General features: G+C 41.4%; 1 protein-coding gene across 4 annotated transcripts; it reads left to right on the top strand.

Moving 5' to 3' along the window:
* The first annotated feature begins 1,346 nt into the window (after positions 1-1,346).
* On the top strand, positions 1,347-68,551 carry SPAG6 (sperm associated antigen 6). 4 transcript variants are annotated; one of them, XM_058681717.1, is made up of 11 exons: positions 1,348-1,498; positions 1,584-1,679; positions 21,559-21,725; positions 25,580-25,763; positions 44,692-44,897; positions 45,849-46,022; positions 47,290-47,442; positions 50,817-51,008; positions 60,018-60,134; positions 62,336-62,481; positions 67,568-68,551. In XM_058681717.1, exons 1-11 carry the CDS (start codon positions 1,474-1,476, stop codon positions 67,635-67,637), a joined length of 1,530 nt encoding a protein of 509 aa, XP_058537700.1. In that variant the 5' UTR covers positions 1,348-1,473; the 3' UTR covers positions 67,638-68,551. The 4 variants fall into 4 exon arrangements, with proteins under 4 accessions (XP_058537704.1, XP_058537703.1, XP_058537700.1 ...); XM_058681721.1 differs by lacking the exon at positions 50,817-51,008 and having other exon boundaries at positions 1,347-1,498; XM_058681720.1 differs by lacking the exon at positions 60,018-60,134 and having other exon boundaries at positions 1,347-1,498.
* Positions 68,552-102,299: the final 33,748 nt, after the last annotated feature.

Here is a 102,299-nt window from a genome sequence, read left to right as displayed (position 1 = left end):
AAAGGACCTCTTTCCTTGGAGAAGTGTGGCGATCATTGTGAAACTGATGACTTTGGAGTTAGGTGGAGGGATCGTGAGTATCACTGACTTCTGAACTTGCGGAGCAAAAGACCTCCACCTGCTCGGGGCAGAGCAGAGACCTGAGTGAACACACTTACTCTTCTCTCTTATTACTGGTCCTTTCCCTAACTACCTGCGGCTCCACTGAATATCAGGACTGCGTCAGAAAGCTCAAGTCAGGGTGAGATCTTAAAGATTATAGAGGACGCACCCTCAAATATGAGAACAGCTAAGTCTGCCTACTCCCTTCTATGGATGAGATATCAGGAAGTTTCTTGCCTTGTCACTACTCAGCAGCAGCCGTGGCTATCTAGTCCACTGACACCGGGAGAAATTGTAGTTTCTGATGGAGAAACATTTAAAATTGACACCCGTCATTGAAACATTTCCTATACAGTTTTCAGGCAAGCTAGAAACCAGTGACAAGACTAAGTGCTTAATTTTTGTTAAAAGAAACTGGGTAAAAAAAAAAAAAAATTAAAGTTCTACAAGCTAGGGAAGTCTGGTTAAGATAATTAGAATCAAGACTTTCCAGGTGAAGATTCTCTCTCTCTTCCTTTTGGAGAGGTCATTTAGGCAACAAAATGAAGGCTACATTTAAAAGACAAAGACAAACGTTTAAAACTCACAAAAGTGAGGAAACCGCAAAGTTAGTAGTAACTAGGAGAAAGTCACGGAGGACAGGACATTTATCCTACCGGTTTCCCGTCTACTTTTCTCATTGAATCTCTAGGAGTTGCTCATCACATACTTTTAAAGCAGTATAATTAAAGTTATGAACATGGTTGGTCTCGACCCTCCGGGAATCCTGAAGCCAGAAATGCCAGGTGACATGAAAGCTGGATTAAAGGGGAAAACCATCTGGCTTTAAGGTTGCACTGACAATGTCTGCATCAGATGACACAAGGTCACACGTGAAACGTCTCTTGACCGTCTGAGCCAAGACGACTCCCCTGGCGTAGCTTTCTGGCCTCTCGGGGTTCTCTTGGGGGCTCCCCCCCACCCCCAACCCGGACCCAGTCGGCGCCGCAGTCTGGAAGCTTCGCGGCTGGGGGTCCGGTGAGCACGGACGCCCGCACTCCTGGCGGACGCCCGTGGCCCGCAGCACAGCGACATCCACGGTGCACGACTGCCACGGCGACTAGGCGACTGCGGCTCGGCCCCCCGGGGCCCCTGCAGGCTCAAGTTCCCCCGGGGCTGGCCGCCGGCGCCCGGGACCGCGGCTGTGACGTCACGCCCGGGCCGGCCGTTGCCGCGAGACGGTCGCGTTCCGGTTCCGGTCGGTTGCCCGGGAGACGCGGGTACACAGAGAGACCCGGCTCCCGTCGGAGGCCGAGGCGTCGCGGCGGTCGCCCCCTCGGCGTCCTCGCAGGCCGGGCGCGGACCGGCCGCGTCGCCGCCGGGCTTGTCGCCATGAGTCAGAGGCAGGTGTTGCAAGGTAGGGCCCGGGGCGCCCCGACGGGGCTGGCGGCGGGGACGGCGGGGACAGCGGCTGCACCGTGTCTCTCCCCCCACCCCCGCAGTGTTCGAGCAGTACCAGAAAGCCCGGATCCAGTTCGTGCAGATGGTGGCGGAGCTGGCGACCAGACCCCAAAACATCGAGACCCTGCAGAACGCGGGTGAGCCCGCACCCTGACCGCGCGTCGCTCCGCGCCCCCGGCCTCGCCCCTGCACCTCGAGGTCCTGGTCCCCGCGGTGCCCCCTGGCCTCCCTCCCCTCACCCCGGATCCCGGGACCCTTGTCGGCCAGTGTCCCCGGCCGCCTGCCTCAACCCCGGGCTCCCCCGTCGCCCCGCTCCCCTGCCGGCTGAGCTTTGGGAGAGGACCAGGGTGGGGACGGGAGGGCGGCGTCCCTAAGTTCCAACAGCCCACCGCGGACGCTGTAGGTGGAGGGATTCGTTCTCTTGAGCGGGTCTTTCTGGGTGTGAGGCCGAGAGGGCAGAGCCTCCAGACGGGCGCGAGAGGGGCCCGGCGTCCCCCCCTTGCATCTTTCTCACAACCAGGCAAGTGTCAGGCTGAAAGTCAAGGCCGTATGAACTGCCTGGAAGTCATTTTACACGAATGGGAATCCGCCTTAATCAGACCCATTTTAGGCGGGTGCCGTTGCCTGTCACCCTGCCTTTGATCACCTTCGACTTCCTCACACCAAAGGAATTCCAGAGCCGTGGACACATTATTTCTCGTCTTGCATTAGTGACAGAGCAGAGGTTTGCTTGAATAATTTCCAAGACATTCCAAGTAGGCAGACTGTTAGCTTTGAGAGGTCCTTGTGGTGCTGTCATTTCACACCCCCCCCCCCCCCAGCCCGAGCTCAGGCAACCTCTAGAAAGAGGAAGGGGGGAGGGGGGCAGAGGGAGGTTTGCTTCTTATCAATTAGCATAAGCAGATGGAGAAGATAATGGAGGATTAAGGACGATTCCACCACCGTCTGAACTCAAACTAAGGTAGCATTTGATCGCTACTGTGTTGTAAGAAGCGTTCAATGTATGGGACGTGATCTTTAAACCTCATTCAAATGAACACGGAGTTAAAAGAACTTTAAGAACGCATTGACAAGGCAAGAATGTTGAGACATAACGTTTACTCTGGCTTCTTTGAGGGGAATGACTGTTGTACCTAGACGGCAGTTTCTTCTGTCACTGAGAGGGATTTGGGTGTTTATTCCGTGTATGTTTTTGTAGGGGGAGGGGTTGTATTTGGAATAGAGAAAGTGTATTTGATAATCATGTTTTAAAACTCTTTGTTTTGGGATAATTGTGGATTTACATGCAGTTGTAAGAAATAATAGAGCTCCCCTGTGCCTCAAAAGTGTGTATGGTAGACAGTTGGCACTGACAAAAGTCCATCAATTTTATTCGGTTTTTCCCAGTTTTGCTTGTACTTATTTGTGTGTGTGTGTGTGTGTGTGTGTGTGTGCGTTTAGTTCTATACAGTTTTATCCCGTGTGTATCCATCCAGATAGAGAACACTTTCTTACTGCCAGGATCACTTTTTTTTGCCCTTTTAGAACCACACCCACGTTCTTCTTGTCCCTAACCCTGGACAACCACCAATCTGTTCTCCTTTTGAAAATGTCAAAGTTGGTAATCTTTTGTTCTGTGTTTGTTTCATGTGGATTGTCTTCTGCGTGTGTGTGTGTGTGTGTGTGTGTGTGTGCTTATGAGCAAGAGTATGTACTCCTCAAAGTACCCACAGCAGTGTTGGACACAGTATTTCATATATAGTGACTAATATAAGTTTATAAGAGCATATTATATTTTTAAATGAACTTAAGTTTTAGTTTTTCCCCCCTCTCAGTCCTACTCAGTTGCTTTTGTGAATGGGCACTTACTTTTTACACATATGTAATTTCTGAACTATGTGTATACTATATTTTAGCTAAACTAAAACATTTTTTGAAAGGGAAAATGATTGGCATTATTTTAAAAATTTGATACTGAAATACAGGGGTATAAATAACACTTAAGATACAGAGCATCACATTTTAGTGTAACAGTGGCAGGTTATCTCTTCCTGTATGTGTACAATGTAGAATATGTTATGGAATTTAATCATTAGGCTAAGTGATCATCAAAGTATAAGTGACTTAGATATGACATCTTAAATAGCCACCTATTTCCACTCATGGTCTGGCTTATGAAGGAATGGAATACAAAAGGAATATAACAGTGTTTTGAAGTTGTCTGCAATGTTGATAGAATGCTAAGATTGTTTTTCTTGAGGAAAAATATTTTTAACATATTTCATGTTACGTAGATTCAACTTAAGCACTCCTTTAATAATTTTACATTAAGACAGCTAATGGATATTCCAATGTATTTATTCTTTTAATTAAAATAATCATAATCTGTAAGCTTTGTTATGAGCACTTACTGGTCTATAAACCATTCGAATGGTTTGTTCTTTTAAAAAAAATCAACATGGATTTTAAAATACTTTCGAAAGAGCCACAATATATATGCATCACTTGCCAAGCTTTCTTTTTTCTTTTTTCTTTTTTTCCAGTCAAGTGACTTCATTTTGGTAGAATAAAATACCAATGCATTTTATTCCTGACTTTCATATACTCTCTGCATACCTGAGAGGGTTTTGTTTTCTTTTGTCTTCTCACTTTTCTCCTTTAATGAACTGCTTTACTAAATACATATCATGGATCCAAGATAAGGTGAAAAATATTTCCCATATAGACATCACGATAAATCAGTATTAGTTCACTTGTTGAGAATTTTTGAATTCATTCACTGTGGAAGGAACTTTAAAGGTAAAAACTTTCAATGGAGTTTTGTTTCATTTAAATCTCTGATCTTTTTCATTACATCTCTGATGTGCTAATAAGAATATTATGTCCCAAGTTAATTACTAAAGCAAACAAAGGGCTGCAAGGTGTCATCTTCAGAGTATTTGGACAAAAAAATGATTTTGATTTCTAAACAAAATTGTTGCTAGAAAAAATGGTATACAATGTGTCTATAACCTAGAGTTACTTTTTCCTTGCTGAGATTTTGTTCCTTCTAAATCAGAAACGTAGGTGAAAACATTACAAAGTTTAATGTTTGTTATTAAATCTCTTTATGCACCCGCCAACTCTGTACTTAGAACCAATAATACATCTGTACGGCTATTTAAAAATGAATTTTGATACTTCCCCCCCATCTTGAATAAGCAGTAACACATGTAACACATTGTGGATAGTAGAGATAATACACTGTTACTTCTATACTTGTTGTTGTTGAATTTCAGCAAATGGAGGTGATTGTTTAGTTGCAAAATATAAGAAACACGTTTTGTGGCATTTGGGAATATCAGGCCACTCTTAGGTTGCTTAGAAATTCTGTCTTTCATGGTAAGCTAATATACAAACTCCCCCCAAAATTCTTTTTAACCTGCTTAGCTATGTGAACTATTTCTGAAGCAGGGATTTATGTAAGAAAAATTGGGGGTAAAGTTTAAAGTAATACTTTGTAATATTTAACATGTAATCTATTGCAAAACAATAAACATTCCTAATCAGGAGTTATGCCCGTTTTCAGTAGAGCAGGAATGGAGAACTGCTTGACACTTTAAACAGGCATCTGCCTGAAGCTAATTTGCAAATTTAGGCAATTTGATGGGTTTAGAATTCAAGGAAATAAGTCTTATGTGTTGACACAAAATGATTTTCAATGTCCTGTGTCTGGGGCCAGGTGAAAATGTTCAGATTAATGATTTAGCATCTCAATTTGCTGAGAAGGAAAAGCCTGTAGTAAGCATTTGTAATGTGTTTAAAACAGCCTGGTAGGTACAAGTACCATGATTATCTGTCCCAAAGGATATTGAAACTGAAAAGATAATGAGTAGAGCAACTTCAAAAACAAAAAACAAAAAGAAAAAAACAAAACAAAACCCCTTAACTAATCATGCTATTTAAATTTCATGAATATAAAAGGAGTCTTAGAAATGTGAATGCATGATAATTAAAGCACTGATCTTTTCTTAAAGGATAGGGATAGTGGTTTTTGGTGTTTTGTTTGTTTGCTTAAGTGGAAAACATTTCAGGAACTATAAAAATTCTGAACTTGTGTACACTTAATACTATGTGTTAATAATACGCAATAATATCCTAAAAACAAGATTATTCCAAATTTTATTCTGTGTTCCAAACCCTTGTTCCTTCATGGACATTTATCTGCTTTGTTATCTAACCACTGGTACATAAGTAGAAAATAATATAACCATGGCTAGGATCTCATAGTTTTCTTAGGAAAAACTGGATGATTAAAAAAAAAAAAAATCCAAGCTATGGATGATCCTATAAGAGTGGGGCTTAGAAATGCTTAGAAATGGCAAGTTTGTGTGGGGAAATTTTATGTGACAAATCAATGTTTTTGAAAAGTTATTTAAATATTTCCTAACTCCTCTTGACATTTCAATGTTTTTTCATGGCTTTTGCTCCTCTGACTAGAGCTTTTCCTATACTTCTTTGCCTAATTAATTTCTGCTCATTCTTCATGGCTCTGTTTAGATGTTGATTCCTCAGGGAAACCTTCCTTGAGCCCTCACAGTAAGTTAAGTCTCTTGATTTATGCTATCCTTGCTCCTAATATTTCTCTTTAATGATACTCATCACGATACTCATCACGATTGATTTAGTTTCTGTTCTCTCCACAAAATGTAAATTCCATGCGTAGCATAATGCTGAGCGTGGAGCAGAGGTTCAACATATTTAAATAGAATGAAAGAAGGAATAATTATTTTTCTAAGTGTTTTCACATCTCTTTAAAAGTTTGTTGTTATAACAGGTCAGGTAGGTAGAGTACGACTCTTGAGTGTGGATCCTTAAGCCCCCAAATGGTCGGATAATTGCCTTCATCACAGACAAAGTCAGTCCTGGCCAAACAGAGAATAGTACATGTTTCTTAACTGTTGCCTGACATTGCACTCTTTCTGCGTACCTTGTAGGTATTAGTAAGCTATTTCTGGCTGGTTCTAGGAGTTCCTAACCACCGTTAAAACAAGTCATCTGTTTAGGCCTTTGGGTACCAATGGCTGTCTAGTAATTGTGTGTAATTGGCTTTGAGGTCTCCTAGAAGACCATTATGGGAGCTTGACTGGAGGCCAGACGCAGAGGAGTAACTTTAATTGAGAAGTACCTAGAAGTCTGAGGGAGTGGGAGTTGGATTTAGGGCTTATGCTGGACTCAGAATGCTAGAGGACCTTTCGGCTTCCTTGGGCTTCTAAGGGAAGCCTTATCAAGCCAGAAGCTCTTAAAAAGCACCCCAGGAAAAGTGAGTAATCCACTGGAGGTTGCAAACCGAGATAGCACTTCGGAGAGCTGTTAGACTGAGTGAGTCCCTGCTGGGATCGGGGAGAGGGAGAGCTCAAAGGAAAGACTTCACCAGAGCCCGAGGTGGTTGGCTGCCTTGGACTGCCTGCTCTCCTGGGCCTTCAGACAACATGGGAGGTAGAGCACCGGAAGAGGCAGGCACTTGGTACTTGTCGGCTGGTCAATGTGAGCATGTATTTAACGCTTGCCTTTGTTTTTTTTATTTGGCCATGCTTTGTGTGAAGGACTTTTACTCCATGTTCATTGAGGTCAGATCTTCGGGGTTTCTACTGAGATGAACTAGCTCTAGGGGAAACCCAGGGCCACACCTTGAGAAAAATTTGGTCTTGCATTGCGGTGGGTGGGAACGGCTCCTCTGAACGTGTCAGACTTCCCTAATTTTCAGGTGAAATCTTGGTTTTGCCACATACCCCATTTTCTGTCGTAAGGGTGCCTCATTTTTAAAGTTACTACTTATTCAGGTTCTACGTCCAGGTGAATTATGTGTGTGTGCATGTGTCTTCAGAGGAAATTATCTCTGTCCACTTTTCTGTATATTCTAAGTTCTCTCTCTGTGTCGTTAGAATCACCACTAATTTATATCCATAGAGTAGCTTACATTGGTTTGCCATAGAAATGTCTTTGTAGAATTATTCTAATAGTATGCCTTTTTTTTTTTTTGAGGGCTTATTTAAAAACAGATACTTAGAGTTCCCCATAGCCTCTTTAAATCTAAATCCCACTGAAGACATTGTCCATTTTGTTGTTAAAGGTTTTTTTTTTTTAAATGTAAAGATACACTCTTTTATTCAACCAATCTTCATTAACTGTTATGCGTCAAGCTAGGCCTACGTAGGAAATTTCAGGAAAAAAAAAATTTGTTCCTGCCTCATTTTACAAAGTAGTTCCAGTTTTACCTTTGCTGCCAGGAAACTCAGTGATATATTTAGAGTTCAGCTGGAGCAGCTATTATACCCTATATTTCTGACAAATAGTCCCCACCTCTCTCCTACATGCCTCTTCATCGTTATCTTTGTGTCTGTATCTTTTACAGTAAACTATCTCAAAAAATTTTCAAGTAAGTGGAGCATGAATAAAATACAACAGTTTATCTAAAGATAGACTTCTGAGCTGATTACCTTCCAAAGAGCCCTCTCCAAATATTACCCCTGAAACCTCTTGGAACAGACAATTCTTTTATAATTGTCTTATAATTGTCCTCTACTGACCCCATTGATGGACATTCCAATTTTCTGCAGGCAAGTGGGTATCAAAGGTACCAATTTAAAAGAGGAAACACATGGGGCGCCTGGGTGGCGCAGTCAGTTGAGCGTCCGACTTCAGCTCAGGTCACGATCTCGCGGTCCGTGAGTTCGAGCCCCGCGTCGGGCTCTGGGCTGATGGCTCGGAGCCCGCAGCCTGTTTCCGATTCTGTGTCTCCCTCTCTCTCTGCCCCTCCCGCGTTCATGCTCTGTCTCTCTCTGTCCCAAAAATAAATTTAAAAAAATAAATAAATAAAAGAGGAAACACATTGACGAAAGAAGACAAGACTAATCCAGTGTATGCAGCACTCCAGAAGACTTTCAAATTAAAATAGAATTATATCTATATGGGGTGATGCGGGGTGAGGGAACAGTTTGAATAACCCATATATTTCAAAAACAAACTATGAACATGGGGCTCCTGGGTGGCTCAGTCGGTTGAGCATCCAACTTCGGCTTGGGTCATGATCTCACAATTTGTAGGCTTGAGCCCCATCTCAGGCTCTGCTCTAACAGTACAGAATCTGCTTAGGATTCTCTTTCTCCCTCTCTCTCTGCCCCTCCCTTGCTGACATGCACACACTTTCTCTGTCTAAATAAATAAATAAACTTAAAAAAAAAACTATATGCTTATCCATATATTTTAGAATCCATTTTTTTCATTTTAAAAATAGTTTCTAAAAATCACTTGAGGTACAATTTACATACCATACAATTCACCCATATAAGTGTAAAATTCAGTGGGTTTTGGTACATTGTTAATTTTTAAAAATGTTTTTTATTTAATCTCTATACTCACCATGGGGCTTGAACTCACAACCTTGAGATCAAGAGTTGTTTGCTCTTTTGACTGAGCCAGCCAGGCACTCCGGGACATTGTTACTTTTTAAAAACTGTGGTAAAATACAGCACAATTTGCCATTTGAACCACACAATTCAGCGACATTAATTACATTCCTAATGTTATGCAGCCATCACCACTATTTATCTCTAAACCTTTTAAAAAGTGACTCCAAACAGAAGCTTATTTTGTTTTTCTTTTAACTAAAATTGGCCTAAAAAGAGAAAGTTGCACATTAAATTTTGCAGCTTGTTCATTCATCGTTCAACATTTATTGAGTACCCAAGGGCCAGGTGCATGCTTAGATGCTGGCCATGCAAACATAGAAGGCAGAGACGATACTTTTAAGGAGCTTATTTGCTACAGGAGAGATATATAAATGCTATTTGATAAGCGTCCAATATATAGACATACGGAGCCCCTATGAAGGGTTTCTAACTCAAGCTTTTGAAATGAAGGGTGCTTTCATGGAAGACTTCTAGAAGGAGATATTATCCAGCTGAGTTTCCTAGGACAGCCAGATATAGATGGGAGAGAGGAAAACTGTGCTCAGGTAGAGGGAATGTTATGTGCAAAGGCACAGAGGCAAGAGAAAAGGTGGTACTTGATGGAAAAGACAAATGTTTAGATCTGGCAGGAGCTTCTTGAGATAATACGGCCGGGAGAGGAAAGTCCGTGGCTGCAGAGGAAAACAGGCCTAATTATAAAGGACCTCATCCAAAGTTTGGATTTATCCTGAAATTGGTAGCAAGCCACTGAAGGGCTTTCATTAGAGGAACAAAGGGATCCATTTTGTGTGTGTGTTTTTAAAATTTTTATTTATTTAAAAACATTTTTTTTAATGTTTATTTTTGAGAGAGAGAGAGAGAGAGAGAGAGTGACGGAGGGGCAGAGAGAGAGGGAGACACAGAATCTGAAGCAGACTCCGGGCTCTGAGCTGTCAGCACAGAGCCCGGCGCGGGGCTCGAACTCACAGACCGCGAGATCATGACCTGAGCCGGAGTCGGAAGCTTAACTGACTGAGCCATCAGACACCCCAATTTGGGGTTTTAGAGAGATGATTTTCACAGCAGTGTGGAGAGCAGACTGGAGGGGATTAAAACAGGATCAGGAAGACCATGTGCCCATTTTTGCTTTAGCACTCATGCTGCATGACAGATCTGTAGGATTTGTGACTTCATAGGAGGGGCAGGGGCAGGTCCGGAGGGAGAGGAGTTCAAGGTGACTCACAGTCTTCTGGTTGCCATTCCTTAATGGAGAAGGGATACAAAAAGCAGAAGGAAATGGTGATTTCTGTAATAGTGGTGAAGTTGAAGTGTCAGGGATATCTATGTGTCCATGCCTGTAGTCAGCAATTTGGATATATATGGCTCTGGGACTCAAGAGAGTGAGCTTAGCTGAAAATAGAGGTTTGGATACATGGAATTCGCATGTTCATTGGAAAACTATATGGGGCGCCTGGGTGGCTCAGTCGGTTAAACGGCCGACTTCGGCTCAGGTCATGATCTCGCCGTCCGTGAGTTCAAGCCCCGCGTCGGGCTCTGTGCTGACAGCTCAGAGCCCGGAGCCTGTTTCAGATTCTGTGTCTCCCTCTCTCTGACCCTCCCCCGTTCATGCTCTGTCTCTCCCTGTCTCAAAAATAAATAAACGTTAAAAAAAAAAATTAAAAAAAAAACTATATTAAAAGCCCATTTGATATTTTTTCATGTAATTATAAACCCTCTAATTCCAATCATTTTATCTCACGTATTATGAATTGAACTTGCCATAACTTTTATGCTCTGTTTACTTACTCAGTTCAGATCTCTCATATAGACAGTGGTGGCCATGACCCAGTTAAGAGTCGAAGAGTTGGCACTGGAAGAATGAATGAAATCTTGGTTTGATACAGTCATCAGGGAAGAGAGCTACAGATGTGTTAATGGTAGAATGAACGCAACAGATTATACCCTTTGGTATGCACATATAGGTCAGTTTTCATTGGCAAATGGGCTGTGATTGATACTGGGGAGGAGAAACAGGAGAGCATAGACACTAGAGCTATAAAATAGTATATATCAAGCCTCATAGAATTGTAATAATGACTGATGGGTTAATATATTTTTTAAATTTTTTAAAAACTTACTCATTTTTGAGAGAGAATGAGCAGAGGAGAGGCAGAGAGGAAGACACAGAATCCGAAGCAGGCTCCAGGCCCTGAGCTGTCAGCACAGAGCCCGACGTGGAGCTCGAACTCACAAACCATGAGATCATGACCCGAGCCGAAGTCGGACGCTTACCCGACTGAGCCACCCGGGCGCCCCATGGGTTAATATTTGTAAATTTCTTAGGGGAGTCCCTGGTACATGGTAAAGTGTGCTTTGTGCCCTCTTAGAAGAGCTGCTAGCTGCCTGTGGGAGTCAGTGGTCCTGGTCCCAGCTTCTTCTCACCCCTCCCCACTTAATGACATACCGGATGTGGGAGCCCTTCACTCACAAACACCTGAATTAACAGTGACTCACCAAACAAAATTCAGAGGATACTATAGTTATGAGAGTACATTAAAAAGAAGAACATAGATTTTTCTTGAATTACTTATCATTACAGGTGAATTCTGTGCAAAAAGACTTTCCATACATTTCACAATTCATTCTGACCCTTTAAATAAATTACAGGACTCTCTGTGTGTTGTAAGGGATATAACATTTAAAATCATAATTGATTTTATAGTTGTAGCCGCAAAGAAGTATTTTGCAGAAAGCAGGGCAAAGAGATACGGTACCGAAACTTATGATTTCTTTTTTAAATGTTTATTTTTTTGAGAGAGGGAGAGTGTAAACGAGGAGGGGCAGAGAGAAAAGGGGAGGGGAGGATCCTAAGTGGGCTCTGTGCTGACAGCAGAGAGCCTCATGTGGGACTCAAACCCACAAACTGTGAGATCATGACCTGAGCCAAAGTGTGACGCTTAACTGACTGAGCCACCCAGGCGCCCTTGAAATTTTATGATTTCTTAACCAAATGAAGGAATAGTAGTCAGTGGTATATAATCACAGAGACTGGGAGAAACCAAATCAAGGCCTGAAAATTCTTAGCTCTAAAAAAAAAAAAAAAAAAAAATCAAGGGAGGAACACTTCAATATTTTCAAGTAAAAAATGACCAGTGAAGGAAAATGAGAACATGTTATCAAATGCATCAGTGTGATGGAAATTGCTTGAGTGAAAATATAGTCATGTACGTGTGATAACTTGCAGAAGTAAAAACATGTAAAATTGCTGAAATCAGCAAGTGTAATTAGACTTACTCTGTGATAGAGTAGGTAGTGCTTAGTATAGTAAAATTGCAGTAGAGTCAAGATCACAAGCGCTTCAATAAGAGTTAGTTGTATATTCAGACCTGTGCCAGGTAATTTGATAAATAGAAAAGAAGTATAAAACCAACTCTGCGACTCTTGAATATGAAGAACTGAATATGAAGAACAAACAGAGGGTTGCTGGAGGGGGTGTGGGAGGGGGGATGGGCTAAATGGGCAAGGGGCATTAAGGAATCTACTCCTGAAATCATTGTTGCACTATAAGCTAACTAACTTGGATGTAAAGAAATTAATAAAATAAGAGCTCTTGGTGTATGGCATTTAAAAATCTGATTGTGGAAATCCTAAAAAAGGAAAACAAACTGCTCTAGAGATGTTTATTGTTTTATTGAGAAGATAAGACATTTATTCACATAAAACAAATGAGAGAACCATGGAACATGCTCCATCAAGGATGGCTGCTGCGCTTTGCACAACTTTAGAAGTGCCTTTTATATCATGATTTATGTGACTGGCATCCCTGGATTTGTGCAGTACACAGCCTGCCCAGCCATCCATGTTAGACCTTGGAATTATTCAATGTCTTCATTCTCATTTATTTGCTTCCCTGAGAGTAAGTGGTATAAACAATAAGCTCCCCATGGCTTTCCATTTCACTTAGAATAACATCACAAAATCTTATTTTGATCTACAGCCAAATTTGACCTGGCCCCAATCAAGTTTTCCAGCTTTGTCTCTTGCCAGATCAGCCCTCCCACGCAACGTTTCAGGCCAGTATGAATTTATCATGGCCTCTTCAACAGTCTGAGACAATCATGCATCCTTTGTCCAAGCCAGAAACTTGGAAGTATCACTGTCTCCTCCCTCTTCTTCACAATAATCTGTCTGGTTAATATCTCTTTAGATATTAGGTATTAGATGATATCTCTTTAGATAGTCACTTTTCTCTCTCCCTTTGCCATTAGTATTCTTCAGGCTGTCTTCACATCTGGCCTAGACTCATACAGTAGCTTCCTAAGTGGTCTTCCTGCCTCCCATTTTGTCTCCTTTCATCCATTCTCCCCAGTGTGATTGGTGATCCTTCGTTACAAAGTACAAAAACACTGACGCTAATGTTCAGATTAAATTCAAAACAGTTAAAATAGTTGATTGGGCTCTTAAGTACTTTTGTCTCTGTTAATCTCTTAGGCCTCTTTTCCCAACCCTTTCTTTGCTCCCTCTTGTACTATAGTCATACTGCATTCCAAGTTTTGTCAACATATCAAACTCTTGGTTCTTTTTTAAATGTTTATTTATTTTTGAGAGAGAGCAAGAGCAGGGGAGAGGCAGAGAGAGAGGGAGATACAGAATCCAAAGCAGGCTCCAGGTTCTGAGCTGTTAGCTCAGAGTCTGACTTGGGGCTCAAACTCACAAACATTGAGATGATGACCTGAGCTGAAGTCGGATGCTTAACCGACTGGGCCACCAAGTGCCCCCTAACTCTCTTGGTTCTGAGCTTCATTTATATAGTTCCTTCTGGTTAGAAAACTCTCCAGTCCTTCCCTTCCCCACTCCCTCCAGTTATTTCAGCAAATAATCTGTGATCTGCCTGAGAGCCTTCAGACCTCCATGTAGATGTCCCTTTCCTTGGGTTGCCTTCCTCAAGGCCAGGGTTAGATGCTCCACTATATTTCTGCAGAGCACCCTCTATTTCTCTTAAAAAAAATTTTTTTTTAATGTTTATTTATTTTTGAGAGACAGAGAGAGACACAGAGTGTGAGAAGGAGAGGATCAGAGAGAGAGAGGGAAACACAGAAGCCAAAGCAGGCTCCGGGCTCTGAGCTATCAGCACAGAGCCCTATGTGGGGCTCGAACTCACGAATGGTGAGATCAGACCTGAGCCGAGGTCAGATGCTTAACCAACTGAGCCACCCAGGCTCCCCCTCTATTTCTTTTTTAGTTGCATATATCATAATGTTTTATTTGTTTACTTCTCATGACCCTTGTATAGCTTCCTTGAGGTCAAGGACAATTCTGTTTTCAATACCTTGCATGTTCTTTTTTTTTTTTTTTTTAATGTTTGTTTATTTTTGACAGAGAGAGAGAAAGAGACAGAGCATGAGTTGGGGAGGAGCAGAGAGAGATGGAGACACAGATTCTGAAATAGGCTCCAGGCTCTGAGCTGTCAGCAGAGAGCCTGATGTGGGGCTTGAGCTCATGAATCAGGAGATCATGACCTGAGCCAAAGTTGGAGGCTTAACCGACTGAGCCAGCCAGGCACCTCTCTTAATAGATATTTCTTGAATTAATGGTGAATAATTAATTATTCATTCCATAGTAATTCTAAAACACATAGTAGAAAAGCTCAATCTGTGGGGCCACAGAACTTTAAATATTTCTTCACGATGAAAGGAATTGATTAATTAATGAGTCATATGCATGAATAATAATAACATGTTGATGAAAAACATGGTCAACATAGGGAATTGATTCCTTTTACACTTTTATTTATTAAGCATTTACTGGTGTTTATTCTATCCCAACTAATCTGTCTAGCACTTTAGAATCTTTGACCCATTTTAATTCTCACAACAACTTTATGAAGTAGTTCTGGAATTTGTCGCCATTTTACATGAGGAAACTGAAACACAGAGATGTTAAGTAACCTTGTTGAGGACTGAGAAATGGCAGAGCCCAGATTTGAACCCAAACAATCTCCCTCTAGATACATACTTTTAACTACCTGGCTCGACATAGGCAGTCATGTAACAAGCAGGGCAAGAGAGTCCTATTTCTAAAGCATGAAGCTTCTTCTCCATTCTTATTGGACCCCAAACAGAATGCCCCAGTCAGATGGAAACGTTGACAGTCTAAGGTGAATCCTTTACTGTGTATTCGTTAATTGCGTGTAGAAATCACTTCTAAAACTTAAATGAACTATAGCAGCAGTTTCATAGTAAATGGTCATGTAGGAAGATGTTTTAGATTACTGTTGGAATTTAAATGTTTAAAGCTTTGTAAAATTTATAACGTTTAACATTTTGTGCTTATGGTAATTTTGAGTAAAGCTGGAAAGTAAAGAATATATATGGTAGAAATCATTTCACTTTAAGTCTAAAAAAACAAGGGCATCAAAGGACACCATCAAGAGAGTGAAGAGACAGTTCATAGAATGGGAGAAAATATTTACAAAGCACATATCTGATAAGAGATTAATATTCAGAATCTATAAAGAACTCCGACAATTCAACAATAACAAAATCCACTTAAAAATGGGTAAAAGGCTTACATAGGTTGCATTTCTCCAAAGAAGACATACAAGTGGACAATAAGCACATGAAAAGATGCTCAACATCACTGTTCATTTGGGAAATACAAATCAAGCCACGGCAAGATACCATTTCATGTCCATTAGGATGGTTATTATAAATAACAACAATTACAAATATCAAGTGTTGGTGAGAATGTGGAAAACTGGAACTCTTTGTTGGTAGGAATATAAAATGGTTCATAGACAGTTACCATGGAAAACAGTTGATAGTTCCTCAAAAAGTTAAACATAGAGTTACCACTTGGTCTAGCAACTGTACTTAGGTAGATAGATGGATAGATAGATAGATAGATAGATATGTGTATATGTACAGAAACACACACTATACACACACACACACACATAAAAGAATTGAGAGCAGAGACTCAAATGGAAACTTGTACATCCACATTCATAGCAGCATTATTCAAATAACCAAAAGGTGGAAGCAGCCCAAATGTCTGTCAACAGATGCACAGATAAACGAAATGAGGTCTATACATCCAATGGAATATTATCCAGTCTTAAAAAGGAAAGAAATTCCAAAACGTGGTACAACATGGCCGAACCTTGAAAGCATTATGCTATGTGAAAAAAGTCAGACAGAAAAGGACAAATATTGTATGGTTCCACCTATATGAGATACCTAAAATAGGTCAAATAAGACACAGAAAGTAGGATAGAGGTTACCAGGAGCCTAGAGGTAGGGGGAAAGGGGAAGTTAGAGAGTGTTTGTTAGGGGATGATAAAAAGTTCTGGAAATGATAGTGATGATGGTTGCACAATTGTACTTAACACTTAATTGTACACCTAAGAATGGTTAAAATGATCAATTTTGTTATGTATATTTTACCACAATAAAAAAATAAAATTTTTAAAAATTGAAAAGCAGCACAAAGAAGGTGAGAGGTAACTAGGGTAACCAGAAATCTTTACTAGGGCTTAACAGTGGACCCAAAGGCCCAGTTTGCAGGTACTTGTTTTTAAAGGAACAAAGTTGGGATGTTAAATATCTTTATAAAGCACAGCAGATATGTATATACATTATATACATTTAATAAGAGAATGGGATTTTTTTTTTTTTTTTTTTGTCTGACATTTCCGTCCCGGTTTACATCTGTAATTGGTGTGCAAAGTCAAAGTCATTAGGCCTGTGTTGTGTTAAAAGGAATTAAAAAAAAAAGAGCTGTGATTATTTTGAGTCTAGTTTACCATGTGCTCCCCTAGATTATTAGTTCCTTGAGAGGAGGAGCTGTCTTTGCTCATATGTGTAATCCTAGCACTTGCCGGTGGTAAACCCTGGTCCATGTTTTGAACCAATGACTGTGGGCAATCAGCAAAGTTGTCTTTGTTGTTGTTTTCGCATAACTGGAATTGCAATGTAGGTATTGAAGCAATGTCTAATTGCTTAGACAGTATGGCACTGGAACAAGAAAAATAGAAAAGAAACTCAAAGCGATAAAGTTGGGAGGGGAGGGATTGTACAGATTTATCCTATAAATTTTAGAAACATTTCACACCGTTTAATCAGCTTTTATAGAGGAGACAGAATCGTTTTATAGAGATTAGAGTATAATATGTGAATTATTTTTAATATTAGATAGTACCTGTTGGCTCCTTCAGTAGAGACCTCAGGGAGGTCATTAGCTGTCACTAGAGACCTTGCTTGTCAGATATTGCAGCCATTATTCAAACTGCTGTAATTTATGCGTTCTAAATTTTCATGCATTCATTCACCAAGGACCAATCACCATGGATTCCTAATGGAAAGGAAGGTAAGGAAAAATTTCTTTTTATGTTGTATGTGCTTCTTTTCTCCTTTCTCCCTCCCTTATTACCTCCTTCCTTAGTTCCTCTTGCATCACTATCTGTGTTTTTAGGACAGACCTGTAATTAGAATAACGAAGTTTCCATGCTTAAGCTGCGTAAGGGATAAAAACATGTCCCTGGGGACTGATGATTATGAAGCACTAAGAGGCAATTCAAGGACTAGAAATTTGGGGCAATATTTTCTCTAACAAAAATGACCTTATTCAAACAAAGATATTTTAAACTTTTATAGGTGTATAGATGTAAAAATTTTCAAAAGTCCCATCGTGCTACTGTCTGAACCAAGGAATATGGGAAAAGAGGGATAGAGCAGAGGCATCCGCATAGAAGCCTAACTTGGATATTAAATACAGGGATAGAAGGAAAGGAATGGTGTGTCAGTTTATTGATTTTATTTTTCCTGGGCCAGATGTGGTAGAAGGACGGAGGAGAAAATACACAAAGCAAACAATTCTTTTGAATATATGGGCGGCTGAAATACCTGTAGGGGGTAAAATATTTTACTGCTAAAACTACAAGCTGAAAATTTCTGAAATGGGGAGACTTATGGTACAGTAGCTAAATACTATAATAATAAGCACAACTAAATTAAATATTATAGGCCCAGATAGATGAATTCACTCTTTAATTTTTCAACATAAAAGTTCAAAGTTCTCTAAGATTTCATTCAAAATCTCTAGGATGAATAAGCCAGTATAGATGTTCCAATTATATTTCAAAAGACAATAAGCCACTGCCTTCACATATATATATCCAAGGAGGAGGAAAAAAGGAAATAACCAGAATCATCCGGAAAAAAATAACATGAAACATAACTGTGATTCCTTTAAAACTATTCTAAAGCATACGGACACTTTATATTTCTTGGCCTTGTTGCTGCATTTATTATGAAACCTCAAATATATGTTAACAAATTTCGCTCTTTTTTAAGAGTATTGCCTTATTTTACTGAAAACCATGCATATTTGTTATTAAAAAATCAAGTTATATCCAACAACTACAACCAACCCAATTTAAAAACGGGCACATGACTTGAATAGACATTTCAACAGAGAACATGTACAATGACCAATCTAAGCACATAAAAAGACACTCACCGTCATCGGTGCTAGGGAAATGAAAATCAAAACTGCACTGAGGCATACTTCACACCTGTTAGGATGGCTATTATTTGAAAACAAAAAACAAAACAAGTATAGGTAAGGATGTAGAAAGAGTTGAATCCTTGTACTTTGCTGATGGGAATGGAAAGCTGTGTAGCTTCTGTGGAAAACGGCTTGGGAGTTCCTAGACAGTGGTGGTGATTACACTAAATTGCACACTAAAAATGGTTAAAATGGTAATTTTTATATCATGTATGTTTTACCACAATTAAAAAACTAAAAAAAAAAAAAAGGTAGGAAAGCAACTACAAAGAAGAGGTCAGCAAATTGTTTTAAATCCAACTTTCTAGAAAGAACCCATGTTAGCATTTGGTAGTCCTAATGCTTTTTCTGCACTTTAAACTTCTTGTTGTGAGGTATTTCAGAAATCACCTCTATAGAAAGTATAATTTTTTTTAAATGAATGCTTATTAATTTTTGAGAGACAGAGACAGCATGAGCGGGGGAGGAGCAGAGAGAGAGGGAGGCACGGAATCCGAAGCAGGCTCCAGGCTCTGAGCGGTCAGCACAGAGCCTGCCGCGGGGCTCGAACTCACAACCCGAGAGATCATGACCTGAGCCGAAGTCGGACGCTTAACCGACTGAGCCACCCAGGCGCCCCTCTATCCAAAGTATAGCTGGTAGTATTAGCAACAGCTATGAGCATCGACATGTTGATTTGTTGAACGTGAACTATGACCGAGGCATGAGTAGACGTGCTGTGTGCCTGCAAAGTTAACTAGCCTGAGTGGGACTCAAACTTGCAACTGTGGTCTCATCCAGGATGACCTCACCAAGCCACCCTAGCCAGAAAAGTGATCACGAAATGAAAGTGGAAGCTGTGAAAAGTCACGGATCACATCATGACATGTGTCTGTGATCAGTGCCATTATTTTCCGCCGATGTTATTTGGTAGTACTATTTATCTTAATTTGGGCTAATCCTAAGTGTTATCATGAATGTTTTCCTTTTATTCTATTTCAAGTGTTTCTGGATATATATAACCTTATAAAAGAACATGGAGAATATTTGCTTTTCTAGATCACCGTGGTATGTTTTTAAAAGAAAAGATGTAATTAAAATCAAGTTAAATCGCCTGCTGCAAATTAAGTAAAGTTTACAAAGTCAAGGGGCATTTTGTTCCAGTTTGAACTCTGTCATTACCTTTCTTGTAACCTTAGATGAAAACAGCTTCGGGGCGCCTGGGTGGCTCGGTCAGTTGAGCGTCTGACTTTCGGCTCAGGTCATGATCTCACAGTTGGTGGGTTCGAGCCCCGCATCAGGCTCTGTGCTGACCTCTTGCTCACAGCCTGGAGCCTGCTTCAGATTCTGTGTCTCCCTCTCTCTCTGCCCCTCCCCTGCTCACGCTTTGTCTCACTCCGTTTCTCAAAAATAAATGAATGTAAAAACAAATTAAAAAAAAAAACGGCGTCATTAAAGCCCAAATAGCAGTTACCTATTTTGGGTATTTTACAGTACGGCAAAGGTAATATGAAGAGTTGGAATATCCAAGCAGATGACCAAAATGCAATTATTTTTTATGTCTCTTTCTTCACCTCCTCAACTTTGAGCGCACATTTATTCAGCAATTATCAATGAAGAAAGCCTGAATTTCTAACCTTGCTCCACCATTTATTAGTTTTGTGATGATTTCTTAACCGTTCTCAGCCGTCATTTCCTCATCTGTAAAATAGACATACTTAATAGGGCCAACTTCATAGACTTTTTATGAGAATTCAGTGAATGGAAACAAATCCTTAAAACAATGTGTGCATATAATAAGTGCTGGATAAATACAAGCTAACTTTTACTATGATTGCTGTGATGATGACATACCTACCGTGTATTCAACCCTAGAGTAAATATTATGAGAGCTGGTAATACAAAATACTTCCTTATCTCAAAGAATTTGTTTCTTTTTATTTTTTTTAATTTTTTTAACGTTTTATTTATTTTTGAGACAGGGAGAGACAGAGCATGAACAGGGGAGGGTCAGAGAGAGGGAGACACAGAATCCGAAACAGGCTCCAGGCTCCGAGCTGTCAGCACAGAGCCCGACGCGGGGCTCGAACTCACGGACCGCGAGATCATGACCTGAGCCGAAGTCGGCCGCTTAACCGACTGAACCACCCAGGCGCCCCAAGAATTTGTTTCTTTTTTTTTTTTTTTTTTTAATTTTTTTTTTCAATGTTTTTTATTTATTTTTGGGACAGAGAGAGACAAAGCATGAACGGGGGAGGGGCAGAGAGAGAGGGAGACACAGAATCGGAAACAGGCTCCAGGCTCCGAGCCATCAGCCCAGAGCCTGACGCGGGGCTCGAACTCACAGACCGCGAGATCGTGACCTGGCTGAAGTCGGACGCTTAACCGACTGCGCCACCCAGGCGCCCCAAGAATTTGTTTCTTTAAAGTAGTATCAGAAATCTGAATTTGCATCCCCTCATGAGTGTGAGGCCCCAGCCAGGTGGTCCCCCTAGCTCTCCTGGCTCTGAGATACATCCTGATAAAATCTCTGAAATACATTCAAGTTTAGTTGAAATCACAGAAAAGACCCAACAGTTGGAATGGGGGGGGGGGGGCGAAGGAAAACTACACAGAGATGAAAGGACCTGAACTGAGCCCTAAAAGATAGAATTTACAAAGGCTGGGGGACACCTATCCCCCCGCCCCTCCCCACCCCCCTACCATGTGCTAGGTAGGCATCAGACTACATACTCCACAGCCTTTCTCTACATTCCTCATGACAGTCCTACTGGGTCACATAGCTACTATTTGCCAAATCAGGGATTCAAACTCTTAACCTAAGTCCAAAGCCTTTCTTGTTTTCATGCCGTGCTGCTGCTTTGATAATTCGAGGTTGTATTACTTTCTGTCTTGGCCAGTTAGAGGCCTCTAAATATCCCATTCGTTTTTAGTGAAAAGTTTTTGTGTGTTTTTACTGATTTTTTTCCCTATGATTTTCTTACCTGCACAAATGCTGAATTGTATATTTGCTTTTTCATTTAAGTTTTGCTGACTTCTGTTCTTTCATAACTTAACTCAGGTGTAATGTCTTTGCTGAGGCCTCTTCTTCTGGATGTGGTCCCAACAATTCAACAGACTGCTGCATTGGCTCTTGGGAGACTGGCGAATTATAATGGTGACCTAGCAGAAGCAGTCGTGAAGGGCGACATTCTTCCACAGCTTGTTTATTCATTGGCAGAACAGAATGTAAGACTTAAAAAAAATAAGTTATACATATTTTTTTTTAGATTTAAAAGATCTGCTAGTTTGGGCACAGTTGCAAGCTTGTGGGCATTAGAATTTTAGGACGTTAATATAACCTTCAATTCTTTGAACTGCACATAAATAATACCTTTAGGGTATTTTACTTTGGAAGTGATGGGCAGTTTTTCTCCCATTACTGTTAATATAAGAAAACAGATTACACAGTTTTTAAACGAATTGTATATAAGGCAGTATTTCTGTGTATGGGGGTCTTCAATTTGTAGGATCAGTCTTAGGTGCATGGCCCCCTAGGCAAATGGAAAGTTGTTTTCAGCAATCCTTACATGCAGATGAAATCTAGTTAGTGGACACTGTAAGAGACAGCTTGGGAGCACGGGGACAGAAGCATACAAAATGAAGGAGGATATGTGTAATGGAAGGTTTGATAAAGCATTTTATAGCAAGTATGCAAGCATGTCAGTCCTTTTCAGGGTCATCCACGAGTGCCACAATGTTTTCCCTCCTATCTTGTTCTGTACTCTGCCACCTGATAATAGTTAAGGATCTTTCTATAGGTAGGGTCTTGGTATGTTTATTCCATTTTGTTAGTTTCTTATAACCTAAGGATATATATTTCTTTTTTTAAAGTGTATTTCTTTATTTTGAGAGACAGAGAGAGAGAGAGAGAGGGAGAACATGAGGAGGGGAGGGGCAGAGAGAGAGAGAGAGAGAGAGAGAGAGAGAATCCTAAGCAGGCTCCGTGCTCTCAGTATAGAGCTTGATGCAGGGCTCTGAAATCAACAACTGTGAGATCATGACCTGAGCCAAAAATCCAGAGTCAGATGCTTAATAGACTGAGCCACCCAGGTGCCCCAGGATAGATGTTTCTTGACACATTTTTAAGATTCAATTCCTATTCATATAACCATAACAAACCATCCAATTTAAAGATGGGCAAAAGACTTGAACAGACATCTATCCAAAGAAGACATACCGTAGCCAACCAACATGAAAGGATGCTCAGTAACATGAGTCATTAGGAAATGGAAATCAGAGCCACGGCAAGATATCACTTTACCTATGAGGATGGCCATAAAAAAAGGGAAAAGAAAAGAACAAGTGGTCAGTGAAGATTTGGAGAAATCGGGGGGCGCCTGGGTGGCGCAGTCGGTTAAGCGTCTGACTTCAGCCAGGTCACAATCTCGCGGTCCGTGAGTTCGAGCCCCACGTCAGGCTCTGGGCTGACGGCTCAGAGCCTGGAGCCTGTTTTTGATTCTGTGTCTCCCTCTCTCTCTGCCCCTCCCCCGTTCATGCTCTGTCTCTCTCTGTCCCAAAAATAAATTAAAAACGTTGAAAAAAAATTTAAAAAAAAGATTTGGAGAAATCGGAACCCTCACGCATCGCTGATAGGAGTGTAAAATGGGGCAGCTGCTATAGAAAGCAGTCAAGCAGTCAAGTTAAACCTAATTACCACATGACCCAGCAGTTCTACTCCTAGTTAGATTTCCCCAAAAAAATTGAAAACAGGTATTCAAACAAAACTTGTACACAAATGTTTACCGCAGCGTTATTCACTAGAACAAAAGAATGACTAGATAAACAAAATGTTGTACATCCATATAATGGAATATTATCAGTCATAAAAAGGGATGAGGTATCGATACAGGCTATAACATGGATAAACCTTTGCTCTAAGAGAAGGAAGCCAGACACAAAAGGCTACATATTGCATGACTCCGTTTATAGGAAATATCCAGAATATGCAAATGCATAGAGACAGAAGCAGATTAGCAGTTGCCAGGGGCTGTGGGGACAGGGGAATGAGGAGTGGCTCCTTAACGTGTATGAGATTTCTTGTTGGGCTGAGGAAAATATTCTGGAACTAGATGGTGATGTTTGCACAACACTGTGACTGTGCTAAATGCCACTGAGCTTTACACTTTAAAATGGTTCAAATGGCAAATAATATGTGTATTTTATCCCAATAAAAATTAAATCCCAATTGTTCACATTTTTGCCTTATTTTTTAGAGATTGGAGACTCATTTCCTGCTTGTCTTATCTCTACAAGGAGTCTCAGAAATTTTGTTTTTCCTACAGGTGTTCCTTCTGTCATCGAACACTGTTAGACTTTGTTCTTCCTGGATTCTTGGCTCCTTCTTTTGGGGCAGGGTCTGTGTTTTGGTATCCCACAAAGAAGGTCCTCAGTAGAAGTTTTCTAGATGCGAATGAATGTGCACTAGCTGTAAAGCGACAAAAAAGTGCCAGGGCAGAGGTGAGGAGAAACTGAGAATGTGAAGCAGTATTCACTTCACCTACCAGTCCTTTAACTCACTTCTCACAGGGTTTAATCTCTTCTTTATGAGGTACAAAGTCCTCTGGTGTAGCTTTTTTTTTTTTTTTTTTTTTTAAGGCAACTCTTTTGGTGAGGAATGGGAGAGAAGAGAGAGGAATTTGGAGAAGCGGAAATTAGGAGAAAGGGGAAATGAGATCAGAAGGTGTGAATTATAGGCACTGTAGTTAGCAGTGACTATCGATGGCCTAATAAATCTATTAATTAAGTATAATGTATTATTTCATAATCTATAATCTATTTTACAATCAGTCACTGACATAAAGTTGGACTTTATAACACATTTTAATATCTCTCTGTTAACCTTTAAGAAACTAAAGAAAGATATGAAGTCAAAACATCATTATTAACATAGCATATTTCTTATATCATCAACATAGGCCAATTTTTGAAAGATAATATGTTAAAATATACTTGGTATATTTTCTCCCTCTCCTATAATTTTTATTTTATCTTAATCTTTTAGCCTAAGTAAATAGCATGCTTTCAAAACAGGTGCTGTAGTCACCTGGTCACTTTCAGTAGTCACCGTAAAGAAATAGAAACTTGGAATCCAAAACAGGGGATTACCTGGGTTCTATTCATAGAAGAAAGAGACCATTAATGTGTCAGGCTAACCATGAAACAACAGTGAGTGTTACAGCCAAATACTTCCTATACATTTAAATTTTTTAGCTATATGAAGAAAAGCGTTAGCCTTGTGTTTCAGTTTTATTTTATGATGTCTTAATCTGATAAAATTTTATATAGAAAATATTACAAATATGAAGCATTACTTAAAATTCACATAATACCAAGTCATTTGTATTTATCACTAAAATATATATATATATATATTTTTTTGTTTTGTTTGTTTGTTTGTTTTTTGGTTTTTTTTTTTTGTTTTTTTTTTTTCTCAGAGGAGATAAATCACACATCCTCTTGTTTGGCTAGTTTATTTACCAGGAAAAGTTTTAAAATGTATCACCTTTATGTTTATCTGATGATTGGTAAGTGCGTCCCAGACCGTGGTTATTTCAGGATAACTTGGGACACCAGAAAGATTAGTTGAGGTCATGAAAGGCCTACCACGCTTAGAGACTGAGGGCAAGTAAAGGAAATGAATTTGTCAGCGGACATTTTTGTTGCACATGCTAACAATCTAAGAGTTCCCCTGGGTCAAACAACTACTTTTCAGTGTAACGCAGATACAGAAAATCTCATCATTTTAGGCATTTGTAGGAAATACAATGTTTATGTTTTCTTTTATACAATTTCCAAATGCATGTTGCAGAATAAAACATTTGAAAGGAAATTTAAGACTTAACGTTGTTTCAGTTTGGCACTGAACAAAAAGCAATCGGGGAACACCAAAAAAGTGACTTTGCCGGGTTTTTTTTATCTGTTGTATTCAAAAGCTGTTGAGCTTTATTTAATGTCATTTTTATGTTGGTTTTCGTCTATTTTAACTTTTGGTTTAATAAGCGCTTCATTCACTCTGAGTTTTGTCTGCTTTATCATCGTAGCGTTTTTACAAGAAAGCAGCCGCCTTTGTGCTACGAGCAGTGGGGAAGCATTCTCCTCAACTAGCTCAGGCGATCGTGGATTGCGGAGCCCTGGATACACTGGTGATATGCCTGGAAGATTTTGACCCTGGAGTCAAGGAAGCTGCAGCCTGGGCACTGGGTTACATCGCAAGACATAATGCAGGTAACGGAGCATATTTGAAAACAGGATTACTAACATTTAGATTTTTTTTAGGGAAATCGGGTTTTGCAGTTTTAATGATGTTTCCATACATTATGGGAGATAGGTTTTGAATGATGGCCAAGTTGTTTAGATCATAAATTCACAAAAAACCTACCCATTTCAGTCTTTACTTCAGTCAGCTGAAGAGCAGTGTGAGCATGGAAAGAGGGAGTGGGGAATGAGGAGAGTGAGAGATTGACAGATTCTCAAAGACCTTGGCAAATTGGTTCAGTGAAAAAATTTTAGTTTGTCATCCTTCAGGGGATTTTGGATCTTTACTCTCTCTGATGATGGGGTGCTCCAAACTAGGCGGGAGACATGTTGTGTGAATGAGTAATGTTGAAAAGATATGGACATGATAACTTTCTAGAACATATGTGTATTGAGCCCATATTGGGCAGGAAGGAGGGGAAAGAGAAGTACTTTCTCTCATAAACTGACAGCTTAATGACATCATCAAGAAGGGGCCTGGACCTCTTGTGTGAAGTTTATGCTGACAGACCCGATGGGTGAAGATTATATGGGGAATAAAATTGCCCCCACCACTTTCCAGAAGATGCTAAATAATATGAACAAATAATACAACAAGAAAACACAGTCTTAAACATATGTAAAAATGACCAACTTCTCGAGTAGTCAAAGAACTGCATATTAAAACATCAATGAAAATGTCTTTTCCCAGTTATTATTACTTAGGGAGGGGAAAAGAGTAAATCAGAATTACAGCCAAACGGTCAAGAGCACTGTGGCATTAGACAGGATCTGAGTTTGAGTCCAAGATCCACCATTTAGTTTCTGCATGACCTTGGACATGGCTTTCAAATTTTCTGAACCTTAACTTCCTCATCTGCAGAAGAGGGCACCTAAAAGTAGGTACTTCAGAGATCTGTTGTGAGCACAATGAGATAATATATGCAAAACACTTGGGCCAGTACTTGGCACATGGTAAATATCCAATAAATCTAAGATATTAGTATTAATACTGAAGGTTGGAGAGGATATGATGGTTATGCCCATTGCTGGAGATACTGTGAATTGTATAAACCTGTGCAAAGCAGTTTGGCAAGATTAATCTAAGCCATGAAAGAGTTTGTGGTTACTCTAAAAAGCCTGCTTTGGGAATTCATCCTAAGGAAAGAATTCCACAGAATGCAAAAGTTATATTCGTGTTAATGTTATTGTAGTAGTATTTGTAATATCAAAAAACCTCAAATATTTGGCAGGAATTTAGTGGTTAAATTATGGTAGTTTACCTAATGGAATTTCATTTGGCAAATTAAAAAGGTAATTATGAATCCTACATGGTAACATGGAAACATGATTGTAATGTAAAAAAGCTATAAAATTATGCACTGCAGTTATAATCATATAAAAGTAAGTTTTTATGTGGACATAAATTACAAAGAAATACATGTTTGTGTTACTAGGGTGATAGGATTCAAGGTACGTTTTCTTTGTTTTCCAGATTTTTCGGTGTGTATGCATGCATAAAATAATGGCTACCACTTATTGAGTAATTACTGTGTGCCCGGCTCTGTGCAGTGTGCTCCAGATACATTATCTTGTTTTGATTACAGCTACCCCTAGGGTACCCCTTCCCTGTTAGACAGAGGAAGAAAATATGACTTAGGAAGGATACCTGAAGTGATGGTAATTGTGGAACCAGAATTTGAGTCTACATCTGTCTGACTCCAAAGCCCGTATTAGCCACTGCCCGTAAACAGCTTCACTAAATATTTCTTAAAAGAGCACCGAAGAAGAAATTCAAAACAGAAACAGGAAGAGGCTCTCCCATGGTGATGTTTAATTTGGTTCTTAAAATGCTGACACTATTAGAAAAAGGAAAGAAAATTATACAAAAATAAGAAAGAAAAACTATTGTCATGCCTAAAATGATTCTGAATTCGTATATTAAAATTATCTCCTCCCCATATATGGATTTTGGTTTTCCAAACAGATTCTCATTAGGACTATTTTTTAATATATGTTGACTGAAGAAACTAAGGCAGTGTTTTAAATTAGAAGCTGGTTATCATGGGGAAACTATATGCATATATTTAGGTTTGGGGTTTTGTTTTTTGTTTTATGTTGTGTTTTTTGTTTTTGTTTTGTTTTGTTTTGTTTGTTCAGAGGAACTTATGGCAAACAGCTTCTAACATGAGTATCTGAAAACGTGATACAAAGGAGCTTTGAGGGACAGTCAGACAGATATACTCTCAGGCAGGTGCCTATAGACAACCTTTTCATCTCTCCCTTTTGTTGAGTCTGAGGCTAAATGATTATAGTTCATAAATAGGATCTGTCTTAGGGATTCCATTCCAATTTCTTGCTATAATCTGGCTCCCACATGGCATTCCCACTATAATTTCAGTATTTCACAGTAGTTAGGGGCCTGGGACCCAGAAGCTCCCAGAAGAGATTACTGCATAGATTTCTCAGAAGGAAAGGGAATTGTTACCCAGTAGGCAATAAAATAAGTCATCATTCACATCCTGAATCAGTGAAAATAGATGGTGTACCTCTAAATAACCTGATTTCTTTTTCAATGATCTCCTAAAAATAGAATATGTTAGATTGATGGGAGGGCGTTCATTCAGTGTTTTCTTCTTAGTATTAGCGGTAAAATGTTTTATTAGGCAGTTCAGGAAATACACACCTTACATGGAGACACAAGAGAAACAAAGTGTACCTTTAAGGGCAATAGAAGGAAAACGCTTTGTGTCTAGGAAACAAAAAGAAAGTAAGCACACAATTAGTCAAACAGGCATCATCTGACTTTTTCAAATTGAAAAATACAGTTTCCGAAAGCGACTTCTATATGTAGATTTGGAAGCATTTTACAGATAATTCAAAGGGATCTGGGATGAACAACCTGAAATGGTGTTTTCGTTTTTAATTCTGTATAAATCCTGTCATTAAATTTCTGTGGTTGAATCCCCAGTTATTGAATACACCTGATATGGGGCGCCTGGGTGGCTCGGTTGGTTAAGTGTCCGACTTCGGCTCAGGTCATGATCTCACGGTCCGTGAGTTCGAGCCCCGCGTCGGGCTCTGTGCTGACAGCTCAGAGCCTGGAGCCTGTTTCCGATTCTGTGTCTCCCTCTCTCTCTGCCCCTCCCCTGTTCATGCTCTGTCTCTCTCTGTCTCAAAAATAAATAAACGTTAAAAAAAAAAAAAAATGAATACACCTGATACATGTACCTCTCACTTTGAAGATAAGTTATTTCTTTATATTTTTTCCTGCTCTTTAGTAAAAGCTGAGGTAAATTCTTCTCAGATTGGTTCTTCTTCCTTCTTGCCAGTTTCTCCCACTCTGCAGCACTGTTCCGTTAACACGTTTTCCTCATCAGCGTCACCCTCTCGCTGTTTCCAAGGACTAGTCTTGCTTTGGGAGATACGAGGAGTGGGGCCCACGGCCTGTGTGGACGGGGAGCGTGAGGGGTGAGGAGGAAAGAACCACGGGTCTCTTGAGGGGCAGGGCTTCTACACGGAAGGGCCCAAAAGGGCACTTGGCCATGCTCCCCGCAGGCCCTCAGGCAGGCCCCGCTTCCCTGCTCCCCCCTGGCAGCCTCTCTCTGGCCTCCTCACTGTTCAGCAGCTTCGTGGAGGAGAGCTGCCCGTGACCTCGTGTCCAGGGTGTGGCAGCAGTGAGGGTGGCACGTGGGACCGAGGTGAGAGCAACAGCCTGGCTGCAAGTGTGAGGAAGGAGGAGCCCTGCAAGCGTTTTATAGGAGTGGTTTTCCCCATTTGGGCTCAAAAGTAAGCGGTAAGTGTTTATTTGGGGAGCTTTAAAATTTTTTTTCAACGTTTTTTATTTATTTTTGGACAGAGAGAGACAGAGCATGAACGGGGGAGGGGCAGAGAGAGAGGGAGACACAGAATCGGAAACAGGCTCCAGGCTCGGAGCCATCAGCCCAGAGCCTGACGCGGGGCTCGAACTCACAGACCGCGAGATCGTGACCTGGCTGAAGTCGGACGCTTAACCGACTGCGCCACCCAGGCGCCTATTTGGGGAGCTTTAGATACGTAGGCCGTCTCCCGTAAACTCCCGCCATCTCGGAGCAAACTTTGTTCTCAGGCCTGGCCAAGAGGAACGGAGTACATTTGGTTAGGTGTTCTAGAACACTTGAAGGATTCACAGAAATTCCTAAATTATCTAGATGAGGCAACTGAAGGAGAGAGGTGAAGGATTTATTCTGGCCAGACAGCAATTGATGGTGGAACAGCGTGGCAATTACTCAAAACCTTTCAGAGATTCTTCCTTTTTATTGTGTGAGGAAGCGTATGAGAGCCCATCACTCTTCATTGTCAGCTTCTTGTTGGATCTGAAAGTCTTGCCAGATACCTCTGTTTTTAATCCCCCGATGGCTGGTTTCCACATGTGTGACTCCTCTTTCTCCGATAGACTTGACTGATGTCCGTAGGGCTAAATCAGATGACAGATTTCCATGCCAGCTCAGTGGCCGTCAGGGGAGGGGACCGCGGCGGCCAGAGGAGCAGCGCTGACAGGAACTGGCTGGATTGGGCACTACAGAAACATTTAGTAGATCGTCCCCTGTTTGCTAAGCAGATGATATGGGGGAGGAATCCAGACCAAGCTGGCCAGCCTGATTCTTTTCCGTCTTGTGCAGAATGACGAAATGATAAAGAGAGAAAAGAATTTTAAAAATCGAAAATTTTTGCAAATGCCGCTCATGTCACCCTTCTGTAAATACCCGTAGGCTAAATCCTGTGGAACAGGCTCAGGCAGCGGTAATTTACCTTTGAAAAATCCACGTTAGGGACACATCTCTGAGACAACTAGGGACTTTGTACCGTGAGGGGGGGTGGGGCGAAGGGGACTAAAGCCTGGTAACTAAAAATTATTTTATGTTCTGTGTCTTTCTCTGACTTATTAAGAAACACAACAGATGAGTATAGAGACAGGCAGAAAAAATAAGATAAAAACAGAGGGAGGCAAACGATAAGAGACTCTTAAATACAGACAACAAACTGAGGGCCGCTGGCGGGGTTGTTGGGTGGAGGGATGGGTAAATGGGTGATGGGCACGAAGGAGGGCACTTGCTGGGATGAGCACTGGGGGTTATATGTAAGTGATGGCTCACTAAATTCTCCTGAAACCATTATTACACTGTATGTAAACTATGTTGGATTTAAATTTTTAAAAGTTATTTTAAAAACCCTATAGACAACTGTCTTTACTGGTGCTTGTAGATAATAATGTTGATTTCTGTACTTTTGCTTTTTACAACTTATTTTATCTTGGAGGGGTTGAGGAACATATGCGCATGGAGGCAAATGATGTATATGGGATTATATGCATTACATGTTGCAACTATTTTGATCCTAACATTGATTTCCACAAATAACTTTTCTATTTATTTAAGTGGTCGTGAAAAAAGACAAAGCAAAAACAAATGTCTTGTATATTTTCTTTTGGCACGGAGGCCAAATGTGTTAAAGTAACACTTTAATTATAAGTTTACTCAGTAGTTACTTAATTTGTTAGTCATTTCTAGGGTTAGTGTGTGTGCTAGTAAAAGAAAAAATAGGTTGTGAAAAAATAGGTCCTGTATTTTTATTTATTTTAATTTTTAAAGTTATAAACTCTTGGTTGATAAAAGCTTCTGAGATTTTTTTTTGTGTTTTTTTAAGAATTCAGAATATAGAACAATACCATATAATTCTGTAATCTCAGATTCCTAAGTCACTGAGACCTATAACTTCATATATGAGGCTAGCAAACAATTTCTTTATCACCATCACCATCACTATAATCATCGAAAAGTATCTGAGTCACTTATGTGGAATGTTAGCACGTCTTCCTGACTATACAAAGTAAAGTAAGTCAGCTAATATCTTACCTGTAGGAGCTTATGATAAGATAGAAATATTGATATAGATGAGCATAAAGGTCATGCAGACAGCTGGGCACGTTGGACAGAAATGTACAATACGGTCTTAAGAGTACAGATAACACACTGGGTGATTCTAAGTTGGACCAAGGAAAAGAATTACAAGTTATGCTTTTTGTACCATTGCAGAAAGGGCAATGTTTATATCCTTCTTAAGAACATTGTTACATCCAGATAAGCACTGGACAGACTTTGGGCATAGAAATAAGAAAGAGGTAACATTGATAGTACAGTTTCAGGAGAAAGGAAAGCCCTCTACCCACCAGAATACTTCCTCTACCTGATTCCACCTAATATTCTTTTAGTCTGAGGCTTTGTTTTCTATCGGTTGCAAATACCTGCACAAGAAATGTCATGAAATTGCGTGCTGAGTGGATAGAGAGAAGGGTATTTGTATCTTACCAGTTTGAACAGTATATCAGAACTTATTTTTTGGGTTTGAACAAAATTGTTTTTCGAACTTGGTTTATTTTCCAATCACTAGTGTATGAAACCTTCTAACACCGTTTAGATATTGAGGGTAAAAACACTCTTTTATTTACATTTGAATTTCTAGAAGTACATTAGTCATAGTGTATTTGATATTTGCAAGTACTGCAATTAAGCATTTCACAAACATCTACACGAGTTCACTTATTAAAGGCTCAGAGCTTTGTTAGCATAAGAATTGTACTTTGAGGGGCACCTGGGTGGCTCAGTCAGTTAAGTATCTGATCCTTGATCTCAGGGTGGTGAGTTCAAGCCCCACATTCAGCTCTGTGCTGGATGTGAAGCCTACTTTAAAAAAAAAAAAAAGTTCTACTTTGAATAAGTCATGTTCATTATCTTATCTGACCATAAATTTTAAAATCCATTGTCTACAGGGAAAATAGTTACTGTATAATTACCATGTTGTCTGGCTGATTTTGCACAGTTAACTTTTTAGCCCACTTTGCTCTCATCTGTGCCTTTAGATAAATGAAGCAGCTTGCTATAAAGACGTAGTATAAGTTAATTGCACCAAAGCATTTTGCGCGAGATAGGACCTCTGGCCTTGGAAAGCTATTAACTGCAGTTGTTTAACTATTTGTGTGATAATTCTATTACTGGCCATTTCTCTATATCTCCTTTGATTTGACTTGATTTTTAAGTTTATTTATTTTGAGAGAAAGAGAGAGAGAGAGAGGGAGATCATGTGTGTGTGTGTGTGTGTGTGTGTGTGTGTGTGTGTGTGTGTGAGCAGGGGAGGAGCAGAGAGAGAGGGAGAGAGAGAATCCCAAGCAGGCTCCATGCTGTCAGTGCAAAGCCCAATGCAGGGCTCAAACTCACAAACCATGAGATCACGGCCTGAGCCAAAGTCAGATGTTTAACTGACTGAGCCACCCAGGCGCCCCATCCTTTGATTTTAAACTACAGGTTTACCAATATGGTAGTGCACTAGTCATGGGCTACTATTGCATACTTGAATTGTGGCTAGGGCATCTGAGGAACTAAATTTTTATCTACTTCTAATTAATATAAATTAAAAAATTGATAACCAGTTCAAGTACTGGGAATATTTTAGGCATGACTGAAACAACTTGGGTATATAAATCTACTTTTTCGTCCGTAAACTTTTTGAAATCTAAATACAGATCGAGTATTTCTTTCTTTCTTTTTTTTTTTTTTAATGTTTATTTATTTTTGAGACAGAGAGAGACAGAGCATGAACCGGGGAGGGTCAGAGAGAGAGGGAGACACAGAATAGGAAACAGGCTCCAGGCTCTGAGCTGTCAGCACAGAGCCTGACACATGGCTTGAACTCACGGACTGTGAGATCATGACCTGAGCCGAAGTCGGCCGCTTAACCGACTGAGCCACCCAGGCGCCCCCAGATCGAGTATTTCTAGTGAAAATTTAGTAGTTGAACTGAGATGTATCGTAAGTGCAAAATACACACTAGATTTCCAAGACTTGATATGGAAAAAAAAAAAAAAAAAACAACAATGTGAAATATCTTGTTAAAGTTTTAAAATGCTGACCACATGTTGAAATGATAATATTTTGGATATATTGGGTTAAATAATGTATTTCTTTAAAATTAATTTCACCTACTTCTTTTTTTGCTTTTTTAAATGTGGCTACTAGAAAATTTTAAATTATATACATGGTCCGCATTCCTGTTGGACAGTGCTGACTTAGAATTAGCGTGCCTCTGCTTTGTGGTTGTTAAAAGGCAATATAGTGGCAATGCCACATGTGGTCTGAAAAAGTCATCCATAATTTTCATGTTTTTTAATCAGTGTAACTAAACTGTAGTATGCAGTAAGTTAGGAATTTGGAACTAAAAATACCACTTGGGGAGAAGTAAATGATGATTTGACTTTGAGCAGTCACTTGCTCGATGTAAGGACTACAATGCACTTTATTTTATTTTTTATTTTTTTATTTATTTTTGGGACAGAGAGAGACAGAGCATGAACGGGGGAGGGACAGAGAGAGAGGGAGACACAGAATCGGAAACAGGCTCCAGGCTCCGAGCCATTAGCCCAGAGCCTGACGCGGGGCTCGAACTCACGGACCGCGAGATCGTGACCTGGCTGAAGTCAGACGCTTAACCGACTGCGCCACCCAGGCGCCCCTACAATGCACTTTATAAAATGAGTGGCCAGACTGCCAGTCTCCCACATGGTGAGACAGGGTGGTGGAGACATATACCTGTAAAATAAACAAGATTGCGGTGCATTCGAGGTTGGCTTGTATGAGGTTGACCTGGATGAAATTGCCTATATTCAATTGGTTCTGATGGAACAAAAACAGCAGTTTCACGTGGTGAAGCCAAAAATACCAAGAACCCAAAAAAATGTCAACACTCTTCCCGCCAGTAATTGCACCCCTGGGCCACTCTCATAGGTAAATACACACATGAACGCACATACCTATGCATGCATGTGTGTTTGTATATCCTGTGGAATTCTAGATGTACGTGTGACCAGTGGTAGCCAGCCTCCAAGATGCCCCTCAGAGGCCGTGTGTCCTGATATTCACACCCTTGTGTAGTTCTCTCCTGCTGGGAGATGGGTCTGTGGGATTGGTCTGTGTGACCACTGGAATATGGTGGAAGTGATGGTAGGTTACTTCTGAGAATAGCTGACCAGCTATAAAAGATTGAGGCTTCTTTCCAGGGTCTCTCTCCCTTTCTGTATCCCATTGTTCTGGGGAAAGCCAGCTGCTATGACACAAAGACACTTGGACAGCCAGCCTAGGGAAAGGGCCACATGGTGAGGAGCTGAGGTCTCCGACAACCCACTAGAAGCTGGAGCTTCCCCAAAAACACACTCTGCTGAGTGAGCTCGGAAGCGGATCCTCCCCTAGCTGTGCCCTCAAATGACTGTGACCCCAGCTGACAGAGTGGCAGCAACTTTCTGAGTAACTTGGAGCCATAACCACTCGGCTAGGCTGCTTCTGGATTCCTGACCCACAGAGAATGGGGCATAGCGGATGATGTTGTTTGAAGCTGTTGAGTTTGGGTCATTTGTTACACAGCGATAGATAACCAATCCGTAAGCTTAATGCACAAAGAGGGGTTCACCACACTGTGCTTTGTAATGGCCCCAACCCAAACCCAAATCAAGTAGAACGAATGTCCCAAAGCAGGGGGATAGTTAAGTAAATTATGGCATGTATTTCCTCAGTGGGATATTATGCACTGATTAAAAGTGCTGGGCTGCATCGATCCTCAGGAGTAAAAGTGAGCAGTGGGCACCCACGGGCAGCTTCTAGGAACCACCCAGAGGGAGCCACGCCAAGAGCTTCGGACCAGGGACCACTTTCACAAAAGCATCTAGGCAACCTTCTAATCACCCAGGATGTCGTTTGTGTCCCTCTGCTGTCTCCTCTTTGCGTGTTCTTGGAGAGAGTCCACCAGCACCCCAGCAGCCCTTTGCTCTCTGGCCTCCTCTGTCAGCCCCAGCTCCTCGAAGGCAGGCGCTTACCTAAAACTGGGCTGGAGCAAAGAAAGAACGCCAGTGGAGTCTGGATAACAAGATGCACACTTTCCGTGTCAGTTTTCTCTTGGTGATGCAGGATGCAAAATTGTAGGCAGAGTGAGACTACGACCATGCGTGCAATAGTACATACCTATCCAACGGCTGGGAAACAAATGAATCCATTGCTAGACACACAAAGTGTATTTTGTAAAATATCTAAGTAACTTAAGATCAGTTTCTTCACGGACAGAGCACTGCAAACCCCCTCTGTATGGAGTTTTTGCCTTCTTCCACTCGGCCGAGTCCTAGCTGTGAAGTAGTTATAAGTCAAACACTAAAAATTGCCAACATGGGGGTTTTAAAAATTGCTTTAAATCTTATGTTACCTATTAACTTCCAAGGCCATACCCGAGTCTGTCTTGTTTCCCACGTTCTCTTTCTCTTGTCTCCAGTCCTTTTCCTTGCCTTATTTTGAAGCTGCTGGTTATGTTGGAGCCCTGTGAGTGTGCCATCCATCCCAGCTGATTGTAATTTCTTTCTACGGCACCATTAACTCCAGATCAATGGCTTATTTGACTCACTTGACTTTTTTAAAGGAGCCAGAATTATTTAACCTTCAAAGCATGTGTATGTATGTTAACCCTTCATCTCTCAAACGCTCAACCCATGTGTACAGTTTAGACCAGTGGCTCTGAAGATTGGAAAGAAGTGGTGTGGAAGTAACGCGAGTGGGAAAAATATCGTCTGTGCGGTGGGGAAGATAAAGAAAAAAATCATATGTTAGACCTTTTCATAATAACATGCAAATTCCCTCTGCACCTTTCTCTCCCTCCCACCTCCAATGGGAGAGGTCTGTCTCTCAGCTCGGAATCCTAGTTATCATGAGCCTTGTTCCCGATGGGGGGATGTCGTCTCTCTCAGATGCACTGCTGAGGAATAAGTCCAGCCTCCATGAGGCCCCCCACCCCCAGCCCTCCATGATGCCCACCTCCTCCTGTTCACCTCCTTGCGTTGCCTCCTCCCACATTTTGCCAGTGAGCCATAGCAGAAGTGACGGTCAGAGCATGAAAGGCTACGACCATTTTGTCTTGGATTCTCCCTTTTGGATCGTTCGCTCTGGGAGAGGCCTCCTCCTAAGCAGCCTCTGGAAAGGCCCCAGAAATGGGGAGGAACCGATGAAGGCTTCTTCCAACCTCCCCACGAGTGTGCTTAGAAGCAGATCCTCTAGACCCAATCAAGCCCCGAATAACCAGAGGCCTAGCTGACTTCTTGACCGACGGCAGCCTGGTGAAAGGCCCCAGCCCGAACCGCCCCGTTATGCCACTCCCTGATTCCCCACCTACAGAAACTAGGACACAGTAGATGTTTCTCCTTTAAGCGGCTAAGCTGGTGTGATTTGTTACACAGCAGTAGATAACTAAGTAAGCAGTGGAGTAGCTGGGCTAGACCAAAACCAGGACAAGTTTATTTTACTTTGGAAGTGACGTTCCTCAAATCATACTGGAGTAGAGTCAGTAGATAACCAGCTCTGGCAATTTTGCAACACCGTATTTGCTTTTACTATAATTTTACCAAATTATGAAAAATTGGGGGTGACTGATTATTACAACATAAGATTAACATAAGTGGTGGCCAAATTTTGAATGTATTTTTAACCTGCTTTATTTCAAAAAAAAGGTTTTGAAGAGATGATGATACATGTTAGAGCCAGATGCAAGAAAACCCTCCTCTCTTTAAAGGGAGAAACACAGCCACCTAAGTGCAAAGAAATGATGATCCATGACTTTCTTTTTTTTTTTTTTTAATGAAACAAAATGGAACTTTTTGTAGGGCTTAGAAACAGTGATTTAAAAGTGGTGTTTGCAAAGTAATTTAAAAAGCAATACAGTTCAAAGAAATCAGTGTTCCTGAGGTGTTTGCCTAATAATTTCTCAATTAGTGTGCTAAATAAATACATTTATTTTTTCCTTCTGGAGTGCCCCTGCCTCTTGAGTCCTTTTTATGACTTCACCTGATAGAACGCTTAATTTTGCTCGAACTCTTCTCTCCTGTATCCGCATTAAGAGCAGAAAATTAGTTAAGTATCATGACATAGATTTAGATTAATTCCTTTTTTTGCAGGCCAGTTTTTAGGGTTTCATCAATTTCTTGGAATTCACCTCTGAAATTTTCATTTCACCTCATTTCCAGTGGTTCTTTTATGACTCCAAGATACGACTTCAAGAATCAAAGGTAGAAACAACATTACCGTTCCACATCCAGGAAGCCCCCCACAGATCATCTTAGAGGGTGCAAAGTTGAAGCCCAGGGTTGTGAAATGATGGTTGCAGGCTGCAGCTGGCCCACGGACGGATGTGTTTTGTTTGGCCTGCACCCGATTGTCTTACAGAGTGGGGGGAGAAAAAAAGAAAAAAAGTTGCCAATACTTAAAAACCAGGCGGTTTCACATTAATAATCAGATTTCTGGCCTCTCTCGAAAAATCCCGAGATCTGACAACAGGAGGCCTTTATCCCTACGTGGCAACGCTGGGCGGAGGCTAAGGGATCGCCGCTGCTTGTAGTCAGTGCATAGCCTTTTCCACTTTCCTGCTGCCTCCCCTCGCCGTGTTTTTCTCACCCCTGTGACTTCATTTCTTTTAGTTACCTTCCTGGGCCCTGTGGACACGTGAGTTTACCACCCCAGATCTAAACAAACAACCAGCCGCCGCAATTGAGACGAGTTGAGGGGTTGAGGCCACTGTGAGCACTTCTCCCTGATTTCTCTATTTGACCTGTAACAGCCATGCCTGTTATATACACTGACGGGCGTTCCTGTCCTCTTCTGGCCACAACATAAAGCCATTTCTAGTCTTCCGTTCGGCCAGCTCGAGACAGCACTAATTTTACGAATGTTGTCATCCTTCGAAGTCCTCCCTTTATGCTGTGTCCCTTTTTGTCTTAATATTAAAGTGTACTAAGCTTTTTTTGATTTTTCTAAATGAAAGATTTTCATCCAGGGGCGACTGGGTGGCTCAGTCAGCTAGGCGTCCGGCTTCAGCTCAGGTCATGATCTCTCAGTTCACGAGTTCGAGCCCCATGTCGGGCCCTCTGCTGACAGCTCGGAGCCTGGAGCCTGCTTGGGATTCTGTGTCTCCCTCTCTCTCTGCTCCTCCCCCACTTGTGTGAGCGCTCTCTCCCTCTCTCTCTCTCTCTCTCTCTCGCTCTCAGAAATAATAAATGAATAATCTTATAAAAAAGATTTTGACCCATTTAAGTTGTAACACTTCACATCTGTCAGTGAGAGAGGACTACAAATTCAGCCTTTATTTTGTTAGGAAAAAGAAGAAACAAACCCCAGATCCTGAGAACAGCACGGAATGAAATTCTTAAGAAAAAGCAACTGTGTAAGAAGCAAGGAGTTCTCACCCCCAAATTTCATGTTGTTAATATTTAAAGAATTGTATGCACATCAGCCACATATATACATGTTACTAGAAATGACCACGAGGGGCGCCTGGCTGGCTCAGTTGGTTAAGCATCTGACTCTTGTTTTGGCTCAAGTCGTGATCTCATGGGATCGAGCTCGGCATCAGGCTCCGTGCTGCCAGCGTGGGAATGCCAGTGTGGGTCACTCTTCACACTTCTGCCTCTCAGTTTTTCCATGATCTTTTTTTTTTTTAAGTTTATTTATCTTTTAAGAGAGAGAACATGTGCAAGTGGGGGAGAGGCAGTGAGAGAAGGAGAGAGGAAGAGGGAGAATCCCAAGCAGGCTCCACGCTGTCAGAAGGAGCCTGACGCGGGACTCGATTCCACGAACTGTGAGATCACGACCTGAGTCAAAACCAAGTGTTAGACGCTTAACCAACCAAGCCACCCAGGTGTCCCTCTGCATTTTTCTTTGTATAACTGCTTCCAGTCTCGCTTGTTATCTAACAGTAATGATTATGGTGAATGTTACTGCCTAGTAGACGATTTACTTTTTAAAAACTAAGTTTTGAAGATTTAGTTAAAATTTTAAATGAGGCTATTCTCAGGCACTAAGATACATTTCTTTTTTTTTTTTTTTTTTTTTTTTTAAATTTTTTTTTCAACGTTTTTTATTTATTTTTGGGACAGAGAGAGACATAGCATGAACGGGGGAGGGGCAGAGAGAGAGGGAGACACAGAACCGGAAACAGGCTCCAGGCTCCGAGCCATCAGCCCAGAGCCTGACGCGGGGCTCGAACTCACGGACCGCGAGATCGTGACCTGGCTGAAGTCGGACGCTTAACCGACTGCGCCACCCAGGCGCCCCGAGATACATTTCTTGACCCGCTGCTTTTCTTCTGGTCACACCTTTAATGAGCACCTGAGGCTATATGTATCAATCTTTGATTTTGTAAGTAGGATAATTGATTGAACCAAAATTCATTTTCAAATTAGACTTAAAAACGAACCCATGACATTTCTCCTATGGGAAGTGATTTTTAAATGTACCAGAATTCTTTTGGGATGAGCACTGGGTGTTGTATGGAAACCAATTTGACAGTAAATTTCATATATTAAAAAATAAAAAAAAAATAAATAAATAAATAAATGTACCAGAATTCGCTGTGCATTGGTTACAAAGGCTGCTCTTTTCAGGGTAGAAAAGCACAGGACAAAAGAAAAGGGGAGAAGGAAGTGACGTGGGAGGCATTGCCTGGGACGCCCCGTGTACATTTTCCCCAGCCACGCCACAGACTTGACTCCTAGCTCCGCACTTGCAGGGGTCTGTTCGTGCATTCGCCCTGGGCTAAGTCTGCTAGGACAGAACAGTGGCTTGTTCTGCTTCCCCAAGATCCGGCCAAGTTTCTCTCACTCGGTGAGCACTTCATGAACACCTGACGACCAGAGGAAGAGAGGAAAATACGTGCACTTACCGAGGAGGAGAGAGGACGGGATTACGCCAGGATGTTTTTGGCTCTAAGCTACAGACTATCAAGTACAAATGGCCTAACCGATAAGGACATTTTGTAGTTTCCGTGGCGCACAAGTTCAGAGTCAGGGCAGTTCCGGGGTTGGTTATGCAGCCGAACAGCATCAGGGAGGACCCAGATGTTTTTCATTTTTGTGCTCAGCCATCCTTAGAATATTGGCGATTTCTTCCGTTATAGTTGCGAGATGGATGTAGGAGTTGCAGATGTCGTTCACACACTTGCCCATGTCCAGCAAAGAGTCGGTGTTTCCTCCTTCTGTGTTTCCATTTGTGACAGAGAAAAACCTGTCACAGATGCTCCCGGTTGACTTCTCCTCAGGCCCCGGCTGACAAAGGCTACCGGGTGGACACCAACAGTGACTGGCACAGAAATGCCAGAGACAGCAGGAGTAGGGAAAGGGGGAGGATATGCCACAGGAAAAAGAGTAGTGACAGAGGCAGGATGAAATCGTCTGTAGCATGTGTAATATGGTACAGTGTGCATCCTCTAGGCCGACTGTGTTTTTCTGATGTTTGTTTCTTTGAGAGAGACGGAGAGTGAGCATGGGAGGGGCAGAGAGACAGAATCCCAAGCAGGCTCCTCACTGCCAACGCAGAGCCTGATGCGGGGCTCGAACTGACAAACTGAGCCACCCAGGTGCCCCCCGGCCCACTGTGTTCTTACCTGTCTAGGCACTGCCCTATCCCTTGTGTATATGAAGGTAGTAGAATGATGATTCGCAAATAACGACGTGTGTCTGATCCCAGTTTGTATAGGACCGTATCCATTTGGAGACGTGACGTATACGAAGTCTCAAGTACAGAATGAGTCGGCTCCATCCATGTTGTGGGAAGCTTGCTACCTTCACAGGAAGGCTTCCTCCAGGGCCATCCCTGGCCTTCCTCACATTTAACATCACTGTTCTGGACAGAGTGGAGAACAGCTTGGGGGGCGCCGGGGTGGCTCAGTTGGTTAAGAATCTTTGGCACAGAGCCCACTTCAGATCCTCTGTCCCTCATCTCTCTTGGCCCCTCCCCAACTCAGGCCCCCCCCCCCCCAGAAAAAAACAAAACAAAACTAAAAAAAGAGAACAGCTTTGGTTGGGATTGGGTAACAAGTCAGAAGAACAGAGTTTGCTTTATTGGTAACATTATAGACTTTTATTTATTATTATTATTAACATTTATTATTAACACGATAGGGTTGAGGAAACGGAGGGTATGGCACTCTAACAGCAAGTCAAGAAAAGGATAAAATGCATGGGAATTACAAAGATAATAGATTTTTTTTTTTTTAATTTTTTTTTTTTTTCAACGCTTTTTATTTATTTTTGGGACAGAGAGAGACAGAGCATGAACGGGGGAGGGGCAGAGAGAGAGGGAGACACAGAATCGGAAACAGGCTCCAGGCTCCGAGCCATCAGCCCAGAGCCTGACGCGGGGCTCGAACTCACGGACTGCGAGATCGTGACCTGGCTGAAGTCGGACGCTTAACCGACTGCGCCACCCAGGCGCCCCAGATAATAGATTTTTTTAAAAAAAGAACCTCAGTGTTTATTAACGGTTTGCCGCATATCGTTACTCTTAGGAAACATTAAAAAAAAAAAAAAAGTGAACATTCACATAGATGAACTGATCCTTCTGTTGTTTCGAAACAAAACGTGCAGCCCATTACAGACCTTCTCAACTTACAACAGGGTTATGTCCTGAGAAATCCATTGTGAACCGAAAAGATCCTAAGTCGAAAACGCGTTTTTATTTTTTTTTTAATTTTTTTTCAACATTTATTTATTTTTGAGACAGAGAGAGAGAGAGCATGAACAGGGGAGGGTCAGAGAAAGAGGGAGACACAGAATCCGAAACAGGCTCCAGGCTCTGGGCTGTCAGCACAGAGCCCGACGCAGGGCTCGAACCCGCGGACCGCGAGATCATGACCTGAGCCGAAGTCGGACGCTTAACCCACTGAGCCACCCAGGCGCCCCCGAAAACGCGTTTGACACACCTAACCTACAGTTTAGCCTCGCCGACCTTAAACGTGCTCCGAACACGTACATTCGCCTCCGGTTGGGCAAAATCATCAGACGCAGAGACTACTTTGTAACGGAGTGCTGAGTGTCTCCCGTAATTTAGCGAGCACGGCATGGAAGGCGGAACACAGAAGGGTCGCGTGGGTGCAGCGCGGTTGTGAGTGTATCGGTTGTTCCCCCTGGGGACGGCGCGGCTGTCCCGGGAGCTGAGGCTTCGCCGTCCCTGCCCAGCATCAGCAGACAGCCTAGCGCCTGTGTAGGTATCGATGGCCTGGGAAAAGCTCCGAACTCAGAATTCAAAGCACGGTTTCTGCTGAACGTATATCGCCTTCACACCATCATCAGGCTGCAAACTCTTAAGCCACATCATCCCAAGGCGGGACTGTGTATACATTCCAGGTGCTCTTAAATATGTACACATAAAGTTGACATGACTACAGCACCTGGATTATTTGGACTGAATCGAATTAAGTAACATGTTACTAATTAACGAAATATGAAAATTCTATACATAAATCACATACAATATCACACTTTACGTTTTCTTTCAATTTTCCCCGTGTGCGACAGATAACAGTAATCACCTATTTCACCTGCTGTCTCCATGGGTCTTCAGGTAATTGCAGTAGAATCCCAGAGAAGCTTCTGGGGAATCTGTTATATTGGGAGGTTGATATTCCAGTCTGTTGCTGTTGTCCTTTTTTTATTTTTTAACCATCTTCCTCTTATCTGCCTCTCGTTCTTGAGATTACATATTAACTTCTCATTGCATTTCATATTTCATGTTAGATTTTTAAAATGGAAACGTATTTGCTAATCAATGTAGTGTTAATTTGTAGAAGTGGGTCATGTGCACCAGAGTTGATGTGCGTCTGGCACATAATAACCTTCCACTGATACTCATCTAATGAGAGAAGGAATGCATCATTTATATAATATTGGAACTTCTAGGATAATTATAGTAATTGAAGGAAAACAAATATTGGACACTGTAACCTGTATTTTCTAACATTATTTCCTTTTAGAAAATGTGATATTACCAATCTTTTGAGAAATCAAACACCGTGTGTTTTTTTCTTAATGAAAGACTTTAAGTGATATGCTAAATAGGTATCTTAGCTTGGCTATTAAGACATAAATTACCAAGGCACTACAAATCTGGGAAAATGAGAACATAATCTGGAAGGAAGAGATTATAGAAATGGGTATATGTGATTCAGTAAGAGAGGCCATGAATACGACGAGAGGAGAATCCGTAACTATGCATGGTGTTTTACACTTCTCAAAAGACATTTTTTACATATATATTACATATTGTATATTATATATTATATGGGTCTGCCTGCTTGTTTCCCTCACTCTATAATTTAAGATGGGTTATTTTTACAGCTGTTTTACTTGGACACACAAGTAAATCGGCATGTATATTCAAAAGGTTTTACTTCTGACATGCAAAATGGTTAAGAGAAATGCTTCCCTTTGTGTAAACATAAACATTTATGTATTAAAGCATGTTCAGTTGTAGATCTCATTTTACACGTACAGTGAAAACGCATCTTTTAATTTTGAACAAGTTAAATTCTTTTAAAAAGTACTGTAAGATGAAAGGAATTTAAAAATTGACATTATTGGCCCAAGATTCATGTTAATGTTTACTCATGTAAGTAGCACAAAATACTGCCTAATTAGTGTGGTTGGTAAATTTTTGGTACTTTAATTTTCTCTGTTATTGTAAACCATGCATAAAATGCTTGCCTATTGAGAAGTGAAGAATTGTCAGAGCTTAAACAGCTGACATCTGCTTACTCTCTTAAAAAAAAAAAAAAAAGAATAACAAGCCATTTCAGCCTAATCTACCTCAAATGTGTTCATGTAAATGGAGGTCCATCTATTGACCTGTATTCTTTTCAGCTCAGGATTGGTCCACATGGTTTATGAAACCGGGAAGGCTGATTTGAAATGCAGATGTCGACACAGTGAAGTACACCCTCCCCTTTTTTCTTTGCTGTATCTGTCAGGGTGAAAAATGGCTTGCACAAGGGTCAGTCACCCATCCTCACTTAATTACTTTTCTTGGACCCACAGAACTGTCACAAGCTGTGGTGGACGCGGGAGCAGTTCCTCTGTTAGTACTCTGTATCCAGGAGCCAGAAATTGCTTTGAAAAGGATTGCTGCTTCGGCCCTCAGTGATATTTCAAAGCATTCTCCAGAGTTAGCACAGACCGTAGTGGACGTGGGGGCCATCGCTCACTTAGCCCAGATGATCCTGAACCCCGATTCCAAATTAAAGGTACTTGAAAATGAAGTTCAGACAAACAAACAGACAAATCAGGCTTCTGACTACCTAAGAAAATGGAAATGGGAGGAGCTTAATATTATACATTTAAAAATAATTAGGAGGTTATTGAAAACAGATATGGGTATGTTATGTATTTGGTCTTTTAATATGTGGACCTTCTGCTGTAGAGATTAGATGATAGACATATCTGGTTAAAATATGTGCAATGCTGTAGACTGCATGTAGCATCAGTATGAACACTATTAAATAAGGAATTACACAATGACTGAATCTCAGGGTGGGCAGGGGCCCAAAGGTTTTCTAGCCCACCACTATTATGTTTAAGTTTCTTATGAAAATTGCCGTGTTTATCTTAGTCATTTTGTTTTTAGTTTCCTTCATTGTATCGAGATTTATTTCTATGTCTTTTTTTTTTTTACAGCTTTCTACGATCTAATTTTCAGTGAATAGTCACTAACTATACTTGCATATTCTAGTAGTTATTTTCTATAAGATTTTAAAATCTTAGTTAATGTTAACTCAGGCATGGAAAGTTCTTTGAAACGGTATCAGCATGATGCCCAAAATAAGAGGTTACTTCGGCTTGATCATTTTTGTACTACATTACCGCCCGTGTCATAAATTAATAATGTGAGTGTTAATTAAGAAATATTATTCATCCAAAGGTCATCTTCTTTGATCATCTGCATGGATAAAGAGACTTAAATAGTCCACAGAAGGATGAAGACATTTAACTTGGAGATTAGGGAATTTAAGAAATGGAGTATTTAGGTATAAGAGAGTAGGAATTGATGGTCTCAAGACTCCTAAATCTAAGGTTATATTAGCAATGTAGTTGTCTTTTCCCTTTTATCCAGGAATTTGAACGTAAAGCTGTTCAGATCGGAACTCTGCAACAAGCTCTGTGTCACGTTTCGTTTTATTTTGGGTTTCGCTCCACAGCGTCAGGTCCTTTCGGCTCTCAGTCAGATTGCGAAGCACTCCGTGGACCTGGCAGAAATGGTGGTTGAGGCAGAGATTTTCCCAGTTGTACTCACCTGCCTGAAGGACAAAGATGACTACGTGAAGAAAAATGCTTCTACTTTAATTAGAGAGATTGCAAAACATACACCGGAGGTAAAAAAAAAAATAAAATAAAATAAATATATATATATATATGTATACGTATACGTATATATATGTATATACGTATATATATACATGTATACGTGTATATATATGTATATATATATATAGGGTTTTAAGCTACAGGAACACGTAGTTCGTTTTTATGTAAAACATCGGTTTGTTTACAGGGCCCGAGTGCTGTGCCACACCATCTGGTTGGGTGAGGGCTTCTCATCCTCGGCGCTATGGACACTTTGGACAGGGTGATTCTTTGTTGCGGGGGCCTGTCCTGTACCCCATAGGATGGATGTTTAGCGGCCTTCCTGGCCTCTCCCCACTAGGTGCCAGTAGTACCCCTACCCCCATCACGACAAAAATGTCTCCAGAGATTGCCAGATGTTTCCCAGGGGACAAAAAAGTGCCCCTAGGTGAGAACCACCGGGTTATGTCAAAGGAGTTTGAGCCTAAAATCTCAGTTTTTTAATAATTTCCTGCTTTCCACTTCTAAATTGTGGGGGCCGTGGGCTTTTGACATCCAGGCCATTCTAGGTCAGCTGGGAGTAGTGCGAGACAGTGTGCCTCTGGGTGTGAAGAGACCGCCAGGCCCACAGCCTCGAATCACCCCTCTACTAACTGCTTGAGTTCTCAGATGCTGAAGGAGTAACGACGAAGCAAGTCCGGGTAGATTCTCAAGTTGTATTTTCTCCCGTGTATATTTTGACTGATCAATTTCATTTCACTAAACTTAGTTCAAGTCCTCATTCTTTTTGTCACCTAACATCTTCATCTGGTTGAGATGTTTCAAGATTGAAGACTGGCAATCAGCCAGTAATCATTGCTAGCGAAGGGGGGATAATTAGGCTAGAATATTTCCAGTCTGACATTGTCTTTTGGCATCCGGTGATTAATGTGCTCCAGACTCCCGCATTGTGACTGGGGGTTTCCGTAGTTAGCTAGTTATGAACTAGCCCTAGGCTTAGTGTCTAGGTGAGGAATTTTGACATCCATTAAAATCAGGATGAAAGGTGTGCGGTCGATGCATGAAAAATTGAAACCACCGAGTGGCTCCTCACCATGAGTCTATCTGCACTTTTGAAACTGTGGGATTATTATACTTGTACGTTTCCTTAATGAATACAATAATCTCACTAAGTACTTCAAATTTCACTAGATGGCTTTTAGGTCCTCCCTAAAAAAAATTTGGCAAGACTAAAGTCATATTTGCAGGCCACCTTACGCTCCACGGTCACGGTGATTGGCTCTCCTTGTCTCCTAGCTTTCCCAGCTGATAGTTAACACAGGAGGAGTGGCTGCCGTGACTGACTGTATCGGGTCCTGCAAAGGAAACATAAGATTGCCTGGCATCATGATGCTCGGCTATGTCGCGGCTCATTCTGAGAACCTGGCGATGGCGGTGATCGTCTCCAAGGTCTGTGCTTGTGTCATTTCGTCTAGTTACTGCAGGGACGTGTTCTAACACAGAGCCACAGACACATGCTCTCCCACAGAGTATAAAGCATAAGTGACCGGAGTAAAAGACCTGCCTGAACAAATGTTTTCGAGGCTCATGAATAAGTGTCCCAAAGCAACGCTTGAAATAAAGTTTACTCTGCAGGAGTTTACAGTTTTAGCCAGTGTTTAGTAGCAACCAACTATCAACGCCTCTGAGTATTGGTATTATGTGCGTTTAAATAGTCAATGTACTGGGTCCCTGGGTGGCTCAGTCGGTTAAGCGTCTGACTCTTGGTTTCGGCTCGGGTCATGATCTCATGGTCTGTGAGTTCGAGCCCCGTGGCAGGCTCTGCGCTGACAGTGTGGAGCCTGCTTGGGATTCCCTCTCTCCCTCTCTCTCCGCCCCCTCCCCTGAGCGCTCTTTCTCTCTCAAAAACAAATAAGCTTGAAAAAATATTGAGTGTATTTGGATCTTGAAGGATTGACTACACATTTACAGACACTTAAAGCACACTTTGATTTATGTATAAAACAACTGTTATAAACAACATTCCTGGTGGTCGTCTTTATTATTCTCTGACGTCTACACATTATCCTGTTTCCCGTCACTTGGGTAGGAGATGACAAGACTAGGTCTTCCCTTCTTTACCCGCCTTCTCTCCGTCAGCTTTCGTGAACTAATTTCTCTTCTCAGAGGTAGGCAATTCAGAGGACACATCAGATAGTAATGTTTTTGTTTCCTTGCTCTAGGGATTTGGCCCTATCTCAGCTCGGTATTGACCCACCACGGAGTGTCGCCTTGGCACGTAGTAGGTGCTCGAAAAATATTTCTTGAATGAATAAATACTGATCTCCCAAAGAATGCTTCAAAAGCTGTAGGCTTACAGTGTCTCTGGCAACCCTCTAGGGTGTGGGTTTCTTATCAGCATAGAAAACCTGCTGCTGTATGTTAAACAGAAGTGTGGATTTTTTTTTATATCCCTTGCTAATCCTCAGAATAAAGAGGAACCTCAGATCTTTATTTTCTACCTATTCCTTGATAATTCTTTGCTCCCCTCCCTTTTTATCCTGCGCTTTTCCTTTTGTTCTTCTATTACCAAAGACTGTGATAGTGACTAGAGCGGTGGTACCGCTTTCTGAAGGGTCACCGTGGGGATGTTATTGGGATTTTCGATTTGCAGTTCTCTGCGCAGAGTCAGAAAGCTTACACGTAGGAAAGCATGTAAGAAGCCATTGCTTTTGCTCCCCGTGTTTCTTCCCCAGACTAACCAGGAGGCGCTCCCCTCCTTTGGTCTAGGGTCGCCGCTGTCCTCTCCCACCTAGTTTGCCTTTCAGTCAGTGAAGAGCGGGGTGGAGGCAGCCGCAGTTTGAGGCAAACCACACGGAGCCGCGTTATTCTTTCCTTTTCCTCTGCGGTACAGGGCCTAGTAACAACTCACATTCAAATAACACTTGGTAATTTTCAAAGCACATTCATAACAACCGAGGCCAGTAAGTCAGAATTTGGGGGGATGGGGAGAAGGTGCCTTCTCTCCCTCTTGCTGCTTCATTCGTGATGTATCCCAGAAGTACGGGGTTTCTGGAAAGGTTCCTCACTCTGCAGACAGATCTGACCTTTTTCGTATTGGCAGATGCACATTTTTAGTGGTAAGAAGGAAGCCAGTGAAGAGATATGGCAGGTTTCTTCAGGAAATTGGTCTTACTAATAACCAAATTTAAAGGCAGACGAGGGACGCCTGGGTGGCTCGGTTGGTTAAGCGTCTGGCTCTTGGTTTCAGCTCAGATCGTGATTTGTGAGTTCAAGCCCCGCATCGGACTCTGTGCTGACAGGGCAGAGCCTGCTTGGGATTCTCTCTCTCTCTGCCCCTCTCCTGCTCATACACTCACCCTCTCTCTCTCAAAATACATAAATGAACTTTTAAAAAAATAAATAAAAAATATAGGCAGACAAAAAGAAAGTATACATGATCATTTGGCCTTTGCTATGGTAGCCTGACCATGTGACAAGATTGGCTTTTATGATACTAAATTTAAGGTGATAATTATCCTTTTTTTTTTTTTTTTTTTTTAAATTTTTTTTTTCAACTTTTTTTTTAATTTATTTTTGGGACAGAGAGAGACAGAGAGCATGAACGGGGGAGGGGCAGAGAGAGAGGGAGACATAGAATCGGAAACAGGCTCCAGGCTCCGAGCCATCAGCCCAGAGCCTGATGCGGGGCTCGAACTCACGGACCGCGAGATCGTGACCTGGCTGAAGTCGGACGCTTAACCGACTGCGCCACCCAGGCGCCCCTATTATCCTTTTTTTTATGACTAAATTTTTTTAAGTTTTATTTATTTGTTTTGAAAGAGAGAGAGAGAGAGAACACGCATCAGCAGGAGAGGGGCAGAGAGAGGGAGACAGAATCCCAAACAGGATCTGCACTTGTCAGTGCGGAGCCTGATGTGGGATTTGAACCCATGAACCGTGAGATCGTGACCTGAGCCAAAATCAAGTGTCAGATGCTTCACCGACTGAGCCACCCAGGCGCCCTGAGGTGGTAATTATTATAGTCTCAAATGAGTTAGGAAGTTATGCCTGTACAGAATTTGGAATTATAAATCGATTTGGTTATTTGAGTCTTCCTTGGGTATATAAACTATGGTGTCTTTGAGACCCGTTAGTTAATTCTGCTTTGAGTATCGAGATAAAACTGAAGCCTGAGCGAAATATAAGCACATGCTATCTGTATAACAAAAGTAATCATTTCTACTTTGACATTTAATCATGTTAGAATGGAAAAAACTATCATTTAAAAGTTAGCCAAAATAAGTGAAAATTATTTAGTATTCAGGAAAGTTTTTAGTGAAGGTACTTCATCTAAATGTTACTTAAATGGAATTCTGGCTCGTTCTTGTAATTTTGGATCTATAGTAGTTATTTTGTTGTCAGATCTATTATACTTGGTGAAAGGTGATTTTTTTAAAGGATTCTAAATTAACTTTTTAAACAAAGGCCGATAAAAGGTTTCAAAACCCTGAGCACTTTTATTTTGTCACAGTGGAATCTGGTTTTGCCCGTAATATGCTAGCCCGGGACATCTGTTGTTTGGTTAAATGCCTATTTGGGGAGGAAACGCTAGCAGAGATGTTCTTAGTTTAGTTGGATTGTTACAGATAATTAAGGTAAATTAGTTCTAGTCATTTTATCGACTTGAAAAATGACAGCCCCTGTGACGTGCTCATTTATCGAACCATTGAGGAAAAAAAGGATCAAGGCCAAAATGATGCCTTCTCATGTTTGGGAGACACGGGAGCCTCTTTAATCCCACTCTGGACTCATACCACTCGCTCTTTTGATGGACGCTGCAGGCTGTGCCCCAGTTGTCGGTCTGCCTGTCCGAAGAGCCAGAAGATCACATTAAGGCTGCGGCCGCCTGGGCCCTGGGACAGATTGGGAGACATACCCCGGAGCACGCGCGGGCCGTTGCCGTCACAAACACCCTGCCCGTACTGCTTTCGCTGTACATGTCCACGGAGAGCTCAGAGGATCTTCAGACAAAAGTAAGCGCTTCCTTTTTAACAGCTGGATGAAAATTTGCTAGACCTGACCCATTCTTAAAAATAATGTCATTTTAAAGGTGTTAAGTTATCATTATGGATCATGCTGATCTTATTAGTCAAGAAATACAAACTTGTCAGAAGAACTGAAGTTGAGGTGACTTTTCTTTGAAAATCAGTCGCCCTTATCTCCAAAAGTCAGTGATATATATATGTATGATCTATGTATGTGATGATCTATATATATGATCTATATCATATATCTATATATGATATCTATATATGTATGATCTATACATATGATCTATATATGTATATAGATATATATATCATGTATATATATGTATGTATGTATATATATATATTTTTTTTTTTTTTTAAGTCAGTGATGTATTTTAAAGAAAGTTCTCTATAGGTGCAGTGTGGTTTGTAAAGTGAATGACTGGGTTTTGCATTCTGCATTCACGTTGACTTTTCTTTTTTTTTTTTTTTTAACATTTACTTATTTTTGAGACCGAGAGAGACAGAGCATGAACGGGGGAGGGGCAGAGAGAGAGGGAGACACAGAATCGGAAGCAGGCTCCAGGCTCTGAGCTGTCAGCCCAGAGCTGGACGCGGGGCTTGAACTCACGGACCGTGAGATCGTTACCTGAGCTGAAGTCGGATGCTCAACCGACTGAGCCACCCAGGCGCCCCAACACGTTGACTTTTCTTATGGAATCGGAATTGAATAATAGGATTCTGGAGGTGGAATTGGTTAGAACTTTGGTCCGGTTAACATTAAAAAATTGAGTTGAAAAGAATTTAAGGTGCTTTCCAAAGGTATAATACAAGTGGTCAGAGGGTATTCTTGAAGCCATGATCTACCTCTTCTAACTCCAAGTCTGCTTGATCTTTTAATTATATGTTTTGTTTGTTCCTTAAAAGAAAAATGTCCATAAGATTCACTAAGTTAAACATTTATATATCATGCATTAAAATTTTTTTAAATTTTTTTTTTAATTATTTTTTTGAGAGAGAGAGAGGGAGACACAGAATTCAAAGCAGGCTCCAGGCTCCGAGCTGTCAGCACAGAGTCTGATGAGGGGCTCAAACCCACAAACTGTGAGATCATGACCTGAGCCAAAGTTGGACACTTAACCAACTGAGCCACCCAGGTGCCCTAAATCATGTATTTTTAAAAAAGACAAGCTTTCTGAAAAAATATTACCAGCTACTAGAAAGATTCACAAAGCATGAGTTTAATTAGGATGGGTTGTTTAATAGTTTTAGAATTTCAAAGAAAGAAAAAATGTTTCCCAGGATAGTCCCTGTACTTTTCTGAAAGCAGTTTGCAGAATCGACTTGGACTGAGGAAAGTGCACAGAAAAGATAATAATTCAAAATAAACTAACGATAGTAAGTTAAATTCCATTTAAATTTTAGTTAAAACAATAAATTAACAAATCGGAAAGCATGTTTGCTGAAGCAACTTCACATGGTGTAACAAGGCAGGAAATTTACTTGAACGATACAGCTGAGGGGTTCTGAAAGTTACAGAATCACTTATTGGCTTTATAAACTTCTAAAAGTGAATTTATGTTTGTTTGGTTATATTTACACGTTATTTCACTACAGATTCATTGAGGGAAGTTTACTTCTAAGACTAACAGTTTTTCAATTTTTGTAAGACTTTCCAGATCACCGCAATGATTTAATAGATTCAGGGCTTCCCTTACATTTCTCCAGCGTCGAGTGGATGCTGGCTGGCAGTGCTTGGTAGAGAGGAAGACCGATAATATGCCAAGGCCTTTCCCTGGCTAACAGTTCTGTGACTCTTTGGCTTTCTGGTGAGAAACCACAATCGCCTTTCCAGTTTTGAGTTGTCCAAGTACAGCCGATTTACATATGTATCATTTCAACCTATGTATGTAGTTCTCTTTTTGCCTCATATTTTTTTAACCCATCACCATGCTTGCCTTTTCTTCCTCCCTCTTTTCTCTCATTTGCACCTCCACTCCCCCCCCCCCCCCACCTCCCTCCTCATTTCTTACCCATCCCACCCTGACCTCTAGCGGTCCAAAGACTACGGCCTCCCCTAGCAGGGTCTCCACAGGTGCAAGCTGTGCCCGATATGTAATAATAATCATGTTCAACTTCTGGATTACCAAGACATAAAGTATTAGCAGTATCTATCACTTTCAGATTACTGCCTTGAACAACTTTTATTTGCCTTTAAGTTTTAGAAATAAAGGCATATGTTAGCTATAGACTGAATAATCAATTGTGGAGTCAAGAGCATTTATAGTTTGAGAAACCCTTATAAATAGTGTCTTAGGTAGCACTGTATACTTTTTACATGCTACTAAGTTTATATAACTTGGTTTTTAATGAATTGTTATCATGTTAGGTTGTATAAATATCACTAGAGTAAAATAGGTTTGAGAACTTCACCTTTTGAAATAAGATTGTTTTGGGGGCGCCTGGGTGGTGCAGTCGGTTAAGCGTCCGACTTCAGCCAGGTCACGATCTCGCGGTCCGTGAGTTCGAGCCCCGCGTCAGGCTCTGGGCCGATGGCTCGGAGCCTGGAGCCTGTTTCCGATTCTGTGTCTCCCTCTCTCTGCCCCCCCCCCCCCCATTCATGCTCTGTCTCTCTCTGTCCCAAAAATAAATAAAAAACGTTGAAAAAAAAATTTTTAATTGAAATAAGATTGTTTTTATTGTGTGTAAGTTTAACAAAATTAGTTTTATTCAAACATTCAGGTTTACTCATAGAAGTTAAGGCTCCTTTTGTCTATGTTTGATACAATATTTATTTTCAGGAAATACAGTGGGTATTAAATTAAAAAGCACGATCTTTATCAATCATTATCCTGTCAGCAATCTTTCCAAGGCCTTTTAAGTCCATCTAAATATTTTCTTATTGTAGGGACTTGATTATTATTTTTGCTTCCCCAAGGTTTCTTGGATTCTAACCTTGGTTGTTTTAAGGGCTTTACAATGAAAGTCCAAGTCTGTTTGATTTGACATTATCTCAGTAGGGAAAAATGTATCCAAGAGCTTTAGGAACCATCTAATGGCATTTCTCATTTGTTACTCTGTGGCAGCTTTCACATTAAAGGCCACGTTGAAGTTCATTTTGTCCCAAAGGCAGGTCAGCTTCTGTAAGCATTCTCTAATTGGTTCTGATCCAGGAGAACCAATGAGCAGTCCCTTGGAATTGCTCGCATGTTTTCACACAGAGCCTTCTATCTGCCTGCACCTGTTATTTCAAATGCCGTATTAAAAGCTGCAAGAAAATATCTAACTTTTATCTAACAAGCTCACCTACATACATTTTGAAACTATTCACACAGTTGCCTTTTCATTTGTTTTGATTTAGGGGCATCATACTGAAATGGTCCATCTTAGGTTGGCATCTGAGTAGGTTCATTCGATTACCTTCGTTACGAAAGTATTTCTAACATGACTTAATTATTGTGTTCTTCCCATCACAGTGGTCTCCCTTCGGTTTTTAGCAGCTTTATTGAAATATAGTTCATATGCCATATAATTCACCCACTTAAAGTATACAGTTCAATGGTTTTAGTACATTCACAGATGCAGTCGTCCCCACAATCTAATTTTAGAACGTTTTCATTCCCCCCTTAGGGATCACTCCATACCCTCCCTGCTTAGCTCCAGGCAACCATTAATTTACTTTCTGTCTTTGGAGAATTGCCTCTTCTGGACACTTCATTTAAATGGAATTACACAGGGGCGCCTGGGTGGCTCAGTCAGTTAAGCATCGGACTTTGGCTCAGGTCATGACCTTGCGGTTGGTGAGTTCGAGCCCGGCGTCGGGCTCTGTGCTGACAGCTCAGGGCCTGGATCCTGCTTCGGATTCTGTGTCTTCCCCCTCTCACTGTCCCTCCCATGTTCATGCTCTGTCTCTCTCTGCTTCTCAATAATAAGTAAACGTTAAAAAAACTTTAATGGAATCATACATTGTATGTGGTCTTTGGTGCCTGGCTTCCTGTCACTTAGCGTAACTTTCAAGGTTCATCCATATTGTAGCACATACCAATATTTCGTTCCTTTTCATTGTCAAATAATATTCCATTGCATCACCATACTACATGTTGTTTACCCATTCACCAGTTAATGGACATTTGGCGTGCTTCTACTCTTTTATTATTATGAATAATGCTGCTGTGAACATATTGTACAAGTTTGTGTGTGGATGTATGTTTTCATTTCTCTGGGGTATAAACCCAGGAGTGGCATTTGCGAGGTCATATCATAACTCTTTTTAACACTTTGAGGAACGGCCAAACTGCCTTCCAATGTGGCTGCACCATTTCCTATATTCCCACCAGCAGTGTACGGGGTTCCAATTTTTCCACATTCTTGTTGAGACTGGTTATTACCTTTGTTTCTTCATTATAGCTCTCCCGGTAGGTGTGAATTGGTATCTCAGTGTGGTTTTGATCTGCATTTCCCTGATGGCTAATGATGCTGAAAAATCTTTTGATGTGCTTATTGGCCATTTGTATATCTTCTTTGGAGAAATGTCTAATCAGACACTTGGCCCATTTTTAATTTGGGCTGTTACCTTTTTGTTACTGAGTAGGAGTTCTTTATATATCTCAAATACAAATTCTTATCAGATGTATGATTCACAAGTATTTTCTTCCATTCTATGGGTGGTCATCAGTTTATTGACAGTGTTTTAATGGGGTTCAGTTTGTTTTTTCTTTTGTTGCTCGCCCTTTTGGAGCCCAATCTAAAAAGACTTTGCCTAACACAAGGTCATGAAGATTTATGTTCCCCCTTCCTTTTAATAACTGTGACTCTTTGGGCTACAGTGCTTTCAGAACAAAATTAATTTTTGAATAAGAAACATTATTCATTTTAGGCAGTTTTCATTAATGATCATCCATTAAGGAGAGCAACAACAATTTTTGTTATTTCTTTTGTTTTCTGTGAAAAACAATTGAAGTCGTATCAAGTATTGACAATTTCATCTTGTTCATTACTATTCTTATGTGTGTTGTTAAGAGATTAAAATATAGTGTTGCTAGTCGCTTACTGTGGGTTTTACAATAGTTTTTATTAATGTGGACAGAGTCCGCTTTTAGAGATGACAGAAAAATGAATGAATATAGACCTGTACATGGTATGCTACTTTATAGGAAAACCTGGATCAAACCCAAGTTGCCCTAAATAGACAGCTCATGACTCCTTCTCTGATATCATCATATATTATGTATACTTAACGACAAACACTAGCTACTAAATGCTGTGACAATTAGAAAAATCCATAATCTAGTATTATTTGAAAGTAATAAATCACTTGATTTACTGAAATAATAGAGTTTGTTTACACCATATACATTCTCTATAATTCAGAGTATGAAGTTGTAAGAACTATTTTATTTTGTTCACTGCCATAAATAACCAAACATAAGGCATATTTTCTTTTTTAATCTTTTAAAATTTTTTTTAAATTTATTTTTGAAGTGGAGAGAGAGACAGAGTGTGAATGGGGGAGGGGCAGAGAGAGAGGGATACACAGAATCCGAAGCAGGCTCCAGGCTCTGAGCTGTCAGCACAGAGCCCGATGCAGGGCTCGAACTCACGAGCTATGAGATCATGACCTGAGCCGAAGTCGGGCGCTTAACCGACTGAGCCACCCAGGTGCCCCCATTAGGCATATTTTCTAAAGGCTAATCAATTTTAAACCCAACATATGACATGATCTTGTGTGTAGAAAATCCTAAGGAATACACACACACACACACACACACACACACACACACACACACACTCAAATACTAGAACTAGTACGAGTTCAAGATCACCAGATATAAAATCAGTATATTAAAATATATCATAGGTTCATATGCTGGTAATAAACAATTTAAATATGAGGGGTGCCTAGCTGACTCAGTCGGTGGAGTGGGCGACTGTTGATCTCGGGGTCATGGGTTCAAGGTCCACGATGGGTATAGGGATTATAAATAAACTTAAAAAAATATGAAATTAAGACAATAGTTTCATTCACAGTAGTATCAAAAAGAATAAAATACTTAGGCATAAATTTAATAAGAGAAGTATAGATTTCTACACTGAAAACTACCAAACATTGCTGAAAAAAGTTAAAGAAGGTCAGAATAAATGGAGAGAGAACTTCCACGTTCATGGACTGGAAGATTCGATATTGTTCAGATGGAAATACTGCCCAAATCGATCTATATATTCAATACAATCTCTGTCATAATCCCAACTGGCTTCCCCTCTCCCCTGAACTTGAGAAACTGATCCTAAAATTCACATGGAAATGCAAAGGACCAGACTAGTCAAAACAATCTTGTAAAGAGACTTATACTGCCCAATTTGAAAACTTACTACAAAGCTACAACAATCAAGATAGTATGGTAATCAAGATATATGGTACATATATCGATGTAAATGAATTTTGAAAATCTGAAATAGACCCTTTTATGGTCAATTAATTTTTCACAAAGGTTCCAAGGCAATTTAATGTGAAAAGGATTAAGTCTTTTCAGCAAATGGCACTGAGACAATTATTATATCCTCAAACATAAAATATTAATTTGGACCCCTATCTCATACCATATACCAGAATTAACTAAAAATGGATCATAGATCTACGTATAAGAGTACAAAACTCTTATAAGAAATCTTGGTTTAGGCATTAATTTCTTAGAAATGACACCTAAACACAAGTGATAAACAAAAACATTCATCATGTGGTTTTTATCAAAATGGAAAGCGTGTACGCTTTCAAAGACACCATTAAGAAAATAAAAAAAAAAAGCCACAGACTTGAAAAAATAATTTGCAAATAATACATTCAAGAAAATACCTGTATTCAAAATACATAAAGGGCTCTTACAACTCAAAAATAAGAAGACAAATGACCCACTTAAACAATGGGCAAAAGATCTGAATAGACATTTTACCAACAAATGGCCAATCAGTATGTGAAACAACGTTCAACCTCATTAGTCACTACAGAAATGCAAGTCAAAAAACCATAATGAGCTATTAATTCACACCCACAAGAATGGCTACAATTAATAAGACAGTACCAAGTGTTGATCATTATTTGGAGAGTCTCGAACCTTCGAACCTTCTTACATTACTGGTGGAAATGTAAAATGTTGCAGTCACATTGAAAACCAGTCTGGCAATTTCTCGAAATAGTAATGCTATCACATGGATGAACCAAAAACATTACACTTAGTGAAAGACACCAGACTCCAAAGTTCACAGATTTTATGATTCCATTTACATGAATTGTCCAGAAAAATAAAATTTATAGACAGGAAGTAGGTTAGAAGTTGCCCAGGGCTGGTGGGGGAGTCACTACAAATGGAATGAAGTTCCTTGCTGGGACGATAAAGATGTTCTAAAAATTAGGTTGTGGTGAGAGTTGTACCACTCTGTAAATTTACTAAAAATCCACTGAATTATGTACTTAAAATGAGTGAATTTACGGTATATGTTATATTTCAATAAGGGTTGTTAAAAAATCTAAAGCCCAGAAATTGACAAGTTAATAAAATATTAATTAATATACTTTCTAGAAGTATGGAGTCATAAATCAAGTATACTTATTGACAAAGGATAGTAAAGTTCAGTGTATTTCTAGGATCATTAGACTCTTCTAGAATTCTCAGTTAATAACTCGATAGTATATCACCATGGTACGGTGGTTGTGATCTGTGTTACACAATTAGTAGACCTTATCACCAGTAGCGGTTAAGTTAAATTTGTCAGCCTGCTAAGGTCACCATGATCCTAAGACGGCTCACAAAGATATAACTAGGTGTGTCGGGGACTGAAAGTTTAGTCCCAACTTACTTGTGGAAGAAAGTTGGGTTGCATTTCTTACCTTCCTTGCTTTATTTCATCTAGTTTATGAAACAACGTTTGAGGACAAACGTATCGAGAGAGAAGTTATGCAGGACTGCTTAGCCCGGGGTTCTGGGAAACCATAAAATTAACAGGGCCTTTACTGATAGCACAAATGTGATGAAAGTTTTCCCTGAGTTTACAGTTTTGCCAATTGTAAAATTCATGATGCGAGAATCAGAACGCTCCTTGAGATTTCAAAAGCACTGTTAAACAATCAGTAGTAGGATCGCAGAAGACCAGGTTGGCTAAGGCCTGAGAGAGAATGGGTGATCGGAGGAAGGAAGCACAAAACCACATACAAGCAGGTGTGGGATTCCAGGGGGAAACAGCTGTGGGCCAACCTGACTGGGGGGCCTCCCGAAGTGAAGGGGGCAGGCTTTAATACAAGGAAACAGAATCACAACCAGGCGTGGCCTTAGAGCTGGCCTCAGGGATGCGCTACAGTCACATCAGGACCCTTCTTCAGCCACACTTGGTGTCACTGTGAAATACAAAGTGCTGGGGGCAGAGGGGAAGTATCTGTTCTTGAGCTTGTGGATAATACCCTCCCTGCTGCCGAGGGGACCTCTCCCGTACGGTCGGGTCGATCTTTGTGAATGGGGCAGTTTCACATCTGCAAATGTTCACTGAATTACGCACATAGAACCTTTCTGACTATATACCTAGAAGTCATGAAACCTTTTAGAGAACACAGAATGTTTGATAATGACTTTCTACAATGAACTGAGTGTTTTCTACTTGTTGGTTGGAAGGAATAGGACATATTGGTGCTCTCCTGGCTTAACATATACAAAGTTTTACACGAATAAGATATAATACATATTAATTTAGAGTCTATAGCTTTATGCTTAATTTTACTTTGCTCATTGGTTATTTTAAGAGATCAGTAATACACCGCACATGCTATAAATTTAACATGAAGGCAACCGGCAGGTAGGTGAAACCCATGCCAGATAGAAATTTTTCTGACACCCATCTTAAACAATGAAACCCCTGCAGGTTGGACTGGAAATTCACTGTATTTTCAAATTCTAGGAACATGAGCCATGAATTTTGGTCAAGCTTTGATTATTACTTTGGTCTGTATTTTGCTTTGCATTTCAATAGAGTAAGAAAGCCATAAAGAGTATCCTACAAAAATGCACCTATTTACCGGCCCTTGAGCCGTTTCTGTATGATGCGCCCCCCAATATCCTGAAGCACGTGGTTGGACAGTTCAGTAAGGTAAGAGATGCTCTCTTTTCTGAAAGTGGGGGAAGAACATTTCAATGGCTGGTTAGTTTCTTTTTCCCCCGTTGGGTCAATGTCTCCTTCTGAGAGATGGGGGCAGGGCTTTACTCCTTGGTTCTCACTGACTATCGCAACAGGGAAGGCAACATAGGTTAATAACATTCACATAAGTCAAAAAAGATTCACACATAAATAATTCATACTTCCTCCTTCACATTTTCCTCACAGCCTCTACTGTCCTTTTTAGTGTTCTTGGGGAGAAGACAGTACGTCAACATATAAAAACCCCATAATACAGACAGTTTATAGTGATAGGTAATTTAGCAATTATCCTGGTGTCTGTTGGTCTCACTCATCTGGGAACACCGCAAAGATCTTCTAAAGAAAAATAAAAAGGTCTCCGAGCCACGTATGACAAAGTCCGTGCACTCTTCTGGAGATGCTTTCAGAGCGTCATTTAGAGTTTATTGACTCATTTTACAGACGGTTTTAACAAATATAGCCACCATATTTCTTAGGTCATTGCAGATTAAAAGTAGTAAGGTAGTAAGGTCAAGCTGCTGGACGTGGGCTTAGCCAGCAGGACTGACTGCCGCTAGCAAAGGCCGAGAAAGAATGATGGTGTTCCCACGGCCATCGATGGCCAGTATGGTAACTCAGGCTGTAAAGAACTGATTAAATGGTGCTCAGGAGATTTCATTTAAGAAAACGGGGTCTCTGGAGGTAGCATCCCAGAGTGGTTCTGAGCTCAGGCTCTGGAGCTGGAGGGCCCGGATTTTCCATTTACCAGCTGTAATATCTTTAGCAAACTCTTGACCTCCCTAAACCTTAGTAGGCTTACCCATAAAACAGGGGGTAATAAGAGTTCCTGTTTTATAAGGTCATTGTAAAGATTAAATGAGATGTTATACGTAAAGAATTTAGCTTAATCTCAGGCACATATTAAATACTCATCCCCCCTCCCGCCACTGAAAACCACACGATGTTTTTAAGAAATGAAACACGGAAGTGCTTAAGGTTGACTTTCAGAAACTAATGCACATAGATGGGGGCCAAATTCCTCTGAATGGTTATAAAGCTAACGTAAAGGAGGTACTACTCTTCGCATACTAGATTTCTCCAAACAATGACGAATGAAAACTATATATTGTTACAACTTTTAAACTAGGTCCTGTACCTGCTTAGGTCTAGTTTAAGGTATTCATCTGAAAGACAATACTATCTTTTAACAGCCTTCAGTTCTCTGTCTTCCATGATCTCCAACAGCTTGGCTGACCCTCAAGCACCTGAGTCACTGGACAGCGGAAGGTTTCACATTCCTCGGGATATGGTTGCCTCGGGATATGGTTGCCTTGGGATATGGTTGCGTGTGTCCAACACTTATGTTCTGCTTCCGCTTCTAAAAAATAAGCCAAATCCGTCCCCCCGGCCCCGGGTACTGGTTAAGAAACTGAGCAGCGATTTTGATCAACTAAAAGGGGAAGGGAGTGGGCTGCTGAGTGGCCCATCTACAGAGTCATCAGCTCTTGAGAAGGAACAGCTGACATTATCTCTGAACGTTTTATTTTATGGTCTAGTCTTGAAGGCGACTGAGTGAGGTATTCTACTTTTATTGAACTTGCTAAGAAAATGAAGACTGACCTGAACTGAGTTCAAAATAAAACTGAGTTCAAAATCCACTAAACCAACGGGATTTGTGGAAGTTAAAATAAAGACAGTTACCGCATAGCATATACTCTTACAAACATGTGCCTTTGGGAGTATTTGCTTCAGGCAGAATTTTGTGTTCTTTTCTTTTTTAAGTTTATCTGTTTATTTTTGAGAGTGAGAGAGGGAGAGAGAGAAAGAGAGAGAGAGAGAACCCCAAGCAGGTCCTGCGCTGTGGGGCTTGAACTCACAAACCGTGAGATCATGACCTGGACTGAAGAGTCGGACGCTTAGCCGACTGAGCCACCCAGGTGCCCCTGTGTCTTCTTAAGCAAACGATACCAGAGCACTAGACTCCTAGGAACTGACACATTTCTAAAAAGACTACATTTTACTTCTAACTGGCAGCAAACCTAGGTTCATTATGTTACAGATATATTGCACATAAATTCTCTTTTACATTTCCCCAGCTATATTATTTCTTTTGACTAGCAATAATCCCACTTGGAAAAGGAAAGCTGACAATTTTACGTGCTTGACTTTTCAAGGTACTGCCACATGACAGCAAAGCTCGACGACTTTTTGTAACAAGTGGTGGACTGAAAAAGGTTCAAGAGATAAAGGCAGGACCCGGCTCTCTGCTCCAAGAATACATCAACAGTATTAACAGCTGTTACCCGGAGGAGATAGTAAGGTGGGAAAAACGGACTTTGAGAAGTTCAAAATTATAATGCGGGCTTTCTGTTTTGAGGTCTGGATTTTATATCCACCGTGTCAACACGTGGTCTTGGAAATACTACATAAGACCAACGTGTACCTTTAATTCTACCTTGATCTCTTTTCCCCCCTCAAATTTAATAATGTTCTGATTGACACACACATCTCCAAGTCACACCGGAATGTCATTTGAGACATATCTATACTAACACATGCTTTATTAAAGAGCACCCAAATGCAGAGTCCAAGTTAAATTAACAGTCTTTAATGTGAACTTGATTTAGGAAGAGCCTATGGATTCTGATTTTCATGGTTTCCTGCATAATATTTTTCTGCCTTAGGCTCACATTTATATTAATAGGAGTCTAACAAATAGAAAAGAGATGTTGAGTGGTAAAAAGAAAGTTACTATCTATATTTGAAAAAAAAATCATGTTTGTGATTTGCAGGTGCCTCATAGTAATGTAGCAGTTAGTTCTCTTCAAGATTAATTGTTTTAATAAGATTGATTTGTAGAGCATTAAACCTAAGCCTCAGTCCTTTTAAGTCGAAAGTACTATACCACTAATACCAAAATAAATAAGAGCAAAGTTACCAAGATAGAATGATTTAAACAACTGAGTTTTGAAAAATGCCCATAAACATTCAAGAATGTTTATCTGTATTTATCTAATATTTGTCTACACATTTATCTGTATTTGTCTAATCCTACTTTCATTTCTTATTTTCTCTACTTAATATTAGAGAATATAAATTTGCAACATTTAAACCAATGTTTAATATACTTCTTCCTATTTAATATCAATATGTGGTAACACTCATTGTAAAAGCACAAAATAATTTTAAGATTAAAATTTGTCTTCTTTTCATATATATTCTTCCAGCAGGTTCTTTCTAGGGGTACAATTCAGGTACTTTTGTGAGCTTTATGACTGCTTGACTAAAAGAGTTCCAGTAAGTTAGCTTTAAAAATATTACTATTTAAAAAAGTATATCAAAGGAGTAGTATATCATAAATATAAATATATTTATTTATATATAAATATAAATAAATTATATCATAAGTATATCATATATCTACTATATATAATATACAAATAAAATAATATACAAAAAGCTTAATATAACAAACAAAATATGTGTGTAACCATTAAATGAATGAAATATGAATATCTTTTATCAGGAAAAGAAAATAAAAATAATTTGCATACATTCTTTAAGTTTTGGATAAAGAAGATGTGGTGTATGGTGGGAATATGCAATGGAATATTACTCAGCCATCAAAAAGAATGAAATCTTGCCATTTGCAATGACGTGGATGGAGCTAGAATTTATCATGCTAAGCGAAAACAAATACCATATGATTTCACTCATGTGGAATTTAAGAAACAAAACAGATGAACATATGGGAAGGTGGGGGGAGAGAAGAGAGGGAAACAAACCACAAGAGACTCTTTTTTTTTTAAATTACATTTATTTTTGAGAGACAGAGAGAGAGCACAAGCAGGGGAGGGGCAGAGAGAGAAGGGCAGACAGAGTCTGAAGCAGGCTCCAGGCTCCGAGCTGTCAGCACAGAGCCCAATGCGGGCTTGAGCTCACAAACTGTGAGATCATGACCGGAGCCGAAGTCAGTCGCTCAACCGACTGAGCCACCCAGGCGGCCCTAACCATAAGAGACTCTTAACAACAGAACAAACTGAGGGTTGATGGAGGGAGGTGGGTGGGAGATGGGCTAGATGGCGATGGGTACTAAGGAGGGCACTTGTGATGAGCACTGGGTGTTGTACTGAATACATAAACAAAATTATAGAAAGATGAAGGAAAAAAGAAACTAAAGGGCCCAAAATGGAATGGCCTATTAGAATTAACCAAAAGTAAGGTACTTTCTTGAATAGCAGTCTTCTTTTTACTCCTTTCCGGAATCACTTTCCAGAGCACTAAGGGAAAATGAAAACTCTGTCATATTAGAGTGTAATCTGGTGCTTTGTCAAAATACCACCATAAAATTTTAACCTCCCATTCTATTTAGCGTATAATACCATTGTACAATTTTAACCTCACATTTAACCTCACAATATTAACCTCAAACCTGTGATCTGGGATTCCATTTTAAAAATTAGCCAATTATCGGGGCACCTGGGTGGCTCAGTTGGTTAAGCATCCAACTCTTGATTTTGGCTTGGGACGTGATCTCGTGGTTGTGGGATTCAGCCCCGCATCGGGCTCTGTCCATACTGAGCGTGGAGCCTGCTTGGGTTTTTCTCTCTATCCCCCTCTCTCTGCCCCTCCACAGCCTGCATTCTCCCTCTCAAACATTTTTAAAAATTGGCTAATTATCATGAAGAATTCTAATTAGCTTCTTCATGTTTGTTATATATTTTTTTAATTTTTTTTAACGTTTATTTATTTTTGAGACAGAGAGAAACAGAGCATGAACGGGGGAGGGTCAGAGAGAGAGGGAGACACAGAATCCGAAACAGGCTCCAGGCTCTGAGCGGTCAGCACAGAGCCCGACGCGGGGCTCGAACTCACGGACCGTGAGATCAGATCTGAGCCGAAGTCGGCCGCTCAACCGACTGAGCCACCCAGGCGCCCCGTTTGTTATATTTTGTAAAGAATTAGGTTCTATAGAACTTAAAGGTGTTTTGTAGAAATTTTTGAAACATTGTCTATGAAAATGGACAAATATAAACTCGGAATGGTTTTATTTTTGTAATCGTATAATTCTCAAGAATCATTGGGTGACTATTTTAGAACTAATTATTCCTTATAATACAGATTATCAATGGATACGTTCTTCCAGCTGTTATTAGCCTAAACATTTGTTTCGTACTGCCATATTTAAAAATCTCTAACGAAGGTAGTTGGTGGGATGAGAAGGAAGAAGCTCAGGGCTAGATGTTGGAAGGCCTGAGTTCTAATCCTGGCCCATTCCACAGCAGGAAGGTATTTTTGGAACTCCTCTGTCTTCGGGATGTTTGCCTAGACTAGACTATATTATAATCAATATAAAAAATTATGAATGAGCTATTTCATTTTTCATGCTAAGTTTTTGAAATCTGGTGGGTTATTTTATCACTTCCAGTGCACCTCAATTCAGATGCTAAATTTTATTAGATGTACTTAGCTGTATTTAGATTATATAAAGTTTACAGTTGAAAAAGTAGATTCACAAGTTGTTTCAAAGACACCTAAAAGTTTCACCTAAAATAACCGGAGTATCAGCTTTTACGATTAAATATAAAAATTCAGGTCCTCAGTCATGCTAGCCATATTTTTTAAAAGTTTCTTTACTTATTTTGAGATAGAGTAAGGGAAAGAGCATGCGTGCCCATGAGCGAGCAGGGGAGGGGGGTGGGGGACAGAGACACAGGGAGAGAGAGAATCCCAAGCAGGCTCCATGCTCAATGCAGAGTCCAATGTGGGGCTTGATCTCAGAACCATGAGATCTTGATTCATGAGATCACGACCTGAGCCGAAATCAAGAGTTGGACGCTTAACCGACGGAGCCACCCAGGTGCCCCACACCAGCCATATTTCTAATGCTCAATAGCCACATGTAGCTGGTGGCTACCATATGAAACAGCACCATTTTTTAAGTTTTGGTTTTCTAAATCTACTTCTTACCATTAATATAAAAAGTACCTATCTTGTGTCTGACCCGTTTATCAGGCCTAGGAAGGTGAGGCCTGTTTTAAAATTTGTGACTAACTCGGGGCGCCTGGGTGGCTCAGTCGGTTGGGCGGCCGACTTCGGCTCAGGTCATGATCTCGCGGTCCGTGAGTTCGAGCCCTGCGTCGGGCTCTGTGCTGACCGCGCGGAGCCTGGAGCCTGTTTCGGATTCTGTGTCTCCCTCTCTCTCTGACCCTCCCCCATTCATGCTCTGTCTCTCTCTGTCTCAAAAATAAATAAACGTTAAAAAAAAAATTAAAAATAAAATAAAATAAAATTTGTGACTAACTCAGAAACAGTTGTGACTTCCCCAGTGTAAGAGTACTTCAAAGAGACCCACTGTTGAAGGACAATTTTTTTCAAGGCCAGGATGCCTTGAGAGAAGAAACATTTTTTAGGATTTTTTTTATGTATGCAGGTGTCTGTTTAATTATGCCTATAAATACACTGTTGAGAAAATACTGTTCTGTCTTGTCCACCTTAACTGGACAAATTGTAGAAGAAATTAGTGTAATATAAATTGTGAGTTTTTAAGTCACGCCTCTGAAGATAGAAGATAACGAGGACAAAGCAAATCTTGAACATCAGATTTTATCTGGAGAGAATACCTTAGGAGGTTTAATTATTTTGAGTGTTTTGGACAGTTGTGAATTACATTTACTTATTTTTTTTTAATCTGGTTATTCTAGAATGCCTGCCAAATTTTATTTGACATTCTTTTATGTGCACGTAAATTCTTTCCACAGATACGAAGCATACCATAATGCATTAATCAATATATTTAGTACTTTTATAGTATGTATTTTACAAAATGTTCAATTGGTAAATATAAACTTTAGTACTACAGATGCCCCAAATCAATGAAAACGACCAATTTCCTAAGTATGTACGATAGGATATTTGTAAACCATTTATTAAATAGTTCTTTAGTGTGAATTATAAACCCAGAAATTTTTGTCTTTATGGGTCACCATATCTGATTAAAACATACAGTGAGAATAATCTGTAAGGCAATCAGAATGCAGACAATGATCAGTAATGACAGACTGTATTGTGTAACTTATGAAAAAACCTATTAGCTGTCCTCGCTAAGGCAACATCAATCATTTAACAGAATAACAGTCTCTATAAGAAGATGCTATCACTGGACGCAGGTATCTTGCTTTGAAAATAGTTCCGTGCATTAATAGCCCTTCAGCCTTGTGAGTTGGTGTTTTCTTCCTTCACAGTCCCTCATCTTATGCACAAAGCATTACTGGGGTTTAATTATTCAGGGTATAGTTGAGGTTTCACTGATAGAATTAATTTAGATAAATATCTTACATTGACTCTTTTGCGCCTACTGTGATGAATCCTTTCACAAGTATCTAATAGAAAACTTTCTTTTTCAGGTATTACTCCCCTGGATATTCTGATGCACTTCTACAGAGAGTGGACAGCTACCAACCACTTGCCAATTAAACAAAGTTCTGTTTTCGTGCTCTAATTCACAACAGGGCATTATGAACGGTAGCTGGTAACGTTCTTGCCAAATATTTGAACTGAGCGCATTCTAGATTTATTCAGTGTGAAATACCTTTGGATAATCTTTTCTAAATTTATGTAAAAAAAAAAAAATTAGTGGCCTGAATGAGGACTGACTATTGGTCATTTGCTTGGGACTTGCTCTAAGGGTGAACTGTAAAAAGACATTAAAGGGTGCTAAGGCATTTGCTATCTTTCCATTAACCATCCCCAGCCCCTAAACACACATACCTCCAACTAGATGTAGGTGAAAAATGATGCTGGGAACTCTTAGTTATCTTGGCCACTTCCTCCCAGACACAGGCAAGGGAAGGGGCCTTGCAGATTCCTCAGGAGGACATTGAAGGGAGGTGTCAAAAGAGGAAACTGATGACAGAAGTGGAAGGCACTTGAAGAGACTCTGATGCTCTTTACCTAAATGCATCAACCAAACACTTGGAATCTATGGATAACCTGTCAGGTTTTCTTAACAACTTAGGAAGCTCTCCTCCTCTTGATGCCAAATTTTCTAAGCTCTTTTTTCGCCTCACTGAAACAGTTCCTTTACCTTTCATGGGGCTGGAGGAAGTCCACATTAAGCATCATTCCACTGCAGACAGGTTTCCCATTTCTTTGAAGGGTTTCTGAGTCCAGCCTTGCTCGTGAATAAACAAGGAAGCAGGCAAGTAAAATGGGTCCTTAGTATACCCTGTCCTAGCTTCACTTTCCCCCCAAGTTTTAAAAATCACATTTCCAGGGATTTAAGAAATAGTTTAAAAAGAATACCTCCGGGCTTGGACTTTGCATGCATTTTCACTTAGGGAGCTGAAAGGGGGTAACGGGGGGTTTCAATAAAATTTTAAACAGAAACATTAGAATTGTCCTCTGCATGTTTCCCGCATGTTAATTCTGAACTTCGGGAATACGTAAGTAGGCTTAAGAGTCTTGGTTAGTTGGCGTGTGAGTGTGTGCGTCTGTGTGCGTGTCTCTGTCAGTCTGTCTTTTGATCTAAAAGGAGATTCCTTACAGCGATCTACCCTGGAGGCCTGCAGAGGAGGTGAATGATAACCAGACTGCCCTTGGGCCACCGTGTTCCCAACCCAGCCAGCTTTCAGCTTTCCATCTTGGATTCTTTCCCCCCGCCCCCCAAAAAGAACCTACCCATTTAATTTTGGTATTTTCTGGATTCATCTGTCATCATTTCCTAACAGGGCATAACTTTGTTGCATCTTTTTTTTTCTTTTTTAATTTTGAAAAATTGTTTATTCCTTTCTGAAAGAGTGCAAGCAGGGGAGGGGCAGAGAGAAGGGGACAGAGAATCCGAAGCGGGCTCTGTGCTGATGGCAGTGAGCCCGACGTGGGGCTTGAACCCACAAACTGCGAGATCATGACCTGAGCCGAAGCCAGTCGCTTGACTGACTGAGCCCCCCAGGAGCCCCTGTTGCGTCTTTATAAACTCCATCAGACCCACGATGGGCCCATTTCTCTTCGCCTTACATCATCCTAGGATTGCTTGCAGTTTGACTTTTTAATACTTTCTGGGGCCTACTTTGTTTCTTTGATTTATTGCATAAGAAAATAATTTTTATTCTCAGTTGTGTAGGTTTCCTTTCTCTCCTTCATGCCTGACCAGCTTCTCCTGTGAACCTGTCGGCCACCTGAGAACATAAAGGTAGTTCTCATCTTTCTTCATTAATACCATTTTTCTTTGATGGCCATGCTGGTAATGACAAAAACCAGCGTGTCTGGGATGAAACCCCCTCAGCAGTTATGGGAACGGTGAATTTCCTATCACGTACTTTCTGCCACTGTGTGTTGATGTAGGTTTTCACTTCATACATCATTTCATACTTATCAAAGAAATAACACAGTTAGTAGTGTTTGGATACGTGCTATAATTTTATCATACGCAATCTGGAAAATACATGCTGTGAAATGTTTCTTACTATAAAACACTTAAAACAAAATTAAGCTTGCTTTATTTTTAGAGAAGTCTATTATGAGACTTTTTTTTTGAGAGAGAGCGCACATGTGCAAGCTGGGGAGGGGCAGACGGAGAGCGAGCGAGAGTCTCAAGCAGCCTCCACCCCCAGCACAGAGCCCAACACAAGGCTCCATCTCAGGACTGTGAGATCATGAGCTGAGCCAAAAGCAAGAGTCAGAGGCTTAACCCACTGAGCCACCCAGGTGCCCCACGATCATGAGGCTTTTTAAAAACTAAAAAAAAAAAATATTTTCTATTTGTGCTAGAGCAAAATAATACCTCTCATTGGTGGTATTCTCTTTAATACTTTCGCCCCTGGTTTGAATTTTGTCAATTCCTAGTCTCTGGGCAGAGCAACCCTGTCTCACTGCTCTCTCTCTCTGCTGCAGTTTATTTAAAATTCAACTATCATTAGGATATTTCATTTAGCTTATACGACTGGCACTTTAGTTTCAGGACTTCAGGTCAGGAATGGAATGCTTGAATCTTATTGGTTGAAATTTATCATTCATACAGTTTAGCTGTTGTGAAAATAGGTGCATTATCAGTGGTGCTGAAAAGAGATGTTGAAAATCTGGGTTCTAGTCATACCTGTTAAGTAGGAAGGGGTGATAGTCTTGCTCAGCTTACTCATAAGATGCTTATGAATTAACCTGCAATGACGCATGTAACAATATTGTAAACTGTTCCATTCTGCGCAAATTGACATGTGACTTAAGGGGAACTTGACAGTCAATAACAGATTACACATTTTGGCTGGCAACTGGGCACACCAGGCCCCATCCTTTTAGGTAAGCAGAATTGACACCAGATGATTTATGATTCAAAAAAAACTACATTGCCTGCCCTCGTGGAGTTTACTAGTATAAACACATTTGCCCAGATGCAGGAAGTAAAGCAGGCATGAGACACAGGCATATTTCATGTAAAAGCAAATGACAACCTCATATTTACAGGAGGTTGACCTGTGGTTTTTTGGGGTTTTTTTTTTTCAAGTTTTTATTTTAATTCCAGTTGGTTTTGACATTTTCTTTTAATCTTTTCCTCTCAAAACTACCCCCTGAAAGAAAGGATTAAAGATCTGCTCATTTCTAATCTTGATTTGAGGTCCTGCACAACATAAACCCTGACCTTAAATTCCTCGGGGAGGTCATCTCCACTCCAAGATGTCAAGGTCAAAAACTGACCTTGAAAGAATGAAGGATTTGTCTGTTTTCAAATCACCAACTCTTTAAGTCAGGTGCTGGCGAGTGTTGAGGCCTATGTATACTGTGGCTTATTTTACCACAAAATTCACTGTCTAGAAGATATTGATTTGTGGCTATTCTGTTTCAGAGATTAAAAAGATTAAATGACACTCACTACTATAGCTGTTGTATTTACCAGTTGGTTAAGGGACTCCGGACTTTCAAAATACAATTTGTCTATGCAATTATTTTTCTAGTAATATGAATCCTTTTTTTTTTTTTAATTTTTTTTATTTTTAATTTTTTTTTTCAACGTTTTTTATTTATTTTGGGGACAGAGAGAGACAGAGCATGAACGGGGGAGGGGCAGAGAGAGAGGGAGACACAGAATCGGAAACAGGCTCCAGGCTCCGAGCCATCAGCCCAGAGCCTGACGCGGGGCTCGAACTCACGGACTGCGAGATCGTGACCTGGCTGAAGTCGGATGCTTAACCGACTGCGCCACCCAGGCGCCCCGAATCCTTTTGTTTTTAAGAAGACTTCGTAGGACATAAAATTAGACAATATTCCGTGATACTGCTTTAGAGAATGGTAAGTTTTATTGTATATGAGTAAGTAATCTTTTAAAAAAAAAATTAGGCAATATAGGAAAGGAAAAAGAAAAAAGCAAAAATATCATTCCAAATCTCACATTCCAGAAAATAATTGTCATTAACAAGTGGACATAGTTCCAGATACCTCTCTGAGCCTTTGTACAGATAAAACAAATTTAGAAAAGTGTATTCATACTATCCATGCTTTTTTTTTTAATTTCAGTGGGTGTAGGGAAAAGGTCTCCTGCTAAATTAAGGATCAATATAAAGTATTTATAAATTGGTTCCTTTTATTAATGATTGACTACTATTTGCTAGAGAAATTTTATATTTTTTGGTTTTCTTAAAAGACCTTGTTTTTCATAACTGATTCTATGAAACATGCCATGAAGTTTAATGTACGTCTTTTTCCTCTCTCTTCAATCCTGAAGCTACGAGTTTGTGAATGGTATACAGATTTTAAATTGAATGCTATTTATGGCTTATCACTTTTATAACACTGGGTCAAGAATATTACACTAAAAAGATATCATTTTGCAAGGTGGGTTTGTGTAGATACTTATACATTAAATAAAGCCTGTAATTTTTCCCACGTATCTAGAACTTGTGGTAATGCACTTCTGCTAAAATTTATACTAAAATACAAAATGTATACTGATAAGTATTTGATAAGTGTCAAAGTATTTTTGGATATAAACAAGTCCAATCCTTTGAGAACTACTGTGATCACCTGTATCAAGCTCTCTGTCCTCTGCGGCAGGTAGTTTAAATCCTACACATGGAATTAAAATTCCAAGAGGATGTCGTGGTTCTCCCACTTTTCCCTTCACTAACTCAAATATGTCCTTTCTCTTGGACGAAACGTGCCCTGCTGTCTTCCGGCCCCAGGGGCCCCCCAGCACTGCCGAAAGCACGAAGTAGCGGCAGCGGCCGGCGGGGCATCAGGGCAGCACAGCTCTCTGGTCACGTCTCTTCAAGTCCCTACACCTTAGTGTCCTGAAATGCCATCATGCAGAGCACAGACTCGAGTTAGAGACCCACGTCAGAATTTCAAAACTGCTACACCCTAACTCAGTGGCCTTCAGCGAGTTACCAGCGGTACCCATTTTATAGGATCCCGAGGATTAAACAGGGTGAATGAGCACAGGGCCTGGCATGAGTAAGCGGTGACGCCACCACCTATATGGTGTCTTTGTGTGACAGAAAAAGGTGCACGGTCCTCAAGATACTTTACTTTCATCTAGCAGAAATTGTTGTAATATTCTGATTTTTAGACCAAGACACTTTACTGCCATCTGCTGGAAAATTCTCTTAATAAATATGCAAATCCATTTCTATGATGTGAACCACATCCCCTTAGATGTGCTGGTGCCCTTGTGTAGTACACAACCTGCACAACTGTGCCTATCAGTGCTCAGTAAATCATATTTGCTACTATTCTTTTCACTTTTGTAAATGGGGTTTAGAAGACAAGCCAAGATAAACAATGCTATCGTATGAAGCAATTCATTTCAAAAAAACCAAGGAGTGAAAGTTTATCTCTAAAAATGTAAATCTCTAGTTACAAAGCCTGGAAACATTTGGGCTTACTACTTCCCTCACTTCCCACTTTCCACACAGAAAACTACGTTCTACAGTAAAATACGCAATTTAAGTTAGCAGAGCTACTAATTAAGCCATTATTCTGGCATTTATAAAAACCAAAAGAACAAACGGGATATACATATACAGAATCAAGTAATGTTTTGTAATAATCCATATAGCATTTAAAAAAATTTTTTTTACATTTATTTATTTATTTTTGAGAGACATAGAGCACAAGCGGGGGATGGGCAGAGAGAGAAGGAGAGACAGAATCTGAAGCAGGCTCCAGGCTCTGAGCTGTCAGCACGGAGCCTGACGCGGGGCTCGAACCCACGAACTGTGAGATCATGACCTGAGCCGAAGTCAGATGCTCAACCGACTGAGCCATCCCGGCGCCCCAACCCATAGAGCATTTTAATCTAGATTTTAAAAATTGGATCCAGAATATTACATCGTTATTGCAATATGGCAGACCTCTGGAAAGCAACCCTGCTGGGGCTCTGTTCCCCTTTCTTCATCCCGGAACCTGGGCTGGGATATGATGGGCGACTCTCTTCTAACCAAATAGCCTTTATTGAAGGGATCATTGTAGGACCTTTTTGTACACCGAAGGCAAAAATGTGGCTCATTTTCATACCTAGCAGTACAATCATGAAGAAGACCGACCACCATTGGGTGAGGGAGAGTTTGTTGGTAATGAGAATACAGGATTTATCTCCCTGGCAAGGATCCTAGGTGCTAGGACGGCTCTTGGAAGCTCGGAGAAAGCAATATCACATACCAGGTGAAGTAGAAATGTTGCACTGGCCACGGCAGAAGATACCAAATGCCTCGGGGTGGGCGTGTCAGAGGGTGTACCTATACAGGGCTGGAAAACCCACCAGCTGACTCTGTCCTAAGAGAAGCCCAGAGGACACGCCATTTACCATAGTGGTAAGACACGCGTTGTTAAGAGGGTCACAACCCTCGAGAATCTCAGTGGGAATGCTCTTCCATATGCCACGGTTGACTGGTGGAGACTCTGTTATAAAACTGTGCTCCTCAACAGGGATGATGGGATCCCGAAATAACAGAGGCCAGGTGAATACTTAACCGTCAGAAGCAAGGTGTGTGCAATTATCGCAAAGGGGTTGCAAAACTGGAATGGCAACCAGGGGTCCCATGCATAGACAGACATCAGCACGGTTGACAGAACTCAGTGTTTCCAGAGGCAGTCAGTAAAAAGTATCAATTTGTAAAATAAAGATAGAAAAAAAAAAAAACAAGAAGGATGGTCAGTAGGCTTAGAGCAGCTTGGTCACAGACACTTACCCAGTTTCTCAGATCAGGAACCAACTGACAGAGGACAGGCTGGTCGCTATGAGGATGGAACCTGAAATACCTCACTAAGTATACTCAGTAGCTATTTCCCCCCGCCATTTCAAAATACTGCCCCGGCCCTTTTACTGGGTGACAGAGCACTGCAGCAGGTCGAGGCCCCGGTGCAAGGAGACCTGCCCGATCACTCAGCAGGCCCCGTGGTATTAGAGGGACCTGTGGTGGGAAAGTGTGCACGGTTACTGGTAATCCCAGAAGAAGTGCAGCACAGGCTCCCGGGACTTTGGAGCAAGGACACATCCTCTGTAGCAAAGAACTTTACAGCATTTGAAAAGAAGTTCTAGATGAATGGCCCTGATTGAGACAGACCAAATGACCATGGGACATCAAGTAACTCTGCAAGCAGAGATAATCATGAGCTGGGTTCTGCCAGGCCCAGCAGCAAGAATCCGTCATAAAGTGGGAGTGTAAGATGCAGGGCCACGCATGAGCAGGAGGGCCAGAGGGCACACGTCGGCTTTTCCAGTTGTTGGCCCGCAACTCCGCGTCATCCACCACTACTGCTCCGGCATTCACGGCTACGGGGTCACAACTAGCTCACAACTACGGCTGCATGGGGGTGTCTGTTATGGCCAGCTGACAGAAGAGGAGAAAGGCCAACCTTCGTTCCTGGATGAGCTGGCTCAGCGTAAGAGTGCAAGAAGAGATACTGTCACACTGCACCTCTACTTGGGGTGACCCTGAAAGAGAGCGGTGAAGAGAAATTTTTGGCGATGTACTTGGTTGTCCGCTTTGAAACAATAGTTCGAGGTAAGAATATACACAGGCTCATAGACAGTGGTAGGTGGGGTGGCAATTCGGTCAGAGGCTTGGAAGGAGAAATATTAGAATATCACGGATAACGTGTGGACCCAGGTTTGAAGAATTCTGTGTCCCATGTTCGTGCACAGCAAAGTGCCACTATCAGAAAGACATTAAACAACATCCGTGAGTCAGCCATGGCCATCTGCCAGTCTCTCTAATCAGCGGCTGTATTTCTGGCACAACGGATACTTCAGTGGAGCAGTCATCGTGGTGGGGGTGGTGGCTACGAATAGGGCTTTGGCTCACCGGGCTTGGTCCAGCCACTGCTACTAACAAATGTCCAACCTGTCAACTGCAGAAACGAGTGCTGACTCCCCAATACAGCCCAATCCCTCAAGGTGACCAACCAACTTTTTGGAGGTAAACTGACTATGATGGACCTGTTCTACCCTGGAGGAAGCAGGAATTCATCTTGACTAGGGTTATTATATATTCTGAGTTTTCCTTTCCTCTCCACAGGACCCAGCCAACATCACCAACTGAGAATTAAGAATGTTTGATCTACTGACACAAGATCCCGTACAATACTGCCTTGGGCCAAAGAGTACACTAGTCTAGTCCCATACTGCATCACTGTTAAGCCACTGGCATTACAGAATGGTGGAATGGCCTCCTAAAGACACAGGGGAGGCACCAGTTTGGAGATGATACACCTTGAAGTTGAGATGCCACCCTAAATCAATAACCATTATGTAGTTCCCAATAGGTGGACTGGGTCCAGGAACTATGGGGAAAAGTAGGTGGCATTCCCAATGGGACCCTTGGAAAGTTGGTGCTTTCTGTCCCCCAAATCTTAGGCTCTGTGGGACAAAAGGTCTTGTTCCCAGAGGGGTAATACTTCATCGTGGACACAGAGTCCCACTGTACTTTACAATACAGCTACTGCTCAAAGCGCTTCAGTCTCCTTATGCCAAGAAACCAGCAGGAAAGGAATCACTATACTAGCAGGGATCATTGGTCGTGATCATCAGCAGAAGTGGAGCTCTCTCACAGAATGCAGAGAGGGAAGAACGTTTGGCACACAAATGACCCAATGGAGTCTCCCGAGGCTCCTGTGCCCAGTTTTAACAGTGAACAGACAAGAACAGAGGCCATGATCTAAGACAGGCACAGTGACCAGGTCCTAAGCCACTGGGAGATGAGGGTCTGGGTCACCCAGGCAATACGCCTGGACCAGCATGGGCCCTGGCTGAGGCAAATCTAGAACGGGCGGTGGAGAAGGAGATAAAGTATCAGTTACTGGAGGCTTGAGACCCACTGCCGCTGTACAACTGTAGTTTCCCCACAAACCTTTTTATAAGCTTCCCCGGCAACACAGGCCAACCAGAATCCTTGGAGTTGGGTTATAATCCTGGTTATCAGGTGCGTGGACTTGCTCTAAGAAGCAGTTGGTGGCACATGAAAAGATACTCAACGTCACTCATCATCAGGGAAATACAAATCAAAACCACAATGAGATGCCACCTTATGTCTGTCAGAATGAGCAGAAGCAAAAAGACAAAAAAATAACAAATACTGGTGAGGATGTGGAGAAAAGTAACCTTCATGAACTGTGGTGGGAACATAAACTGGTGCAGCCACTGTGGAAAATGGTACAGAGCATCATCAAAAAATGAAAAATAGAATTACCATATGATCCAGTAATTCCACTAGGTATTTACCCAAAGAAAATGAGAACACTAATTTGAAAAGATATATGCATCCCATGTTTATAACAACATTATTTACAACAGCCAAGATATGGAATCGGCCCAAGTGTCCATCAGTATATGAATGGGTAAAGATATGGTATTGTGTATGTACACACACACACACACACACACACACACACACACACACACAGGAATATTATTTGGTCATGAAAAAGAATGAAGTCTTGGGGCACCTGAGTGGCTCAGTCGGTTAAGCATTTTTGGCTCAAGTCATGATCTCATGGCTCATGAGTTCCAAGTCCCACATTCAGCTCTCTGCTGTCAGTGTAGAGCATGCCTGGGGTTCTCTTCCTCCCTCCCTCTCTCTCTGTCTCTCTCTGCCTCTTCCTTTCTTTTGAAATAAACTTTAAAAAAATTTTTTTAAACTTAAAAAGAATGAAGTCTTGCCAATTACGACAACATGGATGACCTAGAGAATATTATGCTTTTTTTTTTTTTTTTTTTTAAAGGTGGGCTCCATGACCAGTGTGGAGCTCAAGGCAGAGTTTGAGCTCACAACCCTGAGATCAAGACCTGGGCTGAGATTAAGAGTTGGATGCTTAACTGACTGATGCTTAACCTACAGGTCCCCCTGTAGAGTATTACGACAAATGAAATAAGTCAGAGAAAGACAAATACCATACAATTTCACTTACATGTGGAATCTAAAAAACATGAACAAAGCAACATACAGGAAGCAGAAACAGACCTATAAATACAGAGAACAAACTGATGGCCTCCAGAAGGGAGAAGGGGGAGGGGATGGGCAAAATGGGTGAAGGGGAGTGGGAGATACAGGCTTCCAGTCATGGAATGAAGAAGTCACAGGGACGAATGGCGGAGCATACGGAATATAGCCAATGGTACTGTAATCGCAGGGTATGGTGACAGGCAGTAACTATGGTTGTTAGCACAGCATAATATATACAGGGATCGAATCGCTATGTTGTACACCTGAAACTAATGTAACACTGTGGGTCAACAATAAAAAAGAAAAAAGAAGCAATTGGATCTGAACAGCACAAGGGATGAACTATAATGGACTCTAGTGTTCCACCTATATATTGCTCCCTCTTCAAGGCCAAGGGCCTCCCTTCTCCAGCTGCCGCCATTTTCCAGTCAGACCTTTCATGTCCTTACCACAAATACGACCGAGTTAAATCCTCAACCCGCAACCAGAATGAGCCTTAATAATTTGCTACATCTTAAAATAAACACCTTAAGTTGAACCCCCCCTCCCCCCGCCACATTTAAGAACACTCAGGCAACTAGTTTAAATTGGAATCGAACCAAACCAGAACATCAAATTTTCTCAGGTCTAAACCCAAAGTTTCAGACGCTTGGCACAGACAACCACGGTTAGCCTCTCTTTGGCCTTAACAGCTCTTGCTAATCAGAAGCTTCTACTCAGATGGGGAAGAAAGCATCAGTCCTCTATTTCCAAAAGTAATTCCACACCTGCCCGACATCATACCCTCCGAATTACATCATACAAATACAGGACACGTGGCTGTGCTTACCTGTAAAGTCACCTCAGTTCTCATAGGATTTAGCCCAATGGAGGCTCTGAACATGAGCAGTGAAATCTTAACCTCATTTACAATGAGATGTCCTCGCTGCTTGGGCAAAATCTTTGGGTTTCTCATCCACCGCTGGGGGTGGGAGTGGGGGGAGGGAAGGAGGGAGTTAAAAAAACATTGTTCATGGGGTAAATTATTCCCAGCAGTCTTTAGATGGCTGTTCACACAAGAGATACAGGTCTGGGTTTCAGCACCATCAGGTCAGGCAGGAACCACTCATCTTTGTATCCAGCGTATCACTTAGCACGGCTGCCTGGCACCCAGTAGGAGGTCAATAAATAGTTATTGCAGAGTTCCTTGAGCCACCCTGGATGCTGGCACCAGGGACTTGGGCCAGGACACTTTAAAAGTAGCCTGCCCGAGCAACAATACACTCCCTTCGAGCTCTGTCCTGTCAGGGCTGCTGGCTGTCACTTCACTCACACTGGGCATCAGAATCTGGCTGTACTGGCAGCCAGTCACTCAAGTTAGCACTGCCTCAACTAGTTCTTCCTGGGACTTTATGTATTTATTTTTTTTCATCTTTATTTACTTCGAGAGAGGGAGAGAAAGAGAGACAACAAGCAGGGGAGGGGCAGAGAGACAGAATCCCAAGTAGGCTCTGTGCTGCCAATGTGGGGCTTGATCCCGTGAACTATGAGATCATGGCCTGAGCCGAAATCCTGAGTCAGATGCTCCACCGACTGAACCACCCAGGTACCCCTCTTCTTAGGACTTTAAAATGATAGCAAAAAGGGCCGGTTTCAAAGGAATGGATAATTTTCAGAGTTTATTAAACTGCCCAAGACTGAAAACATACGATATGTGTGTGTGTGTGTGTGTGTGTGTGTGTGTGTGTGTGTGTGTGTATCGAACTCTCCAGGGAATTTCGGATTTGACAGAGAGACAGTGAGTGGCAGGTGGCAGCTGAGCCACTGATGGCAGTGCATTGCAGGAACCAGTGGACTTCCTGGGCCAACCCTCCCAGAGGAAGGCGTGGTTGTTCCACTCTTCCCTGGATTCCACGAGATCCTAAGTATCCTTCCAGTAAATTTACACTTTTACTTAGGTTCTCTCCAGCTGGTTTCTGTTATTTGCAAACAGAAGAAATGCACGTTAGAGGAAACCAGCGTCTCTAAGTTGGCTGCGTGGAGAATTATGGTTGTCGCTGAAGAAAGTGGTGGGAGGTGGGAAGGACAGCTGAGTGGAGAGTTCGGGTGAAGGCTCTAAAAATAATCCCCTTTCTTCAGCTACAGGCAAGGGGGCTGCTGATGGAGCCGTGCAGAGGACTGCAAGGGGCAGTGCCGAGTAAGGGTGGGTTTTAAATACTCATTTTTTTTAAAAAAGCTTATTTATTTTGAGAGAGAGAGAGCAGGGGAGGGGCAGAGAGAGAGGATGGGAGAGCCCGATATGGGGCTCAATCTCATGAACCTGAGACCTTGACCGGAGCTGAAATCAAGAGTCAGATGCTTAACTGACTGAGCCACCCAGGCGCCCCTAAATATTCATTTTAAAAGCTGATGCCTTCTCTTCCTCTCTCCTCTGCTTGCTCCAACCACTTGTTTTGAGTCTCCCTCCCTCAGCTTCTTTTCTTTCCAAGGTGCTAACTGCCAACAAAAGGGCCGTGGAGTCTTTTGATTCCAGGATATTTCTCTGAAGTATCAGCCATTTTCAGGGAGCCCAAGAAAGGAACTCAAATGGTGACTTAATCCTCGTCCCTTCTCTCCACCTTCCCAAGTATCTCATCATGAAAACGTTAGAAGTCAAATCTTGTCTCTGGCCCAAGCCATCTACTTCGATGAGCTTACTGGATGCCCCCGGGAAGGAAGGGCTAGATTGGGAAAGGGAGGTGAGTTGTGAATTTAAGAAACTACACCAAATCTAATGTGGGAGGAGGGAAGGAAGAAGAATCTGGACCATTTATTTGCAGCATGTCTTACTGACAGTTAAATACGGTGGTTTGTTCTGTTTTCTGCCACTCGAGGGTTATTTAATTAAATTCATGACCTAAGATGCTAACCAGCCCCACATCTAAAATAATTGCTTCTCTGTTGGGGAGATGTAAAGCCGGGACTGGTCTTTCCCTGGCCGACAGCTCTCCTTTCTGAGTCTGGATTCTCATCTCCACTCTCCTCCCCACGTAATTTGATCTCTGTATTTGATCCCCATTTAGTAGTACACTTCGCCAAACAGATGTCTGAGTAATTAAAATCCCACATGGGCACACTAGCCTGTGAGTTACATCTATTTAATAGTCAGCTCAGAAACTTTTCACCCTCGGCTTTTCTCCCATCCTGGGGTCCTAGGTCCCTGGCCTTTCGCAGGCTTCAAATACTAGAGTCCAAACCGGTTGCGTTTGTTTCCTGCATTCACAGAGCCTGTCCCCATTTTCTGACTGAATTTTCCTCGCAGATCCCTGATCTCTTTCTCCTTCAACTCACCTGGATTTTCTGTACAGTTTTCCACCAGCATTCAAATTCCCATTAGATGAATCAGCCTACATTTCATTCATGCCAGCACCAGCAATAAAAAAAAAAAAAAAAAAAATATTAGAACAATGTTGTTAGAACCATGGATTAAGAGCACCTTTTATTTTTTCCCCCTGAGGCATAGCCAAATATTTCAGCCTGAACAATCCCCCATTTTTTATTTTTAACTATTTGAGATCAAATACTGGAAACCTGTTTGGTTGCTACAGGTCACCGAAAGATTTTGATGGCCAAAAATTATACAAGAATGCGTGTTTGGAGTAGGAAAGAGAAGTTGGAAGGATTTATCACATGGAATTTACTCACTTTTGAGAGATGATTTAGATGCAAATTTATTTAAGAAAATGTAATGACAGTGTTCTTATGATGAATCTTATGATACTGATATAACATTACATTAAATTTTAGGTTAATGCTGTAATTTACAGTAGGTAAAAGAATTTCCATTAGAGGTGATGATGCATATTGCCTTTAAGAATATTGTGAAATGAGTATGTATTTCTCTTTTTTGATACCTATCAATTCAGACTTGAACACAAGCAGATAAATACTTAAAAAAATTTTTTTTTTAATGTTTACTTTTTTAAAAGAGAGAGACAGAGAGAGGGCACAGAAGGGGCAGGGAGAGAGGGAGACACAGAATCTGAAGCAGGCTCCAGGCTCTGAGCTGTCAGCACAGATCCCAACGCAGGGCTTGAACTCAAGAACTGTGAGATCATGACCTGAGCCGAAGTCACATGCTTAACCGACTGAGTCACCCAGGCGCCCCTGCCCCGCCTCCCCAGCAGATAAGTGAGTAGGTGACAGTCATATAGCAAAATAATTCTTTATTTTTCTGCTTTTAAATAGACTTCCAGGGCATTTAACTGGATTATTTTATTAAAGTTTCTCAGGACATGCATGTTTCTTGTCAAGTTCCTTTGTATTCACAACATTGCAGGAAAAAGAAAATAATGTAATCAAAAAGCAAGCAACAAGTTCAGAAGTTAACCAATACTATTTTGCTTATATGTAAGGAAATTCTAAAACTATTTGTCTAAACTTTGTGGTCATGATTGTACTTAAAAACTAGGTGAAAATCCTATCGTGCAATGGACGCTGTGTTTGGCGATTTCCACAACTCCTAGCTTGTTACCTGAACTGGCAAAGGCCAGGTACATAAACAGAGACATAAATTAACAACAGGATTCTTAGACAAACAGTGACGTGGAGTAGGGAGCTAGTCTTGCTGGAAGGGTAGACGAGTTCCACACGATGGATGTGATTTCTTTCCCTGTTTATCACCTCGCATCCTTATGAACCTGATGGCTCCGGAGCTGGCTGGGCTCAGGATAACCTCCCCTGGCCTGTCCCCAGCCCCCTTCCCATCCATGCAGATTGTGCTTCCTCTAAAAGTTCAGGCCATTTCTTTCCCTGATCCAAGCCTTCTAAGGCTTGTTTCCCCTGCAGTCATTTCTTATCTCATGCCCATCCAAGCTCTGCTGTCAGCTTCTTTAAGATCACTGGAAAAAAAAAAAAAAATTACTAATTCCAATAACCCATTTCTGGCTTCCCACGGCCTTAGTGTAAACTGGGGAGAATTTTTCTTGAGCTCACAAAGTTGTGAGGGTCAAATGAGCTCCCGTGGATGAAAGGGCTTTCTACATGGTTACACTGGCCACGGAGCTTGGGCTTCAGCTCCAACTGCCGGGTTCAAATACCATTTTCTAGCTATGAGAACTTTAGCAAGCTACTTAACTTTCCTGCACTCCAGTCTCTTAATGTGAAAACTGGACATCATAAATGTACCTAAATCCTGGGGTTGTTCGGTGATGGTTACAGGAGACAACTCCTGCGTATTACAAGGTCAGAACATGCTTGGAACAGTCCCGGTTTTAAGCCCCAATAAGCGTTAGCACAAATGCAGGCATCAGCTAATTCCACACAGCTTCGTCTCTCTCCAGCCCTGGGCCTTCGGGACCTGTCCTCATTTAGGCACTGCGGAAAGCCAGGCTATATCCTTTGGGCATGGTCCGAGACAGCTAAGGATGGGGCAGGACGTAAGAATCCTGAGCACACGTGTAACTGGCAGGCACTTTTAACTTTTGCCCTTTCTTAAGTCCTGTTCACTCGCCTTGGCTTCTCCTCTGATGACGTTATTTTGAATGATTTGTTTATCTTGCTATTTCAGTTGCTGCCTATTTGTACTTAAAGCCACAAAGATAAACCCTTCCTACTCTGGAAAATGGGGACAGTAAAAGTATCTATCAGAGGAGACGGGGATGCTTTTGAAAAAGAAACTGGAGCAAAAAGCATTTGTAATCCAACTATCATCACATGAAATGACGTGGAAACAAACAAAACATACAAACAACAAAAACCTGGCTTTCTGAAAATGGGATGATTCTTCCAAATGAACTTTCTTCCTCAAAGTGGTTCCATCTGAATCTGTAATACATAGCACATAACTCATAACACAATGATGCTACTGTCGCCTAAAGTGTTGGGATTTTCTTCTTTGAAAAGGCTTTTAAGGACCTTTGTGCAAATACTAACTCTGCCACTTTTATGACATTTATGACAAATGCCTTTCTACTTCTCAACTTATTATTTAGTACTTTTACCATTTTTGACATATACAAGTTCTCAATGCTTAAGCAAATGTATCTATATGATATCTTCATTGTTTTGTGGTTAGCTTTTCCCATCAAAAAAAATCACTTAAATATCCACTTAGATTTTTAGTTCATTTACAGCTTCATTTCACATTTGTCTCTTTAATCCATCTAGGATGTATTTGTTTAGTAGGAAGTGACCATCTAATCGATATTTTTTTTCTCCCAAGGAATAGATACATTTATCTAGAAGCATAATAGATTTCTCAATATACTCAAATATTTTTGTTTTTGTGGTTTTTTCTCTTTTTTGGTATAGATCCCTTCTAGTTCTTGTCAATACTATTTATATGTAAATGGGGTCTTTAAAAAAATGTACATATATCCCAACAGGTTATTGCTGGATCACTGGAAAAGTTACTGATTTGTAACTTTTAAAAGTTATTTAAAAAAAAATTTTTAATGCTTATTTTTTGAGAGAGAGACAGCGTGAGTGGGGGAGGAGCAGAGAGAGAGGGAGACATAGAATCCGAAGCAGGCTCCAGGCTCTGAGCTGTCAGCACAGTGCCTGACACAGGGCTTGAACCCACGAATCCCACGATCATGACCTGAGCCAAAGTCTGATGCTTAACTGACTGAGCCCCCCGAGCGCTCTGGTAATAGCTATTTTTAATAAGAACTTTTCAATCAAGTCTCTTGAGTTTTCTAGGCAAAAGTATCATCTGCAAATAAAAGTAAATTTTCTTCTGCTTTTCAATATTTTACCTATTATTGCTGTCTCATGTCTTATTATAGAACTATTTTAGCATAATTTTAAAGAACAGTATTAATAGCAGGCATCTTCATACCTCTTGTCATACCATTAAGTACTGAAATTTTAAAAGACACATAAAAGTAGACTGAATACTAAAATGAACTCTCATGTGCCCATTACCTAGCTTCAACAATTATCAACATTTTTGCATACACTTTTAGTGCAATTATAAATTAATCTAGCCTTTCTGGATGCTAATTTGGAGATATCTATCCAAAAATGGGTCCAGCAATTCCCTTGCTAAGCATTAATCCTATATCACCAATGGACATAGATTTTTTTTTAATGTTTATTTATTTTTGAGAGACAGAGACAGAGACAGAGAGAGAGAGAGAGAGAGAGAGACAAAGCGCGCGCTGGGGAAGAGGCAGAGAGAGGGAGACACAGAATCCAAAGCAGGCTCCAGGCTCTGAGCTGCCAGCACAGAAACCAACGTGGGGCTCGACCTCACAAGCCGCGAGATCATGACCTGAGCCCAAGTCGGACGCTTAACCGAATGAGCCACCCAGGTGCTCCGGGTATAGATATTTAAGAATGCTCACTGTAATTGTATATAATTTTGAAAAACTAGAAAATAGACAAAATGTTCCCCAATAGGTGAATGAAAAATTATGGCATATTCACATAATAATGCCCAGCTTTATGAAAAATTTTGGTAGACCTATATGCTGATGTGGAAAAATATCCAAGGTACTTTATACAATGAAAATAGCAAGTGCAGAACAATATGTAGAGTATGATTCTGTTTTGTTTTTTTTTTCAAAGGGGATGGTCAGATACTTTTATGTGCCAGGAAACTTTCTGGAAGGATATGTAAGAAACTGTTAATAGAGGTCACCTCGGGGAGGGAGAATGAAGAGTGGGAATGGGAGGTTGAGGAGTTAACTCTACATTTTCCCCTCTTCCTTACAATTTGGATGTCTTACCATTAGCTTTATTATTTTTATAAAACCTTATTAAAGGATATGATATTGGCTATCGATTTAGTATTTACTAAGACGTTTTTAAAAATTTTGTTGTTGTTTTAATCAGAAGTGTTAAGACTTTTATCATCTATTAAGATAGGATGTTTTTCATCTGTGACCTAAAGGTATGATGTTATTTCTATTAATTTCCTATTATTAAAATTCCTCACATTTCTAGAATAAAAGCTACCTGACCATGTTAAAAATGAACTTCATTGAATTTATTTAACTTTCTTTTTTTTCCCTAAGATTTTATTTTTTTTAAGTAATCTCTACACCCAACCTGGGGCTTGAGCTCACAAGCCTGAGATCAAGAGTTGCACGCTCTACCAACTGAACCAGCCAGGTAGGTGCCCCTAATTTGCTCATATATTCAAGGAGAATTTGGTATTGAATTTCATATGAGTTTGTATTTTTTGAGTGTTTTTGTAATATTTGATAGGCTTTACAATAATTATAGTTGCTTCATAAAATGGGTTAAATTTTTACATCTTTATGCATTCAGAAAGTCCTTTGAAATTTGCAATGATTTGCCTACAGGGCTGAGCCTTTTTTGATTTCTTCTCCAATTCTGATCTACTTACTTTCTTCTATTTCTTGATTCAGTTTGGGTGATTTATGTTTTTCCAGAAAAAAATGTATTAGCTCATAGCTAACTATACATAGTATTGTCATATAATTAAAAAACAAAACCAAAAATTTCTCCACAGCTATTATATCTCCTTTCTCTTCTTAAAAATTTGTATCTTCTCTTTATTAAATAGATTTGCCAGATATTTCTCTTTCTTCCTATTTTTTTCCTAAGAAATTACTTTTAGAATTGATTCCATAGTTGTTTTTTGTTGTTTTCTAATTCACTGATTTCTCCTTCAATCCTTCCTTAATTCTCCTTTTCTCAAAGTTTAATTTTTTGTAAGTATTACTAAGTTCACTTATTTCTATTCGTTCTTGTTGGATTTCCCCCTGCTAAACAGCGTTACTAAGGTTGGTATAGTTTCAAAGGACTTTTGGGTATTTCTAACAATTAAATCTACTCTTAGAGGAGGAAGTTTTTCTATCACTGATGTGATGATGGCATTTAAAAAAATGTGACTCCGTCCCTTGTGGCAAATTTCTAAAGAATTTTTTAAATGTTTGACTAATGGAACTACAATTGCAGCAAGCTTGTGGCCTATTCTGAAGGGGCCAACACCTCTTTGTACATATAAAACCAGTACATTTGCTTTTGCTAGAACATTATCTACCCTCATAAATTTGAAAAGAATCAAGTGACAGGATTTAAAGAGTAGCTCTCACCATTTGCTTAATGGGATGTCCTCTCACACGGCAATCTGTAACCAAAGATATTTTTAAATGGTTTTTCGTTTGGTGAAAATGTGTTTAAACGCCTTCCGCGTCAGCCTGGTTTCTTACTTGCTTGTAATCGAAGTTAGCGTCAAATAAAAATGTAGATATTTCAAATGCAAAGGTTAAAAAGTGTTCACATGAAAGGATGACAAAGTGTTCTCTGCAAAAGTCAATTCACTATGATGATGTAGATGAAGGCAGAACATTTTTTTAAAACAACTTTTAACACTCTGATAGGCCAGATTATAAGCAATAAAAAGAAGTAATAAAAAATAATGTGCCTAGAGAAACGTAGATTTGCAGGTGTGACCTTTGCCGACATACGTAGCAGATCACCAGATCCACGTGTTTGTAGATTATGTAACAGTATTTAAATGGCCAGGAAAGGAAGAATTTTGTGGTCAAGAAGGTAGAAATGTCCTTTTTAAAGGATGAACCTGGCCAGTCCCATCTCAAATAACTGTTGACCAAGTTACAGATGGTTGGCAAGGCAGGTCGGAGGAAACAGAAAGGTCTGACAGAGTTGCAATAAACAGGCCAAAAGCAAGTGGCTGTTATCATTAAAAATGCAAACTTATTGAAGTCTTCAATATTTAAAATAATGCAAAGAAAATCTGTTTTGAAAGCATTCCTGAAAAAATTGCTTTAAAGGCTTTTACATAAAATTTTAGGAAAGACAGAACATGGCTTTACGAATAAACCAAAAACATATAACTAGACACACCCCCAGTGAACAATTTTATGATCATGATGGAAAACATGTTTATATATATATATGTATACATACACATACATATACGTGTAGGTATATATATACATGTATACATACGTGTATACATATATATACATATACATACAAGTATGTATGTGTGTATATATATATTTCTTTTCCACCTACTTGCATTTTAAGTTTTTTAAGCTTCCAAATGTTTAAAACATATAAGTGACTGTACTCTAGGAATTTGCTCTTGAGACATTAAGGAACCACTAAACGAAAAAGCAAACTTTTATCTCTATGGACTTCAAACAGAGGCGTGTATATATAAATTTATGTATTCAGTATTGGTCTTAACTGGTTGCCTTTTAAAACAATTTAGGGTTAACAGGACAGTAAGCCAGAGCCAAAAATAACCTCAATTTTGTTTGTTACTGTGGCTGTGAAATTTTCAGTAAAGCACAGACCTAAAGCCTAAATGCTGCTGAAGGATTACCTAGAAAGCAGAGCCTGAGGCCAAGTTTAAGTGCTAAGATTTTATTAGGAGGTACAATCCCAGGGCAGCAAGGGCTAGGGGAAATGCAAAGAAAGCAAATACAAGGCAGCACATCACTGGGCTGAAGACAACTTCACAAGAAAGTACAGCTGACTGCTCAGTCCCAAAGGAGGGCTTCCAGACAAACCATACAAAGCCATCCTATCTTGAGATCGTCTGTCTATGGAAAAATAGGAGTTTACATGCTGCCTATTTCTTGCTTTCTGTCCTTTTTGGTGCAAGTTTGCCTCATGGGGCTCCAATGCCCCCACTCTCCTGGGTATGCCACATGACCTCTGCAGGCTATTGCCTGGGAAGCAAGAGCATGCTGAACCTCAAGGTTTTTCACCGGAATCTAGGACTGATGGGAGGAGCCGGAGCCTCCTACCATCAGAACCCAGGTATGAGAGAGGCAGCGCTGAAGCCTGACTCTTAACTAGAGGGCTGCTGTCCCAAGAAGCCACAGAAGCAGAGGCCAGGCCTCTGCATTTGAGCAAGAGGCTAAGGGGGCTGGGGGTGAGGGGGGGGGGGGGGGTACTGAGCAAATCTGGGGAGTTGCAGAAACTGGGTCTGGTATCCTATTCCTAGTGGTGGTGTTCACTGATTCTTAGGGGAGGAGGAGTCCCTCAATTCAGAGAGAGCACACATTTTAGGTCTCAGATTTTGTAAGCCAACGTGTCCCTTATTCCTCCACTCTCCCTAGACACTACTTTAACTCTTTTCTCCCCCTTTCTTGAGGTGTAATTTGAATATAATACAATTCATCTATTTGGAGGCTACGGCGCGATAAACGTCAACTACATGTCTTACACCCACTATTCATTCCTATGAAGATGTGGGATTGTTCCATCACCCCCAAAAGTTCCCATCCGCTCCTTTGTTCCATCCCAGGCAACTGCTTTCCGTCACCACAGTTTTGCCTCTTCCAAAATGTCACATACAGAATTATACAGACTGAGGCCATTCGTGTTTACCTTTCCCCCCACCGCACAAGGTTTTTCGGCTCCATCCATGTTGCTGCATGTATTAACGGTACGTCCCTCTTGCCTCTGTTTTGGAGAACTTACCATGTGTGCTAAGGGTCGGGTATGTTTGCCTGCATTATCTCACCTGGAATGCTCACAACCATCCTGCTTCACCGTGGAGGGGCCCAAGGCTCAGGGAGCCCAGCCGTGGAGTTTGGGGAGGGGCCCCAGGCCGACTCCCGCCGGTCGGTCAGCCCGGCGGCGGCGCACACCACGCTCCGGAGCCCGACCTGCGGCACCTGCCGTCCAGCTCCAGGGGGCGGATGGGGCCTGGCCTCGCACAGGCTGGGGCCGCGCGGAGGCTCCCCGAGGTCGGAGCCCCCGGCCCAGCCGCCGGCCTCGGGGGAGCAGCCGGCTGCCGCTGAGCGGCCCGCCGCGGCCACTTCCACGAGCGGAGGCGGCACCGCCGCGGAGTTCCGGGGGCGCGGAGGGGCGGCCGCAGCTACGGCCACGACCGCGTCACCGCGCGGGCCGCCGATCGGGCCGCGTGCCTGGGCGCTTCACCCCGCGCCGCCCCGGCGTTTCCCTCCGCGCGCGGACGGCGCTACTTCCCGCCTCGGCCACCGGGCGCGGGAGCCGGGTCGTCGGCGTGGGCGCGGCGCCGAGCGACGCCGCCGCGCTGCCTCCTCCGCCCGAGGGGCGACGGCGAAGCGCGCGGGCCTCCGCTTCCAGAGGTGGCCGCCGCGGCCCTGCCCCCAGAAGGGAACGGATGAGGTCGGCGGGCCGCGGTCGTTTCCCCCTCCGCGGCCGCGTCGCTACGATAGTATCTGGAGACTTCATCTTAGGGACGCAGTGGAGACAAAGATGATGGTGTTTTGCCCTGTGGCGTGGAGCGGCCCGCCCGCCGCTATTGTCTGGCTGCCTGACGGGCGCAGCAGCTCTATTTTTCTTACTCCGAACGTGGTTATTCGGGGGCAGCAGAGGGACTTACAAGGAGGCTTTGTCTGCAGTAAAAGAGCTGTTGCGAAACGGCCTCTCCTGAATGGCCGCCCGGCCGCCCTCAGCGGGGACCGCTGGCGATTTTTTTTTTCCCCATATCAATTAAAGAAAGGACAAAATCTGCATTTTCCTCCCCACCTTTTTCATTCGAATGGGAGCCTGAGTGTCGGCCGCAGGAAAGAGCTGCCAGCCGCCTTAACTTACTTGATCTCCTTTAATATTTTTTAGCTTTTCTAGTTTTTTTTTTTTTTTTTTTTTAATGTAATCGAGTGCTTTTTGAAGCCTTAAACGGCCTCTGCTGTCTCAGAAATAATTGAATTGGAAAGCTGTGGAGGTGGGCGATGCTCACACGGACGGACGGATGGTTTGTTTTGTTGAATCCACCCTGGTGCCTCCGAGCAGAAACAGCCCCGGGTGAGGGTGTGGAGGGAGGCGGGGCGGGGGGGGGCAGGGCTGTGGGAGGTTAAAGTTTTTGGGGGGGGGGGAAATCCCATAATCGTGTGATTTTTATGAACATCCACTGCAAATGCCAGGTGGGAGAAGGCGAGAGGCAACTAGACCCAAGAAAGGGGCTTCCGGTCCGCCACCTGCAAGGACAAAAGAGGGAAGGAAGTAAGAGTATTTTTTGATAGCACCAAAAATTTACAACTTCTGCTTATCTCCCACACCCCTCCTTTTCTTTCTCTTCACAGCATTTATAACCACCTGATAATGTGTATTTCACATATTTATTGGGTTCTCTCCCCACCTGATACAAACCTAGGAGAGCTGGGGGTTGCTGTGTCCTGTTGTTCCCTGGAGCCTAGTACAGTACCTGGCAAAGTACTGGAGGCTTTGTGAATATTTACTGACATCGGCGATTAAGAAACAGACGTGACACATTTTTTTAAAGACACTGGGAAGAGGAACACAAAACCGAAAGGCGCCCGACACGCAAGGAGCATCCATGTCTTCAAACCCGCCCTTTTCGTTGTGGAACGACAATTGATAAGGACAGCCAGGAGAGAGTCATACCGCCGTTCCATTTTCCAAAGAAGAACAAGAAAATAAATGAGCTCGCGCTTCCAGGACGCTTTCCCTCCATTCTGGGGATTGGTTGTGCGAGTGAGGGGAGCCTCCCGAAAATCTGTGGGGAACATGGAAGTCCTTTTCTTTTCCTACGTAACCCTCGGCACATGCTCACCTGTCTGCTGAGCACGACACGGGGCTTTGGGACATTCAGAACAGGAGATACGTGTCAACGTTCCATAAATATTTTTCTGTTCCGGAGTGTCTAGGTCATGTACAGTACACATGTGGGGAATGTGTTTCACATGAAAATTAAATCCCTTTTTTATACCTGAACATCCTTTTTATACCTGGACTAAATCCTTTTTGTACCTGAACATCCTTTCAAAAATGGCCCCCCAGGCTGCTGATTCATAACTGATGGATTCTTTTTGAAGGAAATGAAAATGGAGTGCTTGAGAGTGAAGAGAAGCAGAATAGCCAGTATATTTCCTTTAAGGAAATATGCTGTCTCAACCTCCTTTCTTTGGAATTTGATTAGGAAAGGACCACACCTTGGCCAGGAAAGTTTATAATACCTTTCAGAGTATAGCGGACGGGTTGGAAAGTTCTTCATAAAGAGTAAGTTTAGGATCTTCTGTTTCGGTGCCTCAGGCATCAACTAATCATGGCATCCTGGTAAGCAAGACTGGAAGTATCCTGGGAGATCATTCATGCATTCGTTCAACAAATATACTACATTTTTTGAATGTTATGTATCAGGCATTGTTCCAGATGCTGCAGATATAGCAGTGGGGGAAAAAACACCAAATTCTCTCCCCTGTTATATGTTGTTCCACTTCCAAGCCCCTTCCATCCTTTCACTACATCTTTTAAAAATCAAGTCCTTTTAAAAACCTAACTTTTGGCCAAAGGAAAAAAAATCCGTCTCTCAAATTTTCCTTTTATGGCTATCGTTTTTAATAGTTTAAAAATGACTTTCCTGGATTCCTTCAATCGGCTATTATACAAGTGAAGATAATTACTATCCAATCAGCTTTCACCCTTCTATGAGAATGTTTCCTTCACCTAGCCTGCCTGCACCTGACCAGACCAGTCTTATGGTAGCATATAATAAAACATGATATGGATATTAAATTTTTAAGAACACAGGCGTTCCTTTCCCAAATTGTGTTTTTTAAGGAGTAAACTGAATGTTAATATAGAGACTCAGAACATGAACGTATAACAAGGTTCTAAGTGCGTAACCGAGTACCAGAAGGAATTTCAAGCCTATATTATCATAGTTGTACTAGCTCGGCTTTTTTGCAGCAATCTTCTCTAAATGTTCTTCCTTTCGTTCAGACTAAAATGCTTACTGGCCCAAAGGTTCCCTGAAGACTATGCCTTAACTACTAACTATGGCCTTCCCTACTTCACACTTAAATGTGTTGTAGTTCAAACACGCTTAAACATTCTTCTGAGCTATCCTATATTCCTGTTCATTCTCTTCAGCCTAAACAGAGGAAGCAGACCTCTCCGTCCTCCCCATCTTTCCTCGCCTTCCTCTACCGGTTGCTCAAATCTAGGGGTTGGAACTGTCCCCAACATGCTAGTGACTCTCAACCCTGGTTAGCATGGTACAATCATCTTGGAGGCTTAAAAAAATACTGGCTTCTCGGGCCTACCCCTGACCAATGAATTAGAATCAGTGGGGGGAGAGTTCCAACACTTGCATTTTTATAAAGCTCTCATGAAGTGTGAATGAAAGCCAGTGTGACATACAGAGCAGTGGACAACTCAAGTATCTAAGGCAGTGATTCTCAAACTGTAACACTTCACAATCACCCGCAAGGGCTTGTTAAAAAAAACAACAACACAGGTTGCTAGGTCCTACACTCTGAGTTTCTGATCCAGTGGATTAGGGGGAAGGCCCAAGAATGAGCCCTTCTAACAAGGTCACAGGTGATACTACTGCTGCTAACAGCCCCCCAAACAAGGGCACCATGAAACAAAGAAGAAAAACCAGAAAGATTGAATTTATTTCAAACAAAACTACAAACTTCACTGTCATGGTGCAAATCAGGAACTTTGGGGGCTTCTTTCCCTTTATTTTATGGTTTATATGATTTTTGATTTAGAATTGTATTTGGGGAGAGAGATGGGACTCCCCTAATTCTTTCTTTGCTAGGGGTGGGTGGCTTCTAAAAGTCTTAAGCCTTATAGGTAAGTCCTCCACAAACCAATACATCTCTTCCTGTAAACCTCAGCTTTCACCCTTTCAGGAGAATGTTTCCTTCACCAGATTTTGCCTGACAAGTCATAGTGGCCCACGACAGAACATTATATGACGAATAGCAAAGTAAAACACACACACATACACACACGGGCACATCTCTCACTTCTCCTGACAAGAAGCCGTAAGGCAGAAAGAGTGTTGATCTTGTCTTCCAGGTGATAGGTAGGTGAATGTATCTTGCATGTTTAATCCTATAACAGAGAACGTGACACTTGGAGGGCATACAAATACCATTGCAGAGGGCCTTGTCAGAATTATGGAAATGAAAAATCCTTTTGCTTTCAAATAACTTTCCCATCTGTTTTGGCAGTTTATCTTCTCTCTACCAGCCCATGAAATATTTTACATGGAGAAAATCAGGTGCAGGAAGCTTTCAAACTTGCCCCGAACCATACAGCTCATTAGGTATGAAGTGAGTGCTCTCAGCTCCCAAACTCTGCATTCTTTTCTCTAGAACATGCTGTAAATCAAATGCCAGACAGTGGATCCGAAGGGAAGAGGGAAGGAATTTGAGATTTTTTTTCTTTAACACCGCGGAAGTGAAATCTAAAACAACACCATCAACAAAACACTCTACAGTTTTCCAGTCCATCGAAGTAACAGGGTTAGGTAGTTAGAATTTAGTGCAGTTTATGATACTTGAGGGAAGAATAACACGAAAAGGGAGCAAGACAGCAACATGGATGGACCTCGAGGGCATTATGCTAAGTGAAATAGGTCATGCAGAGAAAAACAAATATTGTATGCGCTCGTATGTGGAATCTAAAAACAAAACAAAACCCAAGAAACCCAAGTTCATAATAGAGAACAAAGTGGTAGTTGCCAGAGGTTGGGGGTGGGGGGCAAGGGATGAAGGGGGTCAAAAGGTACAAACATCCAGCTATAAAATAAGTAAGTCCTGGGGATGTAATGTACATCATAGCAACTATAGTTAATAATACTGTATGGGATATTTGAAACTTGCTCAGAGAGTAAATGTTACAAGTTTTTATCACACACACACACACACACACACACACACACACACACAAATCTGTAACTGTGTGTAGTGATGGATGTTAACTAGGCTTATTACGGTGATCATTTTATTTCACAGTATATACCAATATTGAATCATTATGTTCTACACCTGAAACGAATACAACGTTGTATGTCAATTATACCTCAGTTTAAAAAAAAAGAATAAAAGAAGGTTTCTGGGTGGCTCAGTCAGTTAAGCATCTGACTCTTGATTTTGGCTCAAGTCATGATTTCATGGTTTGTGGGTCTGAGCCCCATGTTGGGCTCTGTGCCGACCTATTGGAGCCTGCTTGGGATTCTCTGTCTCCCTCTCTCTCTGCCCCTTTCCCACACTCTCTCTCCCATGCGCATGTGCTGTCTTTCTCATAAACAAACAAACAAACATTTTAAAAAAAGAAAAGGGGGTAAGAGAAGTAGAAACGATTAAAGGTAAAATATTTGCATAGCTAGCAAATAGTCCTAGAGTCTGAAAGAAATCTGATGCACCTTTAAAGAAAACAGGGCAGCAGACTCAATCATTTCCATTAACTATCGCTGTGTTTCAAGCCAGCCCCCAAATGTAGTGGCTTAAACAAAGACCATTTTATTTGCCCATGATTCTGTGGGTTGAGAATTCAGTGAGGACGGCTCTTCTCTGCTCCATGTGGTCTTTACTGGGGCACCAACCGGTGCTGGCGATCCAAGGTGGCCTCATCCACATGTCCGGTTCTTCTCCACATGCCTCTCTCTCTCTCCATGCGGTCTCACATAATTCAGTGGCCTCGCTCAAGCATTTTCGCATGGCGGCTGTCTTTCAAGGGTGCGAAAGGGACCACACAGCGTTACTTTCACTGTATTCTATCGGTCAAGGCAAGTCAGAGGGCCAGCATGGATTCAAGAGACTGGGGAGTAGACTTCACTCTTGATGCGAGAATGGTCCAGGCGCATTGCAAAAAGGATGTGGTTATGCTGAGTGAAAGAAAACTGACACGAAAGAGTACATTATGCATGGTTCTTTTTATGTGAAAGTCTAGAAAAGGCAAACTGATCTAGAGTGACAGAGAGCCATCGCTGGTTGCCTGGGGCTGGAGGGTGGTGACTGACAACAAAAGGGCATGAGGGAACTTTTGGGGATGAGAGAAATGTTCCGTACTTTGCGGTGGTATACACATAGGTGTATACATTTGTCAAAATGTGTGCATTTCAGTATAATTATTAGGTAAATGATTGTTTTAAAAGGTCAGGAAATGGGAAGAAGAGACTTAGCGATTGTCTTGAGAAACAATCTACTGTACCTGACAACTGAGATCTGAGATCTGATAGAACCTTTGAAGACCATCTGGTCCATGGCCCAGCAAGGCCCAGAAAGAGGAGCTGGCCGAAGGATTCTCTGCTAATTAGTGACAAAACCAGGATTGGAACCCAGACTTCTGACCAGAGTCTTCCTATCGCTTGTCCCACAGCCTCTTAGAAGTTTGGGGTAAAGGATACCCTGAGCCTCTGTTTCCCTGAGACTCACATGTGAGTATGTCTGGAAACGAGAGCTGGACCATGAGAGCTATCGGCATCCCTTAGCACTCCAGAAGGTTCTAGGGTCCAGTAGTCAGCATCAAAAGTCAAGAGCAAGAGTTCTGTGCTCTGTTTCTAGTTCTGAGGGACTATAGGCAAGTTCCTATGACTATTCCATAAGTCACTGTCTAAAATAAAGGTAGATGAAGCAATATTTATAAATAGAACTGAACACCGTAGGGAAAAAAGAAAAGAGCTATGTCACAGCATCTGTTGTCCGCATAGTATCTTTGGGTTATCTAGGAGGGTATCGGTGGGAAAGGACAAGGACAAGGAGAGCTATGGCACAAAATGAAACATTATTTACTTAGGTTTTTTCTAAATTAACAAACCCACCTTTCAGGCTGAAGTAAAAATTATTGCTAGCTTTCATAAAGTGCTCCGTAGAGTAAGATAGACTTGAAATAGTAATGCATAGTATTGCAACCTATGGTACTATGCAAAAGTCAAAACATACCTAGAAAATTTGAAAAAGTGAATACAGCCCATTGTCTATCTTTAGTAGACTGTCTTTACCCAGAAAAAAATGACTTTAAACCTTGTCCAAAGTGTCCCAGACATTTATCAGATATGCTTATCCAATAATACCCTGTATTATTTTTTTTTAATTTTTTTTTAACATTTATTTATTTTTGAGACAGAGAGAGACAGAGCATGAACAGGGGAGGGTCAGAGAGAGGGAGACACAGAATCTGAAACAGGCTCCAGGCTCCGAGCTGTCAACACAGAGCCCAACACGGGGCTCGAACTCACAGCCCTCACGGACCGCGAGATCATGACCTGAGCTGAAGTCGGCTGCTCAACTGACTGAGCCACCCAGGCGCCCCAATAATGCCCTGTATTATTAAGTAATGCTGATCTCGAGCATTTACACAGAGAACTATGGACTTCCACTGTGGATGGAATCCAGACTTCTCGCTCACATAAAGTCACATTTGCAATTAGTTACCAAAACACACACACACACACACACACACACACACACACACACAAGAATGATTCAGCAACAGAAGTTTTTTTCAAGGGAACATCACTCTGATAGATTTCTGAAGCTTGGGTTTTTCTTCATTTTAGTTTGGGGTTGTTATTTCCCCGTTTTTCGAATACGTATATCTCTTTTTTGTAGATGTTTTATTTTTTCTATTTTTTATTTTAATTCGGGTGTGAATCAGACTCTGCTCTTATATTAATGGGGCTGGGTGATGGAGGGAGCGAGAAGAGATGAGAACAGTGTGCTAAGGGGGCTGAGGAAATGACAAGAGTAAACTTCACCCACCTGACCCTCTTCCCAAAGACTGACTCAGAACACGTGTACAAAATATTATGCCATCACTTCATGCCAAAGGCCCCAGCCACAGGCCAGGCTAGCTGGGCACCACCCAGAGTTTTCTGTGAGTGCTCAGATCCCCCGACCTCTCATCTCTTATCTCCTCTCTGCTGCTCTTGGCATCTTTTCCATACACTGCTCCTTCTCCCCTTGGGCAAGATCAATTCTGTAAAAGCCACAAACTTCTCCAGAGACTGAGGAGGCGGGAACTAGCAGCTGATTTTCCTGAAGTAGAAATAGGGGGAGTGAGTTAAAGATATTTTGTCCAGTTCAGGAACACGGCCCTCAGTGTTCCTACTTTGGCCAGGTAGATCTTTGAGTTGTACTTATTTTCTTATACATTTTTCTACCTTCACCTGTGCTGATGTATTAGATTAGAAATTTCCTCCTCTTCCTCTTTTCCTACGTTTTTTACCTGGAAAACTCCTACTCATCTTTCAAAACCTAGTTCAAAAGTCACCTCCTCAAGGAGCCTTCCTGAGTGAGCTACTTGTTACCTCTTTGGGGCTTCTTTTTTTTTTTTTTTTTTAATTTTTTTTTTTTCAACGTTTTTTTATTTTATTTTTGGGACAGAGAGAGACAAAGCATGAACGGGGCAGGGGCAGAGAGAGAGGAAGACACACAGTCGGAAACAGGCTCCAGGCTCCGAGCCATCGGCCCAGAGCCTGACGCGGGGCTCAAACTCACGGACCGCGAGATCGTGACCTGGCTGAAGTCGGACGCTTAACCGACTGCGCCACCCAGGCGCCCCTCTTTGGGGCTTCTTGAGCAGCTATTTCACACTTTTTTAAAAAACACGGGACACATTGATTCAAATTCTGTTTGCATGCATTTCCTCCATTCTCATCTAAATTCCTGAGGCATCTTTGTTTCCATGACAACCAGTGATGATGGACACGTAGTAGGTATTCAGTAACAACTGAATGAATAAAAGGGGATGAAAACCAAAGAAACCACTTAAAAAAAAATCATACATATGGATCAAGCTTCCAAGTACCAATTTACAGAAAATCGAGGGCAGAAAAAGATGCCAAATGCGCGCCCCGCCCCCCGGCCCCCACCTGGATATAATCAGCAAAATTCTGAGAGAGGAAACTCTTTAGGATAACAAGCCCGGTTTCTTGAAAAATAAATTGCAAGGGGCCGGGGGGGGGGGGGGGGGGCGGGGAGAAGGAGATGGAGGAGGACCAATAATTTATAAGAGACTTAAAAGATCTAGCAGGTCACTTGCAAAGCACGGACTTCGTTTAGATCTTGATTTTTTAAATATTAAATTATGAAAGGTATGAAACTTTGGAAATCTGATCATTGATGGGATATTCGATGACTTTAAGGGCTGATTATTAATTGTTTTAGACGTGATAATGATAGTGTGTTTACTTGCAAGGAGAGTAGACATTCTACTTTAGAGATAAGCACTGAGATGCTTATAGGTGAGGTTATATAATGTCTGGGATTTGCCTCAAAATGCTACAGGACGGAGGAAGTGGATGAGAGTGTGAATGGGCAGGGGTCGCCACGGGGTTGGTGGTGGCTGAGGCTGAGGGATGGACGCAGGAAGAGTCACCATATACCTCTTTTTATGTATGCTTGAATTTTTTTTTTAATTTTTTTTAACGTTTATTTATTTTCGAGACAGGTAGAGACAGAGCATGAACGGGGGAGGGTCAGAGAGAGGGAGACACAGAATCTGAAACAGGCTCCAGGCTCTGAGCGGTCAGCACAGAGCCCGACGCGGGGCTCGAACTCACGGACCGCGAGATCATGACCTGAGCCGAAGTCGGCCGCTTAACCAACTGAGCCATCCAGGCGCCCCTGTATGCTTGAATTTTTATTGCATTGTTTAAAAATAACACAAAATTCTTTAAAACCTTTAATGTTTCACATTCACATCGTATGTTACAATAACTATGTTAATAACCATTAAAACGATGATTCCTCACCTCAATGTGAAAAAATTGTAAAATTTAATGCGTGCATGTGTGTGCTTTTATTATTTGTGCCAGAATATTGTCCAAAGGAACATCTTTATGTAAACAAAAATAGGGGCGCCTGGGTGGCTTAGTTGGTGAAGTGTCCAACTTCGGCTCAGGTCATGATCTCGCAGTCTGTGAGTTTGGGTCCCGCGTCAGGCTCTGCGCTGACAGCTCAAGAGTCTGGAACTTGCTTCAGATTCTGTGTCTCCCTCTCTCTCTCTCTCTCTCTGTCTCTCCCCTGCTTGTGCTCTCTCTCTCTCTCTCCCTCTCTCTCTCTCAAAAATAAATACACATTAAAAACTTTTTTGAAATAAATAAATAAAAATAAGTAAAACCCATTAGAAAAGCAGTCTTCGTATTTAGACATGCCCTTTCTTAGCCAATTGTTAGAAACGCGTGTTTTTTTCCAAGGGACATGTATACTAGCAGTTGAATCTATCAACTATCTATCAACTAATAAGCTTAAGGATTTTACTCTTATTCCCAGTTGCAGACAGCTTTTAGGTACAAAGCAAATTTGGGAAAATGGCTTCCAAACACAGTCACCAGCAGGGTGAGCAAGACGTAGATTCTGAAGTTTGTTCATTTCCGCAAAGTCCAAAGTTCTAGGAGTTAAACAGCGAGTTTCCAAGGGTGCTTATCGGTGTGGTTAAACAAGGTGTGGTGATAGCCATAAAGCAGTGCTTTTGAAAAACAAAACCCAAAAAACATAAGCTTAATTTAATCAGTCTGCACCCTACGGGTTACGTAGGAAGAATATTTTATCATCTGTATCTTCAACTTGACATGGCCCGAGCTGTTTTTTCTGATAACTATCTTCTAAGACTTAAAGATTATGCATCAAAACTTGTGTTTTCTTTTGTCAGACTTGCCCAATGTAATCTGAGGACGAGGGGTTATTATCCTGCGCTTCGCCCCCCCCCCCCCCCCCGCCCCCAACCTGGAACTCTCACCCGGTGATTTATGGACACTGAATCAGTTAGTCCTCAGGACCGAGGGTTGACATTAAGTGTGTACGTTTGATCGATATAGCAATGTTACAGGCGCAAGTTTAACTTAAATATTTCTCAGTTTAATTAGAACGATTTCTATTTTAAATGTATCTTGAGATTTTTTTTTTTTTTTTTATGGTTGGCATGAGTGTTGCTGTATAACTGGGAAGTGGGGGTGGAGGGTAAGAACCGACATTTGTTGAAAGTCTACTATGTCGGTGAACATGTTTTTCAGATGTTCTTTCATTTCATCCTCCCAATTCACGGTCAAGAAGAGTTTTACTGTTTCTATTTTGTAGAGGAGGACATTAAGGCTCAGAGAAGATAAAAAAAACAAACGAACTTGTCCAAGGTCACTGAGCTTATAAGCAGGGCAGCAGGGAGATGAGTATTGGTTACCCTGGTTTATAATCTTTTCCCTTGTGACCTGTTTAATTATTTTCTCCTCAAGATTGTGAGCCCCGCAAGAACAGTCTTTCATTAGTCTTTGGGGCCTTCATGGCTTCTTGATCCTAGTGGATGTTTAATAAATATTTGTTAGATAATCTCAACAAGTCATCCAAGTGTCAGAGTCATAGAGTCGTAACCTCCTTAGGCCAGGAGCCGAAAGTGCTTGGCCCACATTTTCCATGCTTACCCTTGGAACTGATTATGTATGCTTATCCAATAACTACTTAAGAAAAATGTTTGCGAACACAGCTGAAGGCTTAAAACTACACAAAGAAGGGGCACCTGGGTGACTTAACCACCTAGGGTTGGTTAAGTGTCCTACTCTTGATTGTGGCTCAGGCGGTGATCTCACAGTCTGTGAGGTCGAGGCCCGAGTCCAGCTCTGTGCTGAAGGCATGGAGCCTGCTTTGGGATTCTCTTTCTCCCTCTCTCTCTGCCTCTCTCTCTCTCTCTCTCTCTCTCAAATTAAATAGATAAACTTAAAAAACCACTACACAGGGAGAGTGGGAAAAGGAATGATGCCAAAGAGCAGGGTCAAGCTTGAGAAAAAGTGATTTAAATTTGGGAAATGACAAGCCAACCAGAAAGGTTGATGCAGTTTGGGCTTCACTACGCAGTCTTGCTTCAGAACAAGTGGAGACATTAACAAGCCATGGAAGAAAATTCCTAGAATACCGAGAGTAAGTCGCAACACCCGAGCTTCTGGAAGACAGAATTTCCCAAGATAAAAATGCAACCAGACTACTCCTTTGGACTCCCTTCCCCGGCGCACGGCTGTCTGCCTGACTTCCTGTGGCCATAACGGAGTATTTCCCTGAGGTGGCCTTCTCCACGGTGTCAGAGCAGCCTCATCAGAAATGAGGCACCTGATTCAAACTGCCTTCTGATTTGACACATATGATGGTTAACTTCATGTGTCGACTCGACTGGGCCAGATATGTGGTTAAACATTATTTTGGGTGTGTCTGTGAGGGTGTTTCTAGATGAGATTAGCACTTGAAACTGTTGACTGAGTAAAGCAAATGGCCTTTCCCAGCGTGAGTGGTCCTCATGCAGGCCAGTGAAGGCCTGCATAGAACAAAAAGGCAGGGGAAGAAAGAATTCTCTCTCTGATCGACTCTCTTTGGGCCGGGATGTTGGTTTTCCCCTGCCTTCAGACTTGGAATCAGGCTGGAACTACACCATTGGCCCTCCCGGGTGCCCAGCTTGTGGGCTGTGGATCTTAGGACTTTTCAACCTACCTAACTGTGTGAGCCAGTCAGTTATGATGAATCTCCCCTTTCCACCCCATCTCTCCATCCCTGTCTCTGTCTCTGTCTCTCTGTATATATCCTGTTGGTGAGATGTTAAATAATAGCTAACAATATTATCTACTCTTTACCGTACGCCCAATGTCGGCCAGGGGCGGTACTAAATATTTTACACAACTTATCTAGTTTCATCCTCAGAGAGCCAAATGGAGCACCCGAGGCACAGAGAGCTGTGATTTTGCAGACGGGAGTGTCAGACGTTAGTCTGCTGAACTCCAAATCCCAGGCGTGTTCTCATAGGTTTTTACACCAGGGAAGGATGGCCGGTAAGTAGTGTCAGGGGAGTAGATTTGTGTTTAATGAGCTCCTGTGGCAAAAGTCGGGGAGCATTAAGCGTTACCGAAGAGCCGTACCCTAGAAAGGTGTAGAGGAAACCATGAAGGCACAGCCCGGAATGTAGGCCTGGCCCAACACCCCCAAAGAAGTCTTTAAGGAGAAGCTCAGTATTTAGCATTCTAAGTAGAAAGCCAAGAAAGTGAATTCACTTTAAGGCGAGAGTCTGAATTTTC

Source organism: Neofelis nebulosa, chromosome 8 (assembly GCF_028018385.1).
Source record: "Neofelis nebulosa isolate mNeoNeb1 chromosome 8, mNeoNeb1.pri, whole genome shotgun sequence".
Lineage (NCBI taxonomy): Eukaryota > Metazoa > Chordata > Mammalia > Carnivora > Felidae > Neofelis > Neofelis nebulosa.
The sequence above is the reverse complement of the archived record's forward strand: the minus strand, read 5'-3'. Positions and strand labels throughout refer to the sequence as shown.

What these genes read in the sequence shown, in the direction of transcription:
- SPAG6 (XM_058681717.1), top strand. Translation starts at nt 1,474, where the DNA reads ATGAGTCAGAGGCAGGTGTTGCAAG. An exon ending in CGAGACCCTGCAGAACGCGG is followed by an intron (nt 1,680 to 21,558) that starts GTGAGCCCGCAC and finishes AACTTAACTCAG; the next exon opens with GTGTAATGTCTTTGCTGAGG. An exon ending in CAGAGGATCTTCAGACAAAA is followed by an intron (nt 51,009 to 60,017) that starts GTAAGCGCTTCC and finishes GCATTTCAATAG; the next exon opens with AGTAAGAAAGCCATAAAGAG.